This window comes from Suncus etruscus, chromosome 7, assembly GCF_024139225.1.
Source record: "Suncus etruscus isolate mSunEtr1 chromosome 7, mSunEtr1.pri.cur, whole genome shotgun sequence".
Lineage (NCBI taxonomy): Eukaryota > Metazoa > Chordata > Mammalia > Eulipotyphla > Soricidae > Suncus > Suncus etruscus.
In genome coordinates, this window is record NC_064854.1 from 3,991,644 (window position 1) to 4,135,822 (window position 144,179).

Below are 144,179 nucleotides of genomic sequence, written 5' to 3' on the forward strand. Positions count from 1 at the left end.
TTTGTGTGTACAAGTGTGAAACCAATTTCAAAAATTATTTTCAGAAACAATTTCAGAAATTATTTTCCTCAGCAAGAGATAATTTGACAAGCAGGCAATGATCTAGAAACGTAGAGGAAAACCAGCTCCATCAACTAAAATCAAACATGAAAATAAATGAACCCAGGTATATCAATTCAAAAGAAAAGTTTAACCATTGGGGACCATAATGTAATTTTATTTTTTCATGTGGAGAGACATCCAAAATATCTGGTTGAGATGGAAAAAGAAGTTAAAACCATCCTATTTCTTGGCCAAAGTGATAGCACAAAGAGGAAGGCATTTTCCTTGCATGTAGCCAATTTGTGTTAGATCACCAGAATCCTACATGGTCCCCCAAGCCCGCCACAGGAGGAATTTCTGAGTGCAGAGCCAGGAGTAACTCCTGAGCACTACTGATTGTGGCCCAACACCCCCCCAATAATCCTATATAATTACAATATTGAGAAAAATGTATGTTAAGAAATAAATATCTTAAGAGAACTTTATTAAAATCGCAACTATATGAAGAGTAATTTTACTCCTTAATATATGTTGTTTGTATCTTATGTATAATCATACATTAAATAATAAATTGGTTTTATTTTAAAAAAGGAAAGCTCACTTACAGGAAAAATACAAAAGTCAAAATCACACAAAAAAAGAAAAAATAACAGGAAACAATATCTATTGCCTGGTACCTTCACACAGATTGGCAGCCTAGAGTTCTACGGGTGTGCTGCAGTTCTGGACACATAGAAATCGCTTTTGCACGCACTCTCTGTATAGAAATGGGCAACTTGTTCTTAGAGCTGTTTTTATTTTCCAGTGTTATTTTTTTTTCTAAATCTGCAGCTTAGAAATCCCTGCTTGACTGTTCTACTCCATTTCAAAACTGTTGGGCCACTCTCCAACAGCTGGGTGTTGAGCCACAGTTTTCACATTTAAGTTTCTATCCATTAGAAGCCAAAAAGAGAATTGTGAGAGCGAATCTTGCAGGCCAATTATCCAAGTTTGGCAGGCGTGGAATTACATTGACTTTTGGAAATAATCATCAAAATAATAAAATGGACAAGCAGAAAATTTTTCTGAATGGTGAAAACTACCAAAATAAGAGAGGACTCGCAAGGAATGCAAGGAAGCATAAGAAAATACACTTCTGAAAATGTGTGGGTAACAGTGAAGAAAGAAAAAAAACCACTTTTTGTGAAGGAAGAAATAGAGATGGCACAGAAGCACTCTAGTAACTATGCCTGGAAAGATTTGAAAACTGGGTGATGTGCTTCCACAGCGGCATTTCTGGGCCCAAGAATCAGCCAAAATATGATCAGGATTTAGCCTGACTACAGGGACTTGGTGATTCTGATGACTATGTGAAATTATCCCCACCAAACTTTGTGACCAGATACTAAAGATCGAAGCCAGATGAAGCTAAATGAACACTCTCGGCTGAAAATGAAATTGATATAAATTTTAAAGTTTTCCTAAATATAATTAATGTGGAAAAAAATTGAGTCCCTATTTCAATAGCAGAGATATCTTCTCTGGATATATATGAATTAAATGAAAACCAGCTATGAAAGTAGGAGCCAATTTTGAAAAATATATAGAAATATATAGAGATTTTTTTTTGTAGAAACAAGAAATGTGACCAATTAAATCTTATCTGTCATATCATTGAAGAATGTGGTATGTGACACAAAGATAGTGGCAAAGATAAAAAAAAGCCGAAGTCAAAAAAGATCAATTGAAGCAAACATTTTTATCATTATTCAATTTAAATCTGCAATGGGAAGGAACAAAAATTATTTGATTGCATTCAAAAAAGTTTAAGAATAGAATGATGGGGGGAGAAAGTACTCTCATTCACTGATGGTAGGGATGCTCCTAGTCCAGGCTTTATGGAAAACAATTGAGATTCTTCAAGAAACTGAATATTGAGCTTCCATATGATCGAGTTATACCACTCCTAGGGATACCAAGGAACACAAAATCGCAATACCAAAATCCCTATCTAACACCTATATTCATTGTAGCGCTATTTACGATAGCCAGAATCTGGAAACAAACCAGATGCTTGACAACAGAGAAGTGGCTAAAGAAACAATGGTACATCTACACAATGGAATAATATTCAGCCATCAGGAAAAATAAAATCATGAAATTTTCCAATATATGGATACACATGGAAACTATTATGCTGAGTAAAATGAGTCAGGGGAGAGAGACACAGAATAGTCTCATTCATCTATGAGTTTTAAGGAAATAAAACATCATATTGTAATACCGAGAGATAGTTGAGGACCAGCCCATGGTATGAAGCTTAGCACAAAGAATGGTGAGTGCAGTTAGAGAAATAATATACTGACAACTATCATGACAATGCTAGTGAGTGAGTGAAATAGAATGCCTGTCTTTGCTCAAATATAGGCAGGGGGTGGGAGAGGAGGTCTTGGGGAGATTGATGGTGGGAATGTTGCACTGGTGAAAGAGTTTTTCTTTTTTATAACTGAAACCAAACTCAAACATATTTGTAATCATGGTACTTAAATAAATATGCTATAAATATATATAAAATAAATGTGAACATGGGTCAAAGACATAATACAGCAGGACAGCACATGCCTTACAAAGAGCTGACCCAGTTTAAGTCCCAGCACCAGATTAAGTCCCCAGATAAGCACCCAACACCTGAGCCCCATCAGGAATGATTCCTGATTCCAGAGTCCGAAATAATCTCCTAGCACAATCCAGTATTTGCATGATATCCAAACACCAAAATTCCACCATCAGTGCCTTCTTCCCTCTACCAGGGTTTGTAGGCTACCTCTCACCACCCAACTAGTCCAACTCATCCTGCCACTTTGTCAAGCACATTTTAGGTTGTTTATTGAAATCTGTATCTCTTATTTTTGTGTTAACTATGTGATTAGAATATTTAGCTAGACTACTTCTGACACTATCAATGCAGTGCAATACCCTTGTATACGGCTCTCCATTGCTTCCCATCTACTTTCTCTTCCCCACTCAATTTCTTTCTTTCTCTGTCCTTTTTCCTATACTCTGGGGTCAAGGATGGTCTAGGAATCAGCCTTTTCAAATATTGTATTCCCACTTCTAGTTATTTGGTGTTTTTTCTTTATTGTCACACAAGGACAGACACTCGCTAACATGATGATTGTCAAATGGGTAAACTTTTACCCCAAATGGGGCACGTTAAGTATTGCTTGTAAAAATTGAGATTGATATCTTTGGGATTGAAGGTATAATTGGCATCTGCATGTGAAGAAGAGCAGAAAATATACTACATTCATAGATGCATCAGACAGCTCCCCAGGATGAATTATTTAGTCTAACCTGTTTATGATGAGATTAATAAACCTGTGCTATTATCCATTCCAAAAGTGTGGTCATAAATTATTGAATAGATGAATGAGCTCATTCTAGATGAATAAATGGAAGAGTAAATTTTAAAGAACTTTCTACAGCTAAAAATAGTCTGTAGAAGTTAAAAAAAACACATTTAACTAAATATATTTAATTAAATATATGTTAACTAATATTTAACTAATATATTTAACTAATATTAGTCATTGATATAAGTATTAATTAAATATTGAATTATATTAAACACTAATCACTATTAATTTAACAGTTTAACTAAAAGTAACTAAATAATTAATATACTTCAACATATTTAGCTAGTGTATTTTAATATATTTAAACTAAATATATTTTTAAATAAATATAGATAAAAAAGAGAATCCAGGAAAAGAGCTCAGTGTTAAATGATTTTATCATCCGGGACTGAGTGGAATGTTTCCAGACATCACAAAAGGACCTTGGGGAGAGAATAAGAGCACTTACAGAGCCTGTAGTTATTCCATGACAGTATGCTTCAAGGGTGGAGAAACCCTGTATCTCTTAGGCCAAGGGAATTATCTTTCGAATCTCCCCAATATATACTGTGCCTATGCAAAAAAGAACACCAAATTAATTTTATTTTTGTAGTTATTGCTGTTGTTGCTTATTTTTCTTTCTTTTTTTTTTTTTGAGCTTTGTTTTGTTATTTCAGAATCTTGGTTATTGTTTGGTTGTTGTCTTTATTGCTGTGGTGCTTATTGCTGTGGTGCTTTTCGGAGTAATTTTTTTTTGTATTGTTGTTTTGTTTTCTCTTCCTTTTTCCCTTTCTTCTCTTAAATTGATATTTAGTCTCTAGAAGGACTCCTCTCATTTTGTTTTCTTTTGTTTTGTTGCTTGCTTGTTTTTTGCTCCTTTTCTTTCTTTCCTTCTAACAGAACCACATAACTTGAACCATCTTGTTCTGCCTCACAAATAGAGAGGGAAATAATGAAGGGTACCAAGACCAAACTGTCATATGCACATTGAGTAGAAATAAAACATGATCAGACTTAAACACCAAATCCAAAGCCAATGACAACAGAATCGACACCCAATCTATAACATGCTAGACACAGAGGGGACCACGTATACTAGCACGCCCAGTGGGCAAAGGAAGAGACGATATGGGATGCATGCTGGGAACAGGGGTGGAGGGAGGACAACACTGGTGGTGGGAATGGACCTTATTCAATGTCACTATGTACCTAAAATATTACTGTGAAAGATTTGTAATCCACTGTGGTCAAAATAAAAATCATTTTAAAAAAAATACAAAAAGAGTTTAAAAAAACTCTAGGAAGAAAATGCTAAATTAGAAAGATTATTCCAGGAAAAATGCTAAATGCTAAGCACTAAGAGAATTCCAGGAATAAAGCTAAATTGATATCAATTATTAATATTACTTATTTATTAAATATTAAGACATTAAATATTAATTGTATTTGGTTACTTATTTTAATAAATGTCACTAATTGATTTTAATATATTTAACTTAATATAATTAAAAAAGATATTTCCAGGACTGAAACTAAACCAAGGAAAAAAATACATGCATAAATTCTAATGTCTAATTAATACTCAAAATATTCAAAATCCTTGGGGCCCGGAGAGATAGCACAACAGCATTTGCCTTGCAAGCAGCCGATCCAGGACCAAAGGTGGTTGGTTCGAATCCCTGTGTCCCATATGGTCCCCCGTGCCTGCCAGGAGCCATTTCTGAGCAGACAGCCAGGAGTAACCCCTGAGCAACGCTGGGTGTGGCCCAAAAACAAACAAACAAAAAAATATTCAAAATCCACTAGCAACTATGCCATTTTCATATGTAAATAGATTTTTAAAACAATAGTCGGGGCCGGAGAGATAGCATGGAAATAAGACGTTTGCCTTTCATGCAGAAGGTCATCGGTTTGAATCCCAGTGTCCCATATGGTCCCCCGTGCCTGCCAGGAGCGATTTCTGAGCACGGAACCAGGAAAAAACCCTGAGCACTGCCGGGTGTGACCCAAAAACCACAAAAAAAATAATAAATAAATAAAACAATAGTCATTCTCAATGGTGTGAATGAAATGGGTACTTTCATTATTTTCCTATAAATGTATAATACTATAAACTACTAAGGGGCAACTAGACACTTGATAGGAAAGAATCATAAAACAGTGTATACTCTGAGAAAGTTTTACTTCTAGCAATTGGTTCTGAGGAATGAATCACAATTGGATAAAAAGATTCATATGCAATGCTGTTCTTTACAGCATTATTTATATCAGTAAGGAATTGAAAACTATCATAATGACTGCCAATAAGAAATTGGTTTTTAAAATATGGGATACATAAATTATAATGGAATTTTAGAGAATACTTAGAATTGTGTAAAAGAATACCAAATACAATGATGACTGAAAGAAATGATGACTGTACAGTATTACCGATATTGTATCATAATAGGAGAAAATGATAGAGGAAAGTGGACTCTAGTGAACAATGGTATAACAATGATGGTTTTGGAACATTGCATGCATGGAACTCTACCATATAACACAATATTATAAGTGATGGTGTTTCAATAAAATTTAAACACATTTGCAAATATAATGATAATGTCCAGAGACAATAGAGATAAGGGTCAGGAGGTCCAGCCCAGGCTAGGAAGCTTGCCACAAAGAACAGTGAGTGCAGTAGAGTAGAGAAGGGTCTATTATGACAATGAGAATTGGAACTAATCACTCTGGACAAAACCTTGGAGCTGAAAAGGGAGAAAATAACATGCAAGGCATGACAAGAACGCAAGCCACAATGTCTAAAAGGAAAAAAGAGAGAGTGAGAGAGAGAATAGAGACAGATGGGGTGTGAGAAAGGAGGAGGGAAACAAGAGATATCAGTGGTGGGGTTACTGGTGGTACATTGTATGACTGAAACCCAACCATGAAAATCTTGTAACCATGCTGCTTAAATAAAGCAATTAATAAAAATGAAATGAAGCCAAAAGACTAAAAATATATGATAATTTTACATGTGTGCAATAAAAGACAGAAGTGCAATATAATAGGAAATCATCAAATGCTAAGTAAACTTTGCAGGAAAGAACTAAGTGGGAGGAGTGTTCCAATAAAATGTTTAACTGCATTGCAAAGTTTTGCAAACAAAATCCATTTATTGATCATCCCTCAAGACTGTGAAGCAATTCAGTCAGATGGAGATGCACCTACTCATTTTCCTCTATACATGAAAAGTTGACACGCCATTAAGAAGCTCCAAATGTAAATGGAAAAATTATGGGTAATTTATGATAAATCAGAAGAACTGAGTCATTAAATGGAGTAAAACTAAAGTTGCTCTTTTACATAATGTAATATATAAAAGTAGATTTTAAGTTAAAAGAAACTATGTTTTATGATAGAAAAAAATCAAGGGTTATTAAGCAAAACTTCAAAATGCATATACTGTAGCCCCCATAATGGTGAATTTAACTATAAAAATGTATTGAATTCTCTTAATGTGTAACAATTCTACTGAAAACTAATTTAATAGTCAGAGACTGTAGAGTTTATCTGAACAATTGAGTCTGGACATATAAATACCAAAGCATATGTTTAATTAGAGAGAGCCATTTTGCTTTACAGTGGATCTCTAGAGTTTATTCACCTAGTACAGTTGAAACTGTAGGACACTCAACACAGTTTATTAAAAGATATATCAGGCCAGTAAAATATATTTGTTATGCCCAAAATGAAATGCATTAATAATTAGAATAAGGCAACAGAACATGGTTATTAATGTAATTTTTAGGGTAAAGAAAATTTACAAATCAGCCAAAAAGTCACAAAAGTTTAAAATATATTTAAATAAATATCAGTCAGTGAAAAAGAAATAACGACAAAATAACCTTATTGAATACAAATTAGATTTAAAAAAATCACAGAAATCTAAAACATGCCAAGTGTTTCTATAAATGGAGGCCTTAGGAGCAAACTCATAAACAGTGTTGGGATGTACAACTCTTCTAGAAAGCAGATTAGCAGTACTGCATCTAAGTGAAAATAGTAATAATATAAGTTACAAACACTTTGACTCTATATTTTAAAATATATTTTTTTTTAAAAATATATTCTTATACTAATATATAAAAGAATCTGCCACTAAAGCTAGAAGAGGACTTGTGCCATATTGTCCAGAATGGCTAAACAATCATTTAATATGTTTTAAGATTTAATTTATGGAGAAATATGCAGGAAGAGACCATCAACATAATATCATAATGAATATTTAAATATTACAAAGAAAGCTTTAAAGCTTCTAACATGAAATGTTCACATATGCTTTATAGAATGGGGAGAGATAAAACAATATAAATGTATGCATGAAATATCTAATCAAAGTATACAACAAATATAGTTCCAAAGAAGATACAACTATTATTGTAAGTTTTCTTGAATTTTATATGTCAAGTAAAATGTGATACAGGAGATTAAGTTTTCATAAATGGACATATTGAGGACATGATAACATTTGAAGAATACATAAGTATGGGGTTGTAGATAACAAACTTCTGACACACCTCCAGGACAAATTCTCAATGAAGTAAATTCAAGAAAAACAGAAGGGGAAAATCCACAGAAAACATAAATCACACTAATAATAAACTATATTAGATACATTTCCATAAAAGAATAAATTATATAGTGCTAATAAAACAAATAAGTTTTGATGACCAAAAGTTATTTTTTTTTTATAAAACAGTTTAGAATAAAAGGAGATTTGTTTTTCCCAGTCCTCTCAGGGTACACCAGAAGCCCTAAAAACGTCCCCTTATTTAAATTTATCTAAATGTTTCTTCTTTTTATTTTTCTCAGGGCTTACTCCTGAGTTCTTAAGAATTACTACTGTTAGAGGTCTTATTTTTTCCTGTTGGGGCAGGTGTTCACACCGAGAGGTGCTCAAGAATTACTCTTTGCTCTGTGCTCTTGATCACCGATGGCAGGCTAAGGGGACCATATGGAATGACAGAAATTGAACTGGGGTAGGTTGAGACCACTAGTAGTCAAGGGCCCACTCCACTGTACTATTACTCTAGTCCACTCAAGTTAATTTTTAAGAAATTGAAGCAGTCAATAGTCAATAGTTTGGACCTCATTTGCTACGTACAAAACAATGGGCCAAACATCTTAAGCTGTCGGTTTCAGTGTAAAAATTTCAAGATTCGCCAAGTACACCTGTTTGGCATGAAGGCCATGACCAGTTATATAATCACTTTAAGATTTTTTTTTATGACAGTTCTGGAGCCCAAGACCCAAAGAAGTACTGTGGATAAAGATGTCTCACACCTGTATACATGAATTGTAGGAATCAAAAGTACAGTTATGGGCCCTCAGGGGAAAGTAACACTAAGAAGCAGTAGGCACCTGGTCTTCCAGATTTCATTGTCTTTTTATTTATCCTACTTTTTCTACTTGATATTCTTTGGGAAAAAATGTTAATATACCTGTATATTAAGATCCTTACCAATTTTAGGAGATTAAATATGAAAATGTAGAATAATATATTCCTTAGACAATGTAGCTTAACTGATCAAATATTGAAAAGCTATCGGGCCATAGCAATAGCATAGCAATATCACCTTTCATTGGCCAAACCAAGTTGATTTCTGGTTTCCAATGAAGATAAATTCACTATAAAGTGAGACCAAACAATTTGAAGGCCTGTTTTATTTCTTTACTCTTTCTTTCTAGGTGTGGCAAATAAGAAGACAATGACCATCAATGTCTTGGTATGAGGCAATGGATTACTGTTTATAATTGCTATAAATTTCTATGATTTGAAAACCGAGATCTAGAAAAATAAAAAGTCACGTTATTCATAATTTAAATAATCAATTTAAGGGATATGTAGAAAATATACAGGAGTTAAAATGTATGTCTTGAATTCTTTTGACTTCTGTTTGATCCCTGGCACCAATGATCCCCTGTACACTGCCACTTATTATCCTTCTCAATCCTAGAAATTAAATAAAATAAAGTAATGATTAAGTTAGCCTTTCAGAAATCGCCATGTACAAGGAATAATTTAATACAGAGAATGGTAAATTTTATAATATCATATGCCAGAGTATAAAATTATAAAGAAGGTATTCACAATATTAAAGGAGTTATTAAATAATTTAAGGAGAGTTATTCATTAGAATTACAAAGTAAAATTGTCAAACTACCATGTGGAGAACACTGATTCACAAGAAAATAAATAAAGCCTGAAAAGCAAAATAAGAATTGGCAGAGAAAGGAATAGAGCACTTACTGTGTATCCCAGCTGCAGAAGAGTTTTCATTACAATAAGATAAATACAGACACTTATTAAAGAGGCTTTTTTGTGCAACTTCAAAAATTTTGCTTCCTTTTAAAGGTTAACTGATCATATATACCTGTCGATTTTTATCAGAATATTCAATTTAATCCATTGGTCTCATGGTCACTATTGAAGACCTCTTCCTAACACTTTGGACAAAAGTTAAATCAAAATAGATTAAATACTTTGATATCAGACCTGAATCCATAAGGTACATAAACGAAAATTTTAGCAGAACTCCCCATGACATTGAAGCTAAAGTCATTTTCAAGGGTGAACACTACTGATGAAGGAAGTGAATGCAAACATAAACAATGGGGCTACATTAAATCCCCCCTTTTTTCTTTTTCTTTTTTTTTCTCTTTCCTTCAAACAGAACCACATAACTTGAACCATCTTGTTCTGCTTCACAAATTGAGAAGGAAATAATGGAGGGCACCAAGACCAAACAGTCATATGAACATTGAGTGAAAATAAAAAATGATCAGACTTGAACACCAAATCCAAATCCAACTACAGCAGAATCGATACACAATCTACAACAGGCTAGACACAGAAGGGACCACTTGTACTAGCAGCCCAGGAGGCAAAGGCGAGGTGATATGTAATGCAGGCTGGGAACAGGGGTGGAGGGAGGACCACATTGGTGGTAGGAATGCCCCTGATTCAATGTCACTATGTACCTAAAATACTACAGTGAATGATTTGTAATCCACTTTGGTCAAAATAAAAATTATTATAAAAAATAAAAAATAGGGTCACAAATTTAAAAAAAAATAAAGACAAAAGCTTAAAAAATTAAGAAGCTTCTGCACCTCAAAGAAAATGATGATCTAAATATAAATACAGCCCATATATGGGAGAAATTATTTTCCCAACACTCATCTGATAAGGGGTTAATATCAAAGTTATATAAGACACTAGTACAAGTTTATAAGAAATATATATACTCATAAAATACTGAGGAAGAGAGTTAAACAAAAACTTTATTAAGAAATGCAAATGAAAAAAAGAAATGCAAATGGCCAAAAGGCTCATAAAATATCTCAAAATTATTATCATTTAGGAGAAGCAAATCAAAACAACAATGAGATATTATCTCACACCACAGAGACTGGCAAACATGCAAATGGACATGAGCTACTAGTGCTGGTGTGGATACAAAGAGAAAGAGACTCTCATTCACTGTTGACAGAAATGTCAGCTGGCCCAGCCCTTCTGAAAACCATATGGACATCACTAAAAATTATCGATATTGAGTTTCCATTTAACCCAGAAACTTAACTTTTTGACTACACCTCAAGGACCCAACATTGAAATGGAGAAAATACATTTATATCCCTATGTTGCTTGCTACACTACCATGATAATCTAAATCTGAAAATTACCTAATTGTCCAAAAATAGATGTGTATAAAGAAATTATGGTACACATACTTAGAGAAATAAATCTCTGACCAGAATACGTTGGTTTTGTGTAAAATATATCAAAGAGTGCCAAAGACTTCAGGATTATGAATTTACAATGAAAAAAAAAGAAATTTTGCTACATAATACACAATGGAATATTACTTAGCAATAAGAAAGGATGAAGTAATGCAATTTGCTGGTATGTGGAGTACCCTGGAGAACATTATGCTGAGGGAAGTTAGTCAGAGGGAGAGAGACCACCTGAGAATGATCTTTCTCATATGCAGGCTATAAAGAAACTTAATTTAAAATAAGGAATAGCCAACAACAATGAAACCAAAAAACATGAGAACTGAAATTCAATGGAAACATGTCACTGGAGGGAGTTAAAATATAGAACAAAAGGGGTCAACATCTATGATAGAGAGGTGCACAATCAAGATAAGCTAGTGATGCTGAGAGGAAGTAAACAGTTATATATAAAACCATATTAGCTTTAAACTCAATCTTGAATAACTGTCATCTTATAGTGATTAAAATAATTCATATATGAAAATAAGTACAGATACCTAAATTTTGGTCTTCTTGAATTTGTAATTGATTAAGCTGAATCTATGCAGATGAAAATAGTTTTATCTTAATCAGTATAAGGACAAGAATATGTTCCCATTTCTTCTCATAGTACTGAGGGAAGGAAAGACAGAGTGGGAGATGGAGGAAGGGAAAGAGAAAGGGAGGGAGGAAGGAAGGAAAGAAAGAAAGAAAGAAGTGATGGAGGAAGAGAGGTAGGAAGAAAGAGAGGAAGGGAGAAAGGAAGGAAGGAAGGAAGGAAGGAAGGAAGGAAGGAAGGAAGGAAGGAAGGAAGGAAGGAAGGAAGGAAGGAAGGAAGGAAGGAAGGAAGGAAGGAAGGAAGGAAGGAAGGAAGGAAGGAAGGAAGGAAGGAAAATTATATTTCACAAAAATTCTATAAAAAATTTTTATTATGATAAAATTTAAACAAATTGTCATTCCCTAGATATAGATCTTTTTTATTTCATCAGCAAAAATTGATGGAGTTGTTTGTTAGAAACTTTCTAATAATTGCTCCAAACATAGCATCTCTTCCTCCATATTTTTTTTTTGTTTTTGGGTCACACCTGGCAGCACTCAAGGGTTTCTCCTGGCCCTACACACAGAAATCGCTCCTGGTAGGCTCAGGGGACCATATGGGATGCAAGGGACTGCACTACCGTCCTTCTGCATGCAAGGCAAACACTCTACCTCCATGCTATCTCTCTGGCCCCTCTTCCTCCATTTCTTTTGTAGTTCTAAATCTCTTTATATATTATACTGCTCTACACATTCTCTCGTTCCATTATACAGTTTGTTCTGAGTTCCAATTGCTGTTTTTATCTTACAGTTATTGACCTTAATTACTAAAATATCTTAAATAATAAATTTTATAATGGATTTATATGTACATTGCTGGTGGCTACTATAATGACAAGAGAATCCTGATACTGAACTATGGCATAGAAAGTGTTTTATTTACATTAAGATATGGGGAGGGACCGTCTCCAATTCACTGTGATACTCTGAATGTCAGAAAGTCAGGCAACCTTGACAACAACATATAAACGAAGATGAAGAGTAGAGTTTGAAATCAGATTCATGTTTGCTTTCAATGACATGCACCTTTCAAACACAAAGAAAGAGAGTGGAAAGAGAAAGAGTGAATTAAAGAGTCAATCAATTAAAGAATCTTAGACAAGGAGTTATAGAAATAGTTAAAATATATACTGCTTCAAATATTCTATCATTCTTGAGAACTAAACACAAATCATACATTAATTGCACATTATTTCTGTCTATTCACAGAGAGAGAATGCAAAAAAAATCTCTATAAATATATACTAGTAACTACAAAAGTTCTCTTCTAGTTATTAGAAAAGTCAAATGCCACATATGGACTACCTCATGTGTCTTGATTTTTCTTAATGTATTTAAAACCTATATCATATGGCTTATTTTTATCACATAATTAATTCTACAGAAATGATTTTGGAGGCTTCCGGTCACTTTTATATCCTATTAAATTATAATTAGTCTATAGATTTACAAGGAATCCTTTCTCTTGAGGTTTACAATTTATGATTTCTTAATCTCAAGAAAAGAGCGTGATTTCTTAGAAATAATTGGTTTTCAAAGCTGCATTCATTAGTATTTTGGGTCAGTTATTATTTGATTGAATTTCTTACTAATTTTATGGAAAGACACTTTTTATTCTACATCTCAATTTGCTCTAACTGAAATGATATCAATTATATACCAGATAGTTTAAATTTTTAATGTGTCCCCATTTTTATCTAAACAAATGGCACAATCACTTGTCATAAATGTGTCTATTTCAACAACATTTGACACCTTTTTAATTTTTATTTAAGTACCATTATTTATAATGCTGTTTTAAATAATAGAGTTTTATCTATATAACGTTCCATCGATACACCCACCACCATGTCAGAATGTCAGTATACCTCATCAGATGTCTCACAGCCTTCTCCTATCCCCCATACTACTACCTTGGCAAACAATTGTTCAGGCCTGTTTCATTATGTCTTTACGATGGTTCTTTATATTCCATAAGAGAAAGATTATTCTGTTTTCTCCCCTCTTTTTAGGTAACGTACTCAGCATACTTTCAAGTTTCAAAATTTGTGGATTTGAATGGATAAACTTATTAAGCCAGTTGCTAGGTTCCTACAGCATATTTAACTTAAAATAGTTTCATATAAATTAATAGTTTTAATTATAAACTATTCTTGCACAATTTTGCTCTAAATCTACCCTGATGACAGCCGTTAGGCTTTTAGTCAAAGCTACATTAATATTCTCAGCAAGGGTAACTAATTCACTGATAAGAGAGAACAGTTCTCAGTGCAGTCTTCTATATGTGTACCCTTTTCCCTGCTGAGAAAAAATGTATAACCATTGCCCTCCACCCCAAAATATCTCTGCATTCTTTTTATCAGCTGATAACTTCCAGAGAGAAATATGTCTCATTTATCTCAAAGTAGAGGCTTATTCCCATAAATCCTTGCTCTCGTATAGCTTATGACCACCAAATTTCAGTAACTATTTTTTTTTTCAAATTCTACCTTCCACTGATCAATGTTTGACTTTCTCTCAAAGACCGAAATAAGTAGACTCAAGAAGTTCTCTCTAAAAGCTCTCTAACTCTAATGAGCTTCTTGGCTTTTATGGGATGCTTCCTAGGAATGTTCCTACAGTTTATTATCAAGAAACTCTGGAACAGGTTTAAGAAAAATAATTGGATCGCTGTATGAACAAATAAACACACAAGTCATGTAACTTCACAGACCCAGTGACACTGCCACTCATACAATGGGGAGACATCCAGAGATCTCAAATGAGCTGGCACATTTGAAGATAGCAGAATCATGTCCTTAAAATAATCATTCATATACATAAGAAACTGATTTTAGGTTTAAAAATATAGTAGGGAACTGCAAGTATAAAACAATAATATTGATACTATTATAAATAGTCAAAATACTTATAAATAAGATTAGACATTTAAAAGGTAGGAAATGTTAAAAATTACATAGTATCCTATTCACTGAATTTTTATAATAAATATAGCATTATATTTTAAAACAGAGAAACATGCTTTTAGAAAGAGTTATTTCAGACTTTAGAATGTCAGATAGTATCAGAGTGATTCTTAAATTTTTTCATGGGCTAATTCCTTGAGGGACCCATCCATTCATCTGTAAATCTAAACAAAGTTTTCTGGTTAAGGGTTCACCCTTTCCTTAGGCTTTAGTGGAAGGAACAAAACAAGTGTTACTCTTTCTGCACAGAAGAGTTTTCTGGTTTTTAATTTTTAACTCTATTTAGGGCCAGTTTCAGTCACCCAAAAGACTATACAATAAAGAATTCCTCGTATGAATGATTTGGGTATTATTTCTAGGATATTGAAGAAACACAGGAGGTGATTCTAGGGAAGTAGAACTCCTATGAATAAGCTTTGGAGACCAAGATAAAAGATCAATCACACTATATCATTAGTTGTTCACAGTTTTCTTTACCTGTGAAGAAAATTATGTGTGCAGTGTACCTATCAAAAATAGCATTTGGTCGGGCTGGAATGATAGTGCAGCAGTAGGGTGCTTGCCTTGCACGCAGCTGACCCAGGACTGACCTGGGTTCGATCCCCTGAGTCCCATAGGGTCCCCCAAGCTAGGAGCAATTTCTGAGCGTATAGCCAGGAATGACCCCTGAGCATCACCGGGTGTGGCCCAACACCCAAAAATCAAAAAATAGTGTATAGGCTATGAACTCATACATGAATAGTTTTATATGTATTTATTAACGCTGATCATATGTATGTATATAACACATTCATTTTAAAAATAATTTATTATTTTAAATGTATTTAATATGTTATAAGATTAAATTATCTGTTTTAATTCAACTGTATTATAAAAAACCTTGTTTAAATAAAATAAATAAAAAATAAAATAAGCAACAAAATTTATTTTAACAATAGATTTATGTATAATATTAAAATGTTTTAATATCCTAACATATGGGCATACCTTAACAAAGCATAGAAATGTTTTTGTCAAATGTTTAGTAGATCAGATATCTGTTTTAAATCATTATAAACTGATTTGTCACTTTAAAATTAATTAAAAAATCAAATTTAGGTGTAACAAATAGCATATCAACTCTGAAAGAAAAACTAAAGCTGTTGTGTTTGTTGAAAAATATAATTTGGGGGCCAGAATGGTGGTGTAAGTAGTAAGACATCTGCCTTGCCCATGCTAGCCTAGGACAGACCACTGTTCAATCCCCAGGCGTCCCATATGGTTGCCCAAGCAAGGAGCTATTTCTAAGGGCATAGCTAGGAGTAAACCCTGAGCCTCACCCAGTGTGCCCCCCCCCAAAAAGCAAAAATACACACATATATATGTAAATATAATTTTATTTATTTTTTAATAAATGTTTTTTATTTTAAACACCATGTTTTACAGTTTCTTACAATACAGTTATTTATGGTATTCAGAGTCCCAACACCAATCCCACCACCAATGTAGGTTTCCCTAAACCATTGTCCTATGTTTCCCAACCTCCCTAAACCCTGCTCCTTAGAGGGAACAAATAATTTACTTAACATTGCTTGTTACAATGAAATGATAATGAATTTATCGAACAAGTCTTCATTAAAAGAAAATTTGTGAAAACTGTCATATCTCACAATGGAGTCATTCTGTCATGCCTGAAGATTTACTAAGCTGTTTATTGTTTGTTGAGCATTCTGTTGTTGGTTTTGTTTGTTGAATTTCTGTAGCTTCTACGATAATTTCACATCCAATTTGGTGTATTGCTACTGGAATGTCAGTATCAAACTATGCAGTGTTGCATGACCACATTAGTAGTAGCACAGTTCTGGATTTTGAGAATCAGGAGAGCTGGGCCAATGAGCTCATATGATAGTCACTGGATCATGGGCATGAGTGTCAGGATTTTATTAAAGTACAGAGTTTGGGGGGTGTTGAGGCAACGTGGCCATGGTTCCAAAGCATCCAGGAGATGTCACACAGCACCTACATCTTGCAATTTTGTGCTGTTGAGTATCTGCAGAGATTAGTGGAAAGGTGGTGGAGCTGGGCCATTGGCAGTGTTGTGTTTGTTGGATGTGTCTGTGTGTGCAACTGCCCCAGGCTTCAACAGCCCAGGGAACTTACCTCATATCTTACAATGGGGTCAACTGTGTCACTGTCTGAAAATTTACTAAGCTGTTTATTGTTAGTTGAGCATTCTGTTGTTGGTTTTGTTTGTTGAGTTTATGTGGTTTCCATAAAAATGTTGCATCTAATTTGGTGTATTCCTACTGGAATGTCAGTGTTAAAACTACACTTCAGTTTCCTCCTGATGGGTACCATATGAAACTATTATATCAATAAATTTTCAATTTGTGTGTCTCTTTCAAGAGTTATATGACACCGACTCAGCCCATTGTTACTTGATTATATCACAAACGTTTTATGCAAAGGCCTACACAATTTCTCTTTGAAAAAATAAATAAACCAGGCTAAAGAAAAAGGGTCATTTTTTCAGGATTGAATTTGTAAATCAGAATATAAATATTTTCATTCTATTCTTTTATATCTGACTAAGACCAGAGACAGAAATATAGCATATAACTGGGAAAGATATTAAACAGTTGGAAGAAGTAGTCTGGAAAAACATATAGGAGAAAGAAGTGACAGGAAGAAAGAAGCACAAGATATGGGAAACTTGAAGTAGGAAGAAACAGCATTTTCTCAATCTCAAATAGAAGGTAAGCAGTGCCAAGAAACAGAAGACATTGCATGACTGAAACCCAATCAAGAACAACTTTGTGTATCTATTGGTAAATCAAGTATTTTTTAAAAAACATGATAGCAGGTGTGGGGAAATAAAAAATCATTATGGCAATAATACAGACTTAAAATAAAACAAACACCTCACTAAGAGCAATCTATCCACCTTGATTATCATTCAGGTTTGAAGGAACAATACAGAGTCCTTAGGCATAGTAATAGCTTCGAGAATTCATAGTCTTGAACCCAGTTTTACAAGAAGCTTTCAAGGATCATCTGCAAAGGACAGGACAAGCTTCCTAGCTCATGGCATTGAGTAAGAGTAAGGCACTGAGATTATGGTTGCTTTCTACTATACTAAAAAATATTTTATTCGACTTGCTAAGTGACTTTGTACATTTTCAATAATGAACTATCGTCTCATTATTTTGAATGTTCTATAGCTCATCAGAATTTTTACATCCAGAAACATTTTATTATAATTTTTACTTAATGCTAATTACAGTATCTATACTATTTTAATATAAAACAAATATTCTCTTTCTTAGGAAAGGACTTTGCAGTTTTATAGGCCTACTCAGGTTTTCATCATTAAATTTTTTAATTCTCTTCAATTTTACAAAGTTTTACACCTATCGACTTTATCTGTTTCATGTGAACTCCAAAACATATCAGCAGAGAATTAAGGAAAATGTTTTAATAATTACAAGGAAGATCTTATTGCTGTTAAACCAGAAGTTCACTTCCTCAAGACACTGAAACAGAAATTTGGTCAGAAAATGAAGATTTATTCAGTGGTGGAACTGATTTTTGAGAGCTAAGGTTTTCCGAGACCCTGAGAAAATTAGTGAAATGTAATGGTCTCACATTTACATATGTATTTATCTATTTATTTAATTATTAATTGGTTTATGAATTTTTAGGCCATACATGGTAGTTCTCAGGGGTTACTCCTGCCTCTGTGCTTAAATATTATTCCTGGTGGTACTCAAATGACTATATAGGAAGATTGAAATCAAACCAAAATGTACCCCTTGCCAGGCAAGTTTCCTAAGCACTGTACTATCACGACAGCCGCTTCACAAGTCATTTGATAGGCATAGCTGCAGACTTGTTCCTCTTGGTTCATCCTCATTATTGAACATTAGCAATGTAGGAGCACATCGGCATCATGACATCACGTGCAGTAATAAAATAGCGTCATAGTACAGTAATTGTCACAAAAGTAGGGGCTACACTCATGGATATGTCAATGGAAATTGCTCAGGGTCATTTACATCAAGAAATTTAGAGGCATGTTTCTTTTTAGTTACTAGCAATACACATGTACACATTGATTCTGAATTACAAGAACCATTATAAGTGCCACAGTGAAGCATAAAGATATATAACCCAAGGATATCGAAACCCATAGAAATGTTATTCATGTGGCACTAAATAAAACAGTGCAATATAGTTCAGGTGCCAAAATTGGAAATGTATTTATCTAGTATTATCTAAATACATATTTATAACACATATAAAACATATAAAACATATAAAACACATATTATATTAAATTATTCAAAATGATGTCCATATAATCATAATTATGTTACATAATTATAATTACATATTCCATTTGCTATTTCTTAAAGTTCTCTTGAGCAAGCGATATGAAGTAAATTTGTCATGTGCCTTGGTAGAAAGAAAACTGGAACACTGGCAGAAGGAAGACTCCACTGGGGGTGGGACTGGTATTGAAATACTATAGACCTGAAATAACTATATTGTAAACTACTTTGCAATTCTCAGCACTTAAATACTTTTTTTAATATTTAAATAATATGATGCAATTTTGGAGGAGTTTTTGTGTGTGTGTGCCACACTCAGCAGTGTTCAGGAGATCTTATATGTTATATGAGCTTTCAATGGGGTTGGCCACATGTAAGGCGAAAAACACCTTATCCTGTGCTAACTCTCCAGCACATTGTGTTATGACTTTTTACTTTGATACAAGTGGGTACAATGCTAGATTAAAATAATAAATAAATAATGAGAGGATGTGAGTTTATTTTGAGACTTAAGATGTACTGTAATTCTTTCAATTAATTGATTTATATGACAGTTGTGGATAATTAATGAGGTTCAAATGTCCAATTTCAAAATTGCAAGTAAAAACATGAGGTCATTTCTTTTCAAGAACATATAGGAAGTTAGCTCCCTTCTTTTCTCATAAACTCTGCTATCTTTGTGAAATATCTCTAGCACCATCTTCAGAAAAATAATGTATGTGCAGCTTGGGAAGAAAGATTGATTCATAAAGTCCAGAAGAGTTTATCACAGTGATTCTAAATAATTCCTTCCTCTGTCACATGCCATCCTGGGTTGTAGAGATGGCAAGATACAGATTTTTCTCTCTGGTTAAACTTTTATGTGTTAAAATTACTCTGTATGTTCATAATGTAATTCTGTGATATATGCCCAAATTATTTGGAAAATATTTCTTTAGAAAAAAGACGTTTCTGGGTAATTAGACAAGCCTCTGTAGATTATGTAAGATTTGTAGAAGGAGGGATCAGAGTGATAGTACAGCGGTAGGGCTTTTGCCTTGCAAGTGGCTGACCCAGGGCGAACCTGGTTAGATCCCTGGTGTCCCATATTGTAGTACTTAACCAGGAGTAACCCCTGAGCATCACCGGGTGTGGCCCCAAAACTATAAAATAAGTAAATAAATAAACAAAAACATTTTTAGACCGAAAAATAAAAAGGCAGGGTCCGAGAGATAGTACAGGGTTCAAAGCACTTGCCTTACTAACGGTCAATCTCTGGTACTACATATGGTTCGCTGAATATCTTCAGGAATGATCTCTGAATACAGAGCCAACAGTAAGCCCTAAGCATGCCAGCGTGACCTCAAAAGAATATTAAAGTAGGAAACAAAACTAATAATTCAGGTATTGTGTATGGATGGTCTGTCTAAAGTGCTAAAACACATTTGAATCTATTTTGAATGCCAGAAGCTCTATAGATACAGCCAGGAAATGTATATTCAACACCTCCTTCAATTTGGAAAGAAAGCCCACATGAAATAGATTAAAACTCTTAAGTAAACAATTATGAGCGTAGCATGGCTTTGAGTGGCAACTTATAAAACTAGCAAGGAAACTTTTAGAGGATCTCTTTGAAAGGCTTTCTTGACCAGATTCTGCATACATTGGCAGTACTGAAAGTTGTCTGAAAGCCTGACTATTTTCAATAACCTAAATGTAAAACCAAGATAGCTGATACTTACATTATTTATGCTTTTCAATAAAAAACTAATTAAAGCTACTTAAGTTTTTAATGATGGGCCCGGGCATGCAATTGAGCAAGTTCAAATGGAACAGGCCATTAATGAGTTTCCGATAAAGATCGGAATGAAGAATGAATCAATTGCTTCTGGATTTAAGCACATTTACCCCTTTGTGGCAGGGTAGGAAATCTCAGCTTCTGTCTTCTTATCTCTCTGGAAGACAAAGAAAACAGCTTTCTTCTAAAAGCATTGTCAGGAGCACTCAGGGATGGCACTTGAATTAAGTTTAGTTTTCATTTTTCAGCAAGATCATTATTTCTGAGAATGTAAATGATGGCAAATGCCAATCAGAGAACATGAAAAGAGGAAGAATTAGTCACAAGATGTTTAGATCACTTTTAGCTTCGTTATTTTTTTTTATATTGCCTAGAAAACACTCCTGTTCTATTCAAAGATATCTTTGCATTCACAAAAGACTGTGGCACAAGCTTTCCACTGGCTGCTGTGAATGAAAAATTCAAATCCTGGCAAACTGCTGCTTTCATTTGGGCCCTGAACAAAGGAGCTATTTTGAAATTCTGACTACATCTTGGAGAAAGAAGACATACCCCAAATTTTAGATAACAAATTTAGCTTATTCTCCACACTCTGTGTGAAATAGCTAATGTCTTCAGAGTAGGTCCACTTCAGAATATCAGCACTGCATTCTGTAATTCAAATGATTCATTGATCCAATCTTTCCTGTTTGCATACTGGTCCTAAAAATGATGACCTCTGATTCCCCCCCCCCAGAAGATCAATATGCTACCTAACAATCCCCTGCACTATTGGGGTGGAGGCCAACAATTCCATTTCCCAGTTGCTCACTTCTGCTTTGCTTATCAGTATTTTCTCCAACTAAGTAGCTTCTTCTCCAGGTAATAAACAGGTAGATTCTGGTTAAAGTGGTCAACCAGCCCTGCCTTCCTATTTTCACTGTCACTCTTCAAAATACACTAACAACTACCATGACAATGTGAGGGAAGTAAATGCAGTCTCAATACAGGCAGGGGGTATGAGAGGAGGGAGACAGGGGGAGTTAGTGGTGCGATTATTGAAAGTGTTGTCCCCAATTATATTTATTTTTTTTCTTTCTTCCTTTCTTCTCTTTCGTTATGTGCTATACCATGTTTCTTAATTCAAGATTTAAGACCATGGCGTGATTTTTGTTTGTTTTAGGTTTTTTTTTGTTTGTTTGTTTTGTCTGTTCTTTGAGGTGCTTATCGATATAGCTGGAGCCCTCAATTCATGGGAGGACTGCCCTGGTTTGTCTCTAAGGAGGCGAGATTGGGGAACAGGTGACTGGGCTGCTAGAGCAGTTCACATGATCTGTGGTGGTTATTCATTGAAAATGTACCTCATTATATCTGCTTTTGCTTTTCTTGGGCAGCCCTGTCAGCCAACCCACCAGCTGTTAAGCAGTTTACAAGTAAATGTAATTTTTTTTTGTTGTGGGGTTTTGGTTTTTTTTATATTTTATATTACATTTTGTTTAAAGTCCTATGCATGTATATGTGTGATTAAATAGCTTTTTCTGTTTGGAAAAAAAAAGAAAAATATGGCTACATTCTCTGGAGAACATCCAGAACATGTGGCAAAAGATGTCCAAACATTACATCGAAAAACAGTGACAGAACCAAACTCATGACAATTGAAATGCTTGTGTGGATTTTATGCTCGTAGATTCTGTGCAGTTCCCAGCACACAGAGAAAGGCAAAGCCATCCTAAATTGGAATGCCTTCAGCTAAAAGAGGTACACAGCTGCAGACACATATGTTAATGATCATTAATAAACCTGCTTCATGGTCTGGTTTCTCTGCCCATCGAACACAGGATCATTAGAGAGACAGATTGTGCTAGACTGCTTACCTAATCAGCAGGATGAAAGGAGCCTGGTGAGTGGCAGACACAATTTCAGAACTTGGAAGGACTTTGAGCAAATGCAACCCAACTTCTCATTATCAGGCAAGGGATCTGCTAGCAAGGTGCTTTCTTCGGACCACAAGTCCAGGTCTGACTTCAGGCCAGACACTCAATAAGCCAATAAGGGATGGTCGCACAGCTTGTCCTCAGTAGCAAACTTGTTTTCAGCTTGTGCTAAATAGATCCTACATAGAGAAAGTGAAAAGATAATAAATTAGGTTTGGGGTGGTAGAATGCATGCTTATCAATCCTGGGGCCCTAAGTTTAATTGATTGTATTGGACAACACCCCAAATACCACCAAGGTTTCCCCCTCATAGTCCTTGTTCCCCAGCAGCCTGACCACCACTGGCAATTGGTCTGAAATCTGCTGGAAATAATCCAAATACTCTAAGTACAGTAGATTACCACTAGTGCATTCTTCCTGCCTAGATTTTGTTACATGTTACTATAACTGCATTCATGTAGTATTTCCAGCACTTCAGAAGTGATCAAAATAGTCAAAACATGCTTCATTTTATATAAAAAAGAAAATTGTAGCTGCCATTGAAGAATGTAGGTAGAGTTTTGGTGGCATCAAGGCTTTAACTCAGGGCCCAGTAATATGAGACTTGAGACTGAGTCATGTCCCTAGCTCTCAAAAGTTATTTTTCTTTTTTTTTAATCCAGTTATATTCAAGCAAATTAATTAGGAGCTTGACATTTGCAGAACTTCGACATTGTGTAGTTTATATTTTGCAACATATCACTGGAGCCTTAGCATAATCTTTCCTGTGGGGGCTTAATGATCTGCTCACTTCTAAGTTCAACCAGCATTTGTTTCTTTTTATAATTATTAGGCTGTAGGCCAATGCACCAAGTCCCTTACTGATTTCTATTCCGTATGGCACAAGATGGGATGTATGATCCCCAGTGTGTTTTTGAGGCTATATTTAGAATAAATATTCCTAATAGGAATACAGAAAATTAAGAAATATTGGGGCCTGAGCAGTGGCACAAGAAGTAGGGCATTTGCCTTACATGCACTAATCTAGGGCAAACTATGGTTTGATCCCCGGTGTCCCATATAGTCCCCCAAGCCAAGAGCGATTTCTGAGCACATAGCCAGGAGTAACCCCTGAGTGTCCCAGGTGAGGCCCAAAAAACAAAACCTAAAACAAAAATAAATAAATAAATAAAGGAAATATTACATACAGTGAAAAGCACCCAGTGTCAAGTGAATTGAGACTGGCCTTCGGCCGAAGGAAGATAAGGTTTGAATTATCAGGGAAGAGATGTATAGTTACTATATTAAATTTTTTTTAATTTGATAGTATTTTTATTTAACACTGTGATTACAAACAGTACTGTAATTGGGCTTCAGTCACTAAACAACACCCCCTTCACCAGTGCAACATTCTCACCACTAACTCCCCCTGTCTCCCTCCTCTCATACCCCCTGCCTTTTTTTTTTTTAATTTAATGTGAGTTGCAAAGATTTTCATGATTAAGATTTTTAGTGTGTCTCTAAACTAGCAATATGAGTATTTCCCTCGGGTTATTAGAAAGATAGACCCTTACAGGCTAGAAAAATTTAATCAAAATTCACTTCTTAAAATAGCCTCACTTTATTTATTTGCGCCTCAGCATTTGGGGTTAGAACCAAGACCAGCAATTTCTGGTAAGTTATTACCATCTTTCCGTGATATTTTGAAAGTCTTGATGCAATTAAATAGATGTGGTCCACAATAATTCATATCTTGAATTTTCCTAAGGTCAACTTTTTAAAAACAGACTTGGTCATTGCATGATATAGTTAATAAATATGTAGGTTGAGTCCATAATCTAACGTTAATAGAAAGAGAAGACATGGAGGCATAAAGATAATTTGGAAGTAGGTTAATTTTCCAGCTGGTTGGGTCTTGTGGTGAATGCAAGAAAAATACTATTGAGCTAGACTTTAAAAGTTGACTTTTATTTTTCCGAGCCAAAATGTACATGAATCATTCAAGTGGGGAATTTCAGAGCTTTCATTCCAAGAAAGGTGTCTCTAATCACTTCCCAGGTAGGATAGGACTACTAAAAATGAGCAGTGACATGTTCTGCTTTCTGGTTCACTAGTGTGATACAGGAGTGGGTGAGGGCAACCATTAAGGATCAAAACTACTGTTTCACTTTTTCTTCCTGAGGAGAGAAGGAATAAATATGCCAGGAATTTAAATGGGGCTCCTTTACCTTAACCAGAGGGCAGCAATGGCGAAGGTGGTAACAGAAGCACACTGCTAAAAATTAATTCCTGGCATCAGGCTTGACAAATGACAAGGTATATTAAATGGATAAGCAGCTATAGCATTAAATAAAATAACTCTCATAATAATACTAGCAAGGATGCAGGAAATCACCACTTTAATATGAAGATTAATATGGAAATGCGATTTCAACAAGCCAAGGGATATCAGAGAGTCAGCAAACTACTAGAAGCAACTACTAGAACAGAAACTTTGAGCATTAAATATAGCCTAACTTTCTCTCTCTCTCTCTCTCTCTCTCTCTCTCTCCTCTCTCTCTCTCTCATCTACATCTACACCACACCTTCTCACCTCCGAAACTCTCGTCCTCTCCTCTCATCTCTCTCTCTCTCTCTCTCACACACACACACACCACACGAGTGAGGAATGGTTCAGGAATTCCAACACGCAAGCCTTCAGCTCATAATAAGCAGGAGCTTAGTAGGAAGTTGGGAGATGAAAGAGAGCATTTTCCTGCAACCGGCATATTTATTGGGAAGGAACAGACCGCACTAGAGGTGGATTTGAAGGTCTAAACACCAATCCAAAGTGCTACATACAATGATGTTTCCAACCAATCAGTCACAAGTAGTAGACTGAGTGGATGGAATGCGATTAATCCCACAGTGTAAAAGAAACCTGTATAAACCATAGAAAAGTTCTATACCTCTAGCTGTAATTCTGGAAAACTATCATGTTGAACTTCATTAGTTGATTATTTATAACAATCATCACCTTGTTTCAGAATATCATTTGGGGAGCAGTTCTTAGGAAATCGACTGTTTTTCAAGAGTTTTGTTGTGTTTATTTTAATGTAAGCCTTACTACAGTGTTTAGGGGAAAGAGGTTTCCCCTGACTCTACTCTGCCCACAATGTGGGCCTCATGGTTTAGTGCTCAAGTTCTTTTATTTTATGGGAGAGACCAGTGGTGCTGGGGACAACCATGGCCACCTCAAGGTAGTGTTTGGTGACCAACAGGACTATATAACTGCTGGTATTAGGACAGGAAAAGCTTATAATGTCTTGCCAGAAATTCATGCAAACTCCTGCAAAACACATGCATTCTAGCATTTTTAAATATCTCCTTAGTCCCTCACCAATGATTTTTAATGCTAAAATCGAGCATTATGAATTTCAATATTTATGATGTTAAGCATCAATATTAAAACATACCTTCCTAGCAGCGCTACTATAGTCTCTCTAGAATAAGAATTTCTCAGTGGCCTAAAAATGGATTAGTTGACTTGTTCAACTGTATATAGAATTTTCAGTTTCCTCCAGATTTTCTCAGAAAGTATTTATTGTTGTGGCTGCTTTTCTTTTGGATTTCTGTGTAGACTTGGCTGTGCTCAGGACTTACTCTTGTCTCTGTGCTCAGAGTACACTCTTGCAGGTATTGGGGAATCGTAAAGGCTTCTGAGGATCAAACCTTGGTTGATCCCATGCATGGTAACTATCTGCAGTATTTTTATTGTTCCAAACCTATGAAAAATATTTTTATAAAAGAAAACATTTTATTTTATCCACTTTTCATCACTCCCACACAATCACAAAACTATACAAGTTTTACCTCTACACACATTGGAAGTATTCACAGGACATAGACCCCTTAAATCATATCCCTATGTACTCTGAATATAAAACATCCAATACTTATGCATTATTACCCAATACACACAACACGGATATACACGTCTCTTAGAATAATATTTCTATACTATTCTATTAAAAACTCAATATTTGTTTTACCTGAGAATATTGATTCTATTCTTAAAGAAAGATACTAAATTTCATGGCCTCTTGAGTTTTACTTCCCGTAGGCACTCATCTGGAGTAGGATATGTAGGTGTTGTAGGCTTCACCTGAGCACTGTTTTTTTCTGCCCTGATTACCTTTTAGTGTATTCTATGATTGATGTTCTGTAGCTGATTAGTAATAAATTATCACCATGCATAGTACAATAATTTATAATACAGCTTCCCACCATAATTCTTCATTGCATTTATTTAATATTGGTATGACTACTTATATTTAAGTGTTTAGGGTTGGAGCTATAATATGATAGGGGATAGGGCACTTGCTTTGCATGTGACCAACCAGTGCTTAATTCCTGGCACCACGATTGGTTCCCAGAGCCAACCAGAAGTGATTCCTGGATGCAGAGTCAGGAATAAGCTTGAACACTTCCAGGTATTACCACCCAAACAAAACAAAACAAAAAATAAAAAACCAAACAAACAACAAAGATTACATGTTCAAATATGGGAGAAAGCTCTACCTATGTGGTCCTTCAGGACTTAGGGTTTGGTTGCTAGAAGACAAATGTACCCTGAAGTCTTAGTTTTTAGAAGCAATTGATAGATAAAAAAACTAATATAATTTGTGAGATTATTTATCAGGTACAGTTCTAAGTTCCAAAAAAAAAGTGCGTTTATTACTACTACTAAAAAATAACTCAGAGTCAGAAGACTTGGGCCAGACAGTGGCGCAGCAGGAGGAGGTTCACCTTTCATGCAGCTGACCTAGGACAGAGCACAGTTTGATCCCCTGCATCCCATATGGTCTCCTGTGCCTGCCAGGATGATTTCTAAGCGCATAGCCAGGAGTAAACCTTGAGCTTCAGCCGGTGTGGCCCCAAAACTAAATTAAATTAAATTAAAACAAAACAAACAAACAAAAAAGACTAGGTGTCCTAAAACCCTTCCATTTAAAACTGGATTAAAACTAACTTTTCTGGGGCCGAAGCGGTGGTGCAAGAGATAGCTTTTCTACAGTTTAATCAACATTTTTTTCCGAGTTTCCACCTTTGAAATAAATGATAGTGTCAGGATATGCTTTTCCTTTTTAGGCTATGCAGTTTCTGTTTCTATGAAATGTATTTCCCTTAACTTGGGAATATAAACTATTGAGGCATGAAGACTTTTCAGTAAAATAATAAAGGAATCCATGCATTAAAATCACCTTGAGTGTTTGCAGTATTCAATCATAGAATGATTAAAAATGTTTCAATTTATAGAATTTATTTCAACTACCCAGTACAAGCTCTACTGTGTTTCTAAGTGGATAACTCCAATCATGCCAAAATTTATTATGTTTGATTCGTAATCTTCTAAACGTTATGGATTCGTATGTAAAAGAACAGTAGATTATCAAATTAAATATCGGTCTGGAAACATCAGTTGTAACAGGTAACTTATCTCCACATTAGTAAAAGCTGACTCTGTAATATTATGAGAAGTTGTCTTGATGTCTCCCATTTCCCTGCCATGTCTCACTTAATTTGTTGTTTACACTAAATATTTTCCCTTTATATCACTTTCTTGTGTTGCTCTGTTTAAAAGAAGAAATTACTGTTGTCATCCCAGTAAGATTTTAAACTATCTTGGCATGTTTATGTAGTCCCAGCAATGTTAACAGTTCTATCTTGTATTATGTTGGTCTCCTTCAGAGTATACATGGTACACGGGGACCATGTGCCCTCAGCCTTGTATGCTCAAGTTACACAAATATTTGAAAGCGTCTTATCATAAGACTATTTCCCAGGCAGTGCTCTTGCCCCAGAAACTCTTTATCATGTGTTTATCTTCCTCACTCTTCTTCCTTCAGACTTCACTGGGACTTACACCCTACACTTGTTTACCTATCCTTTATAGTACTCCTAAATTACTGTGAAGTCCTGACAGAGCCTACTTATTACTAGTTATCATTAGTTATCTGTCTTGTCATCAATTTATACAGCTCTACCTATAAATGTGAAGAAAGTAGGTGAAGTATGTCTTATGTAAAATTCAGAGCCCTTAATTCAGTGAGACAAATGGTCAATAAGCGATGCTGAGTGGAAAAAGAAGGGGCAAATGGACAGAAACTCAAGTGTTAAAACTTCTGGTCTTAACTTGAAATGCTACACAATGTTTGCCATTCTCCTTAATTCTTGTTCTCTCTAGATATGGTATCAGAAGGACCAATTCGCAACTTGAATAAGCTAGATTTTTCCCCCCAAATATCTTCTGAGTACTATGGAATCTTGTGTTTAATAATATTACACAAGAAAAACGTCTTTGAAAAAATTGCTCGGACATTGACAAGCCATAGATGCTTTGCATGTTCATTATCTGAAATTACTTAAATGGTTTTCAGTATTGGTCAATAATTTCCAGTATAACACTGAGAAAGCTTTCATGTTCATTGTAAAGATAACTTCTGGATTGATTTACACTCACACGCTTAGTTATCCTCAAAGAATTATTTTTAATTGTAATTAATTAACAGATTTGAAGAATTCTGCATTTAGATAATGTAGAGACCTTGACCAACAACAGGGACACTTCTAGGTTAGTGGTGAAAACAGGTTAAATACTAGATGACTAGAAAATGTCTTCATTTTTCTATCCTTGAAGAATCAAAGTTTCATCTGAGAACACGCCATATGTGTTGGATTAGAGCAGGGGGAAGTGAGTGACTTTAAAATATGCCTTAGAGTTTTTCCTAGTCTAACAGTTTTTCACCTGTTGCTCTACAAATAGTATAAAACTGAACCAACTTTTACTTTTCTATAATTTTATTCTGCACACAAAAAAGTGATGATTTATAATGTATTAAAGCACACAATATTTTTAAATGTTTTCTTGGGGCTGGAGTGGTAGCACAGCAGTAGGGCTTTTGCCTTGCATGTGGCTGACCCAGGACAGACCTGGGTTTGATCCCAAAAGTGAGGTCTTTCTGGGCTTAACACAGCTCACACAGCCCCTGTGGTCTGCCAGGTCTGAAAGATGCAGGGTGAGGGTGGAGAGATTCCCAAAGCAGTCAGATGAAGTTCCAGAAGTCATCCAGATTGATTTCACAGTCCCTATCGCCATGCACACCTCCTCACATGGCCTCCATACTAAGCCTTTTCCTAGCAGCTCCTTCTCTACTCCTTCTGTCTCTCTCGGCCTCTGTCTCCCTTTCAGCTGCTTTTTCCAGGCTTCCTAACTGGCTTCCAGGCTGACCAACTCCCTTTGGTGATGTTACTGCTGCTGCTCCTTCGATGATGCTCAATGGCTAATGCTGAATCTGATGCTGAATCTCTGATGATGATGCCTCTCCTCCACTTCTCTCTCTAACTCTCCTTATCCCCTCTGTCTCCCCCATGCAGACTCCTCTACCCACCCATTCCAGGTGTGGACAGTTCTGATCATTCAGGTGGAATCAATAAGAAGTTGGGGGGAGAGGATATCTACATGAAAGCAGAGCCAGAAGTAACCCCTGAGCACCACTGGGTGTGGCCCAAAAATAAATAAATAAATAAATAAATAAATAAATAAATAAATAAATAAAAAGGCTTTCTTTCTAGCTGAAAAATATAGAAATATATTGAATTAAGGCATTTTTGACAAAAACTCCTTTGCCAATAATAAGTAATAATTGTCCCCTACTTAGACAATTCTCTATACAATTTTGAGTTTGCTTTCTTTTAAAAATTTTAGGTTAAAAACATTTCAGGTCAATTTTCTTGAACAAACTGTACAATACTGCTTCAATCAAAAATATATTAAAATTAAAAGATAAAATCTTTATATTGAGATAAAACCAAATTATGGAAGGCTAGAGAAATTGTATAGGGGTTAAAGCACCTGCCTTGAACACAGCCTAATCTTATTTGATCCCCAGAATCCCATTTGGTCCACCAAGTATGGTGAAGATTAATTTCTGAGTACAAAGCCAGAAATAAGTCTTCCACATGATCTGGTGTGGCCTGAAAAAAATGCAGAATTATATGTAACTCATAAATGATAATTTATATTATAGAAAATGAAATGCAAGTAGTAAATAAAGCATATTAATGAGCCTCATTTCATAAAGAAGATATTTCTATAATGATTTTTGCAGAAATTAACAAATTCCAAGCAATTTTGTTTAAAAACTTATATTCTCATCATGACACTTTACTTATTTTTCTTCTGGTTTTCATACTACATCTTGCAATATTCAGGCCTTACCCTTTTTTTTTGCACTCAGGAATCACTCCTGAGTGATCTAGGGACCATCTAGAATGCTGGGAATAAATCTCAGGTTAGCTTTCAACTCAGGTTGGCTTAAGCACCTTAACCAGTATTCTATGTCTCTGGGTCCTTATTTCTGACTAGAAAGATAATTTTTATCTATTTTACCTATACTTTTGTTTACTGACTGGAAAAAATAGCTATATTTTCCATTTTATAACATTTTTATCTATAAACAAAGAATCAGTACTGTAATAAATACAATTAAATTTAACATTATAAAGAAAAGAGGGGAATATTATTTTTACTCTAGAGAGTAAAACCTGCTTTTTACTTTAACAATCAGAGATCTTCCTGATCAACTAGCCAAGAATAAAGAAGTTCTTTTTTATTGCACTAGTTTGCAGGAGGGTGTACTTCATTTTTTTTTATTGCACTGGTGTATTTTGTTTTTGTTGTTGTTCTGGTGAAGGGGGGTGTACTTTTATGACTGAAACCCAACTACAAACATGTTTTAACCATTATGCTTAATTAAATAAGTTATTTTAAAAACTACTTCACCCAGACAAACTTAAAAAAAAATAAAGAATAAAAATGTTCTGAGTTTCTGCCTCTCCCAATGGAATACCCATGGATTGAAATTTGCAGAATCCCACAGACACAATTCAATGTTATAATGTCAGAAAAAGTCCAAGTAAGAGTATAGTTCAAAATATTAAAAATATATGGGGCCGGAGAGATAGCATGAAGGTAACGCATTTGCCTTGCATGCAGAAGGATGGTGGTTCAAATCCCAGCATCCTATATGGTTCCCCGAACCTGCCAGGAGCAAATCCTGAGCCTACAGCCAGGAGTAACCCCTGAGCACTGCCAGGTGTGACCCAAAAACCAAAATAAATAAATAAATAAATAAACTTCAGTCACAATAAAAATAAATAAATAAAAAAACTGAATTGATATAAAATTTATTGATGAAAACTGGTTAGAATAATAAATATTTTATAATGATAATGTATAAATATTTGATAATTAAATAAAAATAAGTATTTTATTGTATGCTCAATTTTTCTGCACTATTCATTAAAACAAGAAACTCATTTTAAATATAAGGAAATCAAGATTGTGAGTGGTTAAAACACTCTGGATTTACAGCATCTGGATAGATGTTAAAACACTGAACTCTACCATCTGGATATCTTTTCAATTTCCCTGGGTTAGAATCTAAGAACCCAAACCCAAACTCTCTCCATATATAAATGAGTAAGAACTGTTTAGAAAAGTGCAGAAGAACCAGTCATGAGGACACTCAAGTATAATATGCTCATCCAAAAGATCAAATCCAAATGGATTAAAGATCTTGAAAACAGACCTGAAACCATAAAGTATATAGAAGAACGTTTAGGTAAAACACATGATGTTGTGACTACAAGCATCTTCAAGGAGGAAGCACCACTGTCTAAACAAGTAGAAACAGAGATTAAAAAAAAATGGGACTACATTAAACTGAGAAGCTTCTGCACCTAAAAACAGTGTCTAGGACACAAGGGCCACCCACAGAATGGGAGAAAACATTCACCAATATGCATCAGATAATGGGCTAAGTATCTAAGATATAAAAGGTATTGATAGAACTTAATAAGAAAAAAAAACTAACCTCATCAAAAATGGGGATAAGAAATGAATAGACATTTCCTCAAAGAAGAAATATAGATTCATGTGCTCAAAAAGCACATGAAAAATGAAAAATAACCACTATTCATCAGGGAGATGCAAATCAAAAAACAGCAGTGAGGTGCTATATCACACCACAAAGACTGGCACACATCACAAAAAAAAAAAACAAACAATAACAGTTAGTGCTGGTGAGCATGTTGGGAGAAAAGAACTCTCATTCACTGCTGGTGGGAATGCCTTCTAGTCCAGCTCTTATGGAAAACAATATGGAGATTCCTCAAAAAACTGGATATTGAGCTCCCATATGATTCGGCTATACCACTCCTAGAGATATATCCTAGGAACAACAACAACAAAAATACAAATAAATGCCTTCTGCACACCTAGATTCACTGCATGGCTATTTACAATAGCCAGACTCTGAAAACAACCAAGATTTTCTTCAACAGATGAATGGCGAAAGAAACTGTGGTACTTATACATGATGGAATATTATGCAGCCATTAGGAGAGATGAAGTCATGAAATTTTCCTATACATGGATGTACATAGAGTCTATTATATTGAGTGAAAAAGTCAGAAGGAGAAAGAGACACATAGAAAAATCTCACTCTTCTGTGGGATTTAAGAAAAAAAAATTGTAATAATACCCAGAGACAATAGAAATTAGTTTTGTAAGTACCAGCCCATGATATAAAGCCTACCACACAGATTGGTGAGCACAGTTAGAAAAATAACTACACTAACAGCTATGGAAGTGAATGAAAAAAACAGAATGTCTGTCTCGAGGACAGGGAGGGGGATGGAGGAAAAGTAAGATGGGAACCATTGGTGATAGAAAGGTTGCACTGGTGAACGGGGGGTGTATTTTTCCATGACTGAGCACCAAACTACTCCAACCGAAAACATGTTTGTAATCATGATGCTTAAAAAAATATTTTAATTTAATAAAAGTAATAAAAAGGCAAATTGCTACCCACTTTTAAGGGAAAAAATAACATATAAGAAAGATAACTTGGCATTTTTCTCCAAAGGACTTGAGACACCAGTGATAAATTAGTCTAAACCTGTCTATAGTCTGACGTCTTGTAGCCTGGCTCAGATTTCTACTAACCAGAAAACTTGGATTTGGTGCACTAGATCATAAAAGCTTCCAGAAATCCAACTGTTAATATAATTTTATACTAAGCTTAGAATCAGAAGGTATGAACCTTCTGATAGAAGTTAGGTTAAAGAGGAATATGAGCTAGCGGTTCTAAACAAAAAGCAGTTACTGAAGCAAGTTTTACAATAGCAAGCCCTTTATGTTCCTGAGAGGGATAGTCTTGGCATTGCCGAAGTCCGGAGCAATTATGAGCCGCCATCTATGATTCTGTTCTAGGAGTCAGTAAGGTTTTATATATAAAAGTCCATTTTTCACACTCCATTATCAGACCCCCTGCCAGATTATTCTCCTAACATTAAAAGAAAGAAGATTGAAATATGGAATGCTTTGAGGTCAGAGAACCAGCAGTGAGTCACTATAAGAAAGATTATTCTTGACTCAGGTCTCTTGAAACCAGAGTTACTCTATACTCTTTCTTTTTAAAGTAAAAATAATGTTTCTTTTTAGCTCATTTTCCTTAAAATAAAAGTAATCATTTTCATTCGTGAAAAATTATAAAACTTAAAGTATCTAAAAATGTCAGAAATCTACATGTTATAAAAATGATATAAGGTCATTGTATTATATCTTTTGAAATTTCTTTAGAATCTATAAAATGTGTGTATTCAAAATATATAGGAAACATTTGTGCTGATGTAATTTAAGGGAAATACAGATAATGGTTAATTTGGGACTAAATGTAAATTTAGCTAATAGTACAAGATAATATTGGATAGTGTTAAATGTCTTCTAATGTAATAACCCAAATGTTTCTATTCCCATTACATTTAGCAAAAATCTTTTTTATAATATTTTTTATTTTGACCATTATAAAAATATTAATTTAATAGCTTCTAGTAATATTTTTCCTGACAAATAAAAAAGAACTTTTTTGTGACATCACAACAATAAAGACTTTCTCTGGCTTCCTTGACCCTCCTTCTACTTTCATCCCTCTCTTTACTAATCAACAATTACCTACATGGAACTAGTACAAGATAAGCCTCTTGTCTGCCACTCTCTCTTCCCCTTCTCCACTATGGTTTCAAGTGCTTAATAAACAAACAGCTCATCACATGAGGCTAAAAAGACCCCAACTACACATGTTTCACCCTCTTAAGCTTGCCCCAGTTTATTTCTGCCATGACACTTGCTCCAGACGCATTTTCTAGGAATTGGATTATGGTTTATCAAGTTCACAAGCCAGAATTAAGCCTTCAGCACAATTGGGTGTTGCCACAAAATAAAAATAAATAAACAAATAAAAATGTTTTTTTAGTCATGGAGAAAGTTACCTATGTTTTCCTCTGTGTATCTTATGTTATGGATGTAGATCTGATATCCATGGAGGGATTTGGGCCCTGGGGAAGCAATTGGTACTAGAACATTGTAAAACTTAAATTCAATCAGAAAGAACTGTGCAACTTTGATGCTCATAGTGATTCAATTAATATATATATATATATATATATATATATATATATATATATAATATCATATGCATGGATCACAATGGAGTTTCTGCTGTGCATTTCCCAGTTTCAGATTTCACCTGAGTCATATATGCATTGCCTCGTAATCCTATCTTAATGGTTGTCAGCAAATATAGGACAGTGAAAGAAGGCTGTCAAAGAACATTGGAAATTACCAGTGTCCTCTTGGACTGTCATCCTATTCAATTTCAAGTTGTACACTTTGAAGAGAGTTCTACAAGTTAAAACTAGTTCACAGTAAATACAATAGGAAAAGGAGACTCTGATGTTGTAGCATGTGAAAGATACCTGGGGACTGTACTCAAGAGTAAAGAGAAGATTTAGGAGGCTGTATGATCTTTCATTTCAAGGTTCATAACCTGATATTGATTTCCCAGTATTTAGTCTTCAGTATTCTCCAGTAGGAGATGGTGTCTGTTTTCCGCAATTATATAATTATATATATACTTATATATATATATACTTATAATTATATAATTATATATATATATATATATATATATATATATACTGAACCACATTAGACCTTTTAGAAGTCTCTTCTATAAAGGCAGGCCTAAGAAAAGTACAATTGTCTTCCTAACTGTCTCCCTGACACCTAAAATATAGGCGTTCTGAGAGCCTGATGTAGAGATGGAAGGAAGAAGGCTACTCTTAGCAATACTTAGGAATACTTGAGGCTGACATCAGGGTGACTTGATTTTTTGACCCTCTGGGATTATGGTCAAAAGAACTGTAATTTAATCTAATATTCTAACCAAATTCTCTTTGAAGAATTTTATTTGGCCTCCAAATGACAAGGGACTGAAGTGGGGAAATGCTTATGTAAAAGAACGAATAATGTTGACATGGCTTTTATTATCTCAAGAAGTAGGGCTGGGAAGTATCAGGCACAAAGGAACATATTTCTATGAAAAAAGACAATAAAAGAGAAGTGAAATAGTGGGCTGCGTTATGTGAGTAGGAAGGAGTTTGATATTGGATGTGTGTGAGCAGAGTCTGTGCACCCACTCAGAAGGAACAAGCTGGTAGCCTCACTCGCCAGGCTACACACACTTAAAGTTTTCATCTAATTTATATTATTCTAGCTAAAACTATAATGTCTTCACTAGAGGAAAATTCAAAGCAAAGAGCAAAGGAGGACCACATAACTGCAGGTCAAATTTGCAAGAATGTGTCAAGATCGGAGAGCTCCTACCTCATATTGTTTAGTTTATAACAACATGGGGACTTCTACATACTATTTCACTGGGAATCACATACAAAAATGTCATAACATTGCGGCCGGTGCGATAGTGCAGCGGTAGGGCATTTGCCTTGCACCCAGCTGACCCAGGATGAACCTGGGTTCGATTCCCAGCATTCCATATGGTTCCCCAAACCAGGAGTGATTTCTGAGTAGCCAAGAGTAACACCTGAGCATCACCAGGTGTGCCCCCCCCGCAAAAATAATTATAACCAAAGTCTGTGGCTCAAGGTAAATAATAATATCTTTTCAATTTTGTTTATGAACTCGAAGCAAGGAGACATTTTGAAATGCATTTGTTCAGCTCTTCACAATTTGGATCTCACTGAGGGAACCTATGGAGAATTCCCTTATGATTCTTGTATCATCTCCAATTAATTACTACAATTATTTTGGTCCCAGAATAAAGAGCACAAGTTATCCAGAAGAGAGATAGCCAGAAGTCACTGAATGGGTAAAGTGATTCTGTTTTTCTTTGCAAAGTATTAGTGATTTATCTCTCTTAATAAACAAAGAAAAATTCCCTGATTCTCTAGGGCTAGGAGAAGTGTCTGTGTGTTAAACTCTATCTCTTCAGCATCTATCTTCATTCGGTCACAGAATTTATTTTTAAAAAACATAATACTTTTCTTTTGTGTCCAATTGAAACAGTACAATATTTCCACTATTTCAATAGAGTTTTCAGTTCACTCTATGGTTTCTGTCATGAAGGAAGCAGAACTAGGACCTGAAGCCTTCCTTCAACTGAGATGTTAATTGGGATGTTATCTCCCTCTCCAGGAATTTTGTATTTTCTTACGCTATATTTCCTCTGCATTTGAATCGCTTCCGAGTGCCAGAGACAGATGTAGAAAGCAGCCAAAAGTACCAGGCCCAACTTTACTACAACATGCGATCCGTATTACAAGCTTACAGAAGAGCCAGCAGCACCAACTGAGTCCTGCCTGGTGAAACAGGCAGCTTCCAGGAATCAAAAAGTTATTTTCCACCTTGAGTGGGTTTTTGCATAACTCTACTTGCATCTGAAACGTGATGTGTATCTACTTCCTTTTCTTGTTCTGATTCAGAACAAAATGAATATATCATCCCATTAGCCCCCAGCTTGCAGCCAATTTCACAATCATTGTTCGTTTAGGGCTAATAGTGTTTACCAAGGCTTTTTGCAGTATTGTCTGTGACATGTAGCAGAAGCCAGCCTAGCAACTGTAGCTAAGGGGCTGGGATCATTGTCTTTCCAACAGAAAATCACTGGTACACAGACTCTCGAGGCATTGCACTCCTACGGTATGGTAAGTCAGAGGCTTTAGCAAAATAAAATCTTACAGATCTGTAGAAATGTTTAAGTCGTTTTATAAGGAAGAAGCAGCTTGAAGAGGATAGATAGGCAGAGGTCCCACAGCATAACACTCTGAGGTCCATGCCTACGTAGTGGCTTTAGCACACACTGGAACAAAATATTTGCTTCAAGTTCTAAAGGCATCTAACCCTGTAAGAAAAGGCACCAACCATAAGTCCTAACTTCTGTCTCAAATCTTGCAGAGAGAGAAGCACATTATCACCAAACCATTTTGATAAACCTGTCTCAACACCACAGCGGTCTTAATTTCCTTATGAGTTGCACAGAGTGCAATGTGTGTCTTTTTTTTTTTTTGTAAGCTAAACTCTGATGTGAATTTTTTTTACATCCATAAATAAGAACTCAATAGCCATACACATTTTTCTGCTAAGAAAATAAATGGAAAATGTCCCTATTGGTGCAAATTTTGTGCAAACGAGTCTGTTTGGAAACGGACTGGTCATTATATTTTTATATAATCATTTTTACCTTCCAAAATTATCTGCAAGCCCTGAATTTCGCACTGATTGCATAGGTATCATTTGCTTGGCCAGACACATTGGTGCTCAGGGCTCACTCACAGCTCTGTACTTAGGAATCACTATTATAATTACTGAGGGACCATTTTAGTGCTGGGACTTGAACCTGGGTCAGCAGTATATATATGTAGATAGATAGAAAGATAGATTGATTGATTAGATATATAGACAGACAAATAGATGACAGATAGATGGATAGACAGACAGATGGACAGATGGACAGGCAGGCAGACAGACAGACAGACAGACAGACAGACAGACAGACAGACAGACAGATAGATAGATAGATAGATAGATAGATAGATAGATAGATAGATAGATAGATAGATAGATAGATAGGTAGATAGGTAGGTAGGTAGGTAGGTAGGTAGGTAGGTAGGTAGGTAGATAGATAGATAGATAGATAGATAGATAGATAGATAGATAGATAGATAGATAGATAGATAGATAGATAGATAGATAGATAGATAGATAGATAGATAGATAGATAGATAGATAGATAGATAGATAGATAGATAGATGATAGATGCATACATACATACATACATACATACATACATACATACATACATACATGAAAAAGAGAGAGTGTCCCTGGCCCTTTTTTTTCAATCCAACCTTTATTTATTTTGTTTGTGGTGTGGTGGTGGTGGTTTTTTTTCGTTTTTTTTTTTTTTTGTTTTGTTTTGTTTTTTTGGTTTTTGGGCCACATCCAGTGACTCTCAGGGGTTATTCCTTGCTATGCTCTTAGAAATCGCTCCTGGCTTCGGGAACTATATGGAATGCTGGTGGGGGGGGGAGGTCAAACCACAGTCCATCCTAGGCTAGCACATGCAAGGCAGACTCCTTTCTGCTTGTGCCATTGCTCCTGCCCCTCAACCTAACTTTTTTTGTTTGTTTTTGGGTCACACCCAGCAGCGCTCAGGGGTTACTCCTGGCTCTACTCTCAGAAATCGCTCCTGGCAGGCTCAGGGGACCCATATGGGATGCTGGTATTTGAACTACCATCATTCTGCATGCAAGGCAAAAACGCCTTACCTCCATGTTATCTCTCTGGCCCCTCAACCCAACTTCTAAGAAATCTAGTACATCTTGTTATTCTTAAAATGTTACAAACACTCATATTTTGACTCTCAAGTAATAATATTCTGATGAAAAATGCCAGAACTATATCCAGGACAAGATTTTTGGAGGGCAACAGCTATCACCTGAACACAAGAGAGGCAGTCCAAAATAAACTATAGTGTCTGATTCAATAGGACCATTGCCAGTAGTTTTACATGTAGACACTGGCATGTATCAACTGGTGGCTCACTAGTGAATGTAGTTTAATCAAAGCAAATTGTAGTAGCAAGGTCAATATGCTAAGCTCTAAGGCATAATATTCGAAAAAAAAATCCTTTATCTCTTGTCAGAAGACTCTACACTCAGCTCCATGCAATACTTAAAACCGAACTGGTATTGGCTGTGGCACAAGTCACTAATGAAGTGGAAGAATATTTGATCCAAGAAGTGAGTTGTGGGTGGTATCTACCTGGAAAACTCATCCTCTTTGCATGAAATTTGTATTCTACCCTACTTCATCTTACTAAGGTTAACTTTGAACTGTCAGTGGCACAGGTTAAAAGAGAGTCAGTTCCTTGCATGAAGATCAAGGGAGGGAATACTACCAGCTTCACTGCAGGCCACACTTGTGCAGAACGAAGTGGGGACATTGGCTTTGAGAAGACAGGACAATGTGAGCCTATCAGTTGGTCGTCCTTCTATAAACTGGCTTTTTTTCTTAATACAAAAAGTTGAGTCTTTTTCATGCTTAAGTGCTTATTGTCTTTTTAACAGTATAAAGTTATTGCATTTAGAAGGATCATATTCTTTTCATATCAGTTAATTCCAAATTTTTCCTGGATACAGAACTCAGATTCTGCAAGTTTTTATGCCTTCTACGTTTGGTCTATAAGAATAGGATGCACAGGGAACACCAGAGTCAAGCAAATTCTACCTCCAAGAACTTCCATGCAACACAGTGCTCCCCAACAGTTGTTGAACATCTGGAACACTCCTCCTCCTCCTTCCCCATACTTATTTCCATTTAGGTAAATCAAGATCACCTACCTCCATCCCCACAAGATTTAGCTCAGCTAACTTCCCCATATCAGGAGATACATTTGTGTTGCAGGGAGCCAAAATTTCAGAGTGAGTTATCATAAAGGAAATGGAAGTTTGGGGATTATACTCAATTCTAGCAATCTAACTGGAACAAGACATAGAGGCAGTTCCTGCCTGAATAACCTGTACTCTAAAGTTTCTCCTCTGCTAAACAAATCAATAGAGATTAAACTGTCATTGGCTATGAGAAATCCAGGAGATATAAGTATGTAGGAATTGTCACCCAAACCACTGAATCAGAAAAGGGAACTAGACAAGATATTTTAGTCATTGGATGAGGGTACTGCTGTGATATGTCTTCTACCTGATCCTAGACTCAGTGACCTTAAATTCACTCTGATCCTGAGTTCCCACCTATAGAAATGGAAACAAGGCTCTCTTCTCACAGATAAGTGAGAGTTAAGATAGGAATTACACTTAGAAATGAACCCCAGCAAACAAGCAATAAATCACGGTCATTTAAGATCATATATAGTTTTGAGATCTTCTCAGGGATTGCAAAGACTTCAGGGTTGCTGATATAAAGAACAAAAGGCAAATGGCTTTGGAGTGATGGATGAAACCACTTAATGCTCTTAAACCTCAAGGTACAAGTTATATATCAACAGTTGTAATTCATTTAGTCTCACCAGGGGAGGCAACAAAGCAGGTGGGCGGTAGCTTTTACACTTTGAATAGACAAGTTGGTTGAACCAAAATTGTGAATCAGTCTTTTATCATTGTGTGTAACTCAAAAGAATGAGAGTCTATGAACTGGCCAGCAAGGACCTTCAGCTGTCCTTTTTTATACAAGGAAGTTATTGAACATTTTTGAGTGAATACTGTAAGCATACATGCACAGTCACTTTGCAGGAAAAAAAAATACAAGCTTCCTAATAAAAGCAAGGGTTCAAGCAAGGATTCCTGGGAAATGCAAAGGGTAAAGGACAGCAAAAATGGAAAAATAACTAAATTTTTGGCCATATCATAAGGCCCAAACAGAGTTTGGGCTGGAAAGTCTATGGACAAAGGCCTATGGTTTGGGGGTTCAGGCTTAGCAGCAAAAAAAATACTACAATTCCAACAAAAATAAATGAGGGTCAGAGAGATAGGAGAGATAGCACGGTAGTAGGGTGTTTTCTTGCACGCTGCACGCCAACCCCAGGATGAACCTGGGTTTGATTTCTGGCATCCAATATAGTCCCCTGAGCCTGTCAGGAGCAATTACTAAGCACAGAGCTAGGAGAAACCACTAAGTGCTGCTGGGTGTGACCCAAATCTCCTAAAAACAAAAATAACAACAACAAATGAATCAGAACTTCTGTTATGAACTAAATTGTGTCCCCACAATATTTACATGTTAAATTTCTAATGTCCATTTCTTTTTTTTATTTAATCTTTATTTAAACACCTTGATTACAAATATGATTGTAGTTGGGTTTCATTCATGTAAACACCCCCCTTCACCAGTGCAAGATTCCCACCACCAATGTCTCAAATCTCCCTCCTCCCCACCCCACCCACACCTGTACTCCAGACAGGCTTTCTACTTCCCTCATTCATTCACATTGTTAGGATATTTCTTAATGTAGTTATTTCTCTAATAGCACTCATCATTCTTTGTGGTGAGCTTCATGTCATGAGCTATTTCTTCCAGCAAAAAAGTGTACATATACACAATGAAATATTATGCAGCCAACAGGAGAGATGAAGTCATGGAATTTTCCTATACATAAATGTACATGCAAGGTGGTCCCTAATCCAATAGACTGTTGTTGTCTAAGAAAGATGGAATTTAGAGAAAGGTACACACAGAGAGCACGTTTGTATAAACAGTACAATTTTGCTGCCACAAGCTAAGAAATAAGCAGGAGTTAGGAGAACCATCTAAAGGGGTTGGTTCTAGACTGTGGACTGGAAGAATTGATAAAGAAAATGAGATTTATGAGTGTCCTTGGTGATATGTTTTTCCAGTAAGTACAGTCAAAGTGATCCTGGCTTTTTAAACCTCATTGACAGATTGCATAGAGTATCTATTTTATCCTGTCCTATTTCACCAAAAGTACTGTGCCTTTATATTTTAAGGCACCTTTTACTTAAATCCAAATTCCTTAGCTGGTTTGCAGTCTTGAGTTCTGTGGGTCATACGTAATACACAGGATCATTTAGCTGGTGAAATACACTGTCAGAAAAAAACCTTACCATCTTTCCTTCCATATCTATATTGTTTGAGTTTTGTAATTCAGTGAATCTGCTGCAGACTCTTCCCTTGGGCATGAATCTGAATTGAAAAAGGCCTTTCTTCACCTTTTTTCTGTTTTCTAAGTCTAAGACATTGAGACAGGTCTATGAGCATTGGAGCTTAGAAGTCATCCATGAAAATATGTCCTGGCAGAACTCTCCATGACATTGACTCTAGAGGCACTTTTAATTATTTTTGATGCCTTTGGAAAAGCAAACAAGCCAAAATAAACAAGTGATTTAAAATGTGTACAATTAAGGAGTTTATGCATCAAATAGGAAACAATGCCTAGAATATAAAGACCCTATTAATTGGGAGAAAATATTAATATACCAATAGTCTGATACAAAAGTTACATAAAAATTGAAAAACCAAAAACATACCCTCTACAAAAACTGTCAAAAATATAAAAGATAACTTCTCAAACAAGACACACAGATGGCCTTTAGGCACATGGGAGAAGTGCTGCTCAACACTTTTCATTAGGGAAATGCAAATTAAAACAATAATGATAGCTCACACCAGAGGATTAGGAAGCATCAAGGAGAGTGAAAACAACCAGTATTTCAATATGAGAAGAAATTTGGGTGGGGGCCGAAGTGGTGGCGCAAACAGTAAGGTGTCTGCCTTGTGCACACTAGCCTAGGATGGACCATGGTTAGGTCCCCCAGCGTATTCACCCTGAGCTTCACCGGGTGTCGCCAAAAAAACAAACAAAAAAGAAGAGATTTGGGTAGGGAAGGAATTCTCTTTTACTACTGGTAGAAATGTCAATGTCATCTGGCTCAGCCCTTATGGAAAAAAATACGGAGGCATCTAAACATATATGTGTGTCTACAAACCTCAATATCTAAGTTTTCATAAGACTCAGCAAATCTGTTTCTCAGCATCTACCCCAGGTACTCTTTCTAAAATATATTTGCACTCCTACATTTATTGAAGAATTATACAAAATAAAAAAGTTTTGGAAATACCCCCACTGGCTGGAGGAGGAGTGAATGGTTTAAAAAATATCTACTGAAAAGTGAAAGTAGTACGAAGACTAAGTACTTGCCTTGCCTCCCACCAATTCCTGTCCAAATCTCCGGTACTTGAAATTGTCTATGCCTACAGTCACCCAAGACTTCCGGGAGCTACTTTTAATCCCAAAGCTGAGAAGATCTTCTGGGAACCTCTGAGTGATATATCCCAAAAAATTAATGTGAGGAACAGAGATACAACCTAGGAAGGAAGACAGTCACCTTGCACGCAGTGAACCCTAGATTTATCACCAGGCACACATATGGACCACTAAGCAATATGACTGTAGAGGAAAGAAAAAAATGGAAATGAAAGAAAGAAAGAAAGAAAGAAAGAAAGAAAGAAAGAAAGAAAGAAAGAAAGAAAGAAAGAAAGAAGAAAGAAAGGAAGGAAGGAAGGAAGGAAGGAAGGAAAAGGAAGGAAGGAAGGAAGGAAGGAAGGAAGGAAGGAAGGAAGGAAGGAAGGAAGGAAGGAAGGAAGGAAGGAAGGAAGGAAGGAAGGAAGGAAAAGGAAGGAAGGAAGGAAGGAAGAAAGAAAGAAAGAAAGAAAGAAAGAAAGAAAGAAAGAAAGAAAGAAAGAAAGAAAGAAAGAAAGAAAGAAAGAAAGAAAGAAAGAAAGAAAGAAAGAAAGAAAGAAAGAAAGAAAGAAAGAAAGAAAGAAAGAGAGAAAGAAAGAGAGAAAGAAAGAGAGAAAGAAAGAAAGAGAGAGAAAAAAAAAAGAGAGAAAGAATGAAAGAAGAAAGAAGAAAGAAGAAAGAAAGAAAGAAAGAAAGAAAGAAAGAAAGAAAGAAAGAAAGAAAGAAAGAAAGAAAGAAAGAAAGAAAGAAAGAAAGAAAGAAAGAAAGAAAGAAAGAAGAGAAAGAGAGAAAAAAAAGAAAGAGAGAAAGAAAGAAAGAGAGAAAGAGAGAAAGAATGAAAGAAGAAAGAATGAAAGAAGAAAGAAAGAAAGAAAGAAAGAAAGAAAGAAAGAAAGAAAGAAAGAAAGAAAGAAAGAAAGAAAGAAAGAAAGAAAGAAAGAAAGAAAGAAAGAAAGAAAGAAAGAAAGAAAGAAAGAAAGAAAGAAAGAAAGAAGAAAGAAAGAATAAGAATGAATAAATTAAACCAATATAAATGCACAATATCATTCAATCCAGCTATAAGAAAAGATGAAAGATAAAACCATAGCAATAGTACAGCATGTAGTGCTACACAGCTGACCTAGTTTCAATCCTTGCCTTGAACACAGATGACCTACATTCAATCCTAGGTATCCCATATAGTCCCCTAAGCACTTGCAGAATTAAATCCTGAGTTCAGAGACAGGAGTAACTCCTGAGCATTTCCAGTGACCCAAATCCCTCAATTAAAAAAAAAAAGAGGAGCTAAAAACAAGATGGACAAATTACACAAGAATTTATCTTATACGTAGAATATAACATGTTAAGGAAATAACAACTGGAGAGTGGGAACAAACTTGATACTAGTATTACGGAACAGATTCACCCCAAGTTAGTGTTGATGAAGGGAGATCAAAGAAAACCTTGAAAAATCATGGTAGCAACATTGACATTCTAGTGGTGGGTGTGATATTGGGACAGCACATGCCTGAAATTCTATTTTAAAAAGTGTTTTTAAATCGCATTGCTTAAATACAAATTGGAGTAAAAAAGAAACTGGTAGAAATATAAACATACTCACATATCATAAAATTAAAAGTGTGTATAACAACAAAAATATAAATGTGGCCTGGAAAACTTTCTAAATGTTAGATGTTAGAGGAGGTTATAGCATTTTCCTTCACAAACTTTGTGGGATGTGAGAAGATGGTGAAAGTAAAAAGTCCGTTTCTGAGGCTGGTTTGGGTGAAGAAAAAGTCCTTTTTCCTGAACATTCTCCAAGAAATACTCTAAATGTTTTCACTGGACTCTTGCCTGGGGTTTCATAAAGGCGTCTCTATTTTTTAAATAGAACTATTATTCTGACAACTTGACATAAAGAAATGAGATTGAAGTAAAGAAAAACACGGAGTCAACAATTCAGACCTGAAAGGAGCCAACAATTCAGTCCTGAAAGGGTCTCATTTCCAGCTCAAAGATAAAATATCTTCTGAGATTGTTGCTGATACAGTAGGAGGCAGGGGAGTGACATTCTGAAGGTCTGGTAAACATTTTTTCGAAGCTACCTAGCCATCCAGAAACATTTTTTTTATTTGATACAAAAAAAAAAAAAAAACTGAGGATGTTTTGGGGTTGAAGCAAATTCAGACTGCCTGTGAAGATTTTCCTAACTCCTGTCCAAAACTACTCCTACTGAGCAAGAAGTTCCCACAAATACTGAGAGATAAGGTAAAGGCAAGATTCTTATTGCATGATTGGTTTCATTTACATTCTTTTAGTGACTGAGTTTTCTAATGTTGTCATGGATCTTTCTTATGTCTTTAATAGGGTAGGTTGGATCTGTCACCACAAATATGTAGCCACATATCTTATAAATTGGAAGTAGTATTTAGAGACTGTTCACGTAATGTGCCCAAGATCTTGAGAAACTGGTTCCTGATTGGTGGGTGGTGGGAATATCTCACTATTGTTCCATCATCACTCATCAGGTGAATTCAAGGCCTCTTAGCATCACTTGGCAAAATTAGAGAGGAGGACCAATTCCCACCTTCCCCCTTCCTAAACTATGAACCATACACTCTCTTCTCATCTGATTTATTATTCTGAGATATAGTAATTTATAATCTTGACTCTTCAATTCTCATTGAGTCCATGCTGCAAGGGTGCGAGCCTTAACATATCTCAATGATCTGGGTAAATTATTTAAGAAACTACTTTTCAGAATTGTCAACTCAATAGAAATATGTTAATAACATGTGCTAGGTATATATTTTAAAAGTTACATTTAAAAGATATACATTTAAAATAGAGCTGGAGAGATATAACATGGAGGTAGGGCATTTGCCTTGCATGCAGAAGGACAGTAGCTCGATCCCTGGCATCCCATATCCCTAGATTGCCAGGAGCAATTTCTGAGCTCGGAGCCAGGAGTAACCCCTGAGCTCTGCTGGGTGTGACCAAAAAAACAAAACAAAACAAAACAAACAAACAAACAAACAAAATATATATATATATATTTAAAAGCCAGAGGGATGGTGATATGATTCAAAGGCACATACATAGAATATACAAGTCCGTATTTTAATCTTTTTTTCCTCAAGACCTTCATAGCATTATGCAAATACTGCTATACCAGGCATTAAAAGTTCAATGTTGCACTACCACGCCCAATACCATAGGGAAAAGTCCCTAGAGTCGAGACTGAGCATTTCCGAGTGTAACCAACACACGTAAATGTAAAAAGGAATAGCTCCAATTAATTATAATAACATGTTTAACTAAATGTGTCTAAAATGTATATATTAAAACATGCAATAAATATTAGACATAATGTTTAAATGTTTAATTTTAAGTCATATCCCTTTATTTGAAAATTACATAAGCCTACCCCAACACACCATTAAAATGACAGAGTCATTCTTGGTTTACGTCTTCTTTTTTAAATTTATGTATAAAAATTTGAAAATTTTTTAACGTTTAATCTAAAATGTATTATTATTTATTTACTATTTATCCATAAATAAGCATATATTTTTATATATTTTGTGTACTTATAAATAAACATGACTATCCAACTGAGGCATGCATAAAAATAGATATAAATATTTATAAACATAAATACAATATAAATAAAACAATAAATAAATACTACTATTTATTTTATGCACATCTCAGTTGGATAGTCATGTTCCCAGGGTTCAGAAATCAACTTCAGAAGAATATTATGGCTTTAGAATCCACCACACCAAAGGCATAAAAAAAAATGACAATAAGCCAAAGATTCCTCTCAGACACCAAAGATTCCCCTCAGAGATGTGGTGTTAGCCTTGGATATCGCAATAGAAACCAGTGCTTACAGACACAGGTGAATGCATCACAGGAACTTAAATTTGTATCATAACCGTGGTTGGTTAGTGTGACCTTGTGTCATTTTGTATAGGTCATATAAACTCACCTGATAGAGAGTGTTTATCAGGTAATCTTGGTTCTAGGAGAAGCCCGACAAATCTGTGTTCACTGTGATTCAAACATAGACAAAAATGTTCCCAGATTTTTGCTTTATGGGGCGATAAGAAAGACAACTGTAAGTTAAGTCTACACAGTGTCCAAGGGGACTTGCACTTTAAACTTTGGAATATACTTTACATAGTTTTATTTTAAGTTGTCAGTTACCTTCTTTTTAATGTTGTTGGGGGCACACCCAGCGACGCTCAGGCTGTCGCTCCTGGCTCTGCTCAGAAATCCCTCCTGACAAGAATCGGGGGACCATATGGGATGTCAGGGATCGAACCCAGGTCTATCTCAGGTTGGCCAGATACAAAGCAAACACCCTGCCATTGTGCTATCTCTCTGGCACCAATTTAGCTTCTTAATTTAGAAATAGACCCTTAAAATTATATGTATGGATAGATATTGACCTGTCTTTTCCAGTATTTTTGAGATTTGACATTAAAAACATTTAAAAATAATTATATTTTAATAATATTTTATATTAAAAAATTCTGGGGGGAAAGTTAATTATTATTCTTCATTATTTTAAGTTCTATGACCTGACTCTTTTGCCTTCTTTCCAGAATCTTTAGCTCAGTTATCCCCTTTATGTATTTTAACACAGGATTTGCTTCTTTAACCAAGGCTAATATTTACTCAATAGCTTTGCTTTTATTTTGCTTTTAGGGCAACATCCAACTGAGCCCATTATTTTGTCCTGATTCTGAGATTTAGTCTGGAGTTACTGACAAGTTAATCCTGATTCAGGGTGATGGTACTTAAGAGATTATTACTGGGGACCATAAGTGTTGCTGGGATTTTACCTAGGTCAGCTGTGCAGAACATTACCTGCAAGCCCTCAGTCTTTTGTCACATTCACTGGTTCTAGAATTCCACATCACCATTAAGTAAAGAGCCCATCAAACTAGTTTACAAAATACCTCATAAAGAATCATCAGCAAGACCCAAAAAGATGGCAGCACATATAATCCTCAAACCAGGAACATTCCCTAAGCACAGAGCCAGGAATGATCCAACTGTGACTCCAAAACTAAACTTAAAAACAAAAATAAACTAATCATCAAGGACTAGTGAGGTGCCTTAATAGATTGGGTACATAATTTGCATTCTGCAAGTCAATCTCCTTTACTCCCCGGTCTCCAAAGAAGTGAGCCAGGACCCCAAAACAAAATTTATTATTATTAATGAGTCAGAAACATAATTGAAATAGCTTGAAAAGTGCAATGAATATGCATGACGACCCAAGTTTGATTCTACATATTGGATACCCCCTCTCCACAACTGGCTACATTTCTGGTTTTCCTGGGTAGAGAAGTGTGCTTAAATTACACTGCATCTCCAGGATCAACCACTGAATCTTCAGGCTTGTACACAAGAGTGGTTCCTGGACCACCCTCACCCAGGCATCAGAAGAAAGTCTCCTTCTTGAAAAGAAAGCCCACCGTTATTTTCTCATGGTCATTTTGTATGCCCAGAATTTTTAAAATCAAAGAAAGCAATAGTACAAAATAGAATGTACTGTAAAATGTGACAACATAGCTGACATTTTATTCAAAAACAAAAGCAGATGGACATATTAATTGGACAAGCTGACAGCACACCTTTTGTGATATTGCTGTCACATGCACAATTATTCCTCTGTGTTTAAATAATTGAGACTGGGCTCTGGATGGGTCCCAACACTTCTTTTACAAATTGCCAAGGCACCCTCTTGTACTGTATGCCAGTAGCTTAAAATTAATTATATAAGTGGACATATAATTTCTTTTAAAACAGATTAGACACAAAACATTTAATAAGATAAAAATAAGAATTAACATAAGTCCTAAAGAAGGCTAGATAGCCAACCATATTTTGCAATCTGGGGAGGGTGAGACCCACATTTCTAAATGCCTCACTACATTCTTTTTTTTTTTATTGCCAATTGGGTTTTATTTAGGAGGTTTTTTTTTTTTCGTTTTGTTTTGTTTTTATTTAAACACCTTGATTACATACATGATTGTGTTTGGGTTTCAGTCATGTAAAGAACACCACCCATCACCAGTGCAACATTCCCATCACCAAGTCAGCCACTTTCTTGGGTTATTTCAAACCAGTCAGTTACGAGGATCAGAGTGATAGCACAGTGGTACAGCATTTGCCTTGCATGCAATCAACCCAGGACAGACCCGGGTTTGATTTTCAGCATTCCGTATGGTCCCCAGAGCCTGCCAGGAGTGAATTTCGAATGTAGAGCCAGGAGTAACCTCTGGGAGCCACCAGATGTGGCCCAAAAAACAAACAAACAAACAAAATACCACTCAGCTGACTTTCAGTGCTGACTTAAATAAATTCTCCTGGTGATGTTGGTGACACTAAGAACTGAATATTTATCACTCACACCCCAAATTTTGGGTTTGAAATTTAAGTCCTTGCATATCTATTACTCTAATATATGAACTCATAGTGAGTTCTATAGACCAGCAGAAAGTGAGTCCTCTCCATGAATTAAATATGTTGGCACCTTAGATGTCTTACTCTTCAAACTTGTGAGAAACAAACATCTATTTTTGTTCAGTTTTGATTTTATTTGATTTGGTTGTGGAACAACTAGAGGTCCTCATGACTTATTTTTGGTTTTGTGTTCAGGTACCACTGATGGTAGGCTGGGGGAAATATTGAGTAACAGGGATTTTCTATATGTAAGAAAGCACCCTACCTGTTGTATTATTGTGAAAACCTCACAAAGATCTAATTTTTAAGCATCCAGTTGGTGGAATTTTGTGGAACTTTGCAGATGAGTAAGATGATTACTTACTCGGGGTCATAAATTTGTGTAGTGAGCTTATTCATTTTTATATTATCAAAATTCTTCTTGTTCTTCCCATATGTTGTTCAGTCTGGCTATCAGCTGGCTTGGATGGTAGCAGGAAGAGAATCCCCTATACATAGTGCTATTAAGACACAACTAAGCTTTATTATACAGCCACTGATGGACTATATCTCTTAGAACTAGAGATCACTGTGAATATATTAAAATTAACTGTCATGAAAAGACAGTTATGTGCCATCCTAAGCTAAATCCCCAGTCAGTTTTTAGTATGGAGCATATACAATGAGAGCATTAAAAAAGAGTTTACATTCACTTTATCAAAGAAGACATACAAGCGGCCAATAAATAATAAGTGCACTTCACTTACCACCAGGAAATAAAAATTAAAACAATGAAATTTAATCACACACCAGGAAGACTAACACTTATCAAAAGGAGTAGTAACAACCAGTGTAAGGAAGACTTGTAGGAGAAGAGTCATTCGCTGTTAGTGGGAATATATCTGGTTCAGTCTCAATGGAAAATTGAATTTAACTTCTATATGTTCTAGCCTTTCCAAGTTCTCGGCACCTACACAAAAAGTCCAAAAATGTCAATTTTAAAAGATCATTGCACTATTATAGATGTTCACTACAGTGACATTCATAGCCTCCAATTCTGGAAATAAGATTAACTCCTACAAACACGAAGGAATTAAAAAACAGTAGACTGTTACTCAGCTATAAGGCAAGATAAAATCTTGTTAGATGCCATGTAGATGGAACTGGAGGGTACTATGCTTGGTGAAATTGTGTTTGAGGAAGAGGGAAAAACATGAATACACTCAGTTGTATAACATAAACATAAAAAAATGTCAATGATACAAGTCCCTAAGAGTTAGCCAACTGAACTTAATCTGCTAATGGAAGTGATAGTCCTAATATAGAGCCAGTGATGGAGTGCCTGACACACTGGGGTCATCTGTTGGGTAGCAATGTTGTGTGCTTGAAACATAACTATTAGCATTCCTGTTAAAATTATATTGAGACATTCTAATCTAATAGGAATAAGATAAGAATCTATAAATTTTATTGTGCAGGTGCGCCTACCACCCCATTTGGCATGGGGACTTGACTTGAGCCTCAATTGATTGGACATCAATTGTCCAACCCAAACCCAAGATCCCAACCTTAGAACTGGCAGTTTTTTACACCAACACCAAAAATCAAACTCCTCCCATAGGAGGTCCTAATGCCACTCTGGCACCAATTTAATCCAGGGTAGGTTAATATGGCACCCTGATGACAAGGAAATAGCAACAACTTGATCTAAGGGCAGATTTCCCTACCTTGCTACCTAATGGTGAAGTGAAATAAGAAGACACTCTGTGACACCTTGGCTTCTTTGTATCACCTGTGTTAAAATCAAGATCTCTAATTACAGAAGACTGACTATGACAACTGTGACTGAGTAGAACTTTTCCTGGGACCATAAACAAAGACCTTAAGGTTGGACAACTAATTTGCCTGGAGCCTGTAGTCTGTCTTATGACAGTATGAACATGCTTAAAGATAATCTGTATCTTTTCTAATTTCCAAAATATTACTGTGCCTATGCAAAAAAAATAAACACAGCCACATCTGCCCCCCTTTTTGATTAATTTTATTTTTATATATTCTAGATAGTTCTAGACTTTCATAGGACTTTGGAACATGAATCACTTTGGTTAGCCTCATATTTATAAGTCTTCCTACAAATTGAGAAAATAAAAGAAAAAATGTGGATAGGCATTAGGTTTCAGTCTTATAATGTTTACTGCCCTGTTGTGTATGTAAACATTTTATGGGATTATTATGTTACTGACCCTACCTTGATTGGTGATTGTGCCCTACCCTATGATGTGACCTGGCACTCTGCCCCCACCCTAGGGTGTACCTGATTCACTTCCACATTTGGTTGGCATCTGATCCCACCATTGAGTGGTGCCTGATTCTGGGGGATAAAAACAAGGGTCTGTGGAAGGCAAGGGGCTTCTTGCTAGAACTGAGGCTGAGACTTTGGAATAACTACAGGTGATGATAAACCAATCTGCAATTTGCCCATAGGTATCATGGATAAATTTACAGCTCTAAGATCCATCAAAAGTCTCCATTTACCAGATTTCTTTTTTATAGTGACTATAGATGAATTCCATTGAGAAAAAGATGGTTCAATATGTCCTAAACTTAGCTGTTCCTCCACTAATTCTGTCAGCACCTTTAATTTATCAGTTTTAAGGGGCCACTGACCTGTCCATATTGATTCGTTAGATTTCCATTTTATTTTTATTCGTGCTGGTGTTTTTATGGTAGTGGCCCCTACTAAAAATTTTGGGGTTTTAAATCAAAAGAATGTTCGGGCTCTTCTGAAGCTAATGGGATATGGAATTCTGCTTTCCACTGTTAGTGTAGGTCACGGCTCCACAGGGATGGTGAAGATGGGCTCACACGAAGTCTGATTATTGCTTTTTGATTTTCTGGGCCGTAAAATATCATAGTCCTCGTACTGAATAGACAGGAGCTCAGGTCTCCTACCCCTTCTAGCAAATACGAGATTTCCTGAAGAGGCCAATTTTCTGGCCATTCTTTATCAGAAATTATGGTAACCTGAGCACCCATATCTATCATTCCGTCAAAGGGTTGCCCTTCCAAGTGAAGTTTGATCATTCGGTGTTCATCTTTAAATTTAGTAACCAGAGCCACGATTGGGTTTTGAGCAGCATACGGATCTGTGCTTCCAAACCCTCCAATTCTAGTCTTATCTGAAGTCCCAAATTTGACATAAGGCACTATTATCATCTGGGCAATCGCTTCTCCTTTTTTAAAGGTCCATGTAACTGGTACAGTAATAACTATAATGATTTTTCCCATAGAATCTGAGTCAATGAAACCAGTGGTTACTGATATACCCTTTATCTTGAGGGAACTTCTGCCAAGAATTAATCCCATAGTATCTGGGGGGGTGGGCCCACAATGCCAGTTTCTAACATGTAAGGGCATGCTCCTGGGTAAATTGTAATGTCCTCTGGGCATAATATGTCTAATCCGGCACTCCCTGATGTGGAGTGAATTAATTCCCTTATCATGATGAATTTTCTTGGGCTGGGCTTGGAAGGATTATTGTCTGTGAACTTTGCCCCTGATTTGGAAGGACCTGGGGGGAGGCCCTGTGGGCATTTCCCTGCATCTTGTATGTGTGTCCTTGAGGAGCTGAATTTAGAAGGAAACATTTCTTTTGATATGTTTCTGTTTCCACAATGGTAGCAGGCGATTTGCCTCCTGGGGATTGTGTTAAAACCTCTACTTAGGTTATTATCAATGAGGTTTCTGGATCTGCAATCTTTCGCCCAGTGGCAACCCCTTTTGCATTTTGGGCAAAGACCTGGTTTCTGGAAAGTGTTCTGTCCCCGAGGGGAGTAAGGTATTGTTCCCTTGGTAACTGAGAAGGTTTGTACTGAGTCTAAGTGGGTTGGGGTTCCCCGTAGACATTCTGACAGGCATAAAGGAAATCATTCACATCTGCCTTTTCATTTAATGTATTCAATACTAATCTACAGGCCGAATTTGCATTATATAAGCTAAAGATTTTACTAGGAAGTTTCTTATCTCCTCATCTTCGACTTGTAACTTCAGAGCATCTTTAATCTTACCTACAAACTCTGCATATGACTCATAAGGGCCTTGGGTAATTTTTAAAAATTTTCCTATACCAATGCTGTTAGAATCAATTTTTTCTCATGATGACAATGCAATATCCCTAATTAAATTTAAGATTTCTTTAGGTAAAGCTGCTTGTGTCTAAATATTTGCAAATTGATTTTCTGCCATCAATAATTCATATGATAGAGTAACATCTGCCACTTGCTTTTTTGTAGCATCCGGGCTATATAATTTGGCTTTTATGCCTTCTAAATAGTACATTTCCCATTCAGTTTGCTGTTTAGATGACAGGCATATTTCAGCAATTCTTTTAAAATTATACAAAGTCCAAGATGAGTTATAACTCCAAAGTTTTAGTAACTCCACACTGTATTGCAATTTTGGGCCATACTCTTTACATGCTCTTTTAAACAGATCTAATTCTTCCATCTAATAGGGTACATAGTTAGAAACATTTACCCCATGTAAAGGGGATGAGACCGGATTAGCAGAATTACTCTGAATTACTCTGAGGCCATGCGTGTGGTTCATTATTTGAATCTGCACTGTTGTGCGATTCAATTTTGTGAATAAAACGAGGCCTCACTTCTGGAGTTAGCACTGGAGTTTGATCATTGTCTGATTCACTACTGTCATGCAATTGAATCAGGCTTAACTTTCCGAGTTGTTTTTCTTCCAGCAAAAATTCCTATATTGTTGATGGTGGGGCTGGATTCGTCAACCTGCACCTTGGTCTGAATTTTCGTTGGAAAGATTTCCTTATTATCCATACTGGTTTTAGCCTCACCATTTCTACACATTCTATTTCCTAAATACCAGCCAATAACTATGCTCACAGTAACAACTTGAGCCAACACAGAAATTCCACAAACTATGATGGCTGGAGACTATGCAATTTTCATTTGAAATATAGACCACAACCATCCAACTGCAGTGATTGTCCTTATATCAAAACCAATTAGTTTTAAACAAAATGGAATACTCTACTTGTATAATAGAGAACCAATGCGTAATCAAAAGGGTGGCAGAATCCACATGACTAACCACAGAAACCATTTAATGGTCAGCAGAGGAAATTTCCAATGAAGTATTTTACTTACAGTTATTGAGGGTCAGGTTTGGAGGGATGGGGATGGAGGGTGAGGTCTTTCCCCTCCAGCTTGGAGCACATGTCTGCCACCCTGTCCAGCTGACAGTTCTGAGGTAAAATGGCGGGTTAACAGCTTGCAGACAGTCAGGCTTGTGGAAATATTAGCTTTACTCGGTGGACAAGACTGAAGTCTAAAGTCTCAGCCTCAGTTCCAGCAAGAAGCTCCTCGCCTTCTACAGACCTGGCAGAATGCCAGGTCACACCCTCGGGTAGGGCACAATGACCATCAGGGTAGGGTCAGTAACATAATAATCCCATAAAATGTTTACATACACAACACTGCCCTTCACCCGTACACATTTCCTGCCACCAATGTCCCCAATTTCCATCCCAATCTAACCCCCTGCCTGCCTTTGGGGCAGACATTTTAATTCTCTCTCTTCCTTTTCCTCTGATTTAAACACCTTGATTTTTACTGCTGTTAATGAATGGGTACTGTGTCTATAACGTTTTCCTAGTTCAGTATGCAGTTATTGTTCATCAAGAAAAAAAATCTAACCCCATCTAAAAACAGGAAAAAAATGAACAGATATTTTCTCAAAAAAGAAATACAGATGGTAGGCCCGGAGAGATAGCACAGTGGTGTTTGCCTTGCAAGCAGCCGATCCAGGACCAAAGGTGGTTGGTTCGAATCCCGGTGTCCCATATGGTCTCCCGTGCCTGCCAGGAGCTATTTCTGAGCAGACAGCCAGGAGTAACCCCTGAGCACCGACGGGTGTGGCCCAAAAACCAAAAAAAAAAAACTACAGATGGTCAAAAGGCACATAAAAATGTTCCACATCACTAATCATCAGGGAGACAAATAAATCAAAACAATAATGAGATATCATCTCATACCAAAGACACACACAAGAACAACCAGTGCTAGCATGAATGGAGAGAGAAAGGAACTCTCATCACTGTTGATTCTCACCAGCTGACAGGTCCTGCCCTTTTTTTAATGGCATATTCCTCAAAAGACTAGAAATTAAGTTTCCATATAATCTGGCAATACCACTTCTAGGGATATGCCCTAGGAATCCTCAATTTTTACTTTAAAAATATCATTAACAGCTATGTTTTTCTTTTTATAGAAAAAAACCTATATCAAAGGAAAGCAGGCTGACAAATAAGGCATCTTTTACTAAAGTCTTTCTAAGAATGCAACAGTTCTTGCTATGTTTCTTCTAGATGAAGTGAGAGAAAACGTAGACTTGGCCCTTCCAGACTCCATACAAAGATGTGAAAGATCACCACCTAGTGCACCGTTTCCTCTTATGGAGAAGAATGGGTCAAAGTTGACCAGATCTGACTCAGTTTTTAGGTTCTGTCTAGAGTTTACATGAGTGGAAGATATAAAATTTTAACTTGTTTTTCAACTAATGTAAAGATATCATGTGTCAGTGCCAAAATTCCCACCCACTGTGGACATAGGCAATAATTCCTAGGTAATATTAGAAATTATGTTATTTCCTCGCTGCAATTGAATATAAGTATATATTTAAGTTTAAAAAAAGTAATTATGTTATTTCCATGTAATAACATCATCTAGAGAACAAAGGGATAGAAAAAAATTTGACTGGAAGTTATGATTATGTTTGGATTCTCAGAACAGTATTTTCTTCTAAGTATACCCTTCCTGATCCAACTGATTTTAATCCCTCTGCGTCTACACTGGCACAGTATGAATCCTCATCTCCTATCATCTGGCAGTTCTGTGATGGTTTGTTTTAGCAAGACATCCCCATTGTAGGCCATATGATAGGGATAGTTCACCTGTAAAGATGACGCTCAGTGAATAATTCATCACCCAAACCACCCTGTGCATTGTCATTAACAAAGCAAAGCAAATATACTTCAAGTCACCTTTAAGGCTTCTTAAAACCACCTTTCCCAAAACCCCAGTGATATTTCTATCTCCAGTGAGTCCCCTTGAACCCTGACACAAACTTGGCATAAACCGAGAAGTCAGTTACAAACCAGAAAAATCCTGTAAGTTATGGGACATCCATATCGAGACATTGCTTTCTCTTTCCTAAACGTTACCATCTCTGACATATGTACTTGCTAAAAATAAGACATTTAACTGATTCTCTATAGTTCCAGCAGGAGTCCTTAAAATTTGCAACATCCTGAATAAATGGTTGGCAGAAAAGAGAGTTTAAGGAAACCGGAGATAATGTGCATATGCTGTATAGGCTGAGAAAGTCTTGTCAATATAAGTATCTCGGTATTTCACTCATTTTTAAGCTACTCAAAGTCCTTCCAGTGATATTTTTAAAGCAAACCAGAACCTGTGTGTATGGCTCAACTACAGATCACTTAGAATTCTTGAAGCTCACTAAGGTTTCACTACTCTTAAGCAGGCACTTGCCACAGCCACTGTCTTGCCCTGCACTTACTGTCTTATCTTGCCTTCTTGCCCTTCATACCATGTACTGGTTCAAGCAGGCTATTATACCAATCACTCTTTCACAGAGATATTATAATAAGGAAGAAATACTAAAATTGTACATATATTTGCTTTTATTACTCTCTCTTAGGGAGAAAACGAGAAACGAGGTACGAATAACAGGAATAGTCTAAATAGGTTAGTTGACTGAAATTTTCTGATTTTTGACTGAGTTTATATCAGTATGATAGCATTTTTATCATGTATTTAAACTTTGAACATTTAAACAAAACCTGGGTCTTGCATTTTAAGGGAGAGTTTAAAAGTTTAGGAATTTTCTTGAAAAATCATTATTTTTATCTTACTTCTTTTCAGGTCTCACTAGACAAATATCACTAAAGATCAGAGGATTTGATTCAACTATCAATGTGAAATCATTCACAGGCATTTCATCTATTATTCATATATTTAAAAATGATTGAGTCATCATGATTTAACTATTCCAATTTATAAATGGTCATAATTTATCTATATCTATAGCAATGTCATAAAACTTCACTTTTCATAAAGTTGTGTTTTACAATAAGGAAATAACCAGTAATCAATAATAATAAATCCTAAGAGTCAGCCTATAGATTGAATCATTAATTTCAGGGGGAGAGACAATAAACAAGGACAGACTAGGAAGATTAAAGAAGGGATATTGACATTCTGATGGTTGACATAAGGCAATGATATTTTATTCATTAAATATTGACATTAGAAGTATTGTAATAAAGTGGATTAAATACAACAATATTTTAAAGAATATAATTTAAAGATCACACCATCAGAGATTTCTTTCAATCAGATATTATTTTAATTTATAAACATTTTTTCAGAAGTTTTTTTTATATCTTCATAGCAACAAAACTGAAGTTCGTGTGTCGATTAAATGTTGGACAATGAAAATAGAAATGAGAAGATATTTGATTTGTTAGAAGAGATTCCAGTATATCCATCTGAATCCTACCTGGATCTGGTTTCATTTTTAAAATTGCTCTCTTGTCTTATGTTTTAGGATGAAATTGACTAGAGCACCTGTAATATTAATCTTCTTGCTTTTTGTAGAAGGCCAAGAGGCCAGCCATGGATTCCAGAAATCTCCTAAACAAATAAATCTTTGAAGCCTGTGTGCTCTGGAAAGTCCTTATCTATGTTAGTGGTTTAAACTTTGTTTTCTGGAATGTGTACTTAGTATGGGACAAAGGGTTTATCATTGTAGGTCATCGTATTCTATGATCAGATTGTAAGACATCTGTGAATGTCTTATATATGTATCTTTTCCCATTCTGAACCAGGATTTCTAAAAGAAAAGAATAAATAAGATTTTGCATGTTCAATGTTTTATTCATAAATTAAACAGTCTACCTTTGCTCAGATGAAAAGGAAATAAAGGTGTCAAATAAACAAGAAGAGGTTTGAAATTCATGCAGGACACAAATCATTAAATTAAACTAAATTTTCTTTCTCCTTCAAGTTTACTTCTTCAAGAGATTTATGTGCTCCACAGGAGGGAAGGTGGAACTGGAGCTTCCAGTCTTAGATTCAGATCAACTGACAGAAGTTAAAGCACAATGACCAGAATTAAAATACTGTAATCTGAAGCCAGATCAATAGTGCAATGGTAAGGCATTTGCCTCGCACACGGCTGAGCCAGGACGAACCTTCATTCGATCCCCAGCGTCAAATATGGTCCCCAAATCAGGAGTGATTTCTGAGCGCATAGCCAGGAGTAACCCCTGAGCATCACTGGGTGTGGCCCAAAAACCAATAAATAAATAAATAAATAACAACTGTAATCTAAAGATGTGTTTCACTTTATGTAGCTATACACTCAGAGCACATTCCCTGTTTTGCTTTGCATTCATTTCCTCTTCCCTTTACCCACCCCTTTTGGTTTTGTGGTTGTTTTGTTTTGGGGCCACACCGGGCAGTGCTCAGGAATGACTCCTTACTTTGCACTAAGAAATCACTCCTGGTAGACTCAGGGGACCATGTGCAATGCCAGGGACCAAACCCGTATTGGCTTTGTGTAAGGCAAATGCTCTACCCACTGTGCTATCACTTTTGCCTCACCCCAAACATTTTGAAATATAAAGACCCACTTAGGCCTGCTTAGCATTAGATAGGTACTTTTTTCTGTTAACTATGCTTCCCCCCCAAAAGATAGATTGAGTCTGGTCAATATAAATCATACAATAAAATTTGTACTAATAAAAATGAGTGCTCGAGACTGGAAGTACCCTGATCCCTTGCTTTTCTCCTTTCTACTTGTTTGTTTTCTTCATTTTGTGGCAACCCTGCTTAAGACACATTCACCAATGGTTTGATTTCTGCAAACTCTACAGCCATATAGATTCCCTGCCTACTTCCTGATTTTTAAAAAACATAATATATTGTTAACATGTGACATGTAGTGTGGCTAAATTACATTTTGCTTGGCAGGTGAAGGCAGCAAGTTGTTAGATTGATTTACTGAGTTATTCAATAATGGATTGATACGTCAAAACAAAACAATCAGTAGGAAGAGGTCAACTTGACTAGGCACCAGTTTCTCTCATGTGAGCCAAGTAATCAGAATAGGCCCAAACATTTTCCCAAGACTAGACAAGAAATTTCTTACTTTAAGACTGAAACTTATGACTTTTATTAAGAGTCCCATTCCCAACAGAACTCCCATCACTAAACCAGGCCAGTACACCCAGCCAATTCATTACAGAAGGCAGGAAGTCACTAAAAAAAAAGTCCTTATGTTTATTAAGGTTTGGCCTCAGGAGAAGAATAGAATCTGAGAGTTTAAATAGCTAATATATATTTATATAGTATATATATATATATACATAATATATATATATATTTTCTAGTCTTTGAATTGTCTTTTTCAACTAACAAAAATTAGTGTTAGGTGGTTATAAAATCACACAGCTCTATTAGTTGTTGCCTCCCTGTAAGGATTTTGAAATGCTCTGAGAAGATTTTTCGCAAAGGGTGAGTAGCTTATATCTTATAGTATAGATTAAAACATCTCATATATTCTAAGGTATTGCATTTTTACCAAATTACATAATCCTAAAATTCTACTGGATATCATCCTGTTGGATCTTTTAATTTTTTTTTTTACAAAACTTCTTAGTTATATTCCCTTGATCCCTTTTATTTTCTCTCCAGAAATTAAGCAACAGGTTCTGTATCAGGCTAGGGACTCTAGAAAAAAGGATGTTTACAAAATATTTTCTTTACACAAATCTCATTTTGAACATATAAGGTGGGATAGCAAAATCATAGGCTGCTATGAACACCCCTATGCAAGGAACTCTGACCCCTTGAGATCAAGACTAAAGAGGTCCACCAGGCCCAAAAAGCCTTAGCTAGCAGTACCCATCAGGGAAGGCACCAGGCTTATGAGGCGTTTACTTACCTGTACCCACAAGGGAGGGCACTAAGCACTGAGAGACCCTGACAACCCTGTCTACAGGCCCTCAGGAAAATAGGGAAACTATAGAGTATGTGGGATAAATCTAATTGAGACATAACTACACTGTCTTCCTAGAACACCCCTTTCTTGAGACCCCATAATATAGTGAAAAGAAAGAAAAACCTGAGTGGGGGAGTAGAAACCACAAATATGATGGAAAAGGGTCAGGACTCAAATAGTCTTGGGTCCATTGGTGGAGATTACAAAAGGATAGAACTAAATTTCCAAGCCAAACTCAACAACAATGGAGTCAAGAGAAAAACTTAACAATCTGAACCTTTAAATGAGTCTGTTTACACTGGCACACTAGTGGGGAAAGGGTGGTGATACGGGATACACTCTTGGAAAATTCATGGAGGGAGGTCATTACTGGTGGCAGGATTGACCCTGACTCATTGTATGTATGAAACCCATATGAAGGATTTTGTAAGTGGATTACTACATAGCTCTAAGGAATGATGCAATTTTCTGCGATATGGATAGACCCAGAAGATATCATGTTAAGTGAAGTAAGGCAGAAGAGGAAGAAAAATATAGGATGCTATTGCTTATATGTGGTATTTAGAATAACTGTATGTAGGAATGCAAGGTTTTAAATGGGGGCTTGCTTAGAACACACTCAACCTCAGAGTGTAGTGAGGAGAGTAAAGAAATAAAGGGTGCAGGAGAAAGACAAATATGAAATAAACTAGACAGGGATCAATGGTATTCAGGTACACTAGTGGTGTTAAGAAAGGACCAGAACTATATATCCCAAGACATAGAGTCATCAGCCAATAAACAATGTGACCCCTAACAGCTAAACTTAACACAATGCCTGTTATGATGAAAAGACTGAGGCAGAGGTAAAATATGAAATGGACTCTGAGAACATTGGTGAGGTTTAGATTGATGGAGAAAGATTTTAAGGTCTAAAATTCAACTATGAATATCTTTGTAAATCATAACTCTTTAAATAAATTTTTCTAAAAAATATATATTAATTATTGCATATTTGGTTTTGTGTATATTTTTAGGAAAATAATTTCCAGTTGAACTAAGTATTGCAATATTGCTTGCTAGTGGCAAATATATTTCTGTTCCTTATAGAGATATTGGCAAATATTTGAAAATACTAGTTGAAACTAGGCCAGAGTATTTAAAAATATTATCAGGGACAGGTTTTGTAAGGTGCAGGCATAGAAATTGATTTTTAATAATAATTTTTATTGAAGAACCTATGGTTACAAAATGTTTTGTAGTTGGGTTTTAGTCATATAAATGACACCAAAAACTTCACCAATGTGGTATTTTCCCACCACCAATGTCCCCCATTTCTCTACTCCCACATGCCCTGCCGGTCTTCGAGACAGGCATTGCATTTCTCTTTCACTTTCATGTTTGTTGTTAGTGAAGTCATTTATCTAGCTGCACTCATCACTATTTGTGGTAAATTTCCTATCTTGGGCTGGTCCTTCAGGCTGGCCACATCTCTTTGTCTCAGGTTCTTATTATTAGACTGTCTGATTTTTCTTAAATCCCACAGACGAGTGAGTTTAGTCTGTGTCTATCTCTGTCCCTGATCCATTTCACTCAGCATGATAGTCTCATGTCAATTTATATATAGGCAAATTTTATGACTTCATTTTTTCTAACAGCTGAATAGTAGTACATTGTGTAGGATTACCACAATTTCTTTTGCCACTTATTTGTTGTATGGCAGCTGGGTTATTTCCAGATTCTGGCTATTATAAATAGCTCCGCAAGGAACATAGGAGTATATAGGGCATTTTTGTATTGTGTTTTTGTGTTCCTAGGGTATATCCCTAGGAATTGTGTTACTAGATCATATAAAATTCAATTTCCAGATGTTTGAGGAAAATCCATATTGTTTTCCAGAAAGGTTGGAGTAGATGACATTCCCACCAGTAGTAAATGAGAGTGACTTCCTGAATTCAATCCAACAGTGGTTGTTCTTGTTTTTTTGTGATGTATGCTAGTCTCTGCGACATGAGATGATGTCTCATTGTTGTTTTGATTTGCATCTACATAGTTATTAGATATGGAGCCATCTGTATTTATTTTTGAGTAAATTTCTTCTTCCCAATTTTGATTTGTTCATTTCTTCTCCCCAATTTTGATGGGGCTAAATGTTAAGTTTAGTCAGTACCTTGTATATCTTAGAGATTATAACCCTTTATCTGATGGATATTGGGTGAATATAGTTTGACCCATTGCATGGGTGACTTTTGTTCCATCTTCAATATTTCCTTTGAAGTGCAGAAACGTCTGGGTTTAATGCAGTTCCATTTGTTCATCTCTGCTTTCACTTTTTTTGGACAGTGATGTTTCCTTTTTGAAGATGCCTTTTGTCTCAATGTCATGGAGTGTTTAGGCAATAATTTATTATATATACTTTATAATTTGAGGTCCAATAACAAGGTCTTTAATTTACTTTGATTTGACCTTTATGCCTGGTATTATATAGAGGTCTGAGTTCATTTATTTTGCATGTGGCTGATGAATTGTCCCAACACCACTTGTTGAAGAGGCTTTTCTTGCTTAATTTTGTATTTCTTGCTTCTTTATCAAAGATTAATTGGTTGTATGTCTGGGGGTCATTCTGTGAATACTTAAGTCTATTCTATTGCTCTGAGGGATCTATCTTTATTCCAGTACCATGCTGTTTTAATGACTATTGTTCTTGTAGTACAATTTAAAGTTGGGAAAAGTGATGCCTACATCACTTTTTATTTTACTAAGGATTTGTTAGCTATTTGTAGGTGTTTATTATTCCAAATGAAGTTCAGGAGTGTTTGATCCACTTTTTTAAAGAAAGTTATAGGTATCTTTAGAGGGATTGCATTAAATCTGTCTGAGCTTTAGGGAGCATTATCATTTTAATCATGCTAATCTTCCCAATTCATGAACATGTTATATGTCTCCATTTTTTTGTGTCCACTTTTATTTCTTCTTTTTTTTTTTTTTTTTGGTTTTTGGGTCACACCCGGCAGTGCTCAGGGTTTACTCCCGGTTCCAGGCTCAGAAATCAATCCTGGCAGGCTCAGGGGACCATATGGGTTGCCGGGATTTGAACCAATGACCTTAATGAACCATAAAACAGTGTTTTATAGTTTGTTTTTTTGGGACCACGCCCAGTGACGCTCAGGGATTATTTCTGGCTGTGCACGCAGAAATTGTTCCTGGCTTGGGGGACCATATGGGATGTCGAGGGAACTAACCACTGTCCTTCTTAGGCTAGCGCTGGCAAGGCGGACACCTTGCCACTTCATGCTGCCACTCCTGCCCTGTTTCATAGGGTTTTCTTTTATGTATATTGGTTCTTCATTTCTTTATTTTTGTTGAATCCAAGGTATTTAAATTTCTGTGGTGCTATTGTGAATGGAACTATTTTTATTAATGCATGTTTCTATTTCTATTAAATGTCTATTTAACTTTTTGTGTATAAGAAGGCCATTGATTTTCACGTGTTAATTTTGTAGCCTATCCACTTTGATATATAAATCTATTATTTCTAGGAGCTTTTTGGTAAAAATCTTTAGGATTTTCTAAATATACCTTGTCAACTGAAAACAGTGAGAGCTTGACTTCTTTCTTTCATATCTGGATGCCCTTGATTTATTTTTCCTGTTTAATTGCTATGGCAAGTACTTTCAGTACTATATTGACTAGGTGTGGTGGGAGGGGACAGCCTTGTCTTGTGCCAGATCTTAAAAGGAAGGCTTTCAGTTTTTCTAAAATTGAGTGTAATATTTGCCATGTGTTTGTGGTAAATGGCCTTGCCTATATTAAGAAAAGTTTCTTTCAGTACCATCTTTTTGAGAGTTTTTCTCATGTATGGGTGTTGTACATTATCACTTGCTATCTCTGCATCTATTAATATAATAATATAGTTTTTATATTCATTTTTGTTCATGTGATATATTATGTTGATTGACTTGCATTGCATATGTTAAACCATCTTTACACTGGGGCTGGAGAGATAGCATGAAGGAAGAGCATTTGCCCTGGATGCAGAAGGACGACCATTTGAATCCCAGCATCCCATATGGTCCCCTGAGCCTGCCAGGAGTGATTTCTGAGCATAAAGCCAGGAGTAACCACTGAGTGTTGATGGGTGTGACCCAAAAAACGAATAAATAAATAAATAAATAAATAAATAAATAAATAAATAAATAAAAATCTTTACATCTCTGGAATAAATTCAAATGAGTTCCTGGAGGAAACAATTGATCCGGCATGCTAGAATTTTGTTGAGGATCTTTTTTTTTTTTAATTTTTATTTTTAATTATGAGAACAAGGGTGCAAAGAAAGAGGACAAGGTAAAGTTATAGTGGAAGGACAATCACCCATAACATAATTCTCAGAAGTCCCCTTGCTGATATCTTAACTTTGAAATTTCAGCCAAAGAACATTAAGATAAATAAGACAGAATCCATGTACAATTACTTTGTCCCTCAAGTCCCCAGATTGTAACCCATTATAATATTTCTTAACAGTACACAAGGCAATCTAAAGCCATAAAACTTACGTAACTCCTTAAACATTACAAGCATAGTATTTTCTTACATTTCCATATACATGCATATTAGCTTAAGTTAACCTCAAATTTTAAGTGAGTTCTTTTTAAGGATTAGAGTCAAAGGAGCACAGTAAGAATGGTGTTAGAGTGGCAATTGTTGTTTGCATAGGCCCACCAAAATATGAGGGACATGGAAAGAAATAACCTTGGCCTAAGTACAAAGAGACCAGACCCCTGAAGTTTCCTGGCACAAGACCAAGTCTAGGCTCCCAGGCAAGCTAGATCGTCCAATCCAATACATTGTCTGTAAGTGCCAACACACTTTTATTTTTCACACAGTCTCTGTTGTTGGTATCATGTTTCTGTATTAAAGATCCTGGAATCTGCATATCTTACATTGAAGTCAGGATGTGGAGCATCCTCTCCTTTCACCTCACAATCAAAGGGCAATGCAGGGAGCCATGTCCTGTAAGCAGGTCGTTGTTGTTAAGTCTTCCTCAGTGTTAAGGGAAGTCTCTTTTGAGCAGGTCGAAGTCTGAGCACTGTAGGTCTTACGTGGTAGAGGATTGCTTCCAGGTGATGTTATAGACCAGCCTGGATGTTTCGTGGATGGCTTTCCTGGTTCAGCGGGAGAATGGAATATGCCCTTTCCTCTTGAGGTCCTGTGCCAGGTCGTTATGTCATTGTTCAGGGTGTAAGGTCCCTTTGCACTACAAGATTTGTGTGTTCCAATACTCTATTAGATAGGATCTTATTTGTATTTATACTAATTTTCCCCATTTTAAATGTGCCTATGCAATAAGAAGCAATGCCACATGGTGTATTGGCGCATATGGGGGCCATTAAGAACAATTCCAACGATTCTTAGCATCTGTGCATATCAGGTATATTGGTCTGTAGAATCTCTTTTTTTGTGGAAGCTGTCTGCTTTTGGGAACCAGAGTCATGTAAATTTCATAAAAAATATTTGGGAGTGTTTCTGTTTCCTTCAATTTCCTGGAAGAGTCTGAAAAGTAGTTGGTTCTTTTGAAAGGTTTGAATAATTCATTATTGAATCCATCTGGACCTAGGTTTTTGTTTTTGGGAAGGACCTTTGGGATTACTATTTTAATTTCCTCGATAGTTATGGGTCTATTCCAAAATGCCAGAAAATCAGGGCCGGAGAGATAGCTATGGAGGTAGGCAGTTTGCCTTGATGCAGAAAGACGGTGGTTCTAATCCCGGCATCCCATAAGGCTCCCCTGAGCCTGCCAGGAGTGATTTCTGAGTATAGAGCCAGAAGTAATCCCTGAGCGATGCCGGTGTGTGACCCAAAGACCAAAAAAAAAAAAAAAAAAAAAAAAAAAATAGCCAGAAAATCTTGGTTCAACCTTGGTAGGTCATAAGATTCCAATAATTAATCCATTTCTTCCATGTTTTTTCTTGTCTTGTGACATTGAATTTCTCAAATAGTCTCTGATTATCCTTTGAATTTCTGTAGGTATCTGTAGTTATCTCCCTCTTTTCATTTCTAATTCTGTTTATTAAGTTTCTCTATTTTTCCTTTTTTGTGAGTTTTGCTAGTGATTTATCTATCTTGATTATTTTTTAAGAAACTTACTCTTACTACTTTCATTGATACTTCCTTGGGTTTTATTTATTTCCAATTCATGAATTACTGTTCTAAGCTTTATTATTCCTTACATCTACCTATTTTCTGTTCATTTTGTTGATCATGTTCCAACATTAAAATCTGTGCTATAAAGTTTATTATTGTAGGCCCCTTCTTTCTTCCTGATGAGTGCTTGCAAAGCTATAAATTTTCCTTCTCACTATTTCTTTAGCTGTGTCCCACAAATTATGATAATTTGTGTCTCATTCTCATTTGTTTCACGGAATATTTTGATTTACTCTTGAATTTCATCTCTGAACCACTATTTGTTCAGTAGTGAACTATTTAATTTCCAGCTATTAAAATTTTTTTGTGGTGCTACATTTCAGCACATTATACTCTGAGAAGATAGTTTGTACAATTTTTAATTTCTTAATTTTATGGATGTATGTTTTATGGGCTATCATGTCTATTTTGAAGAATGACCCATGTGCATTGGAAAAGAATGTGTATCCAGACTGGTGGGATGGAAAGCCATGTGTGTGTGTGTGTGTGTGTGTGTGTGTGTGTGTGTGTGTGTGTGTCTGTGTGTCCTGTGTCTGTGTGTCTGTGTCTGTGTCTGTGTCTGTGTCTGTGTTTGAATTTGAAAGCAGAGAAGTAGCGCAGGGAAGGTTAGTGATGAGTTTTGTTTGAGTTCTGAGCATGAGTGTCAGAGCTTGACATAAGAACACATTGTATTTTGTTTGGTGTGATCATCTGCTAAATTGGGCTTTTGAGACCATATTCCATGTTCACTTTCTCTATAGAAAAGCTCCCTTGACTGTTATAGAGTGATGGGACTTACTTTTGAATAACTAAAACCTCTCTGATAAGGAGACCAGAGCTGTAACCTGTGTGAACTTGCAAATCATAAAACAGCAACCCTTAGAGAAGTTGTTCCGTGTTTCTGGCTTCCTAGCATTAAGTCATGACTATGAAGTCCATTATTTTTTTTCTTTTATTATTATTGATTATTCAAAATAAGTATAATTCTTTACTTGCTTCACCCATAAGTCTATTTATTTCTAGAGATCATTTTTTACCCCAGTTAAACAGTTATAGTTTTGTTGAGTCTATGTCAGTTCATTTGCTTTGGCTATTCATAGCCCACATATGTATGGGACCATCTGGTAATTGTCTTTGCATGCATTAAGAACACTGGGCAGCATTCCCAACTGTTGACAGATATTTAAATGGGTATACAGTTTATATAGAAATTAGTCTGATTACTTTAAAAATATGAACATGAAAAATTCTATATGCTTTGGCAATGCCATTCCTGGATATGTTAACCTGAAGGATGTGAAGACTCAAGTAGAAATTTGTAACCTTAGATCACTGCAGTGTTTATTAACAATACCCACCAACTTGAAACCAACCTCACCTTCTTACTCAAGTCATTTTTCTCTTCTTTCTTTGGGAGATTAATGGGAACCAACCCTGATTTAAAACCCTGTAGATCTTTCACCATTAACTGAAAGATAACTCAGCAGAAACTCTCAGATGTGGAGTTTCTATTTTCTCTAAATCACCCTTTATTTTTTGACACAATCAAAAAAGAAACTAGATATTTTTGGTGATACATACCACCAGAGATACTTTCTAAAGTAATTTAATGTCCAAAAAAAACTTTCTAAATTACTTTAACTACCTTTTTTTATTTCCATACAATCTAATTTCTCCTCTATTTCTAGAACTTTTTTCCTCCTCATGAAACATGTGTAAATCTTCAAAAAAGCAACTTTTATTTTCTTTTATTTTTAAGTCATGGTGTATCATTATCTGATTTTCCACCAGTTATTCTAGATGATAGAATAAAGTTTCTGTGGAAATTTCTGCTCTGCAATGTTATTTTTTTCACCATAGGACTTGAGTTTCCACACCCAGTATAAAACAGAATGTTTATTCAACTTCATAATGAGATGGCAATAAATATTTTTGCTTCTATCAGGTTTCCCATTTATTATTTGTAAGTAACAAAAGGCTTCCACTCAGTGATCTGCAACCACATCCATATATACCCAGGGCCAGCTTCCCAGAGAAGACATCACAAAATTTTCTACCTTCCTTTTATCTGCATACCTGTTGGGTATGGTACTGATTTTGTCACTACACCTGCCAAATTTTTTCTAATTTATTTATAATTTTTATTTTCACCAAAATGGCTTACATATTTTTTCACAGTAATATTTTAGGTACATATTAACAATGAATCAGGGGAATTCCCATTACCAAAGTTGTACTCCCTTCACCTCGTTCCATCTTGCATCCCCATATTCCCCCACCCTCAACCCCCTGGGCTGCTAGTATAGGTGGTCCCCTCTGTGTCTAGCTTAGTACTTTGTGATCATACAACTGTTTGGCTCTTGGTATTCTCCACTATTTCCCACTCTATTTGAGTGGCGGAACTAGATGGTTCAAGTTATGTGGTTTTGTTTGCAGAAAAGAAAAGCAATTAATTGGGGAGGAAAAAATCAAATAAGCCGAAAAATGGGCGGAGTCCTTCTAGAGGCTCTCAACCTCAGTTTGAGAGAGGGAAGGGAAAAAGGGAAGTGAAACACCACAACAATACAAAAGGAGATATCAATTAAAAAATCCAGTGAGCACTATATACCACCTGCCAAAATTTTAAACTTCTACGTCTACTCTGTGGGATAAATTATAGTCGATAACCATGGTGACTACCGTCATGAAAGGAGAGGAAGTATGAATGTTCTCTGTGACTCCTGCCCTTCCCAAAACAAGAACAACAGTAAGTCTGCCAACTATGTGAAAGAGAGATTGAATTGATCACCAGGCATCCTTTTTTTTTTTCTGTTCCTAAAAACATACTTTTTACTGATACTGGACAGATATGTGGGTAAGAATTTTGAGAATTTCCAGGATAATCCAAGTATATGACTGGCACCACAAAGCAAGAGAACAGCACACCTTCAGCCTTCACACTGACCAAGAGACCTTGTTATCGGGCATCTCAAAGAGAGATTTCAGGGATCCTCTGAGCTTTATGAGTTTCAGTGACTTATTTTCCATACCACTAGCTTGCAGCCCAAAGCCTGAGAAGATAAACATGCCATGAAATAGTTAGAGCCTGTCACGAATGGCCCAGATTGTACCTCAATGCTGCATAAGTTTACTATTCATAGATTTGCCTTTTAAAGACCCAAAGAAACCATCTTTTGCCTCCCCACCAGGATGGGAGGGCTGGCCTATGTACCAATTCCATCACTGACTTTTAGTTCCTCCTCCCTAGTATATTTATAAAGTCCATTTGCCCTGTTTTGTGTGTCCCCTGGGTTTTTGCTCATTTTAGCCAGGAGTAGGCAGTGTAAAAACTTTCCTCTTGTGATTGAAGATCTCCTATGGTCACTCTTGAATTTCTACTTCTTTTTTTTTCCTTTCTCTACTGGCATTTAATTCAAGGCTTCAGTGAGACCTTTTGACATTTCTCTCCCAAGTTTTCCATGAAACTTTACAAAGGTAACAGCCTTTTGTAGAGTTTTGCAGTTGTGCGTGCTGAGCACAGTAAATGCCATCATTGCTCTGATGTTTACCGTGTTTTGGGTACAAAGCAGACTCTTGGACAGGGAAAAAAGCCTTTCCTAGCCTGGCATATATAATCAATTTCTCCTGTAGCTATTTAATAAGTCATAAGCTTTTGGGGGAAAAGTCCACCAACCTATGACATTCTCCCCAACCGATAAAGTTCATGGTTTCTGAGCGTACTTTGCAAGTATTATGAATAGTTACACTAAGGCTTAAACATTTATTAATGAATCTCTCATATTTTTACAGGAAAACACAGAGCTCATTTTTTATAAATGTCGCCATTATTATGCCTCTGTTACAACTAGCCCTGCCTGCAAGCTCTCTTACAAGGCTGACCTTTGTGTCACTTAATTCTAGGAAATCCCCCAGTGATCATCTACACCAGAAAGGTGTTTTGTGAAAAATTTTGAGACAAAGAAAAAAAGCAGTGCTTCTACAGTCTACAGTGGAAAATCTGAGTACAAATAGGTGAGACTAGTATTTGGATCCATAAGCATAGCCAACAAAGGAAGTCAAGTTTTAAGAGCAAAAATTAAGTAATGTTAGTCACTTGGCGCATGAAGGTTTTGTTGGGAGTCCTTCCACTTCTGCTATGCAACAATAACTCAGAAACAAGCAAACAAACCGTGACAAATCAAATCCCCTGCTCTGTACTGCAGTAGCTGAGAACACCATGCCCCAGACAGCATGATTCTTTTTTATGCCTTAATTATCTAGATAAATGACAACTTTTTGTTTCTACACAGCTGGTCGGGGATGCTGAGCTGGTGAGGACATTAGGGCGCTCTTGGAGACTCATTTGAAAACCTAGAAGGATCTGTCCAGATAGACCTCGGCTTTGCTCTATTAAGAACAGAAAACCAGCTCTGACTGCAATCCATAGTTACGTGCCACTTGCCTTCCCAGCACTGAAAAATGATTATGTACATATTCAATGATTCATCCCCAAAGTGGTAGTCTGATAATGGAGAAGGAAAGAGCCCAAGAAACTCACAGGTATTTTGTTTAGCCTCCCCCAGGAGAGCACCACTAGGACATAAAATAATGGGAAAGGATTCTTCTTAATCACTCCTCATTAACTTACGGAAGCCAAGAGAAGTAGGAGCATATTAGGCAAAATCTTTAGAGTGGACACTGCTAGTTTTAAAGTGAGAAGGATAAAAGCTTTGCACAAACCCACCGTTCAGGCCTGTCTGATGCTGAGTATCCCTCTGGTGGCTCGAAATGCTGTTCTGATTATGACTTCCCCAAATCAGTGATGAATGAGCCAGAACATAATCTCAGATGCTTCCAAAGAGGAAAATTCAAGCTAGGTAACAAATAAAGCTAACTTTACCTCCAACTCTGTTCAAAACTCAGGAAACAAAATATCCACCCATAAAAAGGGAAATGGTATAAATATTAAATATTTTAAAGCTCTTCATTTCTTACTATAAATGCTGAAAGAGTGCTGATTATCCTGAGATAATTATTACAGAGCGGAACACAGTGATTACCCCAAATGACAGTGAAAATTTTATAATGAAAAAACATGGGCGCATAGCTCCATTATGATTTTATCAGGCCAGCTTCAAGGCATGTGACCTGTATAGTTGCACCGGGCTCACAACATTAGTGCTGACAATTTAAATATACAATCATAGCTTCTAAGGAGGATAGAACCTTTGTGATGGAGCATTTGAGCAAAGAGCAGTGTCCTATTCATCCATTTTCTCGTGCCCCTGACACCTATAGATGTCTCTGTCTTCATTTGCAAGAGTATTTACATATTTCTGTTTTACTTCCTCTTTATGAATCTGCCTTGAGGTCACTATAAAATTAACTGGGAAGAGAGAGAACAATAAATAATTGACAAAAATGAAAATCAAGAGGGTCAAATTCACTCAGGAGAGAAAAAATGCTGAATCTTGTAAACGTCTTGCCATTAGTAACAAACGTGAGAGTATTTTCTTGGAATATTTGAGAAGAATGAGTCAGAGAAACTAAATTATTGAAATAGGAGTTTCTATTAAGAGTTGGAAAAATAAAATAACCCCTGCAGGAGCAGCCTGGAACTTATGGAAGGACATTAATGGGGTTTTTGTCTTGAGTTGCCTCAACTAAGACCTTGGACATGCTTGGCACTCCACAATAGGGAAATAAATGAATTTCTGAATTAACCACTATTGAATAAAATCCTCAGGTTCGAACAACAGAACACTGAAGAGGCATGATGGGTCTGGAATCGGATGGTGGTCTGGAAAATAATTCACATACACTTGCATGAAGTGAGAAAAAGATTTTCAGTAGTTCCCCCTTGTTTACCCTTAGCTTCTAGAAAGCAACCAGCTCCAAGGAGTCCCAGAAATGCAAGAGGATGACGTTCTCTCCATCTGAGTGTTTAATCTGAGGAAAATTGACACACCAGGAGGTGGTACCAGATGATACCAACACAAACACAAGGTGCTATGTAAGTAGAGGACTTTGAATCAGTTCTTATATGTATCTCAATTGGTTTCCATTGGTCTTGCTTCCCCATTGCCTTTTTATCTGCCTTTTATCTCTCCCATTGGGTGTAGGGCTTTGTTTTGGGTCTCAATCATGCTAGTCAGGAAGCCTGAGCTGAGAGCTGCCATCTAAGCTGTGATTCCACATGGTGAAGCGAGTGAACAGCTTACAGTGTGAGTTTCTTGCCTGCTAAAATCTTATATCTGTGTAAATTATTTATTGCGAGAAATTACTACCAGATCAGCTTCTCCTATCCTCCCTGAATAGGTGGTATGGGATTTCCCTTTCCCCACTGGGGATTGTGAAATGTTCAACCCACAATTCTACCTACCACCCAATGGTGCTACATTCCAACCAAGAGGTAACAAGGCATATCCTGAATGAGGTAGAACCAGATCAATCCAGGAATACCCACAAACCACCAACTGCCCAGTCTCTCCTAACCAATGAAAATTTGCCATCTTTACCTTCAATGTTAGGTAAAATAACTTTGTTTTCAGATTGTTTGAAGACTGTACACTTCTAGAATGTATACCTTACCGATCAGGTCTCATGGCAGAGGGGTCACAGTCATGAGACCTTACTGTCCTAGTTTGAGTTCCAGGAGTGGGCATCGAGTAGGTGCCCAACCTGTGAGGAGGTAAGTTGACTATAATCATTTTGCACTTTCTTGGTTTGGGGCACCTTCAAAGATTTTGGACTAGTGGTGTTTTTCGTATTGCTTACTCAAAAGTTAATTCAATGTCCTAGAGTTTGGTTGGACCTAGCAGATTAAAAAAACTTTTGGAAAAATTTATTTGCATATCTCTGCTTTTTAAAACCTCCCCTAGCTAGTCTGTAGCCTAGAGACAAGAGCCTGGATCATGACATCTCTGATAAAGGTGAGTTGGAGAGGAAAAACAATCTATTTCTAGCAAGTAGAAATTTTTTGCTATTTGCCAGATAAGTATCAACTAGCACTCTCAAAGGTACTCCAAATGCTATCTATTTTTTTTTAAGTTAAGCAAGGTAGTTTTTATTGAAACTTATTTAGAAAGATGTGAGGGGAGAAAAGAGAGAAGCATGGGATTCAAGACAGAAACAGACCTTTCTCTAGAGTGGAAAATATGCAAGCAAAGAAGCATAGAGACAAGCAAGCAAATGTCAGATCTTGAAACAAAAATATTTTGCAGATCTACCTTATACAACCTTATACAACACTGGTTGACTGGTTTGAACAGGATTATTCATATAAATATATAGAAGAACAATACAAAAACTATATATATAGAAAACAAAATATATAGAAGAACAATACAAAAATAAAATGTGTATATTATGAAAAGAAATACTGACAAAATGGATAGATCTGGAATTTAAATATGTGAGGGGTAGTACACTCCTTTGAATTTGCCATGTGGAGGTAGTGAGAAGAAAAATTGAAGCAATAAATGTACTGAGTAGGAGGAAAATAAAACTGTTATTTTAGCAATTACAAAATTTTCTTTAAATCTTTTTTAGTTCCAAAATGAGTTCTGAGGACTTAGGCTCCAGAAGTTAGTAAACTTTCAGTAAGATAGCACCAAAAATCTGCTCCCTTCAATGCCTCCACTTAAATCACACCTCCTAGCTGCCTGAAAAGCCTGAGTTAAATAAACTCAATTTATAATCTATTATGATGGGATACAATTAGGATCTGCTGGATTGGATTAGAATCATGTTAACTGCCAAGGGCTATCTGAATAGGTAAATAGAAAAGACACATCGATGAGTGTTCTGGGTTCTTGTGATTTGAGCAAGTTACTATTTGTTTTTGTTTGTCAACAATAAAATTATGAAAATGAAGCATTTCTTAAATGATTTCATGAGTATTCACTGATATTTATGAGTATTTTTCAAATGACATACATTGTGTAGAAACACTTTTGGAGTTGAAACATTGAAGCTGTCCCAAGAATCCAATATAGAAACCTAAAACTCTGTCTTGTTTAAGATGACTAATCTTTTCCTAAGGAATAAAGGAAATAAAACCTTAATATAAAATCATTATTTGCGATTAACTTGGAATTATGTCTCAGGGAGCCAGCCACTAAGTGAATTATAAATCATGATGAAACCCACCAATCTGTAATTCACTATACTCAAAAATTTTCTCTCCTGTCCTTTCTTATAAAACTGATTTTTTGGGGGATTAGAAAGATGGTACAGAAGGTAAAGTCTTGCTTTATATGTGACTAATACTAGTTCAATTTCTGATATAGATGTTATCCCAAGTACCAAGAAGTGTCACTTCTAAGCAGAGTCCAGAGAAGTTCCAAGATCCAAAACAAAAAAGTCAGCTTTATGTGAGCAAGAAGACAGATTACTTCAAGTACATAAATCTGACATCTTCTAACCCACCAGTTGATTGGCAATAAAGCTCTTTTCTAACACATCACAATGTTTCTTCTTTGATTGTCACTTGAGCAGCAGTGGAACTGGATCGTCACAGTTACAGTTAACCATGTTCCAGCTGTCATCCTAGACAAGGGATCTTAAACTAGTTATTTCTTATATTGGGTGATTTCTACTTCAGTGTCACAGATCAGATTTGTTTCCATGCCTCTAGACTTCTTTTCCTCATCCAGCTCTAAAATCAACCAATCAGATCATTGATAAACCATCTTCTTTGGATGACAAATAGATACTACCTGTTCCTGTAACAGTTTTCTACAAAAATGACACACATATATAATGTATATGTATATGAATAAAATGGAAAGGGGTCTCAGAAACATATTCCATATTGCATGAAAAACAGATATTCAGATGATTTGAAAACAAACCACCTGCATTCACGTCACCTCAATTTTCTCATCTTATAAGTTGTATTTTCCATTTTTGTCATGGAGGTATAGAGAAGTTAACTAGATAATACTAGTTGCGTCAGGCTCCATGCCTGCATATATGGCACATTGGGATGGGATAAAATTTCAGCTATGATTTTGAAATGGAGACATTTTAATTTTCTGATCTTTTGCTAACAAATTAGAAATTTATTTGAGATCAAACACAATCTTTCTCATTTTGATCTTATAACACTATGTTGTTTACTCCTCATAGCTTGTTAAAATGATGCTCTGCCATAAATGAAAGTGCATATTTAGATAACCTGTAATATTGGTTCTCGGCTCTAAATGCATATTTGAAACACGGGAAGGTTTTGTAAAAGTAAATGTGGCAGCTCTTTACACTAGCCTTTAAATCAGAACCTCAAGGGAAATGAAGGGTGGCAGGCATCAGTATTCAAAGACTCAGAAAATCCCAAGAGCAGCCGAGGTTTCTGCCCTTCACTTACATTTTCCTTCCTTGACTATTGAAGTCACCCTATGTGGGCTGGTACATCTATAGCCAATAACACAGGAATTTTACATTTTTATTTTCACCTCCACAATCTTAGAAAAAAATTCTTATGTATATAAATCATTAATAAGTCATCACAGCACTGACCCTGCCTTGGAACCTGTGCAGTAGGATTTGCATATGCCAAAGGATGCTTTTCCTTAGGGAGAATGACCCTCAGCAGAACTGAATTTCATCGTTATGCCTTCCAGATTATTCAACTGCATTCTTAAAAGGAAACTTTTTCAAGTGTCTTTACAGAACAGGAGTAGCATTTTTTTCCCTCTTCTGATAGTGATTTCCTAAGATATTTCTCTCCTTATCTTGAATTGAGGAATCTTATATACCAGTTACTGTTCATTCAGTTCATTCCAGTGATATTTTCTTTAAAAATGTGGTAAAGGGCCCGGAGAGATAGCACAGCGGTGTTTGCCTTGCAAGCAGCTGATCCAGGACCAAAGGTGGTTGGTTCGAATCCCGGTGTCCCATATGGTCCCCCGTGCCTGCCAGGAGCTATTTCTGAGCAGACAGCCAGGAGTAACCCCTGAGCACCGCCGGGTGTGGCCCAAAAACCAAAAAAAAAAAAAAATGGTAAAACTACATGACAACTTTTTTATCTTCTTTCAGGCTATTGATTTTGTTACATCATATTCTCTGTTACAAATAATTTCTAGAAAGCAATTAAATGTACTTTACCTTATGTTTGTTTCAGGGTCTTTCCTGGGAGTGCTCAGGGTTTATTCCTGGTTCTAAGCTCAGAGATTAATTTGGGATGGTGCTCAAGGGGCCTTACGGGGTGCTGGGGATTGAACTCAAAGCAGTTTTGCACAAGGTAAGCACCTACTCACAATGCTATCACTCCAGCCCCCAAATAATTAAATTTAAATAATACTGTTTTGTAATATCTTCACAACATATAACATCTAAGTTTTTTTTGTTTGCACTCAGGGGTTACTCCTGGTTCTATGCTTATAAATCAGTCCTGGCAAGCTCGAGGGGCCTTATGGAGTGATGGGGATGGAACCTAGGTTGATCCTGGGTCAGCCACGTGTAAGGCAAATGTTCTACCACTCTGCTATCACTCCAGCCCCAAATCTAAGGTTTGTGTTTCTAAATTCAATTGATCTCAAATAAGAACAGAGATACATATATGTATAGAGAATTTATCATTTGTCACAACTTGTTAAATGTTGTACTATATCATCTAAATTAGCTTTCTCAGCTTTGTCATAACTTGGGTACTAAACTTGGTTTCTTTGTGAAATGCAGAAATACAAGAGTAATTTGGCCAATGGTGTGAGTCGGACCACTGAGTCACAGAGTAGGAAGATACTTATTGTACAAAGAGCGAAGATGCTACTACATTCCTGTTTGACACACCCGGATCTTTCTTATAAAATACCCAAGAAAGTCCAAAAATTTGCATGACCTTCTGCACACTGCAGATACACTGATACGTAAATATGTAAAATGATAAACATTTGGGGGCCCAGTGATTTCTCCAAATGGCTTTCTTTTCTCTTCTTTTTGGGGGGACAGAAAGTGAATTAGCACACACCTGGCTATGTGCAGGGTTTACTGTTGACTCTGTGCTCAGAGATTACTCTTAATAGAGGTTGGAATATAGGGGTGCTAGAGAACTAACTTGAGCAAGGCTACTGTGTTCTCTGTACCAACTCTGCTATCTTTAAAGCTTGGAGGCTTCCTTCTTTTAAGTTAGGAAATGTTTCCTTTGAGTGTGGAAAACTTAAGTTTTCTAAGTCCTATTCCAACTTCTAGCCTCTTTTCGATTAAAGTATCTTATTAAGTATCTGAGGCTTGGAGTCTTGCCCTCCTTAACATATATGTTTATATATGACATATGTTAACATAAATTTTTTAATTTCCTGATTGCCTTCATTTAAAATATTTTTATTGAGATCAGTGTGAATTACAAGTCTTTCCCAGTTGTATTTCAGGTACATAGTGACAGTGAATTAGGGCCATTCCCACCACCAGTGTTGACCTCCCTCTGCCAGAGTTCCCACATCCCATACCTGAACCCTTAGTCCCCTGGACTACGAGTGTAAAAGATCCCTTTTGTGTTTTGTTTATGTAAAAATTATTATGTGAAAATGTGTTTTGTTTGTATCTAGGGTGTGCATATACTGTTTAAGATGTGCAAAATATAAGTGCAGTACTTTGGTTGGCAAGAATGTTAGAATTTCCTAAGAAAATAAGTACTTGTTCTCTTTGGAACTTACTTTCTTTAAATGTAAATCTCGCCACCAGTGAAAGTAACACATTTTGTCAAAACTATTTATAGAAGAAAACTGGAATCTATGATAAAACAGTTAAGAGGTTTCACTTTGACTTTGTCCTTAGGGGCACCTCAATCTTTGTAACCAAGTTTCTTTTTTCAAAATGCAAAATGTGTTTTATTTCAATTGACAAAAGTACCGGTAAGGCTGAACCTGAGATTCACTTCATCTTTATGACATGGGAAATTGTCTCTTCCACCTGAATTTTTAGAAAGCTATGATTCTCATTTTTCTCTGCTTCATTTTCTATATCTTTCTACAAATAGAAGAAAGAAGGTAAAAAAGAAAAATGGCTCGTATCCAAGGGCCAAGTAGTCTCAGAAGCATTGATTGGAAATTAAAAATGGTCAGACATAAATACCCAACCCAAAGTCAATGACAATAGACTCAAGAGACCCAAACTACACCAAGCTAGACACAAAAGGAACCTGCTATACTAGCAGTCCAGGGGGGTATGCATGCTAGGAACAGGGGAGGAACTGGTGGTGGGAAAGGCCCTAAATCACTGTCTCTAAGTGCCTAAAACACAACTGTGAAAGACTTAGAATTCACATTGGTCTCAATAAAAATTAAATTTTAAACTTTAAGAAAAAAATGAAAGCTCTGATTCTTAGACTGTTCTTCACAGAAAAAGTAAGTCAGTCCTAACTTCCACCAGGTTACCCAGGTCCATTGTTTAATTTCATGTGATGCAATTTCATGCAAAGACAGGAAAGCAAAATTTTATTTGGAAAAGATGAAATTGAAGAAAAAAGAGATTTGGGATATAGTTGTGATTGTGGGTGACTACAGAAGGGATTGTAGCTTTTAAAGTCAAGAGAAAAATGATCTGCACACCAGAGTAAAGAAGCATGGGACTCTAGGATTTATTGCACCATATTTGCTTTTGCAAAAACGTGTCTTTTAGGCTTGTTGTAAGCTGCACTAATTTGTGCTTCTTTGCATAGATAAAAGTCCTTTGCTAGAGCTTTATCAAGGAGAAAAACTCTCAGTCACAATTCAGTATTTTTATTTTATTTTATTTTATTTTGGAGGGTTGAAAACACAAACCTGGTGGTACCTCCAAAACAGGATAGGCTTTGCAAAGCAGAAAACCTAATTCCCATATTATCTCTTTGGCTCCATTTCATTTTTCTATTTTTTTTCTAATCCAGTCATTGAAAAAATTAAATGTAAACACTCTGGTTTGTAATCATTTTACTAGTAGGGTTTCTTACATCAATCATTCCAGCACCACAACCTCCACTAGAGTCTATGCTCTCACCACAGTTGTGGCTTCTATGTTCTATTCCCCTCAGGCCTCATGGTAAGTTTACCACTGAAGAACAATTCTCAGCTTCTGTTGCCTTTAGGCATTTGTTATCCCCCTGCTATGTTTTTATATTCCACATGTAAGAGATCATTCTGTGTCTTTCCCTCTCTTCTGACTAACTTCACTCAGCCTGATTATCCCCAGTTCCATCCCTGCAATAGCAAATTTCATGATTAATTTTTTTTGGAATTGGGTATTCTATTGTGTACATACATCATCATCATATGTCTTCCAATCACCTGTTCTTGAACACTAGGTTTGTTTCCAGACTTGGACTACTGTAAAGGCATTGTAATGAACACGGGTGTGCAAAAATCTCTGGTTTTGAACAGAGACTTGGCACCTTTGGGATAGAAGCCAAATTTGTATTTCCTATTCTCTACATCTTCATATTTTAGTTAAAAAGATAGCTAATCCCCTGTCTAACTGGGTCCCAAAATGTAAATCCCATCTCATCCATTTTCTATCAAATACATACTCATTAATTTAATAAACTAAGTGTATTGCTAACTGGGGCATGTCCTAGGAATGAAGCAGAAAGATGAAAACCACGAATAGACTTTTACTCTTAGGGAATTTATAAACTATTAGAAGCAGTAAAATATATGCTTAATAACTGAAACCATCTGATGACTCTTAAATAGCAGGACTTCTATTTTGAGGCAAAGGAATTTAAATTCAAAGGAAATAAAGCAATCATAAAAGAACACTGCTCAGTATATTCCAAAAATAATCACAAAGCCAAGATGTTTTTGGTTTTGCAGCTAAGGAGGCACAAATAAGTATGCAGGAGGTCAACCATGATACAACCAATTATAGATGCCCCTTTCCAGACAATGTACTTCCAATTGTCCAATGTTACTTTGGTTAGTTGGTGTTTCTTCTCTTCTTTAATTTGTTTTTAGTCTGCTTCTATGGTTTTTGCTTGTATTTCTGTTGCTTTATTGCCAATCACAAAGGGTTAGTTTACCTCAGGCAACAGAGAATCACTATGGTTGACATTGTTATTTCCAGTGCAACTGTTTATATAAAATTTGAGAGAAATAAAAATCAATAGAATTTGGGGAGGGTTGGACGACATTCGACTGTGCTGAGGTGTGCTCTGAAATTAGTCTTGGAAAGCTTAGAGACCACTGGGATATTGGGAATCAACCCCATGTTGGTCATGTGCAAGGCAAGCTTCCTACCTGCCATGTTATAGCTCCAGCCTCTAATTAGAGTTGTTAGAACTGAGCTAGAGAGATAGCACAGTGGGTAATGTGTTTGTTTTGCATGCATCATATGGGCCATATCCTTAGCACCACATATGGTCCCCTTAGCAGTGTCAAGAGAGATTCGTACGTATAGTTATAACAACAGCAAATACATATATAACTCTTTCCTAGTAAAAGAGTAATAACCCTATGTTATTATGTTAAACCCACTTTAAAGATATCTCATTATTTAACATGAATGCAAAATGACTAACTTATGGAATTTGTCTTCCTAAAAATTATCATTTTTAATTCCAACATTGAATTTGTTTTCCTTTCCCTTTGGTTCATTTATAAGCATGCGGGCTGACTAATTTTCAAAAAAAATCTGTCTTTTCAGTTCTGAATCATAATACAAAAGTGACAGCCAGGATAATTTGACGAAACAGTCCCTTGCATAAACTTCACACTTGTCATCTGAAGTAGACTTCCAAAAGCTATGCATTTTCTTCCATAAAATTATTTATGTAGGAGCCATGTTTACACTGGTGGGAAAAGTTAATAATTAAGGCTGTTCGAGACCAGTGTTGCCTCCTAGGTTTATAACATGTATGTAAAAGTCAACAGACAAGCACCTAAATATTCTGGTGAAATAAAATAGGTTACCATGTGATTCTTAGTTCTAAATAAGATAAAAGGACAGATATCTTACTTGTAATTTAAAAGTTGCGTAGCTGTGAAGGGATGAGCTATTTGAACCAAAGTTGATAAAAAAAATTCTGGGTCAAGAAAGATACATACCCTTTGGGATAAGGCTACCTGTTTCATTGCCCACCACTATTTATGTTCTGCTGAGCACCATAAAAAGTGGCTCCTGAGTACAGAAACTAAAGTAAATCTTGAGAATCACTGGATGTACTTCTTCCTTCCAAAACAAAGAAAAAGCTGGAAAAAGCAGTCACATACAGAATATGCCCAAGATTTCATTCCAAAATCCAAATGGAAGACAGGAAGCAGATGGATACTTTGGGATTTTCCCAGTTAGATTAATGTGAATACAATACTTGGATTCCAAATCACATTTCCTCGCCTTCAAATATATTATATAATTGAGCACATGGAGGTGTAAAAAATGGAGGTGTTAAAAAAAAAGTGCACCCAAATCTCTGCAAAACCCACTGATCTGCTGCATTTGTAATAGCGCATGGAAATCAAAGATGTAACAAGAGATAAGAGGCCACCATCTGGTGATCAGGACAACCGGTCCAGAATCTTAATACCCCTTCCATCATGTACCAAGTGAAGAGGAGAACAAGGAACAGGCGGGGGAAGCAGATATTTTTATTCTCCTTTCTCAGTTCAACCAGGGACCATCACTCTCAAAGCTCAGCAGATGGAGGACCAGACAGTTTCGTCTGATGAGCTAATTAGTTTTCATCACCTCATTATCACCTCACAATGGAATCTAGAATAAAAGCGAAAGTGTAGACTGTTTAAAGGACTGATTTGAATGCAGTCAAGTGCATTATTCAACTTAAATGCTTTCATTGGAAATGGGTTAATCTGTGCGTGAGAATTTAAAGGGAATAAAAATCTAAGAGACATTTTTAATAAAGTACTATGTATCCAACATTGAGATGTCAAAAATGTGGGAGTTTGTTTCAGACAAGACACAAACGAATCACATTTTATTGTTAGAAGAAAGGGGGAACCATAAGATCTATATTCTAGTTCCAGTTCTGCACCTAATTAACTATATAACTGGAGGCGAGTTAATTTATCTTATTTCCTTTAGCTTATCTGTGAAATAAAAACATTAATTGAAGTATATGAACTTCACAATTTTCCTTTCAGTTCTAAAATTTATAGATCTTCCTAATACTTAGGGGTCAACCCTGCAGCTTTCTGAGGAACATTTTGTAATGTAATTTTTAAGATAAAAAATTTTCAAAGTTCTTAAGCGTTAGGAAGTTTTTTGGTTGTTTTTTGAACCAAACCCAATTGTACTCAGGTGTTAGTTCTGGTTCTGCACTCAGAAATCACTCTTGTCTGTCTCAGGATCATAGGAGGGCTGAGAATTGAACCAGGACAAGCTGCATGCCAGGCAAAAGTTCTACCCACTGTACTAGCAACCAAGCCCCAAATATTACTTTCGGAGCCAGAGATCTAGTACAGGAATAAGGACATTTTTGTTTATTTCAATATCAATAATCACTAATGGACTGATTGATTGATTGATTTTTGGACCACACAGGATTCTGCACACAGGAATCACTCCTCAAATTGCTCAGGGAACCATACTTGATGCCAGATATTGAACACAGATCTGCTTTGTACAAGGATGATCTGATATCCTATCTTTCTTACCCAAGAAGCTATTTTTAGCAGCATCATCAGTTTGGCCAAACCATCAATCTTCAGAAATAGCATTCCAAATAGCACATTTGACCAACAGAAAGCTAATCTATAGGGGTCAAATGACAGGCCTAAGTTCCTTCTGGACAACCGTATTAATAATAAGACCTAACTGCTGAGTCAGACAGGCTTCCTGAGCAGTTAAGAAGCTAGAAACATGCCGCATCTTCCACATTCCTATCTGGCTCTATTAGGTTATTGATAATTGCTATATAAAAGCAGGACAGGAAATGTCTTTGCACCATAGATCATATGCAAATAGATGTGGAATTTTTCTCTGCTGATGTTATCTTTACAGAACATCAAAAATGATTAACACTATTCCAAATGGAAAATTCTACCCATAATGTCAGTATCCTGGCTGTTTAATGAGAAGTCATTAGTCAGATGTAATTATTTAAATTAAATTTAAACATTAAATGAAATATTAATTTAAAATCGATAAATAAAAATAAATGATGAATATTTAAATAAATACAATTAAGTATTAAATTCAATACAGTCTTCAGGTGTGCCTTTTCAAGTGTTCAGTAGTGGGCATCATATGGATAATTCAGGTATAACAGTACGCATTGAGTTAACAATACATTCAAGCCATATATTGACAGTTTGGATCCATATTAACCGTTGAATCATTAAGATCAAGATCAACCATTTTTCAAAACGTGAAATTTCTTTTCAGCTTTGATAGCAAATACAACCACAATCGAACATTCTTGTTCGTTGGTTGGTTGGTTGGTTGATTTGGGCCACACTCAGAGATGTTGGGGGTTTATTCCTGGCTGTGTGCTCATGGATCACTCTTGGAGACCTCAGGAGACTTTATGGGATGTTGAAGATCAAATCGGGATCAGCTGCATGCAAAGCGAGGACCCTGCCTCCTGTGCTATATCACCTGGCTCCAAACAATGGAACATTCTTTGCATGTCACTAATACTACGGTTTATCTAGGAGCCTGGAAGATGTAGAGCTGTGTAATTTTTTTGTCTTTGCAAAACCACTAAGTGTTCTCATCCAGACTCTAAGATCTAGTTGGGTTTGGAATTTTCAGGCAGAGTTAATAATGGCAAGAAAGTGAACAATCTACTCTTCCTTTGTTTCTAATTGAAAACATTAGGTAGATGCACAGACTTTATGTGTCCTTTCTACAGTTGAAGTTATGAAAACAGCTTCTCCAATTGATCATAACTCATCTTCTACCTGTATTCAAGGTAGTCACTTTTATTTTCTTATTTTTCTTTTTGATTTGGTTGGCCTTTAGAACATTCTTCTTTCTTCCCAATTAATATTTTTCTGAAAAATATTAACTAAAATAGAGAGATCAAGTGATTTATATATATTATAGTACTTTATTTTACCTTTCCTTGTATCATCCCTCTTCTACTCCTTTTTCAGAAGTATTTTGTTTCCCCAAAATACAGCATACTTTAATAACATGGATTATGTGTAATCATTGCTTAAAACTCCTACAAACTCTTGTTTTGCAAAATGTGAAATGATAGAGTATTCATTCAAATAAGAAGTTATATGCATGCGCTTATATTCCCCTATAAGTAGACTACAACATGTCTGTATACTCATCACCAATTTCTCTTTTTTTATACAATAAGATCAATGTCTTCTCTCTTCCAGGAAATGCATTCACCTAGTCATAAAATACATTCACCTAGACACAAAGTTGTCTCAAAAAGAGTATAGACATGTTTAGCATTACCTGTAAGAACCCAATTGTCTTAATCTGGATTACTTAACTTGACCTAGAAGAACTCAGACCAAACAACCTTTTACGTGCCATAACTATGAGCATAAATCATAGTGGAGAATAGAACTAGAGAGAAATAGCAGACTGGGAATATTTTATAAGCTCTTGAATTCACCCTATTTTTTATACAATTGATGCACATCCACCCCCTCCAAGTGCATCTTCTAGAGCAAATGCTACCTGGAGCTGAAACCTGAGTGCAGGGGAGAAGAACATCTAAAAAAACTATGTGCGTCTTATGGTCAGGTGTGTCTCAGAGGGCAGAAAAAAAATACTTACTGGTGTAAATAGCTGGTCTCTTTACTACAGCATTGCATCATTTTCAGTAGCCAAGTCTAAAATATGAATTAAAAGTTCAGTGGAACCTAATTCATATATATTATGTATTTATAGCATATGGCTTAAAATGTGGGAAAAGTTTTAAGTCATTTATTTGTTAACATATAAAATTATTTATAAAAATGGGTAAGGACTTTTAACTGAAGAAAATATCCAGTTTTCAGCAGCTCGATAACATGGCTGTAAAATTCTACTGTAATTAATAGGCGCATTGTAAAGTGAATTATGCAATATTAAAATATCACCTAGGAGACAGAACTAAAGATAAATGTCCTCATCTAAGCTGGATGGAACTCTTCTGGGGAGCCATGTTATAAAGTTCTTTAATTAAAAAGATTACATTTCAAGCATCTAATGTTGTCAGAAAGACAAATAATCTGGCCATGTAAGAAATATAGATTTAAAGGATTGTACTTAAGGGGCTTGCACAGAGACTGTACATCATTGTCAGGCACGAAGAAGTCAAGCGCCAAAGATACAAACTGGTCTTCCAAGAGCATATTTAATCCTGCAGTGAGCCTCCCAGTTGATGAAGTATTTAAACTATATCCTGGCCCCTTTGCCATTTTGATGTGGGTTTCATCATTTTTGAGGTGTAATGAGGCCAACATATCAGTAGTTAACTTTCACTTAAAGTATAATGTGTGATAGAGAATAACATGGTTGTCTACCCTATGAGAGATCCTGTGGGGAAGCTCAAGAGTGGACAGGAGAATAACTGTGGGGAAACGCCTGCATTATTTTTCTATGCATAAAGGAATATTCTAAGCAAAAAGTAATAAACTCTATTATATAATCTATAATATTAATATGATTATAACAATATAACTATAATATAGTATATTCTAATAATATAATAAACTCTTTTATGTAATCTATAATAGTAAATTATAAGCAAAAAGTAAAAATAATAAAAATAATAAAGAAAAAAATATAAAAAAAACCACTTAGAGTTGGCATTTAAACTCTTAAAATCAATTCAAGGGGTTCTGAGGTTTAGATTGTTACCCTTGTTTGGTTTTTGTCTGGGTTGTTTGTTTGGTTGGTTGGTTGGTTGGTTGGTTTTTGTCCTAAATGACTAGGACTGGGAGATAGTAGTTGTGAATCATAAAGAGTGATAAAGAAAGTGGTTGTGGAATCCACTTCAGTTGACCTGCATTTGAGGGACATCTAGTAATTGGCTAAACCTCACAAACCCTGAGATGAGCCAACTCCTCTAGGGTCAGAAGAATTCCATATGTCAAAGCTTCAGAGTATAAAAAGAAAAGGCAAGGGAAGGGAATAGACGGGAAAGAGAGGAAGGGAAGGAACAGGAAGAAAGGGGAGAAGAAGGGAGGAAAGGGAAGGGAGAGGAAAAGAAGGGAGAGGAAAGGGAAGGAAACAAAAGAAAAGGAAAGAAAAATCAGAAAAGAGGAGCGTAAGGATAGGGTGGGGAGGGAAGGAGAGGAAAAGAGGGGAGAGAAGAAGAGCAAAGAGAAGAAAAGAGAAAACAAGAAAAGAGAGAAAAGAGAAGAGAAATGAAAAGAAAAAAGAAAAGAAAAGAAAACCTGTACTGGATAAAGGATACTTGGAGAATCTGCTGCCTGGGACTCTTATTGCCAGACGGAGGTGCATTCTGATATAGAGCCAGCTGTGTGGGAAGAACTCAACAAAACACGTAGCTGCCTAGTGAGAACCACACTGAAAAGATGTGTCAACACTAAATGCAATCGTGACAAAAACTATAACAGATTGTGCATAAGCAACAGTTGAGTACATCTGACTCCCACTGAGGGCGTGTAACGAAAGTGCATCTCAGAAAGTAGAGTGACCAAGTAAGTCTGTGAGCCCCCATGGTATACACCAGAATCATGCCTCAAAAGCACCACAACTAAATCAAGGAGAAACACAGAAAGTCAGAAATGTGTGTGAACAGGCACCGCCCCCACCTTGGTAATCAGAACTATAATGAAGGAAGGGGAAAGAGGGAAAATTAACTCTTGGTACCCTTAGATGCATCGGGTAGGTTCCAGATGTCCCAGTGTCCTAAATAAAGATGAAAAAAGAGAGGGAGGAGAAGGAGGTGAAGAGGAGGAAGAGAAGGAAAAGAGAAAGAAGACAAGAAGAAAAAGAAGACAAGAAGAAGAAAGAAGGAAGAAGGAGGAAGAGGAGGAGGAAGAAGAGGAGGAGAACACATCACTGAACATTCAGCAGTACATTCACCAGAAAAGAAACAGAACTATGAAGAGACATGAATTAACAATGTGCTATTTGAAGAAGGGGATTACGGTGAGAGATTTCTACTATGTATTCACCACGACCCTAGTAATACTGGTCACACCCACAACTCAAGGCTTAGTGTTTCTGTTAGTATGTAGGGTGGGAGAGAAGCGTGGACTTTAAAAGCTCCCAACTACCACAGAGTGATGAGTGCAGTTAGAGAAATAACTACATTGAGAACTCTTATAACAATGTGAATGAACAAGGGAAGTAGAAAGCCTGCCTCGAGTACAGGCAGGGGTGGGGTGGGAAGGAGGAAGATTTGGTACATTGGTGGTGGGAATGTTGCACTCGTGAAGAGGGGTGTTCTGGACATGACTGAAACCTAGTCACAATCATATTTGTAATTAAGGTGTTTAAATCAAGATATTAATAAAAATAAAATAAATTTTAAAAAATTTTAAAAAATCATATTGATGACTAGCCTTCCTCCTCAGTTGTTACAAATAAACTAATGTAAGTATTAAAAAAGCTCCCAACTACAAACATGTTTGTAATCATGTTGCTTAAATAAAGATAGTAATAAAAATAAAATAAAATAAGCGCTGCCCTGAGCACATAATGTTTAGCCAAGTTTGAGAAAAATGTTTCTCAAAGGTATGTTGTGATATTATTTCTTATTTTATAGAAATGCAATAAAGAAACTAAAAGTTAGAAATCTTACTGCTACTTAGTGAATGAATACAGGGAAACAGTCTTAAAGGTCAAAAAGTCTCCACACAGTGGGGAAGAATTCAATTTTATCAAGTAAATGTTTATATTGCACTTAAGTATAAAACATTGATGAGAAAAGTCATCAAAACAATGATCCTAAAACAGGAGAAATCATGAAAAGCATGAGTTTGAAAAAATTGTACATTTAAATTAGAAAGGTATAATGACTTGGCTTCTCATGGGCACTCAGTCAATATCATTGAAATTAATAAAATCAAACTTTTAACTTTAGGTAAATTTTAGGTAAAAGATGATAGAGGTTGGATATAGGAAGATGTTAACTGTTTGCTACAATTTTCACTGGTATAGTAAGTGAGAAACCAGTATGAAAAATATTTCAAAACAAAGGGAAATATATGGTCAGATTTGAGAATGAGAGGTCGCCTTTCTTTAATACTCTCATACACAAGATAAAGTCTCTTACTTCGAGATACAACATGGGAAAGGGGAAGACTTAACTGACATCATTTTTTTCTATATTTTGGGGGCCAAAGCTGGAGTACTGTGTGAGAGGGAACTGAGGTCTTTCCACATTGGGAACATTTTCACAATTTCAGGCTCGCTTTAGAAGAAAGCACTTCTTTTATTTTTTATTGTGGTCAAAGTAAACTACAAATATTTCACAGTAATATTTAAGGCATGTAGTGACAATGAATGAGTGGTATTTCCCACCACCAGTGTTGTCCTCCCTCCTCCCCTGTTCCCAGCATGCATCCCATTTCCTGGAGGAAAGCACTTCTGAGACTTGTTCAGCTACTAATGACCTGTACTCTGTCCTGTAGGAGAGAAAGTCTCTAAGCATACTTTCTATTAAAAAATAAAATGCTTTATTCCAGAAAAGATTTTGTATAAAACCCAGTCAACAGATTAGAGCAGAAAGCTTATGGCTGAACAGTGTGTGATAGTCATCAGCTTGATGGGATGGAAATGATAAGTCCACAAGTATGATGATGCCACAATACTGAAATATGGCTAAAAATCCAAATGGTTATCATCCACTGTGATTTTCTAAATTAGAGTAAGAATGCAAATGAGTCCTATAATCATAATTTTTAAATATGAATAGTATAAATGTTCATTGGATCCACAATAATTTTCTAAATAATAATAAAATGCATAAAATCCTCTTATGCACAGTTATATTCTTACTCAAAGTTTTACAAATCAAAATATGAATAGTTCACTTTAAATGTTTACTTACATTTCTACATTTCTATAATGAACTACATTCTAATACAATGAATAATGGTGCTTGTTTTTAGTGTATCTCATAAGTATGTAGTTTTTCTATAAAATGTACTCAATAACTGGTGTTCCATTTCATATTCTCTGTTTTGCCTGTTTCTTGAATATATAATTTTAATAACTATATAAATGTGCCCTTGCAGCAATACTCTTGGCTTAAGTAAGTTGTTTTAGTCTTATGCAAGGGCTGGCTTATTTTTTTCTAAATTTTATTATAACCCAGTAATTTAACAAGTTTTTTTTTTATAATAAAGTCATTTAAACAATATTCAAACACCAATCCCATCACCAATCTAACCTTACCTTTACTATTCTCTCCAATGTATTCACCACCGTATCATGCCTTCATGCAGGGACAAATTTATTTTAGATTGCTTATTACAACACAATAGCAAAACTGAAGTCAGCAAAGGTAAATTTGAAAGTATTGTTGTACCTCTCCATGGTGTTACTAATGTCACTTCTAAGAATTTACTGGGCTAGTCAGTAACTAGTTAAACCTTCTGTGAAAATATTTAGGTTCACTGAGCTTGTTACTTTACTATATAACTTCTTCATCTGGGATTCTGTGATAATACTGGGTCAGCACTACCATACGATACCAAAGTGTCCGTGGCCATACACAATCCAGAATTTATAGATGTGAAACAAATTTGGTGCCTCAAAAGTTTGATAAGGTTAAGTCATGGATCTGGGCACTTTTGTGTTAATCTAAATTTTAATGATTTTGTTTGCCTTTGAATTATAATAAACAATATGAAATAAGTCTGTTCCTGCATGGTGGGTAGAAGATTAGTGAAACTAGTGATGGGAAGGTGGTGTGATAAGTGTTTGAATATTTAATGCTTAGACATTAAATTTTAAGTGGTCTGTTAGAGTACTTAAATATTAAGTAGCCTAAATATTAAGTACTAGTCTGAAACGACTGTATTATGAACAACTTGGTAAATCACTGTGTTGTAATAAAATATTAGAAAAATACTAAATATTTAAGGAATTAACTGTCAATATTTCTATTTTTCCAAACAAAAATATGGGAATTCTCAAATTCTCAAAGAATTATTCTCAAATTCTTCAATGATACTAACACTGGTTATCTAACAAAACCAGTACAAGGATTTACAAGTCAATTAAAATGCAAAACTAATATATATACTAATAAAAATACAATCAAACTGTTTTCACTGGGATTCTGTATCCACAGCATAGTTTTGTTTGTTGGTGTTCTATTTCTAGGTTAATTCACACATAGTTTGTTATCCATAACTACTAATTAATAATTAATTTAAAACTTGTATACTCAAAATTATAAATCATTGATAGGAAATTTAAAATATGATTGAATGGAATGATACATATCTTTATGGCTAAGAATAATTAATATTGTATAAATTACAATAGTATACAAAGTAAACACATTATTAAATGGAGATTTCATTTAATTGCTATTAAAATTCCCTTTTTATTAACTAATAAAATAGTGTTAATATTTTTGCATAAATGATTTCATGTATAACTAAGACAATTTTGAGAAAGGGCAAACACTTTTTAATTTCTCATTTGAAACAATGCTGTAAGAAGCAATAAATAGACTGTAGTACTGGCATAGGGATTGAAATACAGATCACAGAAACTGAACTTAAAACTCAAATAAAACCTGTCATTTATGTTCAAATGAACTATTTTTAGTAAGATAGCAAGAGATATCAATGGGGGGGTAGGAGTAAAAGCCCTTTTCAACCCAATAATGAAGTAAATATGAGATATCATACCTCTCCACCAAAGAAATTAATTAATCCCTAACCTTACACCAAAAATAAAAGCAAAATGTAAGAATAACCTAAATATAAAAACTAAAACAAGTGAAGTCAGAACAATAATGCAGCAGGTTGGGCATTTGACTTGCATGCATCTGACACAGTTTCAATCCCTGGCACCTAATCTGGGCCCTGAGCTCAGCTAGAAGTGATTCCAGAGAGCTGAGCTAGGAGTATCCCTTGAACATCACTGGATATGACCTCCACACACCCCAAAATGTACTAAAACTACTAAAATTCTCGAAGAAAATAGAAAAGCAATGTCTATGACTTTGGGTTAGCCAAAGGTTTTTTTTAGACTCAACATCAAACACATAAACCACAAATGAAAATAATGGATGTATGGATTTCATCCTAATAAAAATTGGGTTGAGGATGTTGACAGGTAACTCAAGGAGGCAGCCTTAAGGAAATAGTTTGGATGAAGGAAGCCTAAATACCACATGTCCCAACGCCATCTGGGTTTAGCCCTAATGCTCCTCAGCACTGATCTGCATTAGCATTGCTTATCAACAAGCTTGATCATTAAATTATCTGGTCTTATCAAATAAGAATCTTGGCAATTTCTTCAAGCTCCTGTATGACTTGATTTCTGGTTATGTTCCACAAGATTTCCCAGTACTGAGGTATAAGTGTGAAGAAAATAAGTGGCTACCATCCCCTGGTATGGAAAGTTGCCCTGAGGTGAAACAACCATATGATTATGGTCAAGATTGACCACATGTACAAGAAGAAATGGGGGAAATGTTGGGAGCTAAACTTTGATTTAGAATTAACTGCAACCTGCTTTGCTGTGAACCGACTGTATTTTCCGGCATATAAGACGACTTTTGAAACAAAAAAAAGTCAACCGAAAATCGGGGGTCGTCTTATACGCTGAGTATATCCAGAAAAATTTTTCAATATGCTGCTAAACAAAAATTGTCTGAATATTGCCACAAAACGAATTTTCCAACTCGATCCTGCACCAATCACTGCCAGGCTGCTCAGACGCCTCTCTGACTCGGCCAATCCAAGCAGGCTTTTGATGCCTGCAAATGAGACAATATTCTGGGCCCGAATCTACACTGTCAAAAGCTGCTCAGATGGGCCAGAGTCAGAGAAAGTCTATTCCAATAGAATCTTTGGACCTTTGCTTGTTGTGATTGGCTCACTGTGGCACATACAGTTGCAGCACAGGAATGTTCTGTCTGATACAGCGAATAGAGGCCTACACCTATGTTTTAACTGCAAAATGAGGGGGTCGTCTTATACGCTGACAAATACAGTAAGTACAGCCATGACAGGCCTCAGAAATGTGGCAGAAGGGACTAGGCCAGAACAGCCAGTTCCAGAAACTTTGAGGGCATGTACCAAAACAGTTAGATAAACTAGCAGCCCTTGGGGGCCTGCAGACTGAAAAGGTTACTGGTGCCCAGTGGGTACTGGAGCCCCTCTTCGACTCCTTCAGCTGCTGCAGACCTCAAAGCCCTAAAAACCACAATATTCCGCTTTCGATGTCCAGCCATATCAACCTTAAAGATTGACTGTGATGGTTTGAAAACTCTGTAACCCCTATAAAAGGAGCTTGAGAGCTCAGTAAGGGTTCGTTGCCTTAGAGGGGCGACCCCAGCATGCTGGTAAATAAACTCCTGTGCCTGATTGCAATGCTGTTCATCCCCTGTGGTCTCTGTAGGATGGATCTCAAATCTGAGTTTAACTTTAGAAGTTAACGATGAAAGCTTGGGGGCTTCAAAGGTCACCACCAAAAATAAATGGAAAGGCTTCCAGCAAGCTATTTGAGAAAAGCTGCTGAACTTTCTTGCCTCCTCCATTTCCAACTAGCTTATCAAGAATGTGAAGTACAGGCCCTGTAATATTTTTCTTAGTTAGTTGTCAAGAGACATAGGCCTGCAAAGGAAGAAGCAGTGAGACATATCAGAGAAGACAGGAGCCACTAAAAAGGTCACCTGGTTTGAGTCCAGACTTCTGCTTGTGAGAAGAAGAAACGCTGCAATTTGGAGCACTCAGGGCAAGGCAGAAATGGAGTTGGTTTTCTCGAGCTGGTGGAACTCTAGACAGAAGAGTTAATCAGCTAAGTGCTTGGAGAGAAGATGGATGCCTGCAATAGTGGAAGCCCAAAAGCCAGCAAAAACCCATAGAACAAGGATTTAAGGAGGAGAAGCCCACAACTTCTGTAGCTTCGAGGTGCCTGAGATAATCAGACAGTCTTTGTGGCTACAGGCTGAGGATAGGAACTGACATCTTAGCCTGTGTCAAACTCTGCTACAGAAACTCAGAGCTTGCTACCCAGGGGCAGAAATCTAACTGTGAAGCTTATTGGAAACGGAATGAGAACCACTGTGACCCTCAGAAATAAGGACTCTTCTCTGCAACTAGGATTTTTGTGAAGCACTTCTGCTATCCAAGCATGCAGGTGGAGCTGGGGGTTGTGCTTCTCTACAAAGATCCCTACCTTCAGTCAAAGCCCAGAGCTGAATTGAAATTATTTCATTTAAAAAAAAATGGTTTTTTGCGGATCTACAACAACTACAATCATGATGTTTTGGAGCATTCGGGGAACTCTCGCTGGACTTCCTTCTGTTTCCAATAGCAAACTGCTTTTCCGTTAGTACCTTTCAAACAGTTTAAATATAACAATATTTATATATGTTGTGGTTTGGAGGAATTGTTTTTAAGTTCTTTTTCCTGATTTTCTTTCTTTCCGGAATATAGATTCTTTGAACAAGTAATTTGTAGTAATGACTGCCTTGACTTTAATTTTTGAATTAATAGCTATGTGGTTTTTTGGTTTTATTGGTTTGTTTGTTTTTGAGGCCACACTCACTCTTGGCTCTGCACTCACAAATCGTCCCTGGCTGGGGAACCAAATGGGATGCTGGTGATCGAACCCACCTGAGTGGGTTGCAATCAGGCACAGGAGTTTATTTACCAGCATGCTGGGGTCGCCCCTCTAAGGCAACGAACCCTTACTGAGCTCTCAAGCTCCTTTTATAGGGGTTACAGGGTTTCCTGAGTCAGGCACATGCAAGTCTAACACCCTACCACTGTGCTACCACTCCAGCCTCTGTAAGTATCTATGTTAAAGAGTAATTTGGGGGGGTTATTGAAGCCAGCACAGAACTTGCTGCTGTGGTTTTCCTTCACTGATAAATAAAACATTTACAGATTTAAAAAAAGAAAGTTCTTTGTTTTTAGTTTCTGCACCATAGCTGACAATGCTCAAGTATTACTTCTAGCTTTGCATTCAGGAATTATTCCTGGTGATACCTGGAGTATATGGGATGCTGAGATTTGAGCAAGGCAAGCACCTTACCCATTGTACTATATATTTTAAAATATAAGGAATAAAATATAAGGAATGATTTTTTTAATTGATGGTGTCTGTAGATTTGGCAATCACCTCAGGATATCTACTTATGACCACTGCTGAATCTACTTGACAGAAGCTTAAACCTGTAGCTCATAGATTTCAACCCCTTAATTGCATTGCTGTGAAAGAGTTGGGTAGCAGATAATGCAAGTAACTATCCATTAGCAAAGGGATAACTGCTAAGCTGATAAACTGAACCATAAGGAAAGACCACTCTGCAGCTAGCAGAAAGGAAGTTGCAGCTACCACCCTGCACAATTTAAACACAAGCAGTCCCTTAGCAGTTCAGCATTTGTGATGCATTTAATAACCTCTTTAATCATTGCTTCCTTAAAGTATTTTTTGCTCTATACGATGCACCTGATCATAAGACACACATAGTTTTAAGATGCTCTCCTCCCCTGCACTCAGGCTTCAGTTCCAGGCTAGCATTCACTCTATAAGTCACACTTTTGGGAGAAAAGGGTGCGTCTTATGGTACGAAAATATGGTAATTTTTTATCCTGAAATTGCGTGAGAACTCTACACATTTAATCATAAGCAAGTGCTAAAATTAAAGCAGTACGGGGGCCGGGAAGGTGGCGCTAGAGGTAAGGTGTCTTCCTTGCAAGCGCTAGCCAAGGAAGGACCACGGTTCGATCCCCCGGTGTCCCATATGGTCCCCCCAAGCCAGGGGCAATTTCTGAGCACTTAGCCAGGAGTAACCCCTGAGCATCAAATGGGTGTGGCCCGAAAAAAACAAAAACAAAAACAAAAAAAAGTAAAGCAGTATCACAATAAATACATTTTGATATTCCTATGAGTATGTCCTAAAGCTTACAAAATAAAACAAGAAAAAGCAACTGCTCAATTCAGCACATATCAATATGGAGCTCAGCACAAATACAATAATAAATGTTCATGTACAAGATCAAACAAAATGAGAAAATAAAAATGTGCCATAAGTGGTGAAGCCACAAAATTTACCTGAGAAAACTTCCTAAATAATTGAAGAGAGCAACCTGCCTTGAAAGTTTAACAGTATAGCAATGTTACATCGCATTTTAAAAAATGTAAATAACATGCAATTCCTAATAAAAACAGGAAAAGGTGTGAATAGCATCAAATAGAAAAAATAAAAATTGTATTTACCTTTTATTATTTGCTAGATATATTTATATATGTATATACTGGTTTTTAAAAATCAATGAATTTAAAAATTGCAATAGCAGAGTTAAAATATAATAGAGGGGATACTTAGTTAATTTCAAAAATAATGAAGCAACTAAATACAAGTGGATCAAAACTTCTCAAAGAATATGTCAGAACAGACATACTTCAAAATATATAATTAAGGAGCTGGAGCAGTGGCACAAATGGTAGGGCATTTGTCCTGCACACACTTACCTAGAATGTACCGCAGTTGGATGCCCCAGTGTCCCATATGGCCCCCCCAAGCCAGGAGTGATTTCTGAATGCATAGCCAGGAGTAATCCCTGAGCATCCCTGGGAGTGGCCCAAAATGCCAAAAATATAAATATATATAATTAATAAAATTATTAAAGGAAAGATAAGAACAAAACAAAAATCACCAAGACAAGTTTTATTATGGAATACCCACAAAAATTATGCACAGACTTTTCTACTGAAACCATACAAGACGGAAGTAAATGACAGTATGGATATTCATTAAAATATTAAAAGCAATTTTGCAATAATCAAGCAATTCTACTTCTAGATATCCATATGAATGAAACAAAACACGAATTTGAAAGGATATGTATACAGCTATAATCACTTTAGCCCTACTTAAAATAGTCAAGATATTGAAATAACACACGCCCCATGACAAATAAGTGGGTTAATATGTGGTGTACATACTCTAATAATGGATCAATTGTGTAAGAAAATAAAATGTTGCTTTTTGATACAATAAAGTAGACACTTGGTAAAATTTTAGTGAGCTTGTACAATGAAGGAAGGAGCTTCTTTGAAAATAAGTGAGCAACTCCTCAAAGATATTACAGGGATTAAAGCACTTTGCTAGCTTTGCATTAGATCCACCATGGTTCTACTCCAGCACTGCATATGGTTCCCTCATGCATACTCAGAACAATCTCTGGTCACAAAACTAGGACTAATCCCTGCACATTACTGAATGTAGCCCCAAAACAAACAATAAATTAAGTAAAAAAATTATATTACCCCAAAATTGTTCTGTCTATCCCTAAAAAAATTCCATACAAAAACTGTCATTTTATAAATTTAATATATTCAGTTCACAATTGAATGTTATTTAGCAAGACCAAGAATGGCACTTTTATTCATGGCATAAGATCGATTTTGAAATCTTTACTCCAATTTTAAAAAGTCAGTCAAAAATATCATATCCTGTAAATTGTGCTATATGAAGTACCTAAAATGGACAATTTAGAGTCAGCCATAAAGATTGATGGTTGGAAAAGTCTAAGTCTCCTAATGAGTTATGAGTTCCTGGGTGATATTGTTTTAGTTTCATAGTGTTGATGACTACTGAATCTTATAGATAAAGGCCACATTTTTTAAATTAAAAATAGTGCTATAATATTTTATTTGTTTACCTGCATTTTTTTTTTGCTTTGGAGGACATTTTTCAAGTGAGCAAGCAGTTGTCAAAGATTGCCAGGACAATAGTTGGCAATATTTAGGAATCTCAGTGATACTAGAGATTAAGCCCAGAACTCTACACATGCAGTATGTGTTCTACCCCATGAGTCAAATTCCTGGGCTTATCTTTACATCAATAAAGGGTCAGGTGTGCATGTAAGTTATAGCTTGAAAACTGATTTTCAGAAAATTTAACAAGTGACATAGTAGATGCAAATTCCTCATGTAAGCTCTTCTGAACCAGGGTGAGTTTTTAAGACATTTAACCAGCTTCTTTTTCCTTCCTCACTTCCTCCCTTTCTTCCATTCTTTCTTCCTCCTTTCCTTTCTCCCTCCCTCCTTTCCTTCTTTCCTTCCTTTCTCCCTCCCTTCTTTCCTCCCTCCCTCCCTCCCTCCCTTCATCCTTTCCTTTTTTCTTCCTCCCTCGCTCCTTTCCTTTCTCCCTCCCTTCCTTCCTTTCTCTCTTCCTCCCTCCTTCCCTTTCTTCCTTCCTTCCTCCCTTCTTCTCTCCCTCCTTTCCTTCCTTCTTTCTTTTCTTCCTTCTTTCTTTTCTTCCTTCCTTCCTTCCTTCCTTCCTTTCTTCCTTCCATCTATTCTTCCTCCCTCCCTCTCTTCCTCCCTTCCTCCCTTCTTTCCTTCCTCTCTTTCTCCCTTCCTTCCTCCCTTTTTTCCTCCCTCCCTCCCTTTCCTTAAAAAAGAAAAAGAAGAAAAAAGAAAAAGACATTTGATCAACTCCTAGGAGACTCCACATAACACTTCACTCTCATTTATATGGGATTATTTTTGTTTGTTTGTTTGTTTTTGGACCACAGACGGCAGTGTTCAGGGGTTACTCCTGGCTTTGCACTCAGAAATCACTCCTGGCAGGCTCAGGATACCATGTGGAATGCCAGGAATCAAACTTGGGTCAACTGCATGCAAGACAAAAGCCATATACATTGTGCTATCTCTCTGGCCACAACACATATGACACATTATTTTTTAGTGATCAGTTTTGTTTCGTGAAAATGATACATAAATGGAGTGGGGGGGCACTCATATGACATTTTTATCTCCTTTGTTTACTATATAGGCTCTGTACATTATTATGTATTCCAATGAAATACACAACTTTCAAATTAAATTTAATTGAATTGAAAATTAATTAAATTTAATTAATTAAATTTAAAAGTTCTCTGTAGTTCTAATTAGAAAACAAAAGTTTACATGCTCAAATACAACCAAGGTTTCTCAATGGAGTGTAAAAATACAGTTAAGTTTTCTTTTTCTACCTGCATATGGACAAGCAGTTTGAATATGTGACTGAAAACCGCAATTCGTCTAAATTATTGATGCTTGCTTGCTTCAATTTGAACTTTAAATTGACTTTGTGACCATATATTTATTATTTTTATATTTATATTTATTATTTACCAAATAATAGTCAATAAACAGGTGTGTTGTTTTGACGTGGTTTATTTGTTCTAGATTTTTACTTGTAGCAATGATAACAGAAATGATACTATTGATAAGATAATTAGAATAATATCAGAAATTATAAAATCATTATGATAATAATATTATCAGAAATGCTAAAAATATTTCAGTTTTGTGGGCATTAGTAAGTAAATAAGAGAGTAATTCGGCAAGAGTGAACTTATTATTTTGCATCAAATTTGATTTGACAAGGTTTTTGGCATAAAAATGAACCAGAAGTTTAAATTTACTAAACATACAGTGCTGTTTGCAAAGAATATGGCTCCATGCTAAGATCTAAAAATGTAAACATACTATATGAAATAAGAAGCATCTCCTGCACTGTCTTTTTTCCTTTTATCACTGTCATTTCCCAACTCGGTCCTTCAACGCCTCAAATTCACCCATTGTCCCATATTTATATTTAAACTGAATTGATCTTCAAATCTCTAAAATCCTTTTTCTAGATGAAGGGATGGTGTTGGAGCACTGTATGACTGAACCTCAAGCATCAATAACTTTTTTAACTGTATATCACAGTGATTCAATATGTTTTTAAATATTCAAAAATTTTAAATGTTTCTGACTTAAAAATACATTGCAAGGTTGCATACGAGGTGGCACACGCAGTCCAGGAGAGGCAGACGACCTGACACAGCCACATTACTGAGAGGATTTGACAAAGAATTGGTTATCCTTTGTCAACTTAAGTTTTATCAGAAGTCTTAAACATGATAAATAAAAAAAGGCCTATTGTTCTCTATAACTGGAGAACTGACCCATACAACTGAGTTTTGGGGGGACAGTGAAAATTTTGTAGGAACATAAGATTTCTTGGGAAAAGGAAGTGATTTCACTGGTACTGAGTGTAATGTTTGAATTATGTTCAAGGGAAATAATCATTAACAAACCATCATTAACAAAGTATTATGGATCATAAAAATTCATAAATAAAAAGTTTAAAAAAATAAAATAACTATTCCCATAATCTAAAGCATTTAAGGATACCTCAAGTGGTATGTTTCCTTTGCATTGCCACCCATGACACTGTTTTGATGCCCAGTTCTTGCAACTCTGTAAGAAATGCATCACTATTCATTGAATAGCACCAGGCATCCTGCCACTAGCCTTTCTTCTCTCAACATATTTAAGACTCAAAAACTGTCCTAGTTGACAGACAACATTCATATCCAATCACTTGCCAAGTTCTTTCTAGAGTGTTATCATACCAGTTTATCTGGTAAGCAGTCACCCTCATATGACTTCCTTCAATCTGAGTTTATGAATGGATAGCCTTTTGTGTACTTGTTTCTCTCTTGATAATGTGCATTTCCTTCCTGTGTGGACAAGTATGTTCATAGTTCAAGTTAAATGTTGAATGCTACTATTATTATTATGATACCAATATCCACTTTCTCCTCAAACCATCAGTGTTTAATTTCCATGTTTTCCTTATTTATTTATTTATTTAAAAAATTTTAAGAGAAGCACAATTGATAAACCCTTAGAGTCACAAAGGAAAAAAAAGAAAAGAAACATGAATGGATCAGAGATTATAGGGGAGAAATTATAATATTTCAGAACACAAAAATTATAGGAGATTATTGTAAACAACTTAATGCTCAAGAGCCTAAAAGAAATGAACAAATCCTTAGAATCTGAAGAACTTCCGAGATTAAACCAACAGAAAACAGAAGCCTTAAATAAACTAGTCTTGGGTAAAGAAGTTGAAATAGTAGTTAAATCTCTCCTCAAGAGCAAAACCTTTGGTATAGACAGTTTTCCTAATGAGTTCTACCAAAATGCCTTCCTTTTACTAACTGCCATCCCCCTATTATTCATATGTTAAACCATATGCCCTTTCCCCAGTATGGGAGCATGAGGAAGAGGTTCTTTGAGTGGTGATTAGATTAAGAACCCTCATTAATAAGAGTTATATCCTTACAAAATAGTGCCCTTTCTTTATTTTTCTCTCCATTATCTGAGGACATAAAGGCAATTGAGTTGACATCCAAGTTGGCGCTTGGTCAAAGACCAAGTCAAAGACCACCTCCAATAACGCAAGGTGCAAAAGGGAGCTTATTCGATTAGTCGAGGTTCAAGTCTCACCCTACCCAGGGAGTCTTGACAAGGGCCCCAAGTTAAATCTTCATGCAGTTTATGTAGAGTTTACAGGTTTCAACAACTCAATAATTTCATTGGTTAATACAATGATGCAAGCATTTCATCCACTTGAACAGAAATCACATCGTGCTTATGGTTGACTTCCCAACTTATTGACGACTCAACTTTGTGTCAGTGGGTCCTTATCTGGTGGAACCATGCGGACCCACCCAGTTCCTCTGTTTCATCTGAATGGGAGGGCCCTGCACTTTGCAGGGTACATGTTGCTGTTTTATCTTTGGGCAAACACTCTCTACCTATAGAGAAGTTTAAGAGAGGAAAAATATTTTACAGTGACTTTACTGGGGGTTTGGGACAACCTTGGTTCTAGGCCAGGGGCTTTGGTCCTCACATAATGATGTGATATTCAAAATCAAGCACCCAAGTGCCAAGATTCTGAATCTGCTGAAATGTTCATAGTAGACATCTACACTGCATACCTGGATAGTAGAAACTAAAGTCTGTTGTTTGCATACCCAATATGTATGTTGTATTACAGAAACTCAGCTGAAAGAAACAGTGGCAGGGGTCTCAAACTCAATTTACCTAGAGGCCGCAGGAGGCAAAGTCGGGGTGATCCTTGAGTGCAAAGTCAGTAGTAAGCCTTGAACATTGGGGGGTGTGACCCAAACAACTAAAACAAAACAAAACAGAAAAAGATTCCTCTAGGGCAGGGCCACAAAATGTTGTATGGAGGGCCGTTTGCTGCCGCGGACCGCGAGTTTGAGACCCCTGGTGTAGAGTGACTTATAGATATCCTGCAATCTTCTTGTTTCTTTTTTTTTTTTATGACCTGAAAGTTTAGAAACCCATCAGTTCTCTCTTTCTTCATATTCTGTGTCACTTACCATATTTTTCGTACCACAGGACTCACTTTTCCCAAAAAAAGATGGAAAATGACTGTGCATCTTATGGAGTGAAAAACCACCTGAAGCTGAAGCCTGAATATTTTAAAATACAGTGGGTAAGGTTCTTGTCTTGTACATAACCAACCTGGCTTCAATCTGTGGTTCCCCATATGGTTCCCTACATTTACTGGAGTAATCTCTGAGTGCAGAGCCAAGAAAACTCCCTGAGCATAGCCAGGTGTTCCTCTCCTAAAAATGTCTTTACATCTCTCTGTGAGCACTAAAGAAATTGTATTCACAGGGTTAAATAAGAACACCTGTATCATGCAGACCACACACTCTCCATTTTTAAGACACAAACTAAGAATCTTTGGGCCTTAGAGATGAGGGAGACCCTATGCTTAAAGTTCAAACCAAATCACCCATGACATGGAGAAGTGGTATCATTGATCAAGATTTAAAAATCTTAAGTAACAGTGATAAATCAATGGACCAATCACTTGTTTGCACATGGCAGGACTAGGTTCAAGGCCTGGAATTTCATGGTTCCCTGAGCACTGCTAGAAGTAACTACTTATCACAAAGCCTGGAATTGTCTCAGATCAGAGACAGGTTTATTCACCCCAAAAAGTAAATGAGTAAGGAAGCACAGACTCTGAAAATAAAATTTTGGATTAGCATTTACTAGAAGTATTAAAGCAACAGAATTTAGAATATTTGGCTAATATTGTAGATTTTAAAATAACAATAAAAGAACAAATCTAGCAATATATATACACACCTACCTATGTCCATTGCATTTATTCAGGAATATTGCTAAACAACCTACAAGACACACACACACACACACCACAAACTTATCCTGAACAATAGTCTATTACGATGAGGTTTAAATCTAGTGTGCATCTTAGCATGATGGCATGAGCATTGCCAGGCAAGCTTATTAGCACACCAAGTGAAAGACTCAATATAGGATTTCTACTTAGTTGGTTCAGGGTGGCATTTGAAAGCTGCGTTTATTTTTTTATCTAATTTTTATTGAGACCAGTGTGAATTACAAGTCTTTCACAGTTGTATTTCAGATATATAATGATTATGAATTAGGGCCATTTCCACCACCAGTATAAAATCACCCCATGCGCCATATCTCCAAGCCCAGGTGAACGAATCTGAATCGGGGTCATGTATGAAATAATCCAAACCAGGCTGAAAGTGAAACTTGGATAGTCTAGTAGTTTTCTACCACTAGTATCTCTTGCCACCAGAACTGCCATTTTTATTGAGTACAAAGACCACCCCTGGGTGGGGCAATAAACCCACCCAGATTTACAAGTAAGACAATTTCCGTTTTGGAGTAAATCCAAATTGTAAACAAACATGCAAAGGAACTAGGGATGATCTTTGTTTTGGGTAAAATATGGTGGAACCCAACACACCAATGTTGACCTCCCTCCGCCATAGTTTCTAGCATGCATCCCATACCTCCACCTTTAGCCCCCTGGACCACTAGTGTAACCGGTCCATGTTGTGTTTATCTTGGAAAACTGCATTTCTAAAAATCTCCTAAGGGCCCTGCTTTAGATGATCCATATTTGGGAGTTGGTCATTATATCAGGATAAGGATAACATAATAGGAAATTCTTATCTAATTGACCAGCTCTCTCCACACTCTTCCCAGAGAGTAGAAGGATTGCTCTGCAAATTAACACCTAAATCCAGTCTTCCTGTGACTCTGTAGCTCAAATCTGTGAATGTAGTTTCTCCTGTCTCTCTCAGATGCCTATAAAGTAAAGTAAAACTTTACTGTCTCTTGGCTGAAATAAAGTTAGATATGACACCTTCCTGCAGAAATAGTCTCTGCCACAAACTGGCCAATTTAGTTGTAAAGTGAACCTAGGTAAAAGCCTAACAAAGGTCTTTCCCCCAACTTCCTGTTTCTGGCCTAACCTCTTGTACTAGTATGTAAAACCACACTTGGATTATAGGGCCTTCCCCAACCCTGGTGGCTGGGGTTGGATAATTAAGAGTGCTGGCTTTTGGCTGGAGAGAGAGAAGGCACAGGGGAGGGGAAAAAAGCACATGGAAAGAAAGGCTATGAGGAATAAAGTGAGCTGAGCTGGCTGCAGTGTATTATTTCTTCACCACTACCCAGCTTCATTAAAGCCATTGCCTAAGAGGCCAGAGGCACCACCATCGGGGAGGACTCACTCAACACGTGGACTTTATATTTTATATATTTATTCTAATATTAAAAGGGTCCATTAATGGGTCCGTTAAAGCCCAACGCCTCAAATAAAGACCCAAAATTCAGAGAATGTAATCAGTAGTGCGAGGTTTATTGATCCAGAGCTCTGGGGTCCACCATCTCCCGATGCATCAGGTTCGCTGATGGAACCCCAAACCTTAGAAACCCAGGGCCTTTATAATATTCCATATGATAATAAGGTTTCAAACTTCAAACATTTTATTGGTTCACACAACAGTTACAATTCAAAAAATCCAATAATGCAAGCTGGAAAAGGCGCAGTTCCTTAACTACCCCAAACCCCCTTTGACATGGAGTCACCTTAGTCCACATCCTGATGGTCTGTAAAGATGTGGCCTGTACTTTCCAGATGGCCCTCTGGTGGGTCCTAATCTGGCAGGATGGAGGCCTTATTTCCTTGGTAACAAGGTTACAGGGGCTAATGGGGGGGGGGAGTGACCTTGCTGGAATGTTTTTATGGCTATCTTGAGGATCAGCTATGGGGGAGACATAGCATTCCTGAAGTTCTTCCCCTAAGGTCTAGTTCCAGAAATTAACTGCCTCTTCAGACCAAGTCTTTTTACCTTATAATTACAGCCTGTAACTAAACTTATCAAGCAAGCATAATACAAAAGCTAAAGCATAGTTAAATCTAAGCAAAATCTAAGCAAAATCCACACTATGCAGCACATCTCAACAGCCTGTAATGGTAGAGCTTATGTCAACTAAGAGTCAACTCAAGCATTTCTAAAGGCAAGCAAAAACAGAAGCCAGAAAGCACATGGTTAGTCCAAAGAAATTATCCATATTCCACCTAACTTATCCCAGCTTAGTCTTGACCCTTACACTACATTTAGTGACGGAGGAAAAAGAAGTCTGAATTCCAGAACCCAGCTCATTATTTTATCACTGTATCCAAGCTCATGTCCCATCTCTTTGATGTTACCTCAGTCCCCCTAAGTTTCATGGGCAAGTATGACCTATGTATTGTTCTAAGATTCAATATGGAAATTTTTACCAGAAACTATAAAATATATCCAGCCTTGTAAGGACCAGGCACAAAATGTCATAAGTTGAAGTCCTCCACTGGAACCCATGTGTTACTTGAGTTTCATGTTTTCTACTTCCCTAGAGATGCTGCCTTCTAACATGGTTAGTGGACATATCTCCTTATTTTGCCTGTAATATAAGATCCCAGCATATTTAATGGGAAGAAACTTTGGTCAGCTGTTCAAAGGGTTTTTTTTTTAATTATTAAACTCTTATTTATTGATTTATTGATTGGTTTGGGGGCCAACCCAGCAGCACTCAGAGGTTACTCCTGGCTCTGCACTCAGAAATAGCCCTAGCAGGCTAGGGGACCATATAGGGAGGCTAGGAGTCGAATCCAGTGCCTCCCAGGTCAGCCGCATGCAAGGCAAATGCCCTACCACTGTGCTATCTCTGGCCCCCATTCAAGTGGTTTCTGAAAGAGACTTACCTGCTCTTGTAGAGTGAAATAGAAATTAGATTCAAACTTGCCTAATGAAAGGCTTTTTGAGCCATCAGCATGGAATTATTTTCTTTCTCTTTAAAGTGGTTTTCAGTCAGAACTCCAGGGTAGAGTTTCCGACCAAAAAGGAAATACCTTTTAAACTTTACAAAATCCCCACTACTGAATTCTGAACTGTGCATTTAATAGTCAGTGTTGTTTATGCACAGTGATGACTACACAGGTGAGGCCCAAACCCCACATCAAGTTGTAATTATCTTCATAGATAGAAAAAAAGATAAGATCTACTCTCCTCATTGTCCCTTTGCTATTTTATCACCTAAAGTCACACACCATCTCAAGGCTCTAAAAATCAGACCTTATACACAGTTTATACATCTGAAAATTGCTAGATGCTTTTTTATATTTATTTTATGTTTAATAAATTTTTCAATGAATCGCTATGAGATACAAAGCTACAATGCTGTTAATGATATAGTCTCTAATCTGCTGAGGACAGAATCACTGAAACCTTTTATATGTATTTCTTATTATACTCTTACTCTCAAAATTGCAAACCTTCCAAGTTATTCCATATGAATACCGAAACTCACAATTACATTTAAATAACTCCGCAATAACCTCAAACAAACTAGAAATGATTCTGTCCATTTCACATGTAAGAAAACTGTAGCTTCGTTCAAAACGCACAGCTGATCATGTCCTTCGAAGTTGATGACTCCTATCTTGTTGTTTACTTTTCTTCTGTATAGTTCTAAAATAAATTGCTAAAGAAACTTTTATGCTATAATTTGAAATAAAGAAAAAAATCTTTTTCAATTGAAATATAGTCACAACCCTTAAATGGGTTATGAAAAGACATTAACCCTCAGGGGAAATTGATCCTTCCCATCACTTCCCATCTGTTCTATCTCCCTCTCTCTTCAAGGTGAAAGCATCAGGCCTTTGCACCTTGTCTGAATACGGAACTATAGTTTTAAAGAATAGGTTTTACTTCACCTCCCACAAGAAGGCTTTCATATTGAAAAAGCAATAACATTTTCTGTAGATATGTTTATTTTGAAACATGTTTTTCGGACCATAAGTGATCTAAGTATTATAGTTTCTTTCAAAGGCCAGCAATAAGGCAGATGACATATTTGAGAAAGACACTTCACATAAAAGAGGAACAAACTCATTCAGATTGTCTTCGTACAAGTGCCTTATTTGTAGACTGATATTGTGTTTGTCCTTCAGTAGTTCATGTGGTATGGAAAAATAACTGACACAGAATGCCTACTGCAAAGAGCTCACCTTGAATTCTTTGTTGTTTTCACTCTGGATGCCCATAGGATCTGGTTTCAGCTGGGGAGTTCTTTAAAAAGCATATTACACTCATTTATTCCTATTTTTTAATTCGGAGTTTATCCTATCTCAAATCATATGTGCATAATTGTTTGAATCTTTATATACATACGTGTGCTTTGTACATTCAATAATGATCTCATGAACCAGTATAGCACTAAATCAGTCATATCCCTCAGGTCAAACCCTCAACGGAAGCCTAAGTGAAAAGATAGGCAAAAAAATCAAAGGAAAGTAAATAATATACCCTGGTGAAACTGTGCATTATTGTGAAGTTATCTATTCCCTCTCCAGTTTCTTTTATTAGGCACATTTGGATTTAAAAAATTCATCACCATGGTTCCTTGTGGAGATAAGGATGCCCTGCACATAGTTGATTTTCATTATATATGAATTAATGGTGAATGATGAGCAAAAAGAGCAAAAAGATCAGTGTTAAAAAGTGGTGCTTTCTTGATTCTAATTTAACCTCTATGGCCTCATTCAGTTTGCTTAAAACAAAACTGGGAAGAGGAATGCCCTACAAGCCTTCTGGGCCCCATCCTCACAGTGCCTTCATTCCTTCCAACTATGCTAATAGACAATGTTTACCCAGTTGGTGCCCTGTTTTTACATTTTGTCTGTCACTCTTCTTTGTAGAATAAGGCATTCCAAACCTATAGAGACTGTTTTACACAGACATTGCCGCACCATGCTTTAATCTAGTGTAGGAACAGTTTTTATTTCTCTAGAACTTGACTTTTTTGGAGACAAAGTATAAAATCTCTAGGCTAAATCCTTTTGTTCAGTTGATACTTAATTAAAAGAATCTCAATAAAATGTAAAGCCTGCCTGTAATACTCAGAAGAATTTTTATTTTTTAATCTTTATTAAAAAAACTGGCACACAAAGTTATTGATAATTGAGATTTAGGTATGTCATATTTCAATACCAATACTACCACCAGTATCAAATTTTATCACCAGTGCTCATATGCTCTGTCACTTTCATCTCCCCCAACCAAGCTTCCCCACACCCCACTAGACACCTTGAGAGGCACTTTATAGTTCTGTGGTATCAGTTTAGATCTCGTGTTTTCAGCATTGTTGAATTTTCGCTTTGGATATATAGCTATATTGCTCTCCCAACTCCCCAATATACACAGACCCCTGGTACCCCATTAATTCCTTTGCTTATCTTCCTTTCCACTTTTATTTCTTCTCTAGACTCTGGAGAATAAGTTGATCTTTTTTCTTCAGGCTTCACTCAACAGGAAATCTTCCAGTTCTAACCAGGTTGGAAAATATTGCATGATTTTATTGTTCTATGCAACTACATAGCATCCTGTGTGTATATGTACCACATCTTCCTACCTGTTCGTCTCTTGTTGCACACCTAGGTTGATTCCATCTCTTAGCTATTGTACTCATTGCAACAATGAATAATGGTAAGTATATGTCCTTTTGAATGTAGGTTTATAAGTCCTGGGGATAAATACCTAAAAGTGGAATTTCTTGATCATATGGAAGTTCAATTTTAAATTTACTGAGAACTTTCAATATGATTTTCCACTGGAGTTGAACTTGAAAATATTTCCACCTGCAGTGTTTGAAACTTCCTTTTTCAACAATCCTCATCAGCAGATTGTTTTCACTATTTTTCATATGTGCCATTCTTACCAGTGTGAGATGATATCTCAGTGTTGTCTTGATTTGGCTTTCCCTAATGATTACTGATATTGAGCACTTTTTCATGTGCCTATTGGCGATCTGTTTGTCTTCCTCTGATAGATGTCTACATTTTCTCTCTTCATTTTTTGATAGTATTTTTAATTTTTTAATCTCTTTAACACTATACAAAGTGATGACTTTAGGTGGTGACTGCAAATATATTTTGCCTTTAGTTAGCTGTCTTTCTGTTTTAGCCAATTTATCTTCTGTCATGCAGAAACTCTTTAATGTAGTCTCATGGGTTTGCTTTATTTTATTCCCTTTGCAACTTGTATAAAATTGTTAAAGATGCCTTTGTGGTCAAAATTTAGATCACTCTTGACTAAATTTTCCTCATTGTACTTTTGCAATTTCCTTTCAGATAGCTAGGTCTTTGATTTTAAATTGACTTCTATGTAAGATGTGAGCTGTGGATCAATTTTTTACATGTGGTTATCTAGTTTTCCCAATATCACTTATTAAAGAGACTATTTTTACTCCATTTTATGTTCTCCTTTATCAAAAATTAACTCTCCATATACATGGGGGTTCTGTCATTCGGTATTTGATTCTGACCCTCAGATCAGAGACTTAATCTTTATTATAATACCAGTAATTTTAATCACTACAGTTTTATAATATAATTCCAAATTAGGCAATGGTATACTGCTACATTTCTTATTTTTCAATGTAGATTTTACTATTTGTATTTTATCTGATTACAGACAAGCTAAATTATTGATTTTTCTAAGTCCTTGAAGGATGCTATCAGAATATAGAAGGAAATTACATTTAATCTATATAACAGTTTAGGTATGATAGTGCTTTTAACAACATTGATTCTTCCCATCCATAACCATGCAACATTTTTCCATTTCTATCTCTTTCTTAAGCAATTTAATGTCATCATGGTATAGATCTTTGATGTCTCTGGTTAAGTTTATTCCTAGATACTTGATATTTTGGGATACTATTTTAAATGGAATAAACTCCTTGATCTTTTTCTCTTCTGATTCATTTTTGTATATAAGAATGAAACCAAAAAAAAAAAAAAAAGAATGAAACCACTTTTTCTATATTGACCTTGAAGCCAGACTCATTGCAGCATTAATATATTTTTCCTAGGATTTTTTTATTTTGAGGACATTTCGATCTTCTATGTATATTATTATGTCATCTGCAAATAGAAATAATTTGATTTCTTTTCCAATTTGGATTCCTTTGAGTTGTTTTTCTTGATGATATATATAGCCAGGATTTCCAATACTAAATTGAACAAATGTAGAGACAGTGGATATCCTTGTTGTGTACCAAATCTCAGAAAAATGGTTTAATTATTTTACTATTAATAATTATATTGGCTTTGGGATTGTTATAGAGAGGTAGGCCTTGAGATCTTTTTTTTTTTTTTTTTAATTTTTTTTTTATTTAAACACCTTGATTACATACATGATTGTGTTTGGGTTTCAGTCATAAAAGGAACACCACCCATCACCAGTGCAACATTCCCATCACCCAAGTCCCAAATCACCCTCCTCCCCACCCAACTGTTTAGGGTACAGGCGGGGGTTGGGTGGGGAGGAGGCCTTGAGATCTTGAGGAAAGTTCCTTCCACCCAAATTTTGTTGAGGATTTATATCATGAATAAATATTTGATCTCAAAACCTTCTTAGAATATAATTATATTCTTGTTATTTTCTTTTTATTAATGTGATGCATTATGTTAACTGATTAATCTCAATTTGAATCACCTTTATTTCCCTAGAATGAATACTACTTAATTTGGGTGAGTAACTTTTATGTGTTATTTTTATTCAATTACCTAAGTTTTTGTTAAGAATTTTGACCTGGATGTTTATCAGAGAGATTGATTTGAACTCTTCTGGAAATGTCTCTGTCTGCTCTGGGTATTCATGTAATGTTAGTTTCATAGAAGGTGTTTGGAAGTATTCCTATATCTTCAATTTTGGGGAGAGCTTAATGAGTAAAGGTAGTAAATCATTTGGAGGTTTAATAGAATTCATCAATAACCCATCCAAACCAGGATTCTTGTAGATTTGTTGTTTGTTTTTTGGGATCACACCCCTTGATGCTCAGGGGTTACTCCTGGCTATGTACTCAGAAATCACTCTTGGCTCTGACCATACAGGTTGCTACGAGATTGAGCCAGTGTCTGTCCTAGGTCAGCCGCTTGCAAGGTAAATGCCCTCTTGCTGCACCACTGCTCTGGCCCCTCTTGTAGAGATTGGAGAGATTCTGAATTATTGTTTTGATTTCCTTACTTGTGATTGGCTTGTTTAGGTTTCTACTTCATCCTTGCTCAGAATCTAGAGTATATGACTCCAAAAATCTATTCATTTCTTCTGGGTTTTATAAGTTAAGATCATAAAGCTGTTCATAGCAACCTATTATATTTTAAACTACTGAAAGGTCCATTGTTATTTCTTCCATGTTATCTCTGATCCAGGTGATTTGAACATTTTCTCTTATTTTCCTCTTGAGGCTAGGATCAGGGGTGGCTAACAGGTTCGACACAAAGTGCCAAAATCTCAAACTGTGAGAGTCAAGAGCCAAAACAGACACACAAAAGCATGTAATTTTAACAATAATATGTTAAACACATATTGCATTTTGCCATTTTGAGTGAGGGTCAAAATCCTGTTCGCCACCTCTGGACTAGGTAAAAGTGTGCTATCCTGGTTTTATTGATTCTTTGAACTATTTTCTTGACTTCTAAATTTTGATTTCTGCTTTTGTTTATACTATTTTCCTCCTTCCACTATTTTTTGGGTTTGTTTGCTGTTCTTTCATAGATATTTCAGATGTGTGTTTAGGTTGTTGATTTGGCATTTTCTTCTTTCTTAATGTAGGCCTGCAAAAATTTGAATCTCCCCTATTGTAGAATTTTTTTTGGACACCTATTGTGTCCCATAGGTTCTCACAGCTTGTGTCTTGTTGTTGTTGGTTGTTTGTTTTGGGGGGCCACACCTGTCAGTGCTCAGGGGTTACTCCTGGCTTTGTGCTCAGAAATTGATCCTGCTCTGGGATCATAGGAGATGCCGGGGATTGAACCCATGTCCTAGGTGGCCACACCCAACCGCTGAGCTACCACTTCAGCCCAACAACTTGTATCTTAATTGTCATTAGTTTCAAGGGATGTTTATTTCTTCTTTGATTTCCTCTTTGTTCCAGTTGCTGATAGCAGAATGTTGTTCAGCTCCCACTTGTTGGAAGATTTCTCCATCTTTCTATTGTAAATTTTTATCTTCATGGTATTATGGTATAAAAAGTACTTGGTACAATTTCTATATTTGTAAATATATATGTTTTAGTTATGCCCTATTATGAGATATATCTTGGAAAATATTCCATGTGCATTAGAGAAAAATGTGTATTCACGTTTGGTGGGGTTAAGAGCTCTCTAGATGTTAAACAATCCCAGTTTTTTTTAGCTCCTCATTTAGGACTCTTCTCTCTTGACTGATATTCTGTTTGATATGGTTAGTGGTGAATGTTGAGTGTTCAAGTTTACCACTACTATTGTGATTTTGTCAATGATTATAAATTTTTTATCTATTTTTCCCTTTACCAATAGATAAGGGAACAGTCTAACACTGTCTCTAATTATCTTCTTTAATTTGAATGCTATTTGGTCTAATATAAATAAAGCTGTCCTAGATTTTTTCCATTGGGTTATGTGATTTTTTTTCCATCTTTTTACTCTGAATCTTTATTTATCCTTTAGATTTAGTTGTGTTTCCTGTAAGTGTTAAGGGTCTGAGAGAGCCCACCGCCTCAAATAAAGACCACGAATCTTCAGAGAATGCAACAGCAAAGCAGGCTTATTGATTGCAGTTAGCTGGGGCTACGGGATCTGTCATGCAGACTGAAACTGGAGGCCCAAGCAATTTAGGGAAGTATCTTTTATAGGCTTAAGGAGTCTTGAGGGGAGGGTCAATATGGAAAGAAAGACTTGTAGAATGCATCAATGTCTTGTCTGGGCTCAAACACAATATTCAATCTGTTGACATTACTGGGGAAATTTCAGAGCAAGGGTGGAGGACAAAAGTGGAGTGGAAAAAAAAAATACAAAAGCTTCCAACTTAACAGGCATTTGCATTTTATCACTTAATAGAATTACTGGTGAAATTTCAGAGCAAGAGACTGGAGGAGAGCAAGAGGGTTGGAGACAAAGGTGAGGGTAAAGAAAGCATGAAACAGAAGTCTTCATCTTGGCAGGTGTCTATATTTGATTATTACATTTAGCTATTATCTGTCATGCTACTCTTAGCTTAACACTAAACACTTATTTCACTTAATTATACCTTAACAGTTAGAAGCAGGTGGATAGGTATTTTTTTCTTTTATCCATCCTGTTACTCTATGACTTTTCTAGGGCAGCTTAGTTCGTAGACTTTGAGAGAGATTAACATCTTATAGGGCTATATTGTCATCTTTGTGTATATGGATGTGGAGTCTGGCTGTTTTTGCAAGTGTCTGTTTTTTATGGGTGGCTTTCTTGGAGGATTGGTTTAGTTGTCACAAATGCTGCCAGCTTTTGTTTGTCTGAAAGGTTCTTATCCCTCTCTCAAATCTAAACGATAGCTTTGCAGGGTATGAACTCAAGTCTGGAAATTTTTTTCATTTGACACTTTGAATATGTTATTTCATTCTTTCTTGGCTATAAAGACATCATATGGAAGGTCTATTGCTATTTTATGTTTCCCTTATACTTGTGGGTTTCTTGTCCCTCTAGTAATGTGAGCCTAGATAAAAGCATAACAAAGGTTTTTCTCCAACTTCTTTTTTCCCTAACCTCTTCTTTTGAGATGTAAAATCCCACTGGATAGTTGCCTTTGTATTTAAATTGAATTTCTCCCACGTGCAATGGGGGTTGGTTTGAATAAAGATAGGGGTCTAGCTTTGGGAAAGAGAAAGAGACAGAGAGAGAACATGAAAGAGAATGAGAGAACAAGAGAGAAAGCACATGGCGTAGGCAGCACATGACAGAGAGCTGACTCCAGCGAATATCTTCTCTCACTCCTTGGAATTATTTTATGCCACTACCCTATTTCATCATACACGTCCACCTGAGGGGTTAGAAACATGGTGCCTCGGTGGTAGGGAGTTTGCCTTGCACACTGCCTACCCAGGACGAACCCAGGTTCTAGCCTCAGCATACCATATGGCCCCCCAAGCTTGCCAGGAGCAATTTCAGAGCACAGAGTCTGGAGTAACCCCTGAGTACCACCAGGTGTGGCCCAAAAACAAACAAACAAATAAAGAAACACAGTACTTGGGCAGTCTCACCCTACCCATGGATTTATTATGGTTTTATTTTACACTATCTTGCTACTTTAAGTAGACTTGTTTTGTCTTTTGATTTTACATTTTGATTACCATTTGTCTTCATGGTGTTTACTTTATTTCATTTTGTCTGGTACTCCTTAGGCCTCTTGAATCTGTTCAGGAGCCTCTCTCCAGAGGTAAGGAAAGTATTGGTTATTATTTCTTTTGCAGCCATTCTTCCTCATTTTATTTTTTTCTCTCCTGGTATTTCTATAGTTCAAAGATTATTTCTCTTGCTATTAACTATCACAAAATTTATATTCCCTTCCATTTGTTTATCTCTATTTTCATTTGTATGACTTTCTGATTCTCAGGATTATTTCACCTTTCAGTTGGTTGAATTGCTTTCCCAATGATTGCTTTGTTTTCATGGCCATTTCATGGACCATTACTTTAAATTTCTCATTGATGAAGGTAGAGGCTTTGTTTAAATTCCCTTGTTTCTTCATTGTTTTTACAGATGTATGGGCACTGAAAGAAGATAAAGTGATATGCATGATACCCATCAGTAACAATGCCTTCAGTAACATAGCATTCAATAAAAAATTAAAGAAAAAGAGAGAGAGAAATAAAAAGAAAAAATGTCTGTCAGAGGCAGGCAAAAGGGGAGGCAAAGGGGGAAGAAGGAGGGAAACTGGGGACATTGGTGGCAAAAAATATGCACTGTGAAGAGTGTTGTATATTTTATGACTGAAACTCAATCATGAACAACTTTCTGTGTATCTCATGGTGATTCAATTAAAGAGTTTATTCATAAATAAAAATTAAAATAAGGATGTGGGCGCTGTGATTTGAGATCCAGATTCCCAATTGTCAGCGCAATGCTACTGTCTATGTTCTGTTAATTAACCATGTTAGTACCCTAACATGCTGTTTCAGTGTTCTTACAGGAAAATAACAAGTGATCATATTTGCCTAGAGGGAAATTGTTGAGTTATTTGAAGCGAAATATCAAAACTAGAAACACTTGACAATAGTGGGGTGGAAAGGTTGAAGTTATCATGGGGCCTAACTCACTTTCACATGGTTTTAGATTCAAGAGAGGGCAGCAGTGCCAGGTTTCCCATTGCAAGGCAGCCAGGGAGAAAGAAGTGGCATAAGCATCATGACTGTGGGCCAAGTAGGGAGTAGAGTTCTGGCTGCACCTAGATTACAAAAGAGGCAGCCTCTAAATTATGGAGCCACCCAGTGTGTCTTGGAAAGCAAATCATGCGGATCCAGGAGGTACAAGCAGCATGTGATACAGGGTAGAGGGGTTCCAGGTGCAGAGAGGCCAGGGAGAAGTAGCATAAAATCACCAGATCTATGGGGCAGGCTTTTTGAGGCAAATTGTCTAGAACCCAATTTGACAACAAGCCCTACATGGACACCAAGACAGAATGATGTAGCTCTAGTGGTCCCTGAGCATTGATATTTTAGTGTTTTCTTGCTGAGATTAGTATCACTATAAATGTGTCACTATATATAATTATATATAATGTGTCATTAGTGTCACTATAAATGACTCTAGTCCCAGAGGTATTGCTGGATGTGACCCTTATTGGAAAAATAATTACAAGTACAAATAATATCTGAGAAAATTTTGAGAGAAGATAATTTCCATACTTTAGGTTACCTGTATCCATTTCCCATCACTTGATTAACAAGAACCATGTCTCCTCTTTAATCTTCACCTGGTCCTCATTGCCAGAAGAATATTTGGTAACATATTTTATTACATTCTTTATATTACTATATTGTATTATTACACTCAAACACTGTAAAAGAAGTAAACTTGGGGACTGGTCAAAATTTATTATTATTGTTGGGAAGAATGTAATCAGAGACATTAAGAAAGTTCTGTATTTATACATTTTTACTATTATTTACCAGAAACTTATAATCTTAGTTATTAAGGTATAAAATTAAAAAGGAAGCTATATTTAAAATAGAATATACATCAGCCCTAATGAGATGATCTACCTATTAACTGAATCCATCCCTTACTAAGAAATCTGTGATTGACCAAAGCTGGATTGTGTCCATTTCTTTTTTTAATAACCTTATTTAAACACCATGATTATAAACATGTTTGTAGTTGGGGCCTAATTATAGAAAAACACTCCACCCACCCCCCACCCCCACCCCCCACCCCCACCCCCCACCCCCCCCTTCACTAGTGCAACATTCCCACCACCAATGCCCCCATCTCCCTGACATGAAAACTAAAGACAAAAGCTAGTTCTAACAGTCAAAAAAATACGATTTCGATTAATTTGATGAAGCAAAGTAAAAAATTGAATAGGCCAAAACACCACATTGTTTCCAAAAAGTCTCCTTCTTTTTGGACTATTCAATCACTTCATTCATATTTCACAAGAACATTATCTGTTTCACTTTGATTACTTCTCTCTGAGCAAACAATGTAGAAATTCAGTACGACCAGGATAACAAGATGTGACACTCGTCTCGATACGCCTGGGCCTCCTCTAGTCAACATTAGCATCCTGTTGCCTGTTCACTGGATTTAGTTCTGCCTCAGAGCAGCATATGTCACACACAGAAACTCAAAAATTCCATCTTCTGGTTTCAGGCTCCTGTTCCTTTCATATTGCATCGCTGTTTTCTTTGTGCTTGGAACTTTTGATATTTTTTTTGTCCTAGGATTGTAGTTTCAAGAATATTCTTTGACCATGGGAGCTGGACCAGTAGCACAGCATGTAGGTCATTTTCCTTGCATGTGGCCAGCCTCAGTTCAATCCCTGCATCTTATCCAGTCTTCCAAGCCTACCAGAAGTGATATCTGAGTGCAAAGCCAGGAGTAATCATGGTGCTTAAATGAAGATGTTATTTTTTAAAAAATCTGAGAAATTGGGGGGAAGGTAATCCCATAGTTTAGATTACTTGTACCCCTGTTTCATCACTTGAGTACAAGGACCCATGTTCCCTCTTTTATCTTCACCTGGGCCTCATTACCAAAATGATGGCGACCATGTATGGCTCCAAAACAACAACAACAAAGAATATTACTTGACCTTCTTTATGTTGAAGGTTATTCAAGTCAAACCTAGTTGACAATCTGCCCAAGGCTACTTCAAGGTCAGTTTTTTTTCCTGATCCATGTCTCCCATCTGGTTACTGGACCATATTAAGAAATAAATTCAAATAACTACTGTCTTCTCTGATGGTCTACTGAACTCTTCTTCTTTTTTGTTTTCATTGTTTATGATTTCTGCTTGTAATAAACTTTAGTCTTGTACCTTTACTCCTCCCTATATTTCAGATATTTCACAATATCTTCAGTTACTTTCTGTTGTACTTAAGGCATTGCCCTTTTCCTTGTTTTGTTCATTGAAAGCTGTGCCCCTAAACAGTTCTCTAGGCAAGGTGCCCTTCTAATATCAGCACCTCCCCTGAAATTGGAGTGGAGAAGGCAGCCTAATATTGTATTGTTCTCTCTTGGGAGAATTAAATTCAAGAATGACATTCCATCACATTTATATTCTCTTTACATAATATAGTGTCTGGCACATAAAAGGCACTTCTTCAATGAATTATTAAATTGAATATAGTTGAATTTTTTCATGTTAAAGTTGAAGTCAATTGTACCCTATCCTATTGTGCCAGAATGGGGATGCTTGAGGGTTCCCTTCAAGAGAAGAATAAGTTGGAAACAGACGAATCTGCAGCCTCTGACAAACTCACAAAGAAAAATTGCAATGAGCAAGAGTATAGAAATATAACCTATATTTTCTGTCATAAAGCTTTAGAAACCAGAATATTTTAAAAGAATCTAGAAGCTGAGGAGATTGATTAGAAGGAAATCTGCCTTTAGGGAGAAGTCTCAGGAAAAAACTCTCAGCGCATCAATTCGATACCAATTTATTTAGCTATTATTACCCTTTCTCCTAACTTACTATCACTCTACCAACCACTAATATTGAATACCTAAATCAGCTGAATCTTAGAGAATTACAGAATTCTATTTATAGATTTAGTTTAAGAAATTCTATTTAACCATCAACTATGTCCAAAAAAGCAGACCGGGAAATAGTGATGATACAGACATGACAACATATTCTTATCCTGTGGGTTTATCCTTTGAATGCTTTCCTGTCTGCTATTTGGAGCAATACCAGTTTTAGACATAAGGAAATAGTTACATTGCACTTTGAGAAAATTTTTTTCATAATTTTTTATTTAAGCACCATGGTGACAAATATGTTCAGAGTTGGGTTCAGTCATAAAATGTATACCCCTTCACCAGTGCAACTTTTCCACCACCTGAAATTTGCCTATATGTGGATGGACATGGAGATTATTAAGCTAAGTGAAATTAGTCAGAGGGAGAGAGATTGATATAGAATAATTTCACTCATCTGTGGAATTTAAGAAAAATAAAGGACAGAATAGTAATAATATCAAGAGATACTACAGATGAGGAATAGGAGGGAAATGGGACACTGAAATTTTTAAACTGAATGGTATCTCAGCATAAAGAAATTTTTTTTGATTGGGATAATGAAAGTTGTGCTTTACATTTTGAATTTTTCTTGAAACCTAATTATTATGGAAAATAGTAATGAATATATTATTTTATGTAGGGTATTTTCTAACTAAAGTCAAATAGAAAATGTTACTTTCAAGATTTGCATTAAAGAAGTATTTTTAACTGGAATATAAAAATCATAAAAATCACAACTAGCATATAAACATCTCTGGAAGGATTGGAGGAAACCATAGGATGGGGCTGGCAGAGCATAAACAAACTTTAGGAAAGACATGAAATGTCTTCAGAGATGAAATTAAGATGGAGTGAAATACAACCCAGTAATTTTTCTCACTCCCAAATGCTATTATGCAGACCAATGTCATTTAATGTAGTTCTAGAAGAAAGAGAATAATTTGTGCCAAAATAGAGATGAGTTCATAGTAGAAATGTGGCTGAAATCCAGATTTACATATTTTCAACTTTTTCTATTCCAGCCCTTCTTCCCCCCCAAAAAAAGAAGGTGGCTAGGACATAGTTCTGCCTCACAGTCACATCTCTGGAAGCCAAATCACAGAACTGATAACTTTGGCATCTCCAAGAAATTATATCTACAAGAGGCAAATATCATGCAACCAACCAAGCACCGTATCAAAGTTTGTTTTGTTAAGTAACTCCAAAAAACTAAAATTATTGTCAAAAATAGAAAGAGTTGATGTAATTTAAAAGTAGCTATGAAATGAGATCACTAAAATTACTTTAGGTATCATAAGTTATTTATTGTTAATTTGTTAATTAGATGTAAAAATAATTGTAACAATAGCAACACAAATGGTACTTAGCATACTAATCAACAACTTTGAAAATGCGCGAAATCAACATAGCTGTACCTAAAGTGGCAGAGCTATTTATGCTACATCAAATTCTTTATAAAATTAAAGTAACTTTTCTCCATCTCTCTTTGCTTAGCCAACCCTGAGGAAGTCTTAATTATGTGGGTCAGGAATTACCCAAAGTAGGATTTTTCAAACTAAATTCCAAGTAAATTATCTAAAATCTCCAGAGAATCAAAAGAAAAAAGAAAAAACAGGGTTTTTTTTATTTACTTTAATCACTCTTAAATCTTGTGAGAAATCTATAGATACTAGTTTTCAGAAATAAATTATAAATAGTATAGTTAAATATATAGACAGACATGCTATTTGTTATAGGAATAGCTCACATTCTCATGGGACTGGAAAGATCATGATTTGCCATCTGTGAGTTGAAGAATAAGGTGTCTGATGTTATTAATTAGTCCAAAATTAAAAAACCAAGAACCAGAAGCAGAGATAGCAGATACACATCTCAGCTTAATAAAAGATGTGAATTCACCCTTCCGTTGCCTTTTAGTTCTATTTGGGCCCACAAGGTATTGCTTCTAGTATGGGTGATCACCAATGTGGGTCTCTTTACTAAGTCTCGTAGGTCAAATTTACAGACATGCTCAAAACCAATGTTTGACCACCTCTCTGAACATATCTTAGTCCAATGAAATTTGGACATAAAATTAACTACCACAACACATAAAAGTAAAACATTAAGAAAAATGTCAAGATCAGAAAGGCTGGAAAGATAGATCAAGAGGCTAAAAGGAGGTTTTTTTGGACAGATACCCAAGCAAAGAATCAGGAATATCTCCCCAAAACACTGCCAGTTTCATCATAAATTAACAAAAGTTCAAGGTCAAAAAAATGTAGAAAAATGTAAAAACTTCTAGAGATGAGGAAAGAAGTACAGAAAAAAAAATCAGATACATTTATGACAGAACTGTTGGCATTGGTGAGTCCCAACTAGACTTCAATGAGATTTCAATGACCAAAATTAAGAGATAATATTAGCAGTTGGAATAAGTTAGATTTCATGCATAAAAACATTTGGTTTTATTTTTTCTTTCAACAATAAAATGTGACAATAATAATTGCCTTCTTTATGTTACCCTTAACTCTGCATGAGGAAACTGAAGTTTAATGAAATCCAAATGAGTATGTAATGCTGTAGATTCCCTCAAAAGTAAGCCCAAAATCAGTGAGTATACTGAATGTGGCAGAAAAGCTCCTAATTCAATTTGGTCATTTGTTGCCCATATAACTATAATTACACAAAGTTCTTCTTTAAAGGAGATGAGAAGGCTGCATAGCTCTGGTATGCTCCATCTGCACTTAATTCTGTTACACAGACATAGATAAGTTCTACAAAGTATTACTGGAAACAAGAATATATGAATGAGAATATCTTCGAAACCTAACAGTCTTCAGTTAAAATTTTATTCCCTTATGCAAAACATAAATCCAGTTACCTTGTCAACAGAGAAATTATCTTTAATCTATTTATTTGAACTAATAGTAATCACACATATAATGTCTGAACAGTAAAACTTTCAATACACTCTGTTTTTTTTTTAATAAAAAAAACAATAAATTTGCATGCCTGTTGAAGAAATGTTTCTTTTGGGGCCACACTGACTGGTGCTCAGGGCTTACTCCTGTTCTATGACTGAGAGACCATATATAATGCTGAAAATAGAATCAGGCTTGACAGTGTGAAAGCAAGCTTTGGAACCCTTAATATTTGCCCAGTCTCTGTTGGGTACTTATTTTTAAAAAACATTAACCTATTCGCTAGGGAGAAATAATAGGATATTTCCTTTGGGACTTCAAAAATAGTTTCACTAAATTAAATGTCAGCATCCTAATCTAATATAAGCAAGATTCTTTCTCTTTCCAAGAGAGGAAAGGGACACCAACTTCTCTCACTTCTACCATTGTTCTGACTTGTGGACAGTAAGCACAACACAAGGTCATCTGGTCTCATTTGACTGTCCTGTCTTTTCTGCAAGAGAAGCTTAAATATTGGTGAAATGGTTCCCTTTGATAAAATTTCATGAGTGCTTGATTTAAAAGAAAAGTATGTGCCAGTTCTGACATAAAAATAATTTGTTGCTCGAATGTTCTGTAAATCATAGAAAAACAAGACTGGCACAATAAAGTTGATGAACCTCTTTTGTACGTGCAATAAAAGGAAGTCGAACAGTGGCTGTTCAATCTCATGCTGCATCTTAGATTCAGAAAAAGTTTATATATCATGATCCCAACAAAAGACAGTACTTATAAAAATAGTATATAGGCAGAGTTCTTAGGCCCTGTTCTGAGGTTGTGTCAGTCTCTCTTCCTTTTCCATTTTAAAGGGTAAGAAAAAAATACACTAAATTATATATTAACCACATTTCACTAAATTTTATATTATGATATATCTAAATTACTGTACCAAAAAATAGTATTAAAATTTGAACTACACTGTTTTCTTTTCTTCTTTTCCTTTTTTCTTTTCTTTTTCTTTTCTTTTTCTTGTGTTCTACTTTTCTTCTTCATCTTCTTCATTCTTTTTTTTTCTTTTGGTTTTTGGGTCACACCCGGCAGCTCTCAGGGACTACTCCTGACTCTACGCTCAGAAATCGCCCCTGGCAGGCTCAAGGGACCATATGGGATGCCGGGATTCGAAGCACCATCCTTCTGCATGCAAGGCAAACGCCTTATCTACATGCTATCTCTCAGGTCCCATCTTCTTCATTCTCATCATCTTCTTTTCTTCTTTTTCTTGTCTTCTTTACTTCTTCATCTTCATCATCATTTCTTTCCCTTTTTCTCTTTCTCCTAGTTCTTCTTTTCCTCCTCCTCCTCCCTTCTCCTTATCCTCTTCTTTCTTCTCTTCCCCCTCCTCCTCCTCCTCTTCCTCCTGTTCCTCTTCCTCGTGTTCCTTCTTCTCCATATAATATTAATCTCTTTATCCATTTTAAGTTGCTTTGGACTTCAAAAATATTACCATGGAGAGAGATCTCTCAAAAAAAAAAAAGAAATAAAAATTAAAGTATTTCCTTCTCCTTTATTAAAATTCCAATCAAATTAGAAGTGGACAAAAAAAAAGAACCACCAAAAACCTGTCTCTCAGACCACTTCTGCCCATTCTACATTATTCCCTGACCTCTCTTTAGCACCCAAAATCAGTCAAGTCCTTGCTTACTTTTTATGGAATTTATTTTGTAGATTTCATATTTATTAAACTTTTTAATTGAGTCTAACAGTGCAGAAATTTCTGGGTTAACTGATGACTGCATTTATCCATTTTGAAATAATTTTCCTTCGGTTTATGCATTAATTTGTTTATGGCTGGTAAAATTGGTTTCAATAGATAAGTTTTAAAAAATAAATTTGGCTTCAGAGACTGAGCCTCTAGCCTCACACATGCATAATAATCGCTCTACCACTTAAGTACCTCCTCAGCCCCTTAATAGATACTTTAAAAGTTAATATCAGAGAAATTAGAAGACTGTTACTTAATAAATACCCTGCCTAGGTATTAGAGAACCACACATTTACATGTGCACAGTAAAAATCAACATTAAAGGTTGGTTTTCACGTGTTCACCTGTGAATCTATTTCAAAAGATCTCTTTAATTTCATGACACCGAGAAATAGAGAATAAACACATATGATTAAAATAAAGAAATCAGAAACTTAAAGATAGAATGTTTTACCTGTCCTTACAAGTAGGAGCACACCACCTGAATTTTTCAGAAACAGTTTATAATTAAATAGAAAAATGCAAAATTTATGTTGGGTAGGTATCATTGGATGACAGCTAATGTTTAAACTCTGATTGGACTCCTAGCCAGTTTTAGAGGAAGACTTTCTCAAGGCCCAGGATTTAATCTATTATGCCTTTGTAGTACTTTAATTTTTTAAATATAGCCTACTGAAGCACATTCAAAAATAAAGAAGGTTGCATTGGTGAAGGGGGTGTTCCTTTTTTATAACTGAAACCCAACTACAAACATGTTTGTAATTATGGTTCTTAAATAAAAAATATTATTAAAATATATAAAAATAAGATTAAGTTCAAATGACAGTATTCACGCTGTCATTACTATTCTCAAATTTTAATTTTTTTGCTTATGCAAAGCATGATTAAGATATGGTGAGTTTCTACAACCAACACACCTGTTGACCCATGCTTTGTGGCCCCTCATGGCCCCATCAAACTATGGACTGTTGCATGATACCGGAATCAGCTTCAGCAAAACCCCTAGTTCAAGGACAATATAGGGTTCCGTAATGCCGCAAAATGTGTCTCAAACTCAACTATCACCTATTGTCTTCAAATACCCTTGTTTTCTTTCTTTTTTTTCTTTTTAATACATAAAAGGGTCACATGTATCTCTTTTGTATATCTCAGATGTATTCCCTTAACATCTATAACTCTTTTCAAATATCCTCATATAGTGACAATTTTGCCCACTAGATTAGTTATTTGATTGTTTGATTTTCCCCCTGTGAGATCTGTTTTATAAGCAATACTGGTAGAAGAGTAACTCTGTATAGATTTCACATTTATACCAAGTTACGGGAAATGTTTGACTTTATTCATTGGCCCCCAGATGCACCAACAATATCTTGTGGCATTGCTTCTCTTTTGCATAGGCACATTAAAATGGGAAAATAATACATATGCAAACAAGTTCTTATCTAATAGAGATGGGAACACAAATTTGGTAATGTAATTAGGCCTTTTATCCTGAACATTGGCATAATGATTTGGCTCAGGTCTCAGAAGAATGGGCATCGCCCACACACACCTGAACTATTGAAACAACCACAATTGTCTTTAACATTCCCAGGATCCAAGCCTCTACCAGAGAAAACCTACCACTGCTTTGGCATTGACTTACTCCAAAGAGTACTCCCAACACCCAGGCGACTCAGCAACAGTCTGCATGCAAGGCAGATCACTCTGCATTTAATGATATGCTGAAACTAGAGGGTGCTCCACATCAGCCTGACATCGACAAAAGAAATGTACAGAATCCAGAGTCTTTAAATATAAAAGTCTTATACCAACTATAGCTAAAGTGTGAAAAAGTTTCACCGGGACCTTGAGAATGACTGGAGTTGGATAGACTGGTATGTCTGGAACCCAGAGTCTGTCTTATGCCAATAAACATCTGGGGTGAGGCCTTTTTGTAATCAGGTCAAGGATTTTTTTTTCCATTTACCTCATTTTTCTGGACCTATGCAAACAACGGTGATTGCCACTATCATACCTTTACTATACTTTTTTACTCTTATCCTTTAAGAAAAAAAAATACAACTTATTGGACTTAAAAACAAATAACTGTAGTCAAATGCCTGTCTCGAATACAGGCAGGGGATGGGAAGGAGGAGGGTAAAGTTACACTGGTGAAGGGGGGTGTTCCAGTTATGACTGTAACCCAAATATGATCATGTTACTTAAATAAAAAAATATATTTAATAAAAAATATGGAAAAAAAAGATATAAATCCATGCTATCAATCCAGAAAGTTTCTTCATGCCTCTTCATAGTAAATAATCTGTCTTCATACTTTTGTTTCTCTACTATCAAGTAATTTTATCTGTTCTACAACATCTTACTAATAAAATCATACATATACATTAAAAAAAAAGATATGGTGAGTTTCATCAGCCTGACTTTGATGAAGGAAATGCACAGAATCCAGAATCTTTAAAGGCATGGAACCTGTCACCAACAACAGCTAAGTGTGAAAAAGTTTCACCATGACCATGGAGAATGACTCAGGGGTTGGACAGACTGGTATGCCTGGAGCCCAGAATAGGTCTCATGCCAATAAACTTCTGGGATGAGACCTTCTTGGATTTTTTTCCCATTTTCCCCATATTTTGCTGGGCCTGTGCAAACAATGGCAATTGCCACTTTCACACCTTTACTACTGCTTTTTTTTTTTTAACACTTATCCTTTAAGAAAAAAAAAAACCCAGCTTACTGAACTTAAAAAAAAAATAACTGTAGTAGAATGCCTATCTCGAATACAGGCAGGAGATGGGAAGGAGGAAGGGGGACTATGGGGGTGAGAATGTTGTACTGGTGAAGGGGGGTGTTCTGTTTGTGACTGAAATCCAACTATAATCATGTTTGTAATCATGGTGCTTAAATAAAAATAAATAAATAAATAAATAAATTAGCAGAGAAAAAAGATATGGTGGTGAGTTTAATGGAATTGAATGATATGGCATTCTATAAAAAACTAAATCTTTTTTTTTCTTTTTTTGGTTTTTGGGCCACACCCAGTGATGCTCAGGGGTTACTCCTGGCTATGTGCTCAGAAGTCGCTCCTGGCTTGGGGGACCATATGGGAAACTGGGGGATCGAACCTCTGTCCATCCAAGGCTAGCACAGGCAAGGCAGGCACCTTACCTTTAGCGCCACCGCCCGGCCCTAAAAAACAAAATCTTAAAGCTATGTGGTTCATCTGATAAAACTTATGAGATAAATAAAGTTCAAAACAAATATTTAAATCATCATATTATAAAAAATTCAGCAATTTATTTAGATACATATAGTATATCAAATCTATAATAAAGTAGTAAGATGAATGAGAAATGTGATGTTAACATGGATTCTAACCAGTTTTTAGAAAGATTTAGTCAAAAACATTGCCTTTAGAGTGGAGAAATCTAATAAAAAGTTAATTAATTAATGTAGGGACATCCTCATGAGCTTTATGGTCTGATGTACACATAAGCATGCTGCTATGACATGATCAAATAAGAATATTTGAACTATCATAAAAAATTTCCAAAAATCACTTACCTAGGATTTCAAAGTGTCAATGACTTAAAAAACAAAAACATTAAGTCCCTTCCAGATTATAAAAGCAACATGGGAATAATGGCCACTCATTGCTAATGTGCACCTGGACTAAATTCTAGAAAGAAAATTTAATTGCTTTTCAAAAATGTATTTGAAACAATTGGGAAGCCTGAAGGTTGACTTCAGTTCTAATAATATTGTTTTGAAAATAGCTTTCTGAATTTAATAAATGTCCCATGACAATGTTTGAAAATATACTTTTAAAATATTGTGAATATGAGCTCTGGGGGGATGGGGAGGAGGGAAACTCCTCCCCCATGTATTTTCAAACTGGAGAGGGAGGCTGCAGCTGGACCCAGAAGACCCCACATGCCAGGACTCCTGCTCCTCTTCTACTGGTATGGCTGGGAATCTGGGTAGACAGCTCCCCTACCCCTGTGTCTCTTCTATCCCCTCATCTCCCAATCCTGATTCATTATCTTTCCCTAATTTAACCCTCTTTACCCTCAGTTCCTAACTCGGTAGGCACCAAGATTGACCTCCTGCCCCAACAGACCACCTTCCAGCTCCTCAGTGAAAGACACCCTCTGGGTCCCCGTTCTCATGCCTCGGCAAAGAACTACAACCAGCACGCCTGCTGACTCATGCTTGATGGCCCCTCTCACCCCCACCAAATTGTGGACTGTTGCATGATACAGGAATCAGCCTCAGCAAAACTCCCAGCTCAAAGACACTTTATGGTCTCATTATGCCGCAAAGCATGTCTCAAACTCAATTCCAAGGCCTGTGATACAAAAAGTACCTTGGTTTTTACTCTCCACAAGAACATATCAAAAGACCTAATTGGGAGTCTTATATTGCCTATGGAAGTTCAATACCTGTATAATAATACATCTTAAGATGTTTATTCCTAAATATACAGGCAGACTCCTCCACCACTTGTTTTATTCGTATACCTTTTCTTTTTAACTCAGTTTTATTTATTTGTTCTATTCTAATATATACATTTTTTCTCTATCCTTACCATTTTTGGTGCTGCTTGGTACAAAAAGCCTTGGCTGGGATAAAAGCTCAAATAAAAACCAGACGACAGAAACTGTGTGTGCAGCCTGTCATCCTTACCCAAAATAGCACCAGCAACACAGTATGACACCATACGTTTTTGTATGGGCACAGTAAGAAAAAGGGAAACCATAGACATAGAAACAAGATCTTATCTTCTAGGGATAAGAACTCACGCTTTTTATAGATAGCAGAAGGGTGCCTCCCATCCTGAACGTGTGCCATATGGATACAATGCAGTCTCTAGGAGATTGGACAGTGTTAGTCCAATCCCAAACCCCAAATCCCAGACATAGAATTTATACAGCTCCGGGCTACACCACCAGGAACTAAGCTCCATTGGGAGATTTATAACACTGCTCTGGCACCAACTTGTGCCAATTTTGATATGACAACGAGGAAAGGACAACCAACTTGACCTAAGACCAGGCTGTCCTATCACATCACCTTAACACTAAATGGAAATCAGAAGAGGTATTGTCCTTTGAACTGTGAAAAATAAGAGTACCAACAACAGAAAACAGATTTTGACAACTGTGACTGAACAGAACCTACCTTGGGACCAATAAGGAAAACCCTACCCCAGGCTGTAGCCAAGGACTCCAACAACAACAACAACAACAACAACAACAACAACAAGATGTCTTATTACAGAGGCCCAACCTGGACAACAGAGACTGAGCAGAACCTTTGGATCCATAATATCCTTGGCTTCCGCTTAGGGACTGAACGAAAACAGGGAGCAAATGTTACAGAAGACTGAACAATGATGGATAGGAACCTCTAGAACTGTAAAGACTCTATCCTAGACCCTGACCTATAACCTGCACAAATTACAAGATCGCTAGCTACAGTGGCATGATTTTCTCACACACAACTGAGAGGAAAGTTTCCTGGCACCACAAAAAAGCCTTTGGGATGGGGTAATGAGTATATCTGGAGCCGGGGTTAATCCCATGATGGTTTGCTTCAAGGATGGAGAAACCCTGTATGTCTTAGGCCATGGGAATTCCCTTTCTTCCCCTATGCTTACTGTGCCTATGCAAAAAAAAAAAAAAAAAGTGGTGGGAAAGCCAAACCCTGCCACTCCAGCACCCCTACTTTTTCTTGTTTTGTTTTGATTTGTTAGATTTTAACTTTATTTTCCTACTCTTTTTTCTTTCACTTTTCTCTTTCTTTTTCACTCTTGTGGTTATTATTTGGTGATTTATTTTTTTTTTTATTTTTATTTGCCGGGTGCATTTTTTTCTTTTTTCTTCCAATTTTTTCCCTCTTTTTTTTTTTTGGTAGTTGTTACCAAATTTTTTTCTCCCTTTTTTCTTATCCTTTTTTATCTTCAATGACGGTGGAATGGATGCTCAATCTACAACAAGCTGTAAAGTGGAAACCAGTTGCACTAGCATTCTGGGGGTAACGGAGGGAGGTATGGGATACATTCTGGAAACGGGTGGAGCGAGGACAGCACTGGTGGTGGGAATGCCCCTCATTCGTTGTCACTATGCAGTGAATGATTTGTTAATGCACTTCGGTCACAATAAAAATTTTTTTAAAAATTTAAAAAAGAAAAAAATATTGTGAATACACAATGAAGAATTAAAAAGTAAATAATATGTACCCACTCTAAACTCAAAATGATTTAGGAAAATAAGACTCTAGACAACAGATACTAAATAGCTCTATGATAAATATTATTATGTAGTTAGACAAAAATTATGTGGCAAAATTGTAGTAGTAATCACTCTCAGAAAAATGTACAAGTAATTCTGTTCTACTCTTGCAACTTGTCTGTAACTAAATTATTTTTAGATTTGCATTTAAAATGATTTTAAATCAAAGGATCATGATGGCCATTTATAAAACTCAAAATTTTTCCTCCCTGAATTTGTTTCTTTATAAGCATAATAGAAAAATAATAACAAGCAACTTGAGTTCTGATGAAGAGCATTAACTAAAATGTGAAAATAACTATTACAGGGCCTCACATAAAACAATGAGTCTCCAGTGACTTTAAAATATTTAGTAACTATTCCCTAATATAGATAAATAAAAACCTGTATATTACAAGCAATTCACCTTCAGTTAACAAAAATAAAATAAAAATAATATTGTTCATTGAAACAGTGCTATTTATAGTGAATTATCATTTTACCTTGGTTAATATATTTTTTAATCTTTAAAATTATGTAAAAATGTGTTTTGTGCCTAAGTGATAGATAACTTTGAAACAATTCAAGAGGTAACTTTCTCTAAATTACCTTACAAATTGCGTGCTGTTTCCATTTAGTAAACTAAGAACATGCTTCTAAAAGTTATACATTTGAGAACCACATCATCCACTTCAACAGAGACATCTTCAAGTCAAGGGCAATTTTATTTTCTGATCTCTAGAGAAAATCAGATCAATCAACATATGATTAATTATACTCTCCAAACTCACACAGGTCTTTATTTTTCTTTAGTTCCCTTTTCCCTTCCACTATACTTTTTTATGAATTTGCTTTTGCTCTGAAAGAAAAAAATAATGAGTTTTGGAAAACAGTAAATTTATCACATCAGATTGATTTATTCGCCTGCAGCAGTATCCCTACTGGAATGGGAGTGGGGGGGGCTAATGTAATCAAGACAAAATGATAAGGAGTTTGGATTTTTGACTTGCCTTTTCCACCCACCCTAGCTGACTCACTTCCTCTCCAAGTATCAGAAGAATTTGTCCATTATGTCTCAACCCTACTTTTGCTTCTCACGAAAATATTCTAAAATAAAATGCTGAGGATAAAAAAAAAAGATGGTTCTACAGCATATGATCATAAAATGGACAAGTCAATTTCAGTTGACCAAATAAAGACAGTCTAATGCTAACCACAAAAAAAAATGTTTTGTTTATCTAGCATCTCTTCTCATGAAATGGTAGTGATTACACATATGATATGTTAGGCAGGATCGCTGCAGAATACAGAGAATCAGTCATCATTTTGCTGCAGACTTTCTGCTAATGAGACTATGATTTGGTACTTGATTTAGTGGGGCATTATTCCTAAACATCTTCAGAGAGCATGCAAATTATTTCTTGAGGAGACAATATGAATCGGTAACATCTCAGAGAAAATGTTGAATGTTTAAATGCAACATTCATGCAAATAGGACAAGACATAGAAAGGTGATTCATTGGAATTTCAATTTACCTTAGTTTGGTTTCCCAAAAATGGATTAAAACCAGAAGTAACACAGTCAAGTGTCATCTAGTTGTAGGACCTATTAGGAATAGATTAGGAACCTCTCTCCCACATCCATGAGCTCTGTCTTCCTTCTCAGATATCACTTTCACACGACAGGTAGATGGTAGAAATAAAAATTTATCTCCCCAAAAAAGCAGAGATCAGAGAGAGAAAACTAGTATACAGCTAAAAATTTAATAAATAAGAAATAATACAGAAAACAGATCAGGAATGGAAAGTTAGATTGTCATAAATATTTCTTTGAGTTTTTATTTTTTTTAACTTTTAAGGTAAGACTTTTCCTTTTTTTCAGACTTGCCTGAGAAATTCTTCAAACATATTCTGGAAAGTCAAGAAAATGCTTGATGTGCATTCATCTTGAAAGACTTAATCCACTCGGTGTTTTACAAGTCTCCTGCTTAATTAGAAGCTAGTTTCTCTGTTACTCCCAGCAGATAGAAATAACTTCTTTTTATGAGGAAATAAGTTAGCATATGATGCTTGGGGCCACTCAAATAGCTGACGGAAGACAGTTTTCTGAGTTCTGGTCTTTTCCCAGTTTCCATACTCCCTGCTTCCTTTGAAAGCAGCGCTAACAAATGCAAACACCAGAATTATAACAAGTAATTTCTTCTCAGCGTTGTCTTTGTATTAAATTAAAACACATCTTGGGTTGAATTTCAGAGGCTCAGAGGAAAACATTGCTGCAGTACTGTGCACTCACCCCCTTTTTGTCCCTCCATGGAAGGTAGCAGACTCAGGGACACCTGATTTTCTCCCTAGTTCAAGACAACTCAGTGAAAACCCTATCCTCCTCCTCACTTAACTCGCCTGCAGCATCAAAGATTTATTTTTTGCTGACAATAATTGCCCTTTTCATAATAATGTGGCAGTAGTGATGGGCGAGGAGGCAGCTCTAATTTGTACATTCATCTTGGCTAATTAACCACCAGGGGAAGAAAGCATCCTCACTCAGATGACTGATTTTAATGTGTTTCTCCAATTTGATTGAATGCGAGAGTGTGTCTTTGAAATATCCATCTTGTTGTCAGCAGTGTAATCATGGCACGGGGTTGCTTTATTACGTGAGGCAGAGCCAGGTGGTCACAGATGCAGCAAATGGTGGGTCTGGATGTTCCTTAAAAATGAACATTTAAAAAAAATGGACTTCTGCTCTCACTTAAAATGTGTCTAAATATCTTTTTTTTTCTTTAAGACAAGTGACTAAACTTTTAGGAGCAATTTGGTAACCATTATTCTCAAAGAGAGTTTAGAAGTTCCAGATTCAGTGGTAAATTAAATAGCTCCCCCTAATATCAATATTCTACCACCATCAACACAAAACATGAAAGGAAAAAAATAAAACGTTGATTACAGTTACTTTGAGTCTTGTATTTCCCTGGAGACAGAAAACTAAGTTTGGGTCAAATGTGAATTCCAGTAAATCAGGTAGTCATTTTTTGTTCAACTTTTGCTGACTTCAGACTTCCTTCTATATCTTCTTCACATTTTTTGACAGTGTTCACACAATCATTATGGCATCTTTATCCAAATTTACTTTTTTATTCTTTTTTGGAAAGCACAATGTATTGCCTTTATAAAAAGCAAACAAGCAATAAAAGCTTCAAAGACAGTCACTTCTGAGCTGGTGGGACTGGAAATCTGACCTGGCAATGGTACTCTGGTACTCCGTACCCAAAATAGCCTTCTGTACTCACTATTAGTATAAATGCCTCATTATTAAGTAAAGAATGGGTGTTGCAGGGAGGATGCACCATTTGTGGGAGTGAAAAACATTCAGTATTTGAACATCACTAACTACATTCAGTGCCCTCTGGGGAGGGAACTGCCCACCACTGTTCTTTGCACCTTAAGCTGAAAGAGGGAAAGGAGAAGATGAAAATTACCTTTCCACTGGCCATCCCATTTCCAACCCAAGATAGAGCTAGTAAGGTGAACTGCATATATATGAAACCCTTTCTTAGTCAAGGTTGGGTTGAAACTGTAATTTTTCTTCTATCCCTATTGCTTTTCTATTTTTTTCTGTTTTTTCATTTATTTTTACTTTTTATATGTAATATCTTTATTTAAGCACCATGATTACAAACATGCTTGTAGTTGGGTTTCAGTTATACAAAAGAACACCCACCTACACCAGTGCAACATTCCCATCATCAATGGCCCCATCTCCTCCCTCCCCCACCTCGTACCCTTCCCCCCACCACCCACCCACCCCCCACCTGTATTCACTACATGCACCACTCTCTGTGGTATTTTTTTTCTAAGTGTGTACAGAGGCTAAAATATACTACTACAATGTCCAAGTACTGAACAACAGATTGCTTAAATTCCTAGCAGCTCCTAATGTCTAAACCTTTCCAGAAGTAAGCCCTGAGAACAGGATTGAATCACCTCCAAAACAAAAAGCAAATTAAATACATAAATGTGTGGGCCTGGATAACATTTAAAATCAACCTTCTGTGGCTGAAGATCTGAACAAAAGATATATATTTTACCGAAAGATCAAATTGTTAATATTTTCCTGTTTTCTTAAATAGTACGCACTCTTTTGAATGACTATAAAATACCTCGATGCTTTCCTAATAGCTGAGAAAAATAGAGGCTTGCTCATCTCTGCAATGATTTGCCTGCTCCGTCAGACATGGGCACGCCTTGGAATTGTGTGCTTTACTGCAGGAACAAACGCCTTTGTTCACAAAAACCCTACAATGCACCATGCAGAGGTGATATTTAGAAACTAAAAATATATCTCCAAGGAAATGAGAGAGCTGAGAGGGAAACAGTGCTCGAAACATTTTATAAATATTATTGAATGCAACGTGGTTTTCGGTACTGAAATACTTGAGTGTCAAAATCTCATTAAAATTCACAGTTCCAGTGAAAAAGGTCATGGAGACTCGAGAACTGACTCTTAGAGAAAACTAAGAGATAGAACAATTGTGCCGTGCGTTCTTTCAGCACTTTTATATTACCTGTATTTCTTTTTCATACCCACAGGCTTCCACATATAGGCAAGAGTAATGGAGATACATCCAGCTTTTGCCTCTTGAAACTTAGCAGTAATGGGAACAATTAATATTTCATTACAAGTAAGCAAGTGAACGAACAAGTAAAACAGAGTATTAGTCACAAGTCAGTTTAAGTTTTATGGGAAAAGTCATGTTTATGCAAAAAACAAAAAAGTGTTGAGAGCAGTTAGAGTACTAAGTCTACAGACAACTACCATGACATGACAATGATGGTGAGAGGGAGAGAAACAGAATGCTTGTCCCAGAGACAGGCAGGGAGATTGGACATGGGGAACATTGGTGGAAGGAAAGTTTCATTGGTAAAAGATGGCGTATATTCTAAAACTGGAACCCAACTATGACCATTTCTAGAAGCATAAATAAAGAAACTATATTTTTAGTCGTGTTTATGATGATTAGGTTACATTACAAAATCCCTCACACAGAGAAGAAATGCCTGTTGTTTTTACAAATGAACTGCTACACTTATGTACAGAAAAATTCATAAACAATATTAAGTTATGAATGTTGAAATTATTACAAAGTATGTTAGCACAGAAAACCCAGAAGGATCATATAACCTTGACTGAAGTACAAGATCCTTTTTCCCCATCTCCTGGACTCGGATATTTCCAGTTCAGTCTAATTTTTCTCTCCTAATTTCACTGTCTAGGAGAACTCATTAAGAGATTTACCTGATCTGACTAAATGTTTCTTTCCTTAATCCATCTCACTAAGCTTACAATACCCACCCCCAGTCCTGGCCTAATCATTTGCATTTCATAGTTTCCATTAATGCAAATGGAATCTCATCAAGGTCTAAAGATTCCTAGGAGAGCTGAGATGAAATGCCTTCATTTAAATGCATGAGACAGCATCATCCATTTGGATATTTCCCTTGTTTACCATGTTTCTTTCGGTCAGAGGTGAGACTATCATTGCTATGAAAAATGAGTGAATATGTTTCAGATTCACAAAGAGAATCTGTTGAGTTGAAGGAACTCAACTCCCTAAATTCCACTCCAGAGTTGATGATGGGATGAGGGAGGCATAGAAATAGCAAGATAGACAGAATTTTCTAAACATTCCAATGCACCTAATATTCAAACCGAAATGAAGAACAATGAAAGTGAGTGAAAAAGGTTGATCCAAGAAGAAATAATTATCAAAAGTACTAAGCCTGTAGAAAACTTCTATCACTTTATAAGTATAGAGATTAGAAAAAGGAAATCAGATTAGAAATTCATCTTCATTTTTAAAAGCTAAGTGCCCTTGATGGAGTCAGTGAGCAAATATTTGCCTATAATTTTCATCTGAAATAAAGGCTGCCTCTTTTTTGTTGTTGTTGTCTGTTTGTTTGCTGGGTCCCACCCAGCAGCGCTCTGGGGTTACTCCTGGCTCTACGGTCAGAAATCGCTCCTAGCAGGCTCGGGGGACCATATGAGATATCGAGATTTGAACTACCGTCCTTCTGCATGGAAGGCAAACGCCCTACCTCCATGCTATCTCTCTGGCCCAAAGGCTGCCTTTCTATGTTTGAATAATTTCACTGATTAAATATTTAGGAGACATGAAATCTGTATACAAGCATCAGTATCAGCAGTGTATACCAAAAAAGTCAGAATATCATAAAATTCTGAAAAGCACTGTTCTTCACAATGAGAATAGAAATATCATAGACAATTGAAATAAACATTTCAGGTGATTATAAATGTAATGAAAAATGTAAACAATTTCTAAATTAAAAAATAGTAAGTGGTATATAGAGTTATTCCACTAGCTTGCAATATAAGAAGAGATAAACTTACTGATACAGAAAACACCTAGGGATATAGCAATAGAGGTAAAATTTTAATATAAATGTATATATATAGATATGGAAATTAATGAAAACACTAAATATAAAAACAGCATTGTTCACACAGTTTATCTACAAAGCAATTACAGTTTGTGTCAAAAACCAGTAAGTCAGGGGCCGGGCGGTGGCGCTAAAGGTAAGGTGCGCCTGCCTTGCCTGCGGTAGCCTTGGACGGACCGCGGTTCGATCCCCCGGTGTCCCATATGGTCCCCCAAGCCAGGAGCAACTTCTGAGCGCATAGCCAGGAGTAACCCCTGAGCGTTACCGGGTGTGGCCCAAAAACCAAAAAAAAAAAAAAAAAAAAAAAAAAAAAAAACCAATAAGTCAGTCTATGGAATCATATTAGGGAATAGAGATATAGGATGATTTGACACAATGTTAAATAAAAACCTTAAGGAAGGAGATTATTCTACACAAGACACATTATAGTTAACATATATAATAAATCAATAAAGAAAAAAGACCCAAAGCAGAAACATTGTAAAATAATACTGGACGATAATCGTGACACTAGCAATAAATTAGGCTCAACTATTTAATAAATAAGGCTGTTTTCAAAACTATGGGATATGGAAAATGTTCCTATGCATAGTCATAGTAGGTGTTTCACTTTTGTTGAAGTGTTTGCTAAAGAACTTTGATTCATTTATTGGAATTTTGTGTTCTTATTGCTAAATTTTAAATCTTCTCTCTATTTGAAATGAAAGGCCTGTTATACAATCGTCTTTTGCAGATAAAAAGTAAATAAAATAAAGAGAGCTGGGGATTTCATATTCAATATAAAAATATGCATACCATTTCACAACACATGAGAAAAATTATAATGAAAATAGTTCTGCATATGACAATAAAACCTTCAAATTGTGAGGATAAAAAAACATCTTTATGATATCAAAGAGAGAAGTGTCTTTAAAAGGATAAATCCATAAAGAATTGGTGAATATGACTACATTGTATTTTAAAAAAGTTCTGTCCAGAAACTGATAAGCAAAATTTTGAGGGCTTTTTGTTTTGTTTTGTTTTGTTTTGTATTGGCCACAACAGGCAGTATTCCAAGCTTAATCCTGGTTCCTCACTTAGAAACTGAACCCAAATTGGTCACATGCATTTTTTTCTTTATTATTCTATTTTTAATTGAGTAAGCATGAGATACGGGTTAAAAAAATGTTGATGCTTGAATTTCTTACAATGTTCCAACCCTCACCTCTTTATCAGTGTTCATTTGCCATCATCAATATCCCTAATTTCCCTTTCTTCCCCTTTCCAGCCTACAACTAGGGCAGACACTTTTCTCCTTTCACTCCTTTTTCCTGTTTTTCTTTTAGGAACTCTGTTTTGCAATATTGGTACTGAGAAACTATCATGCAAACAACTTTATATCTTTTCAGCACAAGTTCTTGTTTAGGGTGATCATTTCCAATGATCATTGCTAGAGTAATCTTGTCTGTGTCCTAATTGCATTTTCCCTCTCAATGAGGCAAACGTTCTACCATAGAAAAGTCCTCCTATCACTCACTTCTATTGTCATTGAGTATAAGTTCACATTTTATGTTTTTTATATCCCACAAATGAGTGTGATCATAATTCATCTGTATCTCTAACTCTGACATTTAACCCAGTGCACTATGCTCCATGTCTAGCTTCCCCATGTACAAGTAAATTTCAGTACTTCATTTTTTAAATAAAGTTTCAGAGTATTCCATTACATAGAAGTACCCTTGTTTCTTTATCCACTCATCTGTTCTCAGGTACTTGGTTGTTTCCAGATTCTGGCAATAGTAAATAATCCTGAAATGACAATAGATGTATAGATGACTTTTCTGTCTTATTTTTGGATGCCTATATTATATTTCCATCACTGTAACTGAGTTAACTAAAATCTTAATTTCTAGTTTATTGAGGGATGTTCATATTGCTTTCCTAAAAAGCTGAGCACCAGCAGGGAATGAGAGTTCCTTTCTTTCTACAATCACAGCAACACTTCTTAGTCTTGTTCTTATTGATTGGTTTCCTCTCCATATCTTATGGTTTCAGATCTGATATCAAGGTCTGTAATCCATTTTTATTTGCCTATTTTTTGGTCTGATATATAAATATATTGGAATTTAATTTTTTGTATGTAGCTGACAAGTTTTTCTATCACCACTTGTTGAAAAGGCTTTCTTTATTCCTATTCATTTTTTTTTTGCTCCTTTATTGTAAATTAACTGATGATATTCCTAGGATTTGTCTCCTGATGTTAAATTCTATTCCACCGGTCTGAGATATCATATTTATACCAATATTATGCTATCTTAATTACTACAGTTTTTTGTATACTTTGAGGTTTTGAAATTGATGGTCCTTTCTTTTTTGTTATCAAGGAATGCTCTAGATGTATGAGGGATTTATTGTGCCAAATAAACTTCAGAAATGTTTAATGTTTATTTAAAAAACATCATGAGTTTCCTGATAGGCACTGCATTGAATCTTTGTAATTCTTCAGGTAGTATTACATTAGGATGAGGTAAATACTTCCATTTCATGAGCAGGTATTTCTTTACGTCCTCTTATTTTTTGAAGTCATGTTTTTTTAGTTTTCTTTTAATATGTCTTTCACTTCTTTAAGTTAATTCTGAGGTACTTTATTTTTAAAGCCATGATTGCAAATAGTATTGTTTTAAAATGTTTTCCTTCACTCTCATTATTTGTATGTAGGAAAGACATGGACTTTCTATATGAATTTTGTAGTATGCCACTTTGTATAAAATATATTGTTTCTAGAATTGTTCTCTAAATATAGTATCCTATCATTGTCAAATAGTAAGAGCTTGACTTCTTTTCCTATCTAGATGCCCAATGATGTTATTTTCTTGCCTCATTGCTGTGGCAAGTACTCCCTGTAATACATTGAAGAGACGTGTTCAGAGTAGACAACATTGTCTTGTGCTTCATCTGAGAGGGAATGCTTTTAGATTTCCCCATTGAGTATGTTTGTTGTGGATATAGTAAATGACTAAACGTTTGAGGAAAATTTCTTCAATTCTCATTTCTTGAGAATGTTTTCCATGAATGCGTAGGTTTTGGAATATTACATTTTATTTTGAATGCAGTATTTTCTATTCTTAAAACAGTAAATTATTATTTTTAGTTTGTTTTTTCATCCTCCCAAGCTTCCATGGAGAGGAGAAAAAGGATGGAAGAGGATGAGGGAGGGAAGGGAGGAAGAGAGTTAGAGGTCATAAATGGGGAACAGGATGGGAACTGGGGACCTTGGTAGAGGGAAATGTGCACTGGTGAAGGAATTGTTATTGAAAGGTTGTATGCCTGAAACCCAATCATAAGTAACTTTGTAATTCACAGCGATTTACTAAAGTTTTTAAATAAATTATAAAAAGGAGAGAAAGGAAACATAATCTCCAATCTTTCAATAGTGTAGATTAATAAATACTACCAGGTAAATACATTTTAGTTTATTCATAAAATAAAATACTACAAAATTAAACCAAATGAAATAGAGCTATGAACATAAAAATTAATAAATCACCCAAAACAATAAGTTTAAAGGAGCCTATGTTCAACAACATCCACAAAATATGAAAAATAAATTTTTCTGTTATGGTTAATTAGCTCTTCTTGGAAAAATCTAATGATATAAAATAATCTTTGAATAATATAAAAAATATAACTGATTGCACAAGACATAAAATAAAAGAAGACAGAATTGTAAAAGGGTAGAACCAGAGCTATGGTGGATAGGGCACGTGAATGAGTATAATGTGATTGACCCAGGTTTGAACCCCAGCACCCCATATTGTTCCCTAAGCCCACAAAATAAGCCCCGAGCAACACTAGAGGGATCCCAAAATTTTGAAAAAGAAAAACAAACTTAGATTGCCTGTTTCAGGGTTTGCAGTTCATTCAAGTCTGTGCTATGAATGGTAGCTAAAACTACAGTACAAAAAAATCTCCTTGGTTAAAAATCAATATGGTTTAGACTAGAACAACTATAGAAGAATCCCAAAATTTATCAAAAAGAGAATTCCAAAGTGCTGGCAAAAAAAAATAAAAATAGAGAGAGAGCAGAGTGAGATAAAGAGAAAGAGGGAGAGATAAAGATAGAGTAGATATAAACTGCCCTCTCCAATTCTGGGTAATCATTTAATCATCCATTCAAAATTCTTGATAATCTGAATATTTAGGTCAATATTCTTGATCATTGAAGATCAATTGAAAATGGCACTGCAATATCACCCAGAAAATAAAAGGTCTTATCTTTTTATCAATTATCCTCATTCTTCAAAAAATAATTATTTCCCATAAAATCATACCAAAATCAGAATTTTTACAATGTATAAATTATAAATTATATGGCAAATTCAAACTATTTTTATTGTTACAGAATGAAGAAATTTCTGTGCAGAAGAAATAATCAACAAAATTAATCCTAAGGTAAAATAGATTATAAGTATAGCTTTTAGAAGACAGAACCATTTTCCAAGACAGACATCAAAGAAGTCTCACTAATTTGAACAGAAAAATAGAAACTATAAGAAACTAAAAAAAAATTCTAGAACTGAAAATACATCTGTTTATCCTTTTATCATTAGGCTTAGCAACAACATGCAGACAATAGGAAATTTGGATCTGGGAGTACTTAATGATCTATTAACCCACTTATATCAGTATTCCAATATTACTAAGAAGACCTGCCGAAGAGACAATTCAATAGTTATGAAACTAAACTTACATGTACCCAATTAATTTATGATTACTCAGCACCATGCGTGGGACTCCCTGTACACTGCCAGGTGTAGTGAGCCCTGGACACAGAAAAAAAAAATACCCACCTTCCAGAAAAAAAGAAAAGAAAAAATGAAAAAGTAAAAAAGAAAAAGAAGTAGAAGAACTGAGAAATTACATTAAAAATTGGATTTACTGAAGGATTTTTCATGAGGAAAAGAGAAGAAAGAGTATATAATATAATGTATTGGAATAATAATCAAAACCTTCTTAAGTTAGTGAAAAATGTAAATTACAAAATTAAAAAATACAGATTGGAAGCTATTACAGATTGAAAAAGAACCCAAAGAATAACTGGAAAACAACCTACATATATCACATTAAGTAAAACTACTAAAGAGCAAAATTATAGAAATAGACAATGGCAAATCGTATTTAAAGCAATGAATATTGAGCTTCACAATATCTATTTTAAGTGTTGACATCATCAGCCAAATAAGTATATAAAATGGTTTCAACTATAATTTGAAAAACACTGACAGAAAATTAAAATGGGCCTATTAGGCTGGCGGGTTGGAGAACAGGGGATAGTGGTATGGATGCACTTGGGAGCATTGGTTGAGGGAGTTGACTCTGGGGGTGGGATTGACCCTGACTCATTGTATGTCTGAAACCCAACTATGAATAACTTTTTAAATCACAATATTTTCTATAAAAAAGAAAAATTAATCCTATGAGTTATTTTCATAGAGAATACATAAATAAATTTGTAAATTTGTCTTGTACAATCTGATAGCAAAACTATTGAATACTCTAAAAAATATAGCCAATAGAAAAGAATTGAATAAAGTATAACTGATTCTTTTATTGGCTTTTTTTTTTTTGGTTTTTCGGGCCACACCCGTTTGATGCTCAAGGGTTACCCCTGGCTTGGGGGGACCATATGGGACACTGGGGGATCGAACCGCGGTCGTGATCTTTCCTTGGCTAGCGCTTGCAAGGCAGACACCTTACCTCTAGCGCCACCTCGCCGACCCCTTATTGGCTTTTTTAAAGAATAAATTAAGAAGACTTAAGTGCAGGTAGGACATTGATCAAATAGAGACATACAGTGAAGAAATATGAAAATAAACCCAAATTTGGTTATAAAAACAGCAAGTAATTCGTTTATTATTTGGAAACAAGAGAGTAGAAAATAAGAAACAGGGATACATCTACTATAGGCAACTTGACAAAGCAAAAGTAAAAACTTATTACTATATAGAGTGAGAAATCTAAGTGTACATTATTAAATAATCTATATCTTCTATGTATCTGAATTTTTATAATAAAAATAAAATAAAATAGAAAGGAGGAGAAATAACTAGATTAAGGAAGCAGAAGATGTCTTTGCTAGGATTATTGAGAAAATAGTTCAGGTTGCCTTTGCCAGGGTAGCTTTATTTTTATTCTTTGAAAATAATTCTGTGTAGCAGCTTCCAACTCTACTCACCTGTGGTGAAGCACTATTTTCTAAATTAAGACTGTTTTTTCATCAGTATTAACTTTTACTGGCACAATCCAGTCGAAGGTACTATCTGGAGAAAATAAAAGAGGGAAAAAAGAAAGTAAAAGGAAAAGGTGGAGAATAAGGAGGGGTGAACAAGGAAAAGAAGAAAAGAGGAGGAGGAGGAAGAAGAAGAAGAAGAAGAAGAAGAAGAAGAAGAAGAAGAAGAAGAAGAAGAAGAAGAAGAAGAAGAAGAAGAAGAAGAAGAAGAAGAAGAAGAAGAAGAAGAAGAAGAAGAAGAAGAAGAAGAAGAAGAAGAAGAAAGGGAAGGAGAGGAGAGGAGAAAAAGGAGAAAGATGGAAAAAGAAAAAAGGATAAAAAGAAGGATGAGGAGAAGGAAAAGGGGAAGTAGAAAGGAAAGAAAAAAGGAGGATGAAGAGAAGAAGAAAAAAATAAAAAATGAGAAGAAAAAGACGAATAAAGGAGATGAAGAAAATAAGAGGAAGAAGAGGAAGAAGACTCGATTAAAAAGTATTAGCAAATGGTGAAGTGCAGACAGTAAAATTGATGTCAGTCTACGATGGTCATTGAGAGCCACCATGAAAGCACACCAGAGAGTTAAACAGAATGAAATTCATGAAATCAGCACCATTTGCTAGCTATAGATCTTTGAATTTAAAAAAATAAAAAATTCTATAGAGATAGAAAATCATTTCAGAACCTGAACTTTGCAACCATTTTTAACTCTACGTCCTTCAGTTCAAGTAGTTAGTCTTCAGAATTGGAGAGCTGGTATACCAGTAAGGTGTTTGTCTTGCAAGTAGCAAATGCAAAGTTTAATCTCTGTCACCCCACATGGCCCCCACATTCTAGCCAGAAATGATCACTGAGCGAGCACAAAGTCAGGAGTAGATCCTTTGTACTCCCAGGTGTGGCCCCAAAGCCCACGTTTTTCTTCTCTGTGTGATTCTGCATGGAACATTTCTATTTCATCAGATTCCATTTTTATCTCTTACCTCATTTCTCTTCTCTTTCTGCTTTATTTTCCTTCCATCCTCCTCAGTCTCTTTTCTCCTCCCTTCCCACCCCTTATTCCTAACTGCCTCTGTTTTATATCCTCTCCTGCTCTTCTTGCTTATGAAATAATAATGAAAGTGACAAGCTGAAATAGGGAAGGTCTCTACAGGATTCACAATTCATAAGGGAACATAAACATTCAGGCAGGTTTGCAATACTGATGACAAAACCTTCATGTTAGTTTGATAGAAACCTTCCATTAACTAAAACCTAAGTAAAGGGCAGACGCCTGCGAAGTCATTTTAATTAGAGGAAGTTTGTCAAACTCCTCTTCAAATTGACTCATTCTAAGCCAGGGGGATTAAACGACCTGGAGAGGCAGCACAGGCACATGATAACCTCAGTTTTGTTTCAGAAAAAGAAGGAATGGTTGCGCATCTATAAGATGCTGAAAGTAGTCTAACCCCGAGGGAAGACTCAAACTTTGGGTATAAGTAGAGAGCCAGAACTACTTAAAAGAAAACTAGATATGAAGCTGGTACAAAGGACAAGGTGATCCACCGGTGTACTCCATTTTATAGGGAAGAAGGGAAGATTCAAGTATAAATCTCACCCACAGACTTCTAGTGTAAGAATTATGAGAATTTTTATTCCAGGAACT